The following is a 123,152-nucleotide window of genomic DNA, read 5'->3' as shown; positions in this document are numbered from 1 at the left end:
GCCAAGAGTGTTCAAAGCTGTCATCGAGGCAAAGGTGGCTATTTGAAGAATCTCAAGTATAAAATATATTTTGATTTGTTTAACCCTTTTTTCGTTACCACATGATTCCATATAATGTTATTTCATAGTTTTGATATCTTCACTATTTTTCTACAATGTAGAAAATTGTAAAAATAAAGAAAAACCCTTGAATTAGTAGGTGTTCTAAAATGTTTGACTGGTAGTGTAGGTATTACAGAATCGGTCAGGGAGAGATTGAAAACGTCAGTGAAGACACTTGCCAGTTGGTGAGAGCATGCAAGTCCTGGTGATCCGTCTGGCCCCGCGGCCTTGTGAATGTTGACCTGTTTAAAGGTCTTGTTCACATCAGCTACGGAGAGCGTGATCACACAGTCGTCCTGAACAGCTGGTGCTCTCATGCATGCCTCATTGTCGCTTGCCTCGAAGCGAGCATAAAAGGCATTTAGCTCGTCTGGTAGGCTCGCGTCACTGGGCAGCTCGCGACTGGGTTTCCCTTTGTAGTCCATAATAGTTTTCAAGCCACATCCGATGAGAGTCAGAGCCGGTGTAGTAGGATTACATCTTAGTGCTGTATTGACGCTTTGCCTGTTTGATGGTTGGTCTGAGGGCATAGCGAGATTTCTTATAAGCGTCCGGATTAGTGTCCCGCTCCTTGAAAGCGGCAGCTCTAGCCTTTAGTTTGGTGCGGATGTTGCCTGTAAACCATGGCTTCTGGTTGGGATATGTACTTGTGGGGACGACGTCGTCGATGCACTTATTGATGAAGCCGATGACTGACCTGGTATACTCCTCAATGCCATTGGATGAATCCTGGAACATATTCTAGTCTGTGCTAGCAAAACTGTAGTGTAGCGTCCGTATCATCTGACCCCTTCCGTATTAAGCGATGGTACTTCCTGCTTTAGTTTTTGCTTGTAAGCAGGAATCAGGATAGATTTATGGTCAGATTTGCCAAATGGAGGGCGAGGGAGAGTTCTGTATGCGTCTCTGTATGTGGAGTAAAGGTGGTCTAGAGTTTTTTCCCTCCGGTTGCACATGTGACATGCTGCTAGATATTAGGCAAGCTGATGGAAAAGATGATTGCCCTATTTCCTGGAGCACAGAGGTTTATTGAGTGGATGTCAAAGTGGATTCTGTAAAGGCAGGTCTACCTTGGATGCATTAGTAAAGGTGACCAATGAAATGGAAAAAAATGGTACTGAAAGAAGTTTTGACATAGAAAATGACTACGAGACTATTGGGGCTTCCTTGTGTGCTGACGATGGAGCGATTTGGAAGAGGGGAAGGAATGTCTCTCGTGATCAAATCTATTCCACAAGCTATATTGGCAGTTGAAAGATGGTCGATTGACTGTATGTTCTCCTCAAAGAAGAATGCTACTGATAATAAGCAGTTTTGCATGGAAAGCATGTGGGTAGGGTTTCTATGTTCAAATATTGCAGTTTATGGTTCAATGAGAGATATAAATGGAAATACAATGTAATTAGAGTTGAAACAAAGTGTAACAAGGTGGTGAATCTCATGCTCTGTGGCTATGAATGGGGTGCTGACAGACAATCACTTATAGACAGCTATAGAGCTCTGATCAGAACAGCAATTGTTAATGGGCGAGGAGTTTATGGAACAGTTGCTTCAGAGGCTGGCCAGAATACAGTATAGAGCTTTAAGGTTATGTATTTGTGCATTTAAATCAATACCTGTAAGTGCATTGTTAGAAGAGGCAGGAGAGATGCCTTTGGACATACGCCAACATAAATTGTTGTTAGCTTATTGGCTTAGACTGAAAGGTTGTGAGGCTGGTCATCCCACTGGTACTGTTCTAGATGACTGTCAGGAATATACTAGTAGACAAGGCAGTGGTTTTGGTTGGACAGTTGGAAAGCTTGCTGATGAGAGTGGTCTGACGGTGTTGGATGTTTACCCCCTGTGGTGACGGGGGATGTTCCTCATTGGTTACTACCAGATCCTGTTGTTGATTTAACCTTGTTAGAGAAAATAAAAGATTGGTCAGAAGTGAGTGATATATATAGGGGAACTGGTTGACAATTATATTGGTAGAATCGAAAGATAGGGTGTAGTAGTGAGATTCCGCTGGGTCCCAGTGTGAATGAAATAGTAGATCAGGTAGCCAAAAGGCCTTTAAAACGAGATATAATTTATATTTGTACTCCATTGGGTAGAGAGGCGAGGCCAAATGTAAGATTAGAGTCATTATGATAGATGTTTGGCAGAAGATATGGGACAGCGAACCCAAGGGCCGGCATTTGTAAGACATTGTACATTGAACTCGTCATTATATCTGGTTGGCAAGCATGTGAATGCTTTGTGTACAGAGTGCATGGTTGATGAAACAGTGAAACATGTTGATGTATTGTTGTAAGTACCAGTATGTGGAAGAGTGGGAAAAATTGATGTGCATGGTTATTGAGGTTGGACAGGGATGGGGGGGGGGGGGTTGGATTTGGGGGATGGGTGAGGGTTTGATAGTAGTTAGCAGGGCTTTTCTTATTGGTACAGGATTAGATAGGAGGGTTGAAAGTAACATATGGAATTGTAATGAAATGGTCATACATGGACCATTTAGCTATTTTATTTAGAGTTTTAAAAACCCCTTTAGGTATAATTTTTTTTATATTACTAGATGAAATATTGAATTTGGTTTTTACTACTATAGCCCATAGAAACACATTGAATAACACATTCATATATGGCAAAAAAAGACAGTCAAAAAATGTATCATAAGGAAGAAGGTTAGAAGTGTCTGTCCATTATCTAGGAGATCTAAGACAGCTCAGGAAATGTGTGTATTTTTGTTGGCACAAAAACACTTCCTTCATACTACCATTTGTTTGTATAGGCAACCTTCAGACCAGTCCTGGGACACTTATTGGGGTCTGACGCTACAGATGTTTTTGGGATGTTCTTGTGGTCTGAAAAACATTGCTGTAGCTCCACCACCTTCCACCGCAGAGGCAGAGAGTAGGCCAGAAGGCTAAACTAAAAAAAACGTAATGGAATGTAGGCCTACTGAAACAAAATATCAGATGGCTGAGCCGCTAAAGCACATCTGTGCAGGGTGATTACTTACATAGTGATTCCCCCAAACAACAGTACTGCTCCAAAAGCACATCTGTGCAGGGTGTTTACTTACATAGTGATTCCCCCAAACAACAGTACTGCTCCAAAAGCACATCTGTGCAGGGTGTTTACTTACATAGTGATTCCCCCAAAAACAGTACTGCCCCAAAAGCACATCTGTGCAGGGTGTTTACTTACATAGTGAGTCCCCCAAACAACAGTACTGCTCCAAAAGCACATCTGTGCAGGGTGATTACTTACATAGTGATTCCCCCAAACAACAGTACTGCTCCAAAAGCACATCTGTGCAGGGTGTTTACTTACATAGTGATTCCCCCAAACAACAGTACTGCCCCAAAAGTATAGACATAAATGATGGGGCCAGGTAGTGCTTCCCTGTCAATGTATCAATGGAAAAATCCCCCTTTTAGAACTGATAGAGGGGCTCCTTATGTAGGGGGAAGCCCCTCCCATCAGAACAATGAATTAATCAAACTCATTATAGCACTTCATATAACACATTTACACAACCCCACCGCTACCGACACACATTCACATGGACTTGCAATTCAGGACATGCACTACAAAGCCAGCCTGATTGCAGTAGCTCGGGTCCTTATTCTAGCATAACAACCTGTTAATGAAGGTAGGTATGAATAATGTGTATGAGCTGAGATGGCTAGGTTAACTTGTGTGTCGACCCACATTGCTAACGTAGCTGAACATGGAGCAAAGAGGGGGAGATGAGTTTGTGTGTGTGTTAGTGTACCAGATGCTGCCTGTGGCCAGTGACGGACTTCTCCGTCACACCGACATCGGCGGATGTGGGGGATTGAGATGCAGCCCATGCAAAAAAACTGATATCTCTAGTTTAAACTGATGGATTTTGTTTGGGATTTTTTAAATTATGTTACTTAGATTGACGCACGGGTTCTTCAATAGACTTTTAAGGAATGACTATTTGCCTTGAAAGCAGCTCCTCAACAAGCACCAGCTGCTACTCAGAGGTGTAAAGTACATAAGTAAAAATCCTTAAAGTACTTTTTTTGGTATCTGTACTTTACTTAACTATTTATATTTTTGACTACTTTTACTTCACTACATTCCTATAGAAAATGTCATTTTTACTCCCATACATTTGACCTGACAACCAAAAGTACCTACATTTTGAATGCTCAGGAAGGACAGAATTCTGGTCCATGCCCCTATCAATACAACATGTTACCATCCCTACTGCCTCTGATTTGGCAGACTCGCTGTACACAAATACTGCGTTTGTAAATGATTACTGAGTCTATCCGTAATTATTTTTTTTAACCAGAAAATGGTGCCGTTTGGTTGGCTAAATATAAGGAATTTGATGTATAGCATTTACTTTAACTCAAGTATGACAACTGAGTACACTTTCCACCACTGTATGCAAGTACATTTAAAACCAGATACTTTTAGACTTTACTCAAGTAGTATTTTACTAGGTGAGTTTTACTTGAGTAATTTTCTATTAAAGTACCCTTACTTTTACTCAAATATGACAATTTAGTACTTTTTCCACCATTGCTGCTACTCATTGCTAATCAGCGTCCACACCTGTCCTCACTCCAAACCTGACCAAACAAACATACTTCCTCTTTGTTCTGCATTGCACGTCACAGTGCGTTACTAGCCTTACGTTTTGCATCCCTCTTCCTCCTCTTCTATCTAGTATCTCTTAGGTTCTTCCAAGGATCTCTTGGGGGGGGGATTGCATTCAACACAGCAGCCTAACTCCCACGGCCTGAGGATGATGTCTAACAGCCTGAGGATGATGTCTACCAGCCTGAGGATGATGTCTACCAGCCTGAGGATGATGTCTACCAGCCTGAGGATGATGTCTACAATCCTAACTCCCACGGCCTGAGGATGCTGTCTACAAGCCTGAGGATGATGTCTACAATCCTAACTCCCACGGCCTCAGGATGATGTCTACCAGCCTGAGGATGATGTCTACTAGCCTAACTCCCACGGCATGAGGATGATGTCTACAAGCCTAACTCCCACGGCCTGAGGATGATGTCTACCAGCCTGAGGATGATGTCTACAAGCCTAACTCCCACGGCATGAGGATGATGTCTACCAGCCTGAGGATGATGTCTACAAGCCTAACTCCCACGGCCTGAGGATGATGTCTACCAGCCTGAGGATGCTGTCTACAAGCCTGAGGATGCTGTCTACAAGCCTGATGATGCTGTCTACAAGCCTGAGGATGCTGTCTACAAACCTGAGGATGCTGTCTACAAGCCTGAGGATGATGTCTACAAGCCTAACTCCCACGGCCTGAGGATGATGTCTACAACCCTAACTCTACAGAGTCCACGCCCGGCATCCGGTTCACTCTCCTCTTCCTGAATCCTCATTCTCACATTCCCTCAATAAATACTCTAAACCCATTTCAATGTCTGGTCCGTAAACTTGTGAAAAAATGAATATTGGGGATATTTGATATTCATAGTTGAACATTTCATTTCTGTAGGGTTGTCAACAGATTAGAATGGTTCAAAATGTAAAACAAGTTGGTTTTTTGTCTCCCTCCATTACACACATACAGATGTAACACAGACACAGGGTACAGGACTCCCCCATCCGAACGTACAATATCAACTGTGAAATGCCAGTCACCTGCCTAGAGTCTTGACTGATAAACAATTAAATATCACACCAGCCTGGCAAGTCGGGCGACGTAGTGCAACGCGTTCACAATTCACTAGACACCCTAATTGCTTTGTAGAACAATTGAACAAATAAATACAAGATTCTGTAGAAATCTTTTAAACACTAATAGCATCAATCCAACAAAAAATATATATTACAAATTCTTATTTTACATCGTGCAATAAAAACAATAACAAATTAAGAACAAGTATCATATTGATTATCTTCAAATGGTTTGGAGTTTTGTGTTTTGGATGTAAGGAGAGCCTCGATGCACACTGAAAATTGAGTTATAAATTACTGTGCTGAAATACTTACCATGAATACTCAATATCTGAACTGCACACACACACACACATGGAAATAAACACACCCTTCCCTTGAGGACGTTGCAGCAGCATTTCATTTGATCAGAAAATGTACTATAAGCCCTAGAGGGAAAAAAAATATGTTTGTGTGTGTCTGTGTGTTCCTGTGTGTGTGCAAACACTTGTGCATTTGCCCCTATTCAGATGTTACCCTGCATACTGTTGAGGGGGTCAACATTGATAAAGGTCAAACAAAACTGTACTAAGTTTGAATCACTCTTTCTGTACAAGTGTACATTGTGCATGTATGCACTTTTGCATGTGTGTGTGTGGCAGAGCGAGTCATATGAATATCAGTAGACCTGCAGAGTAGTGGCTCCTCTGACAATGTCATCACAGGTTATAGGCTTGAGGGACCCAACCAGGAGAGAAGAGACAGATACGGGCTGAGGGGGCTGGCCAGGTTTTTGGTTAAAGTGGACAGCGTTGTCAGGACACAGGACAGGAGAAGAGGGGGGGTGACAGATGCCGTCTTATTTAATGAGCCTTCACCCGATTCCCCCACTTTCAATTTACGTGCTGTCCGATATTCCTACAATCCCCAAATAGATCCTCAAACACACATACAGAGGCGTGCACGCACACACACGTACGTCCCCCCTCCCCCCATGTCTTGCTGCTGGCAGGTTAATCCTTGGAGCGTTTAATAATGGATTCATTAATGAATTTCCCTCCTTTAATTAGTACAGCTCGCCTGGTAGAACTGACGGGGTGCTGCTGTTGACCAGCTCTAGTACAGTAGAAAGAACACACACAGAGGTAGGTGTGTATGTGTTCAGTCTGCTGGCCTGTCTTTGTGAGAGGGGAAGTGACATAAGCCAGCAGCCATGAAACACATCCTGTCAGCACGCCCCAATCACAGCACTGGGCTCTGCCAGACCTGACACACACACACCTTCCATAAGATAAGGAGACAACACACCTACACCACTCTGGTACATCCTCCCACCATATGCTGCCCCCTTCTCCGTATTTCTCCCCTGACAGAAGGCCTACATCTTACGAGTTCCATCCCACCTTTGCTATTTAGTGACTTCTTTCATGATGATCTTAACTTTTGTTGTGCAGAAAGTTAATAATATTATCTTGTGTATTTTATTCATCCTGTCAGTGTATTTTTTTCCTGCTCTGCATAGTTGGGGAGGGCTCATAAGCAAGCATTCACATTAGAGTCTACACTCTTTGTATTCAGCGCATGTGAAAAATACAATTTCATTTTGATTTGATCTCTATGCAACATGTGTGAGAGAACCAGATACAGCTGGAGGAGAACGGTTGGCAAGGAGATGTATTATAGAACACAATCCATCCCTACCACGGCGGACCCAGGAAGGAAATCCCTACCACGGCGGACCCAGGAAGGAAATCCCTACCACGGCGGACCCAGGAAGGAAATCCCTACCACGGCGGACCCAGGAAGGAAATCCCTACCACGGCGGACCCAGGAAGGAAATCCCTACCACGGCGGACCCAGGAAGGAAATCCCTACCACGGCGGACCCAGGAAGGAAATCCCTACCACGGCGGACCCAGGAAGGAAATCCCTACCACGGCGGACCCAGGAAGGAAATCCCTACCACGGCGGACCCAGGAAGGAAATCCCTAACACCATAATACCAGTCACACAGAAAACATACATCTATACAACATATTTTCAGGATTCTTTTCAATTCACCATTAACAAATCAGACATTGTGAAGATGTAAAGGGGATGAATCCAGTGAACTGGTTTAATCTCCTATGAAGTTCATTTTAGATGTTAAAATGCCCTCTACTGGGCTGATAACACAGTACATTTAGTGTGGCATCCAAAACCCAACTAGATATAATTACATATTCATACATACATAAAGACACACACACACACACATATACATACACAATACCAGTCAAAAGTTTGGAGACACCTACTCATTCAATGTTTTTTCTTTATTTTGGACTATTTTCTACATTGTATAATAATAGTAAATACATCAAAGCTATGAAATAACACAGTCACATAGTAACAAAAAAAAAGTTTTAAACAACAACTTAAAGTAGCCACCCTTTGCCTTGATGACAGCTTTGCACACTTGTAAAGGTTAACTTGTGGAATTTCTTTCCTTATTAATGTGTTTGAGCCAATCAGTTGTGGTATACAGAAGATGGTATTTTACCAACTAGGGTTAAATCCATATTATGGTAAGAACAGCTCAAATAAGCAAAGAGAAACAACAGTCCATCCTTACTTTAAGATATGGTCAATCCAGAAAATTAAGAACTTTGAAAGTTTCTTCAAGTGCAGTCGCAAAAACCATCAAGCGCTATGATGAAACTGTCTCTAATGAGGAATGGAAGACCCAGAGTTACCTCTGATGCAGAGGATAAGTTCATTTGTGTTAACAGCCTCAGAATTTCCAGCCCAAATAAATGCTTCACAGAGTTCAAGTAACAGACATCTCAACATCAACTGTTCAGAGGAGACTGTGTGAATCAGGCCTTCATGGTTGAAATGCTGCAAAGAAACCACTACTAAAAGGTCACCAACAAGAAGACGAGACTTACTTGGGCCAAGAAATAAGAACAATGGACATTAGATCGGTGGAAATCTGATGAGTCTAAATTTGAGATTTTTGGTTCCAACCACCGTGTCTTTGTGAGACACAGAGTAGGTGAACGGATGATCTCCGCATGTGTGGTTCCCACCGTGAAGCATGGAGGTGATGGTGTGGAGATGCTTTACTGGTGACACTGTCAGTGATTTATTTAGAATTCAAGGCACACTTAACCAGCATTGCTACCACAGCATTCTGCAGCGATACACCATCCCATATGGGTTGTACTTAGTGGGACTATTATTTGTTTTTCAACAGGGCAATGACCAAACACACCTCCAGGCTGTGTAAGGGCTATATGACCAAGGAGAGTGATGGAGTGCTGCATCAAATGACCTGGCCTCAACAATAACCTGACCTCAACCCAATTGAGATAGTTTGGGATGAGTTGGACTGCAAAGTGAACAAAAAGCAGCAAACAAGTGCTCAGCATATGTGGGAACTCCTTTGAGACTGTTGGAAAAGCATTCCAGGTGAAGCGGGTTGAGAGAATACCAAGCGTGTGCAAAGCTATCAAGGCAAAGGGTGGCTACTTTGAAGAATCCAACTATATTTTATTTTAATATATATTTTGATTTGTTTAACTTTTTTGGTTACTACATGTGTCATTTCATAGTTTGTCTTCACTACTATTCTACAATGTGGAAAATACTAAAAATAAAAAACTCCTTGATTGAGTAGGTGTATCCAAACTTTTGACTGGTACTGTATGATATACACACACACACACACACACACATACACAGTATTCAGAAAGTTCCATATTTTGTTACGTTACATCCTTACTCTAAAATTAAGTATACCCCCCCCCCCCCCCCCCTCAATCTGCATACAATACCCCATAATGACAAAGCAAAAACAGGTTTTTAGAAATGTTTGCAAATGTATAAATAACAGAAATACCTTATTTACAAAAATATTCAGATCCTACTGATGTAAATTCAATTGATTGGGCATGATTTGGAAAGGCACACACCTGTCTATTTAAAAAGGTCCCACAGTTGCCAGTGTCAGAGCAAAAACCAAGCCATGAGGTCGAAGGAATTGTCTGTATCGCCGAGACAGGATTGTATCGAGGAGTGGTAGGCCACACAAGCTCACAGAACGGGGTTGCAGAGTGCTGAAGTGTGTAAAAATAGTCTGTCAGACGCCATCTGCCCCAATGCATAGAACCACCTGTAAAGTTTGGTGGAGGAGGAATAATGGTTGGGGCTAAGCCCCTTAGTTTCAGTGAAGAGAATTCTTAATGCTACAGCATTCAATCAAATTCTAGATGATACTGTGCAACCGTTTGGTGAACGCCCTTTCCTGTTTCAGCATGACAATGCTTCCGTGCACAAAACGAGGTCCATACAGAAGTGGTTTGTCGAGCTCAGTGTGGAAAAACTTGACTGGCCTGCACAGAGCCCTGACCTCAACCACATCAAACACTTTAGGGATAAATTGTAACGCCGACTGCAAGCCAGGCCTAATCGCCCAACATCGGTGCCCGGCCTCACTAAGGCTCATGGCTAAATGGAAGCAAGTCCCCGCAGCAATGTTCCAACTTCTAGTGTAAAGCCTTCCCAGAAGAGTGGAGGCTGTTTAGGCAACAAAGGGGGGGGGGGGACCAACTCCATATGAATGCCCATGATTTTGTAATGAGATGTTTGACGAGCAGGTGTCCACATACCTTAGGGCAATATTATGTTGTGTATCTACAGAAGTTAACATTGAAGGAAAGCCCATGGATAACCTTAAACATAATGAAAAGGAGACTATTTTTTGGCAGAGACAACAAAACAAAGCACATTTAAACAAAAATGACTTGCTGAACATTCCAGGATTTCACAAAGGACAGACGATGACACCGGCTCCAAAGTCAAACAAAGGACAGACGATGACACCGGCTCCAAAGTCAAACAATTATCAAGTTAGTAGTTCTTCAAAAAAATAAATAATATTTATTGATACTTGGAATACTAATTTAAAAATATTTTAGATTTTTTTTTTTTTTTTAATGAGCCTATACAACACAGTTTAATAGTGCAAATAAAACATTCATGATTTAAGAATCTTTCCCAGTATCATTGCAGGGTAAGTGATAGAAATCTTTCTTTTCCTCTTTTTTTAATTTTTTTAAATGTTTTATAAACATGTGAGGCACAAGTTAGAGTTTAAGACAGAGATACTGCATTAAGACAACTTGCTCAAGTGCCTTGTTCACCAGCAACACCAGTCAGTCCACAATAGTGGGTGTATCAATATAATAACATATCCTTTAAGAAAACATATAGTTCAGACATTTTAAAAGACAGATAGGGAACACAGAAAAAAGGCCTTTCTACTCTGCCTCCTCATCTTCAGAGGTTTGAGAAGGGCACCTGGAACAGCAGCAGAGTCTTTGGGGCAGCTTCCCAGACAAAGACTACGCTTAGTCCTGAACTAAAAAGCACTTTCAATCATTTAGCATCATTTTGGGTGCAGGACTAGGCTGAATATTTGTCTGGGAAACAGCCCCTTTGTGCATGTGTCAGGGCTCTGTGTGTTCCTGGTCACAAGAGGACTCTCTGCTGAAAAATCTTCTGTCCCTGATGGTTAGGCTTCCATCACAGTTTTCACAACTGCTGTCACAGGGTAGGGGGCTGGAGCTCTGGGGGACCCCCGAGTCATGGCTGTGGCCTAGACCTGATGATGTGGTGCTGGAGAGGCAGAGAGAATAGGATGAGAGCACTCAATGAGTAAAAGGTCAGAGGTCATGTGCCCATTTTGGCTTATACAATTTCTCCGTCAACAGTTCAGCAACTTTGTGCATTTATTCCATGGACAATCGTCTTTGTTGTGAGTCAATCAACGGATGACATTGAAAAACCATCGCTCAAGCCGTACATTTTGAACAAGAAATCACAACGTGCCTGTACGCTTACCTTTCGCCGTTCGAGTCGCAGTACTCCTTGCGGCTCTTCTCTACGGGGAAGCGTGTGCGGTGGCAGTCACTACACATCTGGATGGCCTGGGCAACTGTGTAGCGTGTCTGGCCCGAGACACACGCCTCCATCTTGGTCACGCTGAGCTGGGATTGGAGGAAAAGGTGCACTCTGCTGTCAGACAGCAGCAGGGGGTCCTGGAGGACACTGATGAGAAAGATCTACCCAATTAATCATAAAGAACACCAGCCAAAAAACTAGCAGTAGATACATACAACGATCAAGAACACCATATACGGTTAAAGTCGGAAGTTTACATACAGCTTAGCCAAATACATTTAATCCTAGTAAAAATTACCCGTCTTAGGTCAGTTAGGATCACCAGTATATTTTAAGAATGTGAAATGTCAGAATAATAGTAGAGGGAATGATTTATTTCAGCTTTTATTTATTTCACCACATTCCCAGTGGATCAGAAGTTGACATACACTCAATTAGTATTTGGTAGCATTGCCTTAAATTGTTTAACTTGGGTCAAACATTTCGGGGAGCCTTGCACAAGCTTCCCACAATAAGTTGGGTGAATGTTGGCCCATTCCTCCTGACAGAGCTGGTGTAACTGGGTCAGGTTTGTAGGCCTCCTTGCTCGCACCTGCTTTTTCAGTTCTGCCCTCAAATGTTCTATAGGATTGAGGTCAGGGCTTTGTGATGGCCACTCCAATACCTTGACTTTGTTGTCCTTAAGCCATTTTGCCACAACTTTGGAAGGATGCTTGGGGTCATTGTCTATCTGGAAGACCCATTTACAACCAAGCTTTAACTTCCTGACTGATGTCTTGAGATGTTGCTTCAATATATCCACATAATTTTCCATCCACATGATGCCATCTATTTTGTGAAGAGCACCAGTCCCTCCTACAGCAAAGCACCCCCACAACATGATGCTGCCACCCCGTGCTTCATGGTTGGGATGGTGTGCTTTGGCTTGCAAGCCTCCCACTTTTTCCTCCAAAACAAAATCATGGTCATTATGGCCAAACAGTTCTATTTTTTTGACATTTCTCCAAAAAGTTCCATCCTTGTCCCCATGTGCAGTTGCGAACCGTAGTCTGGCTTTTTTATGGCGGTTTTGGAGCAGTGGCTTCTTCCTTATGGAGCGGCGTTTCAGGTTATATAGGACCCGATTTACTGTGGATATAGATACCTTTGTACCTGTTTCTTCCAGCATCTTCACAAGGTCCTTTGCTGTTGTTCTGGAATTGATTTGCACTTTTCCCACCAAAGTATGTTCATCTCTAGGACACAGAACGAGTCACCTTCCTGAGCGGTATGACGGCTGCGTGGTCCCATGGTGTTTATACTTGCGTACTATTGTTTGTACAGATGAACGTGGTACCTTCAGGCGTTTGGAAATTGCTCCCAAGGATGAACCAGACTTGTGGAGGTCTGAATATTTTTTTCTGAGGTCTTGGCTGATTTCTTTTGATTTTCCCATGATGTCAAGCAAAGAGGTACTGAGTTTGAAGGTAGGCCTTGAAATACATCCACAGGTACACCTCCAATTGACTGAAAATATGTAAATTAGCCTATTAGAAGCTTCTAAAGCCATGACATCATTTTCTGGAATTTCCCAAGCAGTTTAAAGGCACAGTCAACTTAGTGTATGTAAACTTCTGACCCACTGGAATTGTGATAGTGAATTAATCTGTCTGCAAACAATTGTTAGAAAAATGACAAAGTAGATGTCCTAACCAACTTGCCAAAACTAGTTTGTTAACAAGAAATTTGTGGAGTGGTTGAAAAACTAGTTTTAATGACTCCATCCTAAGTGTATGTAAACTTCTGGCTTCAACTGTAAGTCTTAGAGACATTACAACAGTGTGTGTGAGGAGGTTGAATTAATTGTTATTCTGAGCACTCTGGTACCCTATGCCAAAGCACTACAACAGGAGAAATTGATAAGGAGATTGTAGTCTCAGCAGGGGTAAAAGTATATTTATTTTCCTCCTGGGTACAGAACCTCCTATGTGTGTGCATGTGTACAAAACATTTCATAGAAATACATAATAGAATCTCTATTGGCCTCGAAGTAAATATTACTAATTGAACTCAAATATATGACCTTTTAATGTGGCATAAACACCAGTCATTATGTTTTCATCCGATTGTCAAACAATCAGAAGGGTTCCTGTAGGCTACCCGCACACGACAGCGGATTGTCATTATCCCTACACTTACTTGTACCCTGAAGTGATAAGTCTACTGCGGTCTGTGCGTGTCAGTCGTCTCTGCCTTGGAAAAATGTCAGTGTTTCTACCACAACGCCTTCTAGAGCACATATACCACCTGTTTAAGTCCATTTTTTCATACGGCTCACTAGAACTTGGCAATGTGGACAAAATTCCATGTCGTGATAAATTGCCTGAATTGATGAAATAAATCAAATAGTATGTTTAAAATCCATTTTTATTCTAATTTAAAACTACTACTTTGGCAATTGTAGCCATCAATTGTCCCTTTAACCCATATCAGAAAACCTTCTAAATTTCAAACTGTGACATTCCTCTAGTATAGGCTACTTATCGTAATGAAGGATATCAGCAAAATGCCGGCAATAAGTGAGTGATCGGTATGGTCAGTGTCGATCATTTTTGGCTTATCGTTTCAGCTCTATGGCTGACATGATAAATACCCACTGGTTGAACCAACGTGGAAGACAGTTGAACTGACGTTTGTGCCCAGTGGGTAATGTTGTAAAAGCCTACAGTTTTCTTGAAATGTTTTAATTATTGTGATAGGCACATATTTTGCCAGGACAACGTACTGGACCGGCTTACTTTCCCTCCTGGTCATCAGTACGTAATGTTTTCTGTTTCCACACGTTAAAAGTGTGGAGTGGAGGAAATTAATGAAGTAGCCACAAGATGGCGTTTGGTGCCATAAAACCATGGGTATAACTTTTATACAGGGCAAGTAGAGGGTTAACAAAAACAAATGTCAAAATACCAACAACAACAATAATAAACTGAATTAATTAGATAGCAGGCCTCAATTCCAAATAAATGGCTGCAGCAAATGTTTCCTAATGCACACAAGGGGATCTACACCAGAGATTGATATGGACTGCTTGACCTGATTACTAGAGGTAGGTAAACATCTGGCAAACTGACTTTGGTTGCATCAGACCCACTGCTATATCTAGATTCTAGCTCATCCCTTCAAGCCTTCTGAACATGCACAAACTGGTAGTCATTCACAAGGCTGAGAGGGGAACTGAGGAGAGGAATAGAAGAGGACACTAACGTCTCTAGAAACTCCTGTAGACCCTTCATCCGCTGGTTGACCTGATAGGGGTTGTTCAGACTGAAGAACGGATTCCAGGGAGGTAATTTGGGCAACTCTCTGGAAAGAGACAACACGTTGAACACCTTATTGGATACACAAAACATTGTAAAAAATAATAATAATAATGCTTTATAATAAACTCAAGTCATAAGTTTGGACTTCATACAGTGTGACTAGTCGACCCCTGGTAAGGCTACAGTGTGACTAGTCGACCCCTGGTAAGGATACAGTGTGACTAGTCGACCCCTGGTAAGGATACAGTGTGACTAGTCGACCCCTGGTAAGGATACAGTGTGACTAGTCGACCCCTGGTAAGGATACAGTGTGACTAGTCGATACCCTGGTAAGGATACAGTGTGACTAGTCGATACCCTGGTAAGGATACAGTGTGACTAGTCGACCCCTGGTAAGGATACAGTGTGACTAGTCGATACCCTGGTAAGGAAACAATGGGCAAGTGCCTACCCTGTGTATGCATCATTTCTTTAGGAATGAACAAATGATGCAGTGAAGAAGGCCATCAGTGAAGTATCCCAGGGTTATACGTACATGAGCATAGCATTGTCCTGCAGACGCTGCCGGAGCCAAACAAACTCACTGTACTGCCTACGCACACAGGATGTCTTCTTCCTAAAACACATGCTATTGGTCTACACTCAGGAAGCAGGAAGAACAGACAGGAAGGAAGAGGTTGCCAGTAAATCTCCTCAGATTCCTCGTTATATCAGAAGCCGAAGATAATGTTTAATGATGATAATATGATCAAGCGGAGCGTGCCATGCAAGTACAGTACTCACATGTAAACAGATCTCGTAGTCGATGTGCGTGTGCCAGAAGTCATCTTTGTGGAACTGGGGATCTTGGACCCAAACACTGACAAACTCCTTCAAAAGCCCCCAAAACAAAGTGTTGTTCAGAGGCCTCAGATAGAAAAAAAGACAGAAACCACGCACATCCCTATCTTTTCACACAAGAACAATGAGGCCACAGGATAGGAAACCTTTCAGCAGAAATATCACCTAACCTCCTCAATCATCCACGAAAAAAGCAAAATCCACAAAATGAGATTGGCTTAATATGGAGAATGAATAAGATCACCAAAAGCTACAGCATGTGCACATTTTTGTTCCAGACCAGCATCAAAATACTAACCAAGAATATTAGCTCTGGTTAAATAACAAAAGCTCTCCGGGAGCAGGATTAGTGACTACTGCTGTAATAGAGTAATGACAGACGGATCGATCACGCACCTGTTTCATTAGACTGTCAATCCTGTCCATTGTAGAAGGGAATCTGAGGGGACAGAGACAAATTGGGAAACAGTGAGGCAAGAATGAGATTATAACATGTTGTGCTTTCGTCTAGTAACCAGTGTCTCTATGCAGTTATATGAGTCAGTTATATGACACAAAGGGGTTTTTTCACACAGAAAAACAGATGCACTCAGCAATGTTTAATCAAACAGTCAAATTCCACTGTTCTCAACCCAAGATGCCCAAAAGAGCACAGGGAGCATATTTTGGCAAAACAGCAAACCTCAACTGCTTAGAGAAGAACAACCTAAACTGCATGAGCGCTCTAACAACACAAGCCATTGTAAAAAAAAAAAGAAGGTAAAAATGTCCTAGGAAGTGGATTTGCTGCGAGAAGAGAAATCTGCCTTATTCATAAACAGCTTACCCACTCAGTGATAAAACAGCACAACACAGTCCTGTAAACAATACAAAGCCTAGGTAAGCATGTGGCACGCTGCAAAAGAGTAAAGCTACAAGGTATACAGGACTAGGTTAAACACTGACACAAATTCCATTCATATAAAACAAGGTTTATACTGTACTGGCAAACTTTGGAAAGTATAGACCTTTGTAAAGGCCTTTGAGAACGAGTTGAAGTGAACCCTAGAACGCCAAAGATCTTCTGGTGCGTCTGTAAACAGCTGTTCCATTGCGGCTGTAAACAGCTAGCTAGCTAACTTAGTCTAGTTCTCTCAAGGTTCAAATTACAATAGTATTTGCGGGTGGGATGGTCCTTACGTCCAGGGACAAATATATTTTAGAAAATTAAAGTTGACAGATTTCGCAAAGAAGCATCGCATGCATTGTCTGAATGAATATTAACGTTAGCAGCAGGAGGTGGCGGCACCAGGATTATGTGTAGCACATGGTTAACTATAATAGGTGGGTACATTGTTAATGTCAGCTAGCTAGCTACATATAAGTATGATAGACAGCCATCCAATATGTGTTTTCAAACGTTAGCTTGATCTGCTAAAAACAATGTTAGCTACCTAGCTAGTGAACAGATTCAGTCCCAAAGAGAGAAATGGGACAATACAAAAACACGACTGCAGCGGAATATCCAATGGTATATCACCTGAGTATAATGAAGTACGGTCTAATTGAGATGTTTCCTAACCTCGGTTACAGAGACCCGTGAAAGCTGTTACACTGTCTGGGGTTTGCGCCATACAGGGATGGAACTCATACATTACAGGGCTACTCTGCAGTCCATGTAAAAGTGACACTTCACTGTGGTCACTCTCCAGGGTATGTCTCTCTTGCCTCCACTATCCGTGCTCTACCCTTTCGGTTACAATGGATGTGAGATGATTTATGTCATGCATGCCCAATTTAGACATACAGTATGATTGGATTAGTATTGGCCTAGTGGGCATGTCCAATGAATAGGGATGTTACCATTTTCACGATAAACCACAATAAAATTCCTGATGATTATTATTACCGTTTCAAATTATCATTAAAACTGTGTTTGATTACCACGGTTTGAAAAACTCACAGTAAATACTGTCCAGCATCAACCAAAGTTAGCAACAGTCTGACGCAGGCGCAGCGTGCAATGTGGGTTTTGTTTTGGGTGAAAAAACATGGCGGAAGGCAGTGACAGCGCTCTGGAGATTTTTCGGCCTTCTAAGAGGACCAAATCTGAAGTGTGGTCGTATTTGAAGTTTTACAAGAGCGCTGAGGGAAACTTAAATCAAAGATGGTCACCCTGTTTGCAGAACATGCAAAATAAAAATAAATAAAACATTTTTAAAAAATGAATATTATTTTAATCGCTGCGAAAGGACCCTTCAAATCTCTTGAGTCATCTTTGTGACCACCACCAACTTTTAGCTCAATGCATGATGTGGGGACTTCGGAATGTGGGAAAATGTCATGATTTGTCTGTCCAACTGGCTAATAGCTTGTGAATAATGTAAACTGAAGCTTTCAGTGTTATCTACTCTTGTAAAAACACTACACGCTGTTCTTCTGCTGTATGTGTTGTGTGTCTGCAGACTCTATTCACCCATTAAACTACATAACGTGTTATCGTGTGCAGTCACCCAGCCAACATATTTTGTTCAATTAAAATTCAGCCGATGTTGACTTGGTTGTAAAAGTGTTCCAACAGGAGACTCCTATATTTATGTCAATTGTTGGGCTCATTGCAATTACTATCACTGTCTTCTTAAGACTCATTTGTATTTATGTAAATTGTGCATGGGGTTATTGCATATACTCAAATACAACACAGAAAATAGACTGCGTCTGTGTGAATAACAATGTAACACTCAAAATAATAATACATTTACTATTCCCTTGTTTAGAATGGGAGTGCAGCAGGCAAACCTAGTGATGCTACTGGTCCCTCATCTACAGTTGTGACAAACACTGAGCAAGTATTTAAAAAGGCAGGCTGCTTACGCACGCACATCAAAACATACTCAAGACCTCACTGCAGCCCTTTCATATCACATCGCAAAGGACATGATGCCATTTCACATTGTTGAGAGGCCTGGCTTTCTGAGGCTGATGAGGGTTGCCGTGCCTCACTACAAAGTGCCATCACCAACATTATTTTACAAGACTGAAATCCCAAATCCCTGGGGGGGGGGGGGGGGGGGTCGTCAACAAAAAAGACCTGGTCTGCATAACCACAGACAACGCAAAACATGATCAAGGCTTTTGAAGGGTTCTGTGGCTTGGGTGCTTTGGCCATCATTTTAAGCAGGCCATCTCAAGGGCTTTGAAAATTCAGAGAGTTGACACAGCAGTCAAGGCCTGCCATCATCTGGTCCAAGGCTTCTTGCGGAGCTGGAAGAGAAAGAGAGAATTGAGAGAAAAGCAAGCTGCCCTCAAGATGCAACAGAAGGCTCAGATCCATGATGATGTGGTAACCCGATGGGGATCTAAACACAAGATGCTTGAGCGTCTGATGCCCAAGGATGCCGACATAAGTGTCATGGGAGCAACTGTGCCAGCTCCTTGAACCTCTGAGAAAGTTTACAGATGCACTTGCTTCAGAGACACAAGTGACACTGTCTGCCATCAAGCCTGTCCTGGACCACATCACCTATGATGTTCTGGTGGAAAAGGATACAGAGCCATCCCTGACCAGGGAGATGATACGGATACAGAGCCATCCCTGACCAGGGAGATGAAAAGGATACAGAGCCATCCCTGACCAGGGAGAGGAAAAGGATACAGAGACATCCCTGACCAGGGAGATGAAAAGGATACAGAGACATCCCTGACCAGGGAGATGAAAAGGGTAATGAGAGAAGACCTTAACAACAGATACACAGAGAAAGCAAAGAGTCATGCACATGGCTTGTTTCATTGACCCCCGCTTCAAAAGGAGCTTTTTAGATGAGCCTGAGGCTGCAAAAGTTGACACTGACAGCTGTGTCCAGGAGGCCTTGAAGCTGACAGCTGTGTCCAGGAGGCCTTGAAGCTGACAGCTGTGTCCAGGAGGCCTTGAAGCTGACAGCTGTGTCCAGGAGGCCTTGAAGCTGACAGCTGTGTCCAGGAGGCCTTGAAGCTGACAGCTGCACAACTCAGGGAAGAACCACAAAGCACCAGCAGCACCTCCACCACCAACACCCCCACAGCGGCATCGGAGGGGAAAGGCCTGGCTGGGATGCTGAGAAAGATCACCTTGACAGAGTGAAAGAAGCGATCAAGGTCTACCTGTCTCTGCCACCCATTCCAGCAGAACAGGATCCACTGGTGTGGTGGAGGGGCCATGCATCAGAGCTGCCTCACCTTGCCAGGAAGCTTTGGTGTATCCGAGCAACCAGTGTGCCATCAGAGAGTGTTCAGTGCCAGCAGGCACATTGTTCTTACATGCACATTGGATGTGTTTACAGATGGTTGTATTGTTCTTACATGCACATTGGATGTGTTGACATATGGTTGTATTGTTCTTACATGCACATTGGATGTGTTTACATATGGTTGTATTGTTCTGACATGCACATTGGATGTGTTTACATATGGTTGTATTGTTCTGACATGCACATTGGATGTGTTTACATATGGTTGTATTGTTCTTACATGCACATTGGATGTGTTGACATATGGTTGTATTGTTCTTACATGCACATTGCTTTACTTGTGTTGCTTTTATATGCACATTTGATTTGCTTACTTAAGGTTGTGTTCATTTAAACCTGCACTAGGGAAACTTTTACCTCATGGTGCCATCTTTAACATTACTGTTATTATTTAAATGTTTATCTACACAAAAAAGTGCTGCTATTTTATTTGTTTGTTGATTTCAATATAAAACTTGGTGAAATGATTTCAGTTTAAAAAAATGTAAAATCCTGTCTCAGAGCTCTTCAGACAATTGCTTCGACATCATGGCTTGGTTTTTGCTCTGACATGCACTGTCAACTGTGGGACCTTCTATAGACAGGTTGTGTGCCTTTCCAAATCATGTTCAATCAATTGACTTGACCACAGGTGGACTCCCATCTCAAAGATGATCAATGGAAACAGGATGCACCTGAGCTAAATTTCGATTGTCATAGCAAATGGTCTGAATATTTATGTACATTTTTAATACATTTGTAAAAATTTCTAAAACCTGTTTTTGCTTTGTCATTATTGGGTATTGTGTGTAGGTTGATATTTTTCTTCTATTTAATCCATTTTAGAATAAGGCTGTCACATAACAAAATGTGGAAAAAGGGAAGGTCTGAATACTCCGAATGCACCGTATACACAAAGTATGTGGACACCCCTTTGAATTAGTGGATTCGGCTATTTCAACCACTGTATAGTGTATCATAGAATGCCTCCTTTCCAACAAGGGAGTTTGTCAAATTTCTGCCCTGCTAGAGCTGCTCCGGTCAACTGTAAGTGTCGTTATTGTAAAGTGGAAACGTCTAGGAGCAACACCGGCTCAGCCGCGAAGTGGTAGGCCACACAAGCTCACAGAACAGGATCGCCGAGTGCTGAAGCACGTAAAAATCTGTCGAACGCCATCTGCCCCAATGCATTGTGCCAACTGTAACGTTTGGTGGAGGAATAATGGTCTGGGGCTGTTATTCCATGTGAAGGGAATTCTTAACGCTATAGCATACATTGACATTCTAGACAATTCTGTGCTTCCAACTTTGTGGAAGGCCCTTTCCTGTTTCAGCATGACAATGCTCCCGTGCACAAAATGAAGTCCATACAGAAATGGTTTGTCGAGATCAGTGTGGAAGAACTTGACTGGCCTGCGCAAAGCCCTGACCTCAACCCCAACGAACATTTGAATGAATTGGAACACCGACTACGAACCAGGCCTAATCTCCCAACCTCACTAATGCTCGTGGCTAAATGGAAGCAAGTCCTGGCAGCAAAAGGGGGGGGGGGGGGGTAATTCCTGCAGCTAGCTGACTTATGTAAACAATGTGGCTGTCAAACATTGGAATCGTATGCTAGCTACATTTAGTTTAGTTATATTTTTGGCTGTCGTGTTAGAAATTCATCTAGCTGGCTAACAAGGTAAGCTGATTTTTCCTCTACATCATGCTAGCTAGCTCTGTGGTTACTTGCTGTGCTAGCCAAATGTAACACCACCAGAGCAAAGCGGATAATAAAACAGGAAATTAACTGTCTGATTATGTTGTTTAGTGGATCTGGTAGCAACAAGTCAATGTGTATATATAACTATTTTCTTCTGTTTTAGTTTTTGGGGGATCAAGAAACACGAACTTGTGATTGCTAGCCAACTAGCTAGCTATAAGCGCTGGATGTGTACTGGTGAACCTCTTGGTTGCGTGTGTATTATAGAATGTGCTATTGTTTTGACAATTGAAAGGGTCTATTAAAGAGACAGAACATCGAAGAAGAACTGGGCAAAAGACATGCTACAATAGGCAAATGTTAATTGGACATCAATGGATATTGGTTTGTTGAGAAAATAAATCAAGAACTGCTAAAACATTTCCCACTTCTAATGAAATAACACTGAACATTTGAATTAATAATGAGATTTATAGAACCTGGGAGACTATTTCTTTATCCATGTGGCCCCGGGCCCTAGGGGACATCTTGTTTTTGGAGAGCCAATCTTTCAGGGTACAGTGGAGACTCATTTTTCCTTACAACAAGAGCTATTCACATTTCAGAGAGACTCATGTTTCCTCCACTCACTGCCACTTCCAAGAACTGAGGACAGGGTACAGGGATAATTAACCTACTCAAGCAGTGCCCTGTCTAATGCCAACCTCTCAACAGAAAAGGCTATCAACTAACCCAATCCTACTAAACATCACATGATATTATTCGTGCCACTATTGGCCAGTTAACAGCACAACAGATCATCTAATTTACTGAGATTGAGTTAAACTCCCTATGCATGGCTAACTTTACACAGCATGACTGACTGATAACATGTAGATATGCATCAACAAATCTGCCAAATCAGTTATCTGCCACAGAATTGAATACATTGCGTATAATTCTATGGTAACCTATTAATAACAATTCAATAGTCATTGTACCAGGAAAGCAGAGCTGTGTCTGAATTCTTGTTCACATTGGCAGTTTGAAGTGACTCAAATCAACAACAACAAAAATTGCATATACAATATTCATTTTTTTCCCTGCAGTCTGATAATCCAAGCTACATTTCAAACTCCCTTCGTTAGTGGTTTGAAGTCAGACAAATCTTATTCCTGCCCATGCGACTTGGTCAAATCTGATTTACTTGCCCTCAACTGTTTTTTAGACTTAATTGGCATATCTTGATTCTTGCTAATTACTCTGTTGGCAGTTTTCACAGAAAATGTGGTAGCTAACACGCTTGTTATTTGTTTACAAACAAATTAGTGAATGTGCTAGAAAACTAAACAGCTGCTGTGGCTAGCTAAAAAGGCCTCGTTTTGAAAGAAAGATCATCTCATCCTTTGAGGCTTTAAGTGTTCTTACACTTTGATTTTAAACATTCAAAGCTACTGGGAAACGTCCATGGCAGACTTTGTTGTCACCTTATCTTGCTACATATTTTTTGATTGATAGGAAGCATGAGCACCACCAATCCGGCGACACCACCGTGCACACACCTGTCGTTACTATGACAACTAGTGTAGCCATGTCAGCAAATGACTGCCATCTAAAAACTAAAAACACACACACACACACACAAATCCGATTTGGTTACTTGCTGTTTGGACAGTCAGTATTCCAAAACGGATTTAAAAACAAAACTGATTTGAGCATTAAGGCAGTGTGAACAATGCTTGATAGCATCAAGCAGCTTAGGGCTGTTTACAACCAGAGCTCAATCAAAATAGCAAAAATGTTTCTAGGATGTGCAAATTAAAGTATAAATTACGGGAAGTCCACCATAACGAAATTACGACTCCGATGTTTCACTTTAAAATGTATGCCAACCAAAAAACATTGATTTCAAAGTTTAACAAATCATGAAACTTTATGCACAATGACTGCTTTGAACAATTTACACAGTAAAAAAAAAAACGTGGAAAAACTACAGATGCAAAGTTTGGTAACAGAATTACGGTAAAATCTCCCTCAGTTCTCCCTGTATATGCAGTTCTTCCTGTAAATGTGTTTTTGTAAAAATGTCGCTAGAAATTGTTAAAAGTAGCCTGATTTGTTCAACCTTGAAATTAATGGTTTTTGGAATTGCCCTTATACAACTACTTGAACAACATCCTAATGTTTGAAAAGAGACAGCCTTTCTTCATTATGTTGAGTTATATTTTACAGTTACAAAAATGTATTTGTTGCGAATGTAATGCGAGTTTGCTTGGAAGCAATTGGAGAAAGTGTGACAAACAGACAGGTATGTTCGCCTGCAATAAGGTTCAATTCTACACATAGATAGGCTAAGCAGCAATAACATAAATCACGCTGCAAAATTCTGTTGAATTACAAAACAATTGAGAAATTGTGATTGCCTTCGAGGTAGACTAAATTTGATTGGCATTTGAACCGTTGCAAACGCACGAGCCACACGTTAGAAACACACCAGGGAAACCATGGCAATTGGATAACTTCTCACCAAATGAAAAGCATGCTTATCTCTGGTAATATAGCACAACGTTTCTTTTTACCCTTCAGCTGGCAATTCGCTCGATAGGACTTGGTGCCGCTGGGGCGGACTTGATTTCTTCGCTGCTTGCTCTGTTCGCGGTTAAACCGACTGTAGTTGTTGTCTGAAGAACTTGAGGATGACGCGCCCGCTCTGTTCATTCATTTTGCTCGTGCACGTTCCTGGTCTGAAATCAGGGAGTATTTTAACCAAAACTTCAGTGCACAACAACGCATTTAAAAACAAATCGAACAATCCTTTGACTGAGCTACAGGAGAGGATACATCTTTCTTTGCTGAACACTGGAGGCGACGAAATAAGGGAGCCCATTCATTTTCAATGAAGGGAAACAAATTTGGCTGGGAAGCAAAGTGGGCGGGGGACCGTGACCAGGTTAGGACCAACATTTGAAAGCCTAACTTTTGTTCAATACCTACATCGTGTACTCCGCGACATCACCGTGCTATTGACCAATCGTAGCTCACTATAGCTTCCAGCCCCTACTGCATTTTGCCGGCGGCAGGTAGCCTAGTGGTCAGAGCTGTTGGACCAGTAAACGAAAGGTTTCTAGATCAAATCCCCGAGCTGACGAGGTAAACATCTGTTGTTCTGCCCCTGAACAAGGCAGTTAACCCACTGTTCCAGGGCCATCATTGTAAATAAGAATTTCTTCTTAACTGACATGCCTGTTTAAATAAGTAAAACATAGACTCCTAGCACTATGTAGCCTGCTTCCTAGCACCAAGATGAGGGCGAAGCAAGCTTGGCTATCTGCATTTATTGAATTTGGCCTTTACTATTGTAGCCTTTACGCATTGAATAACACGTTCTGGAATGTAAAAAAGAAATCATGAGGAATAAGGTTTTGAAGTGTCTGTCCTATATCTAGGAGATATAAGAAAGCTCAGGAAATAAATATGTTTTTTGGCACAAAAATGGTCCTGGCTTACCTTCAGATGAGTGGGGGTCGTAGAGCAGAACGGTGTGAGAGTGGGGTCATAGTTACTAGGCCAAACCTTTCGGACTCTACGTACGTTTTTGTGAGAAAGGCCGGCATCTGCGGATGTTCTGGATGTCTCTATTTTAAACTGACAGATTTTGATGGACATTTTTGTATTATGTTAATGAGATTGACGCATGTGTGCATCAATAGACTCTTAAGTATTTTAAGGACAACTTCCTTATTATGATAATGACTTATCAACCATCACATGCAGAAACAAAGAAGAAGAAAATGGATGGATGGATGAAAATGGATGGATGGATGAAAATGGATGGATGGATGAGAGCAAATCCCTTATGCTTCTGTCATTGTCTTTTCAGATCAGTGCAGTTGAAGAAAAGGAGTCAAGGAGAGGAGCCAAGGAAAGAAAGACACTTAAGTCTATAGAGGCTTCTTAGGACAACCACTGGACTTGGACATAACAGTCCATGTTGATTCTTATCCATATAACTTAATCTATGGCTGTCCTTACAAACCTAGAAGAGTATGATGCACTAAATGTGATGGTAGAATACAAAGTGCTGCCAAAGACAATTAAATTGATACAGCTGGGATTATCAATAAATCCAAAATATCCTGTGAGCAACCAGTTGGTCAAAAGTCAAAATATCCATGACACACAATCAGATTTAGGATGTTATAGGAATTTTTCAATCTTTATTTATACGTTTTCACCTTCATCATGTTTTGTGGGTTAACCCTATAGCTGATCAAAGGTTGTGCAATAGATGTAGGTCAACATATAAGCATCTACTACTGTAGTAGTCCTACATCTCTGGTTTGTCAGCTACTGTCTAGTTCTAGACCTAGGCTCTGTCCCAAATGGACCATGTCCCCTATGAAGTGCACTACTTTTGACCAGGGTCCATAGTGCACATGGGCCTCGGTAAAATGTAGTGCACTATATAGGTAATAGGGTGAAATTTGGGATGAATCCCTAGTCTGTCCATCTACAAGTACTTAACTAGATTTGCCTGATTGAGCATAGGACTCTGCCTGATGTGGAACTGCTGCCAGGAAGCCTGGATGCCATTGTGATGCTGCAACACAATGTCAACATTCTAACCCTAGCCCAGACGGAATGCACTTATCCTGTCTAATCGTCTGCCTCTCATAACATTTAGAAAGTACTGTATGTTGTGGACGTATGCCTAACTTGTCGAATGTGCTCCTTGAAACAAATGTCAGCATAGAGCCCTGCATTGCATTAGTCCCCACAGCATGAGAGCTCATTCTTCACAAGCAGTCCAGGTGTCACGTGGGCTGGCCAGCCATGGGGTGGTAACAAAATAGGTACATATGATAAGAGGGCAATGCACACCAGCAGTTTCCAGGTGGGATTTTAGCTGTTGAATGGCCTCCGGACATGTGGCAGTCCAGTGGGGGACTGATGGTAGAGTGGACCTATCGAGGACAGATTCAGGATGGCATTGACATTAGAGAGGTGTGTTGGTTCAATGTGGTGAACACTTGCCTTATGATTTTGTCATCATCTGTAGTTGCATCCTCCCCCTACAACAAGTCAACATGTACGGCAACTCCAGGGCAGACAGCCAGGATAATAAATATTCATATTGATATTTCAGCCTATCGTATCTCAGTGTTTACAGGTCCTTAATTCCAAGATGCATTCATATAACCCATTGCTGTTTGTTTGTGTATGTAGGGTAGATAACTGACTACTAGTATTCCTGAATTCTAGCAATAGCAGAGCTTGCAATAATTATTGTTTTATCTTTATTTAACTAGGAAAGTCAGTTAAGAATAAATTCTCATTTACAGCGATGGTTTACCCCGGCCAAACCCTAACCCGGACAACACTGAGCAAATTGTGCGCAACCCTATGGGACTCCCAATCACGGCCGGTTGTGATACAGCCTGGAATCAAACCAGGGTCTGTAGTGACGCCTTTAGCACTGCGATGTAGTGCCTTAGACCGCTGCGCCACTCAGGAGCCCAAGTTGCCAGTTGCCTGAGGGAAGCCACAGTTTTGACGAGCTGTCGTTGTGGAAACATCCCAGAGGCCAGAGGACGTTGCTATAAAAACTCCTTGTATTGTATCATTGAGGTCTAAAGTCCATCTCTGGCCCCTAATGCCAGTCATGGGACCTCTGTTCCCGCAGCTGCCATGCTATCCATGCCAGCTGGGCAGCAGAGAGAGAAAAAAGCCTCCCTGTGTTGCCTCCTCCAAAATACAAAAATGTAATTTGATGGAGGTAACCACTCGAACAAACTTTGTAAACTCTATGATCCATACCTCCCAGAGAGACAACTGGTTCCTGACCTTTGGGATCAGGTCATAGTGACATTATCAACATTAGTGATCAGTGGAGTCAGAAAGGGAAATGGAATTCTGTCAGTCTTTCATTCTTGTGGGACTTTCCCTACCTAATTTGACTTTGGGGTTCAATGAATTGTCATATCTGTCTGATCTCCTCTTTCAGGGAATTAGTGACTGCTGTCACTCACCGAAGACTATTAAGAAAGTCTGTGAAGAGTAGGCTAGCTTTCATGGCCTTTACAGATTCATTCAGTGTATTCTACTGTGTTCAAGGACTCAAATGCATTGCATTATGAGGAAAAAGTGACTACAACAGCACAAAGTAGATGTTAAGTCTTATTTATGATGACCCTACTAAACATTCCTAAGAGGAAATAAGAATTATGGTGGGCCCATGATGTTTACATTTTAATTTTAATATCAATAGTTAAAATAATGAGGTTCGATGAACCACAGAATGGAGTGGGTCTGAACAGATATGGGAAACTGACCCTGCTTTTGTATGTCCACAGACAGGTTTGACAAACATTTAATAATGTATGTATATATTTATTTTGTCATTTTTTGGGTCTCTCAACTTACCACTGAGAGTTAGAATAGTAGAATACACAAGGTGCAATTTGGAAACTTGGTTGTGCATCAGCTGTCACTCAATTAGCCCATGTCAGCTAGACATACATTTGTAAAATTAGTAAACGTAAATTAGTCTTGTGGCCAGCTATCTAAACTTTTAGTAAGCATGGTGGAATTACTGACCATGGTGGGGCCCATTGTTCATCAGTTATCATATTAAAAACGGTAAACATTTGCCTCCACTCTATGGCAAAATGTGTAGAGTTGCAGGAAATGAGCTGAAAAAAAGAGGCAGGTAAGGGTCATTTAAAGGTGTTTTTTCTCAGGTAAAGGTTAACCTCATCATTTAGGTGACAGTGTCAAAGTTCAACGTCTATCTGCTACAGGTTAGTGGTTGTCCCAAACCATTGATCTAAGGTTTTTATATAATGGGCTAGGCTAGGATTGAATTAGGGTAGGATAAGCTGATCCTACATCTGTAGTTGGGAGCTTGGTGTTACATCTAAACTCTAGTAATTGAGGAGATTTTCAGAATGTTTCTTTGTTTGAACAAATTAGAAATGCATTAACCAGTGTTGCAATCAGTAATCCTGTTTATTTCAGGAAAATGAGAGTCAACCTGGCTGGAAAATGCTGCATAGTCAGAAGTTTGGCACATCTGAGAAATGTGACTAAAACATGTGCTTAGAGCAGGTGAGCTATTCAGTATTATAAACTGGGTGGTTCAGGCCCTGAATGCGGATTGGCTGACAGCCGTGTTATATCAGGGCTGATGATGATGTTGATGAAGATAATGATGTTTCTTACAGGGTGGTCGATGTATCAAGGGCCCACAGGGAGCCGTTGGCAAGAAGGGAGAGAACGTGAGTGAACAAAATAACTTCACACTTGTATTTCACACTATGGTCTGTTTTCTGCTATTATTACAATTTATAAACTGGGTGGTTTGAGCCCTGAATGCTGATTGGCTGACAGCTGTGGTATATCAGACCATATATACCACGGGTATGACAAATCAGTTATTTTTACTGCTCTAATTACTTTGGTAACCAGTTTATGATAGCAATAAGGCACCTCGGGGTTTGTGGTATATGGCCAATATACCACGGCTAAGGGCTGTGTCCAGGCATTGCGTCGTGCATAAGAACAGCCCTTAGCCGTGGTATATTGGCCATATACTTGGGCCTTATTACTTAAACGTTTCCCCAAATGGTGGCTGCTGTCTAAAGACTGATAGCCAGTGTGTGCTGCATGTGTTTTGAATGTGATAGCAAACAATCAAAACAGGACAGTAACATTCCCCACAGAACAATGAAAAGAGAGATTAAAACATCTGCTGTTAAATGGAAATGTTATAAACAAGATAGCCCATTGTTTTTATCATTAGACATTGTTTTGATAAACATTCTGGAATGTTCTCAGCCTCTACGAGCCGAAGGTATGTTGGCCCTTGCCAAACTGAAGAAACAAAATAGCAACCATATTTCCCCATTCCAGAGAGGTACATCACATAACAGGATCACCAACTTTAGTCAACATTCAAATAGCTCAGTTTCCAGGATGTCACTAAGCCACCTTTGTCACATGTAGGCTACATTATAGATACAATTCATTACCTGCTTTTATACAATGGGAAATGGGGGTATAGGAAACACTGGAGATATTTGGCACACCATCACTATTAGGGACCAACATGTATAAGTTTATTGTTTGGGTAGGTCAATAGTCTTTCAACAAGACACCTCAGTAATTCATAATTTCATGTGTTCTGTAATTTTGCTATTCAGACTCATCTATTTTTATGTAAACACCATCCAACAATAAAGACTTGAGGTAACTATTTTCTAAATCAGCTTCCCTAGTGACAATGACTGACTGCCGTCACCTACTGGTAGAATTTTACAATGCACAAAACAGATAAGCAATTCACTGCCTCCTTTCATGTCAGGGACAATTGGTCAGACAATGACGGGTTAAAGCAACAACAAAAAATCCTATGACAGAAATTTAAGTCGATCTCAAATTGATTGTCTGGTGTCAAGTTAACCTCCCCTTTTATGTAAGACAGTCATGACTATCATGCTTCTAGGGAAAAAGGTTCATTTTGTACATTTATTAAACTGCGAGTTTGACCAATTCCAGTCCCCTTGCTTAGGTGGTCCGGGGTCCTCCCTGGGAGAATTTTTATGTAGAAGGAACCCCCCCCATCCTCAGACGATCTTCGCAGGTGAAGAAGCTGGATGTGGAGGTCATGGTCTGGTGTGGTTACATGTAGTCTGTGGATGTGAGGACGGTTGGACATACTGCCTAATTCTCTAAAACAACGTTGGAGGAAGTTTATGGTAGAGCAATTAACATTAAATTCTCTGGCAACAGCTCTGGTGGACATCTCTCAGTCAGCTTGCCAATTGGCGTTCCCTCAAAACTTGAGACATCTGTGAGATTGTGTTGTGTGACAAAACTGCACTTTTTTAAGGTGCACCTGTGTAATGATAATGCTGTTTAATCAGCTTCTTAATATTCCACACGTGTCAGAGGGGTGGATTATCTTGGCAAAGGAGAAATGCTCACTAATAGGGATGTAAAACTAATTTGTGCACAAAATGTGAGAAAAATAATATTTTTGGGACCGACACTTTACCTGTTGCGTTTATATTTTTGTTCAGTGTATTATTCACTCCAAACATTTGAATTTGTTTCTACGAAAAAGTATGTCATTGCCCTTTGAAGACGACGTTGCCACTTTAAGAGCTCTGTTGCTCTTGAAGCTCAGGTTGTAAAACGATGCCCTACGCGCAACTGAAGGAGTAGAGAAATAAACGTATTAGCAATGTAAAACTGGGAGCCCCCTCTTTAACAAAGGCGAAACTGCTTTCAAACGTGTTTTCCCGCGACTGCATTAAGAATTGTTGTGCATGAACTGTTAACCTCCAATGGCTCTTGCAACTTGAATGCGTCTGAGAGGAATATTTATCTCGCATAGAACAAACAAGTCCACTATGGGGTTGTCCGAGGATGTAACTTGGATGTAACTTGTAACTTACATCCTGAGTGGTAAAGTACAGTTTTTGAATTATTTTGCCAGCAGCTAAAGTAGCTGTATTTTATTTTTAATTAACCTTTATATAACTAGGCAAGTCAGTTAAGAACAAATTCTTATTTACAATGACGGGCTACCAACTCGTGCGGGACGGGCCTGGGTCATTTAAAAAAAAAGATATACAGGTCAAAACACAACACTACACTATATAAAGAGATACCAAAGATAACAACACAGCAAGGCAGCAACACAACATGGTAGCAGCACAAAACATAGTACAAACATTATTGGGCAAAGACAACAGCACAAAGGGCAAGAAGGTAGGGACAACAATACATCACGCAAAGCAGCCACAACTCTCAGTAAGAGTGTCCATGATTGAGTCTTTGAATGAAGAGATAAAACTGTCCAGTTTGAGTGTTTTATGCAGCTTGTTCCAGTCGCTAGCTGCAGCGAACTGAAAAGACGAGAGACCCAGGGATGTGTGTGCTTTGGGAACCTGTGTGCTTTAACAGAAAGTGACTGACAGAACGGGTGTTGAATGTGGAGGATGAGGGCTGCAGTAGATATAAAAACTTTTCGCCTACGACCAAAAATGAATTCTAAAATTTTAGGGGTTCTCGCCTCGAGAGGCGATACCTTGGTAAAAGGGGACCCCAAAATTTTCCATACAAAACTTATGGGCTCATATCAAAGAGGAGGTAAAATAAATGACATCTAGGGTCAAAGGTCAAAATTCCAGGTAGTCAAGGTCAGGGTGTTGAGGGTTTTATAAATAAGCATCAACCAGTGGTTCTTGCGACGGGTATACAGAGATGAACAGGTTACAGAGGATAGAATACAGTGATGTGTCCTATAAGGAGCATTGAGGGCAAATCTGAAGGCCGAATGGTAAAGAACATCTAGCCGCTCGAGAGCCCCCTTACCTGCCGATCTCAAAATTATGTCTCCGTAATCTAGCATGGGTAGGATGGTCATCTGAATCAGGGTTAGTTTGGCAACTAGGGTGAAAGAGGCGCGATTACAATATATATTTTTATTTTTTTTATTCACCTTTATTTAACCAGGTAGGCTAGTTGAGAACAAGTTCTCATTTGCAACTGCGACCTGGCCAAGATAAAGCGTAGCAATTCAACACATACAACAACACAGAGTTACACATGGAACAAACAAAACATACAGTCAATGATACAGTAGAACAAAATAAAATAAAAGGTCTATATACAGTGAGTGCAAATGAGGTAAGTTAAGGAAATAAATAGGCCATGGTGGCGAAGTAATTACAATATAGCAATTAAACACTGGAATGGTAGATCGGCAGAAGATGAATTAGCAGGTAGAGATACTGGGGTGCAAAGGAGCAAAATAAATAAGTAAATAAATACCAGTATGGGGATGAGGTAGGAAGATAGATGGGCTGTTTACAAATAGACTAAGTACAGGTGCAGTGATCTGTAAACTGCTCTGACAGCTGGTGCTTAAAGCTAGTGAGGGAGATGTGAGTCTCCAGCTTCAGAGATTTTCGCAATTCGTTCCAGTCATGGGCAGCAGAGAGCTGGAAGGAAAGACAACCAAAGGAGGAATTGGCTTTGGGGGTGACCAGTGAGATATACCTGCTGGAGCGCGTGCTACGAGTGGGTGCTGCTATGGTGACCAGTGAGCTGAGATAAGGCGGGGCTTTACCTAGCAGAGACTGTAGATAACCTGTAGCCAGTGGGTTTGGCGACGGGTAAGAAGCGAGGGCCAACCAACGAGAGCGTACAGGTCGCAATGGTGGGTAGTGTATGGGGCTTTGGTGACAAAACTGATGGCACTGTGATAGACCGCATCCAGTTTGTTGAGTAGAGTGTTGGAGGCTATTTTATAGATGACATCACCGAAGTCGAGGATCGGTAGGATGGTCAGTTTTACGAGGGTATGTTTGGCAGCATGAGTGAAGGATGCTTTGTTGCGATATAGGAAGCCGATTCTAGATTTAATTTTGGATTGGAGATGCTTAATGTGAGTCTGGAAGGAGAGTTTACAGTCTAACCAGACACCCAGGTATTTGTAGTTGTCCACGTATTCTAAGTCAGAGCCGTCCAGAGTTGTGATGCTGGACGGGCGAGCAGGTGCGGTCGATCGAAAAGCATGCATTTAGTTTTACTTGCGTTTAAGAGCAGTTGGAGGCCACGGAAGGAGAGTTGTATGGTATTGAAGCTCGTCTGGAGGTTAATTAACACAGCGTCCAAGGAGGGGCCAGAAGTATACAGAATGGTGTCGTCTGCGTAGAGGTGGATCAGAGAATCACCAGCAGCAAGAGCAACATCATTGATGTATACAGAAAAGAGAGTCGGCCCGAGAATTGAACCCTGTGGCACTGTCAGAGGTCCAGACAATAGAGGAAACCAAGTCTAGATTTAACTTTAGGCTGCAGCTTTTATATGTGCTGAGAGAAGGACAGTGTATCGTCTAGCCATACTCCCAAGTACTTGTATGAGGTGACTACCTCAAGCTCTAAACCCTCAGAGGTAGTAATCATACCTGTGGGGAGAGGGGCATTCTTCTTACCAAACCACTTGACCTTTGTTTTGAAGGTGTTCAGAACAAGGTTACGGGTAGAGAAAGCTTGTTGGACACTAAAAAAGCTTTGATGTAGAGCATTTAACACAAAATCAGAGGAGAACCCAGCTGAGTGTAAGACTGTATCATCTGCATATAAATGGATGAGAGAGCTTCCTACTGCCTGAGCTATGTTGTTGATGTACATTGAGAAGCCTTGGGGTACTCCCTTGGTGACAGGCAGTGGCTGAGACAGCAGATTTTCTGACTTTATACACTGCACTCTTTGAGAGAGGTAGTTCGCTAACCAGGCCAAAGACACCAATACTCCTTAGCCAGCCCACAATAATGGAATGGTCTACTGTATCAAAAGCTTTGGCCAAGTCAATAAAAATAGCAGCGCAACATTGCTTAGAATCAAGGGCAATGGTGACATCATTGAGGACCTTTAAGATTGCAGTGACACATCCATAACCTGAGTGGAAACCAGATTGCATATCAGAGAGTATACTATAGGCATCAAGAAAGCCAGTCAGTTGATTATCGACAAGTTTTTCCAACACTTTCGATAAACAGGGCAAAATAGAAATAGGCCTATAACAGTTAGGATCAGCTTGATCTCCCCTCTAAATAAAGGACCAACCTTGGCTGCCTTTCAAGCAATGGGAACATCCCCAGAAAGGAGAGACAGGCTTGGCGATGATAGGGGCAGCAACCTTAAAGAAGAAAGGGTCTAAACCATCTGACCCAGATGTTTTTTGGGGGTCAAGTTTAAGCAGCTCCTTTAGCACCTCAGACTCAGTGACTGCCTGCAGGGAGAAACTTTGTAGCGGGGTAGGGGAAAAAGAGGGAGAAGCATTGGGGAAAGTTGCAATAGAAGGGGTGGGAGATGAGGAAATGTTGGATTGGTAAGGAGGCATGGCTGAGTCAAATAGGAGTCCTGACTTAATGAAGTGGTGATTAAAGAGCTCAGCCATGTGCTTCTTGTCAGTAACAACCACATCAACATTAAGGGACATGGGCAGCTGTGAGGAGGATTTCATCTCCAGGTCTTTAACCATTTTCCAGAACTTCTTGGGGTTAGACCCACAGAGAGAGAAAAGTAACTTAAAGTAACTAATTTGGTCCTCCGGATAGCCTGAGTGCACTTATTTCTCATTTGCCTGAACGAGAGCCAGTCTGTCTGAGTGTGCGTGTGCCGAGCCTTTCGCCAAATGCAATTATTGAGGCGGAGTAACTCTGCAAGATCACGGTCGAATCTGTTTTTAATTCTCATTTTCTTTATGGGGGCGGGTTAACAATACCACTGAAAATATAAAAAAATAAGTTCCAAGTGTCTTTGACAGAGGGAATCAAGCTTATTCTTAACCATTTTACAGAGGTCAGTTCATTATGACATGCTCATTCAAGTTTTTTTAGCGAGCGACTATGACAAATCAGGACAGGTCATTTCACTGTGCAGCCATTACGAACACAGGCTGTAAAACAATGATCAGTGAGGTCATTACAGAAAACACCAGACTGATACTAACAGTTGAAGTGGGAAGTTTACATACACTTAGGTTGGAGTCATTAAAACTCATTTTTCAACCACTCCACAAATGTCTTGTTACAAACCATAGTTTTGGCAAGTCGGTTAGGACATCTACTTTGTGCATGACACAAGTCATGTTTCAACAATTGTTTACAGACAGATTATTTCACTTATCAATCACTGTATCACAATTCCAGTGGGTCAGAAGTTTACATACACTACGTTGACTGTGCCTTTAAACAGCTTGGAAAATTCCAGAAAATGATGTCATGGCTTTAGAAGCTTCTGATAGGCTATTTGACATCATTTGAGTCAATTTGAGGTGTACCTGTGGATGTGTTTCAAGGCCAACCTTCAAACTCACTGCTTCTTTGTTTGACATCATGGGAAAATCAAAAGAAATCAGCCCAGACCTCAGATTTTTTTTTGTAGACCTCCACAAGTCTGGTTCATCCTTGGGAGCAATTTCCAAACCACGTTCATTACAGAAAACACCAAACTGATACTAACAGTTGAAGTCTGAAGTTTATATACACTTCGGTTGGAGTCATTAAAACTCGTTTTTCAACCACTCCACAAATTTCTTGTTAACAAACTATAGTTTTGGCAAGTCGGTTAGGACATCTACTTTGTGCATGACACAAATACTTTTCCAAACAATTGTTTACAGACCAATTATTTCACCTTGAAGTCACTGTATCACAATTCAGTCTGGTTCATCCTTGGGAGCAATTTCTAAACCACGTTCATCTGTACAAACAATAGTACGAAAGTACAAACACCATGGGACCACCCAGCCGTCATACCGCTCAGGAAGGAGAAGCCTTCTGTGTCCTGGAGATGAACGTACTTTGGTGTGAAAAGTGCAAATCAATCCCAGAACGACAGCAAAGGACCTGAAGATGCTGGAGGAAACAGGTACAAAAGTATCTATATCCACAGTAAAACAAGTCCTATATTGACATAACCTGAAAGGCCCCTCAGCAAGGAAGAAGCCACTGCTCCAAAAGCACCATTAAAAATCCAGACTACGGTTTCCTACTGCACATGGGGACAAAGATCGTACTTTTTGAGTGTATGTAAACTTCTGACCCACTGGGAATGTGATGAAAGAAATAAAAGCTGGAATAAATCATTCTCTCTACTATTATTCTGACATTTCATATTCTTAAAATAAAGTGGTGATCCTAACTGACCTAAACCATGGAAGTTTTACTCAGATTAAATGTCAGGAATTGTGAAAAACTGAGTTTAAATGTATTTGGCTAAGGTGTATGTAAACTTCCGACTTCAACTGTATAAGGATTATTTGTGAGGATAACAAAGAGAGTAGCCTTTTCTGGGTGTTTGTAGTCATACCTTGTGGGATTGGTAACAATCTGAGAAAGATTTAGGGAGTCCCATTGTTTTAGGACCTGGTCAGGTGGTTTAAGCATTTCCCAGTTTAAGTCACCTAGCAGGACAAATTCATACTTAGTGTAAGGGGCCAGGAGAGAGTTTAGGGCAGGTAGGGTACAGGCCGGTGCTGATGGAGGACGATAGCACCCAGAAACGGTCAAAGAGCTATTTGAATGTTTAAAGCTTAAAACCAGCAAATCAAATAGTTTGGGGACAGATTTGGAGACAATCGAGCAGTGAAGGTGATCATTGGTAAAGATTGCCACTCCCCCACCTTTGGAAGATATGTCTTGCCGAAAAAGGTTATAACCAGAAAGGTTAACAGTATTCAGTATTCAAAACACTCTTCTTTAACCATATCTCAGTAATGCATGTCAGTTCAGTGCACACAGCATAACACAAAATTACAAATACATTTGTAGAACAGACACAGCCTGTCTGTATTGGCCTAAAGCCATATTTGCACGGAAGAAGTTTGGTTATGTATTTATTACCCAAGCATGCCCGTTTTCCCAGTGGACTATTTGGCCGGGGTTAGTTTTACCAAACTGCGCACATAATTATTTTTTTCCCCCTCACTCAAAATGGACTGTTATGACGGAAGCCTGGAGGCTCTTCTAGGAGTGAAGATATTTAAAATGTCTAGGGAGAGAATAACATTGGCCGTCAGTTTGGAGAAAGTCAAAATAATGCATATCAACAAGACCCATGAACTGTAACCTGTGCAGACAATTAATTGACAGTATTTGGCAATTTATCAAGTCGTTGGCACAATATCGACCGTTTTCTCTTTTCAAAGAAATGTATGGCACTGGAAAGGTTATTCTGTCATTTACAGGGATAAGTATTATCAGAGGACCTGGGAGTTTGCCGAAAAACATGTTATTAAGGACTGGGATAACAAGCTTACTGCCAATTAAAAATTACTGACATGGCAGTCGGAACAGGATTAAAATTGCAGATGTGATTTGTGATCATTTCCTTAACTCCGCCAGTGAAATTTCTCTCGCCCCAATAGGGCTATATATATATATATACAGTGCCTTGCGAAAGTATTCGGTCCCCTTGAACTTTGCGACCTTTTGCCACATTTCAGGCTTCAAACATAAAGATATAAAACTGTATTTTTTTGTGAAGAATCAACAACAAGTGGGACACAATCATGAAGTGGAACGACATGTATTGGATATTTCAAACTTTTTTAACAAATCAAAAACTGAAAAATTGGGCGTGCAAAATTATTCAGCCCCCTTAAGTTAATACTTTGTAGCGCCACCTCTTGCTGCGATTACAGCTGTAAGTCGCTTGGGGTATGTCTATCAGTTTTGCACATCGAGAGACTGACATTTTTTCCCATTCCGCCTTGCAAAACAGCTCGAGCTCAGTGAGGTTGGATGGAGAGCATTTGTGAACAGCAGTTTTCAGTTCTTTCCACAGATTCTCGATTGGATTCAGGTCTGGACTTTGACTTGGCCATTCTAACACCTGGATATGTTTATTTTTTAACCATTCCATTGTAGATTTTGCTTTATGTTTTGGATCATTGTCTTGTTCGAAGACAAATCTCCATCCCAGTCTCAGGTCTTTTGCAGACTCCATCAGGTTTTCTTCCAGAATGGTCCTGTATTTGGCTCCATCCATCTTCCCATCAATTTTAACCATCTTCCCTGTCCCTGCTGAAGAAAAGCAGGCCCAAACCATGATGCTGCCACCACCATGTTTGACAGTGGGGATGGTGTGTTCAGCTGTGTTGCTTTTACGCCAAACATAACGTTTTGCATTGTTGCCAAAAAGTTCAATTTTGGTTTCATCTGACCAGAGCACCTTCTTCCACATGTTTGGTGTGTCTCCCAGGTGGCTCGTGGCAAACTTTAAACAACACTTTTTATGGATATCTTTAAGAAATGGCTTTCTTCTTGCCACTCTTCCATAAAGGCCAGATTTGTGCAATATACGACTGATTGTTGTCCTATGGACAGAGTCTCCCACCTCAGCTGTAGATCTCTGCAGTTCATCCAGAGTGATCATGGGCCTCTTGGCTGCATCTCTGATCAGTCTTCTCCTTGTATGAGCTGAAAGTTTAGAGGGACGGCCAGGTCTTGGTAGATTTGCAGTGGTCTGATACTCCTTCCATTTCAATATTATCGCTTGCACAGTGCTCCTTGGGATGTTTAAAGCTTGGGAAATCTTTTTGTATCCAAATCCGGCTTTAAACTTCTTCACAACAGTATCTCGGACCTGCCTGGTGTGTTCCTTGTTCTTCATGATGCTCTCTGCGCTTTTAACGGACCTCTGAGACTATCACAGTGCAGGTGCATTTATACGGAGACTTGATTACACACAGGTGGATTGTATTTATAATCATTAGTCATTTAGGTCAACATTGGATCATTCAGAGATCCTCACTGAACTTCTGGAGACAGTTTGCTGCACTGAAAGTAAAGGGGCTGAATAATTTTGCACGCCCAATTTCTCAGTTTTTGATTTGTTAAAAAAGTTTGAAATATCCAATAAATGTCGTTCCACTTCATGATTGTGTCCCACTTGTTGTTGATTCTTCACAAAAAAATAGAGTTTTATATCTTTATGTTTGAAGCCTGAAATGTGGCAAAAGGTCGCAAAGTTCAAGGGGGCCGAATACTTTCGCAAGGCACTGTATATATATACACACTGCTAAAAAAAATAAAGGGAACACTACAATAACACATCCTAGATCAGAATGAATGAAATATTCTTATTAAATACTTTTTTCTTTACATAGTTGAATGTGCTGACAACAAAATCACTCAAAAATGATCAATGAAAATCAAATGTATCAACCCATGGAGATCTGTATTTGGAGTCACACTCAAAATTAAAGTGGAAAACCACACTACAGGCTGATCCAACTTTGATGTAATGTCCTTAAAACAAGTCAAAATGAGGCTCAGTAGTGTGTGTGGCCTCCACGTGCCTGCATGACCTCCCTACAACGCCTGGGCATGCTCCTGATGAGGTGGCGGATGGTCTCCTGAGGGATCTCCTCCCAGACCTGGACTAAAGCATCCGCCAACTCCTGGACAGTCTGTGGTGCAACGTGGCGTTGGTGGATGGAGCGAGACATGATGTCCCAAATGTGCTCAATTGGATTCAGGTCTGGGGAACGGGCGGGTCAGTCCATAGCATCAATGCCTTCCTCTTGCAGGAACTGCTGACACACTCCAGCCACATGAGGTCTAGCATTGTCTTGCATTAGGAGGAACCCAGGGCCAACCGCACCAGCATATGGTCTCACAAGGGGTCTGAGGATCTCATCTCGGTACCTAATGGCAGTCAGGCTACCTCTGGCGAGCACATGGAGGGCTGTGTGGCCCCCCAAAGAAATGCCACCCCACACCATGACTGACCCACCACCAAACCGGTCATGCTGGAGGATGTTGCAGGCAGCAGAACGTTCTCCACGGCGTCTCCAGACTGTCACGTCTGTCACGTGCTCAGTGTGAACCTGCTTTCATCTGTGAAGAGCACAGCCAGTGGCAAATTTGCCAATCTTGGTGTTCTCTGGCAAATTAAAAACGTCCTGCACGGTGTTGGGCTGTAAGCACAACCCCCACCTGTGGACGTCGGGCCCTCATACCACCCTCATGGAGTCTGTTTCTGACCGTTTGAGCAGACACATGTACATTTGTGGCCTGCTGGAGGTCATTTTGCAGGGCTCTGGCAGTGCTCCTCCTGCTACTCCTTGCACAAAGGCGGAGGTAGCGGTCCTGCTGCTGGGTTGTTGTCCTCCTACGGCCTCCTCCACGTCTCCTGATGTACTGGCCTGTCTCCTGGTAGCACCTCCATGCTCTGGACACTACGCTGACAGACACAGCAAACCTTCTTGCCACAGCTCGCATTGATGTGCCATCCTGGATGAGCTGCACTACCTGAGCCACTTGTGTGGGTTGTAGACTCCGTCTCATGCTACCACTAGAGTGAAAGCACCGCCAGCATTCAAAAGTGACCAAAACAATAGCCAGGAAGCATAGGAACTGAAAAGTGGTCTGTGGTCCCCACCTGCCGAACCACTCCTTTATTGGGGGTGTCTTGCTAATTGCCTATAATTTCCACCTGTTGTCTATTCCATTTGCACAACAGCATGTGAAATTTGTCAATCAGTGTTGCTTCCTAAGTTGACAGTTTGATTTCACAGAAGTGTGATTGACCTGGAGTTACATTGTGTTGTTTAAGTGTTCCCTTTATTTTTTTGAGCAGTGTATATATTTTCAGTTGAAGTCGGGAAGTTTACATACACCTTAGCCAAATAAATTTCAACTCAGTTTTTCACTATTCCTGACATTTAATCCTAGTAAAAATTCCTTATTTTAGGTCAGGTAAGATCACTATTTTAAGAAAGTGAAATGTCAGATTAAAATTAGAGAATGACTTATTTCAGATTTGATTTCTTTCACATTCCCAGTGGGTCAAAAGTTTACATACACTCAATTAGTATTTGGTAGCATTGCCTTTAAATTGTTTAACTTGGGTCAATCGTTTCAGAGAACCTTGCACAAGCTTCCCACAATAAATTGGGTGAATTTTGGCCCATTCCTCCTGACAGAGCTGATGTAACGGAGTCAGGTTTGTAGGCCCTCCTTGCTCACAGTTTTTCAGTTCTTCCCACAAATGTTCTATAGGATTGAGGTCAGAGCTTTGTGATGGCCACTCCAATACCTTGACTTTGTTCTTAAGCCATTTTGCCACATCTTTGGAAGTATACTTGGGGTCGCTGTCCATTTGGAAGACCCATTTGCGACCAAGCTTTAACTTCCTGACTGATGTCTTGAGATGTTACTTCAATATATCCACAATTTTCCTCCCTCATATCCATTTTGTGAAGTGCACCAGTCCCTCCTGCAGCAAAGGACCCCCACAACATGCTGCCATCCCCGTGCTTCACGGTTGGGATGGTGTTATTTGGCTTGCAAGCCTCCCTCTTTCCTCCAAACATAATGGTCATTATGGCCAAACAGTTCTATTTTTGTTTCAGACCAGAGGACATTTAACCAAAAAGTACGATCTTTGTCCCCATGTGCAGTAGGAAACCGTAGTCTGGATTTTTAATGGTGCTTTTGGAGCAGTGGCTTCTTCCTTGCTGAGCAGCCTTTCAGGTTGTCAATATAGGACTCGTTTTACTGTGGATATAGATACTTTTGTACCCGTTTCCTCCAGCATCTTCAGGTCCTTTGCTGTCATTCTAGGATTGATGTACTTTTCACACCAAAGTACATTCATCTCTAGGACACAGAAGGCATCTCCTTCTGGAGCAGTATGACAGCTGCGTTGTCCCATGTTTATACTTGTTCAGCTGTACAAACAGTAGTACACGTGGTACCTTCAGGCATCTGGAAATTGCTCCCAAGAATGAACCAGACTTGTGGTCTACATTCCCCCCCCCCCCCCCCCGAGGTATTTTGCTGATTTCTTTTGGTTTTCCCATGTCAAGCCAAGGGGCACTGAGTTTGAAGGTAGGCCTCAAAATACAGCCACAGGTACACCTCCAATTGACTCAATGTTAATTAGCCTATCGGAAGCTTCTAAAGCCATGACATCATTTTCTGGAACTTTCCAAGCTGTTTAAAGGCAGTCAACTTAGTGTATGTAAACTTCTGACCCACTGGAATTGTGAATTTTAGTGGAGAGTCTGACTCCAACCTAAGGGTATGTAAAAACCAGCCTCCTGTCTTCCCTCTGGAAACTTCTATTGCTGATCTACACAGATTTCAAAAACTTATCCAGAATCAGAATGGAAATCCGGCATAATGACAGAACTTTAACCCCAGAACAATTATCTTCTGGCAGAGTTGTAGTCTATGGTTACTAGTCATGAGCCATAACAGTTACAACTACACTAGTGTTAGGTCATTGCTTTGTAACAACTCAGCCCAGGCAGAGGGGGTGGTAAAATGAAGCATATAAACCTTTATTGAACAGCTTCTTGAAAAAAATATTTACAAAGTGAATATACAGCAAAAGACATACTGTTCAAGGGATTCAAGTATGCAACCACGGGGGGGGACTAGTTTCATGGGAGGGAGAAAAGGGTAAAGGGGGCTAGACAGTGAACAGAACAGCCATGCACCACCTTGAAAATACATGTCTGACAAATGATTATATGGGTGGGGGAGAAATAAATCAAGATTTCATATGATCCACGGTGTTAATTTTCAAACAACTATATATCGACTGAGGAACTAGTCCCTGACAGTTTTGGATGAGGAATAGGTCCATGAAAAGAGACAAATCACCCATCCCCTTATTTCCACATCCTACCCATTTCTCCACATCCTCCTCAGTCCCTTTCCCAGTAAACAATGTTGTCCTATCACTAAAATATGTACCAAAGCACAAGCTTTCACCTGACTGCTCTGCACTAAACACTATGGCTAAACATATTGTAAAAGTCAAAAAAAATACAGAGGGGCGAGAGAAGAGACACAGAGAACAGTCCTGAGAGACAGGATCAGGGACAGGATGGAGGTCAAGGTCAGGGGGGCCCACAGGGGACATCAGCTGGGCAAGGAAGGGGTGCTACTGCGCCTCATCCTCAGGACAGGAGTGCCAGGTCAGCCTCTCCTCGTAGAAGGAGATGACCACCTGAGGGCAGCGAGTGTTGGCCTCCCGGGCCGGGACAAGGTCTGCCTCGTCCGAGTCTTTCCTGAAGAGCCAAGGGACAGTGGTTGGTGTTTACTAGTGACTACTGAGCCGAATAATAAGGTTGACCTATTCAGCTAGTAGCACTATTCAGCATAATGAAGTTCAGGTGCACATGATAAAAATGATAAAAATAGAATGAAGTTCCCAAAGGCAGTTATTTTAGGAGGTGAATATCATATCAATATCATATAAACAGGGAAGATAAATTACATGAGGAATGGCTTGGGCTGTGCAACACTGAAAAGGGGAACAGCACAAGCTAGGAGGTTATGTTTTACAATTTGAGACTCACCACTTCATCAAGAACATAAGTTCTCCACTACTGTCAGTTGCACCGATGATCCTCTCTGGGTCCAGGCTCCTGGCAAAGCCCCGTGGCTTGTCACTCTGAAACACACACAGTACAGAAATAAACTACAGCTTCCATGCAACCCATCTGGCAAATCAGAACATACTGATACAATAACCATTGCACACAGACTAGCTGACAACGCCACCCTACAATGATTTTAAACACTCACCACATCCTTCTTCTTCTTGGCTTTGTTTTCCTCTGTCTCTGGCTCATCTGTTGAGGACTTCCTCTTGTTGGAGTCAGGCTTTTCTACCACGTTCTTCTGGGCTTCCAGGAAGGCCGAGATCAGCTCGGGACAGTCCAGGTTATCCTCTGGCTCCCAAGTGTTATCCGCTCTGAAAGGAAAGAGTAGTTAGTGGATATTTCTACAAATGACCATCAGCATGCTGGTAAGAAGAGTAACACATGCTCTAGAAATGCAGCAGACTATTAACATTTTTCAAGTGAGCTATACCTGTAATTAAAATTCACAACTCAGATTATTTAAACAAGCTAGGTTCTGCAAGATAAGCATGCCACAGACAAGCATGACCCCATATCAGGGAAGCACTTCCAGACCTGGGTCCCCGGAACTGTGCACTCACTCTGTAAATCCTTTCCACTTGAGGAAAAATTCCACCTTCCCATTGACGATGCGCTGGTCCATCACCTTCTCCACAACATACTCCTCTGGCGGCTCTGCCTCCAGCACCTCCTTCTTGCCTTTGCCATTCTGCTTTTTACCCATGTTAGGCTGCGAAACAAGAGGGGAGGAGGTTTTCATCTTTTTAAAGAGACGAATTTGGGTTTTAATAACATGAGACCACCTGACACAATGTTTACACAGGTTGTCCAGAACAGGGTTTCCTAAACTCAACCCCCCGTCCATCCCCATGCATGCTTTGTTTTACCCTCTAGCACTACACAGCTGATTCAAATAACCAACTCATTCAAGCTTTGATTTTAGTCAGCTGTGTAGTGTTGTGCACTCAGGGCCCACCCCCAGGACTGAGTTTGGGACACCCTGGTCCAGAATATCAATACAATAATTAAAACACTTGTAGTTTGCTGTACGCACACAAACTGGCCAGTGAAAACCTCTAACTTAAAACTGGGGGGGGGGGCACTACGTCCAAAAGTTTGGGGGCACTTAGAAATGTCCCTGTTTTTGAAAGAAATCTCATTTTTTGGTCAATTAAAAAAAGATTGATCAGAAATACAGTATAGACACTGTTAATGTTGTAAATGACTATTGTAGCTGGAAACGGCAGATTTTTTAATGGAATATCTACATAGGCGTACAGAGGCCCATTGTCAGCAACCATCACTCCTGTGTTCCAATGGCATGTTGTGTTACCTAACCCAAATTAATAATTTTAAAAAGGCTAATTGATCATTAGAAAACCCCTTTGCAATTATGTTAGCACATCTGAAAACTGTTGTTCTGATTAAATAAGCAATAAAACTGTCCTTCACTCGTTGAGTATCTGGAGCATCAGCATTTGTGGGTTCGATTACAGGCTCAAAATGGCCAGAAACAAAATTATTTCTTCTGAAACTCGTCAGTCTAGTCTTGTTCTGAGAAATTAAGGCTATTCAATGCAAGAATTTGAACATCTCATACAACGCAGTGCACTACACCCTTCACAGAACAGTGCATACGGGCTCAAACCAGAATAGAAAGGAGTGGGAGGCCCCGGTGCACAACTGAGCAAGAGGACAAGTACATTAGTGTCTAGTTTGAGAAACAGACGCCCCACAAGTCCTCAACTGGCAGCTTCATTAAATAGTACCCGCAAGATTCCAGTCTCAACATCAACAGTGCAGAGGTGACTGCGGGATGCTGGCCTTCTAGGCAGAGTTCCTCTGTCCCGCGTGATTTATTTTGGCTTTTTCTTTACAACTCTGTTTCTTTGCTTATTTTAGCAGTTCTTGCCATAATATGGACTTGGTCTTCAACCAAATAGGGCTCTTTGTATTAGAGGTCGACCGATTGATCGGAATGGCCGATTAATTATTCATAACAATCGGGAATCGACATTTGACACTGATCATGGCCGATTACATTGCACTCCACGAGGAGACTGCGTGGCAGGCTGAGTACCTGTTATGCGAGTGCAGCAAGGAGCCAAGGTAAGGTGCTAGCTAGCATTAAACTTATCTTAACTTCTTGCTCCTACGTCTCAAGTAGGCACCTGGAAATGCAAATGCGCTACGCTAAATGTACTCATTAAAACTCAAACGTTCATTAAAATATACATGTAGGGTATTGAAATAAAGCTACACTTTCGAAAAAGGAGGGGGTAGGATAAAGAGGTTAACATAATCACTAGTTAACCTCTTTATCCTACCCCCTCCTTTTTCGAACATTCTGTTAAAAATCGCGCAACATTTCAGCGTCCTGCTACTCATGCCAGGAATATAGTATATGCATATGATTAGTATGTGTGGATAGAAAACACTCTGAAGTTTCTAAAACTGGTTAAATCACGGCTGTGACTATAACAGAGCATGTGTTTCATCGAAAAGCGCAAGAAAAACTGATCACTGAAATCTGAAAAAAGTATCCATGCGCCCCTTTCATGGATTATTTAAAGGAAACCAAATTTAATATGGAGACGGATGCAATTCCTACAGCTTCCACACGATGTCGCCATTTTCATTGACAAAAATCCTTTGAGACATTACCAATAGATCCGTGATTCCATCCAGCCTACCTCAATCGATTTTGGAAGATTGAAAAATGGACACTTTTCTTTTGTAGCTGCTATTGAATACAGATCGCCCAGTGATCAATTTGATTGCTTATTAACGTTTACAAATACCTAAAGTTGGGTTATAAAAGTAGGTTGAAGTGTTTTGTCAAAGAATATAGGCAACTTATATAATTTTTAAACATGACGTTGCGTGTTGGAAGAGAGCTTTTTTCGTGATGCAGACAGGCTATACAAATGGATATTTTGGGCATTCATGGACGGATTTAATCGAGAAAAATACCAATTTGTGATGTTTATGGGACATATAGGAGTGCCAACAAAGAATATCATCAAAGGTAATGAATGTTTTATATTTTATTTCTGCGTTTTTGTGTAGCGCCGGCTACGCTAATTATTTTGTTTACGTCGCCTTCAGGCATTTTGGGGTGTTGCATGCTATCAGATAATAGCTTCTCACGCTTTCACCGAAAAGCATTTTAAAAATCTGACTTGTTGGCTAGATTCACAACGAGTGTAGCTTTAATTCAATACCCTGCATGTGTATTTTAATGAACGTTTGAGTTTTAACGAGTACATTTAGCATTTAGCGTACATTTGCATTTCCAGGTGCCTACTTGAGACGTCTGCGTCCCAAGTAGGATCAAGAAGTTAAACTAGTAATGTCATCAACCATGTGTAGTTATCTAGCTTGTCCTGCATTGCCTGTTCATTTATCATTGAATCATAGCCTAATTCGCCAAACGGGTGATTTAACAAGCGCATTTGCGAAAAAAAGCATAATCGTTGCACGAATGTACCTAACCATAACCATCATCAACGCCTTAAAATCAATACACAGAAGTATATATATTTTTTAAACATGCATATTTATTTAAGAAATTCATGTTAGCAGGCAATATTAAACTAGGGAAATTGTGGCTCGTTGGGAACTAATTTCCTAGAATTTTACGTAATTATGACATAACATTGAAGGTTGTGCAATGTAACAGGAATATCTAGACTTATGAATGCCACCCGTTGGATAAAATACAGAACAGTTTCGCAATTTCACTGAAAGAATAAACGTTTTATTTTCGAAATGATAGTTTCCGTATTTGACCATGACCTATGGCTCGTATTTCTGCGTGTTATAATTAAGTCTGATTAGATATAGCAGTCTGACAGCGGTGGTAGGCAGCAGCAGGCTCGTAGACATTCATTCAAACAGCACTTTCGTGCGTTTTCCAGCAGCTCTTCGGAATGCTTCAAGCATTGCACTGTTTATGACTTCAAGCCTATCAACTCTCGGGATTAGGCTGGTGTAACCGATGTGAAAAGGCTAGCTAGTTAGCAGGGTGCGTGCTAATAGCGTTTCAAACTTCACTTGCTCTGAGACTTGGAGTAGTTGTTCCCCGTGGCTTTTGTGGAGCGATGGGTAACGATGCGTCGAGGGTGGCTGTCGATGTGTTCCTGGTTCGAGCCCAGGTAGTGGCGAAGAAAGGGACGGAAGCTATACTCTTACACTCGCAATACTAAAGTGCCTATAAGAACATCCAATAGTCAAAGGTATATGAAATACAAATGGTATAGAGAAATAGTCCTATAATTCCTATAATAACCTCAACCTAAAACTTCTTACCAGGGAATATTGAAGACTCATGTTAAAAGGAACCACCAGGTTTCATATGTTCTGAGCAAGGAACTTAACTTTATGGCTGTAGGGGCAGTATTGAGTAGCTTGGATGAAAAGGTAACCATTGTAAACGGCCAGCTCCTCAGTCTCAGTTGCTAATATATGCATACTATTATTAGTATTGGATAGAAAACACTGACGTTTCTAAAACTGTTTGAATGATGTCTGTGAGTATAACAGAACTCATATTGCAGACAAAACCCTGAGAAATTTCACTTCCTGTTTATTTTTTCTGGGGGTGGCAGATTTTCAACCAAGCTCTCATTGAAATTACAGCGAGATATGGATGAGTTTTCACTTCCTACGCCTTCCACTAGATGTCAACAGTCAATAGAACTTTGTCTGATGACTAATGTGGGGGGGGGGGGGGGGGTCAAATGGCACAGGAACGTCACCACTGCCACGAGTTGACCATGCATTCACTATGCGCGTCCACAGGGGAAGCACCTGCGTTCCACTGCTCATTTGAAATCATTCTAATTCTCCGGTTGGAATGTTATTCAAGATATGTAAACATTCTAAAGATTGATTCAGTACATCGTTTGACATGTTTCTACTGACTGTTACGGAACTTTGACATTGTCACGTTATAGTGGACGCGCTTTGTGACTTTGGAATTGCTTATCAAACGTGCTAACCAAAGTAGCCAAGTGGACATAAATAACGAACATTTTCGAACAAATCAAGCATTTATTGTGGACCTGGGATTCCTAGGACTGCATTCTGATGAAGTTCATCAAAGGTAAGGAAACATTTATCATGTATTTTCTGGTTTCTGTTGACTCCAACATGGCGGCTAATTTGGCCACTGTTCTGAGCTCCGTCTCAGATTATTGCATGGGTTGCTCTTTCCGTAAACTTTTTTTGAAATCTGACACAGCGGTTGCATTAACCTGTTGCGACTCCAGGGGCAGTATTTTCATTTTTGAAAAAAAAAAAAAAAAAGTTCTCATTTTAAACGGGATATTTTGTCAGGAAAAGATGCTAGAATATGCATATATTTGACAGCTTTCGATAGAAAACACTAACGTTTCCAAAACTGTAAAGATATTGTCTGTGAGTATAACAGAACTGATGTTGCAATCCGGAAGTGCCCAAGGTTTTGAAAGCGCTGCGTTCCAATGACTCCCTATTTGGCTGTGAATGTACCATCAACGATGGCTCCGAGAGAGATTCTCGCGTAAAGTACAGAGGTAGCCATTACTCCAATCGGTCCTAGAGAAAAACGAATTGTCCCGACGGATATATTATCGAATAGATATTAGAAAAATACCTTGAGGATGGATTCTAACCAGCGTTTGCCATGTTTCTGTCGATATTATTGAGCTAATTTGGAATATTTTTCGGCGTTGTGGTGACCGCAATTTCCGGGCGATTTCTCAGCCAAACGTGAAGAACAAACGGAGCTGCTTCGCCTACAAAAATAATATTTTGGGAAAAAATGAACTTTGGCTATCTACCTGGGAGTCTCGTGAGTGAAAACATCCGAAGTTCATCAATGGTAAACGATTTAATTCGATTGCTTTTCTGATATCCGTGACAAGGTTGCCTGCTGCTAGCAAGGCATAATGCTATGCTATTATAAACGTACACAAATGCTTGTCTAGCGTTGGCTGTAAAGCATATTTTGAAAATCTGAGATGACAGGGTGATTAACAGTGTCTCTATATTTCATTTGTGATTGTCATGAATATGAATATTTATGTCCGCTGCGTTATGCTAATTAGTTTCAGGCGATGATTACGCTCCCGCGTGCGGGTTTGGGAGTCACTGGAGGTTAACCCTCTTAGGGATAGGGGGTAGCATTTCCACTTTTGGATAAATAGCGTGCACAATTTCAACTTCCTGCTACTCATGGCAGGAATATATTATATGCATATGATTAGTAGGTGTGGATAGAAAACACTGAAGTTTCTAAAACGGTTTCTATCATGTCTGTGACTATAACAGAACTTATGTAGCAGGCAAACCCCAGAGGAATAACTGTTCAGATTTCTTTTTTTGTGCCTCTGACCGTTCCCCCAGTTGTCTTTGCCAAGGGATATTCGACAGCGACCATTTTACAGTTCCTACGACTTCCACGGGATGTCACCAGTCTTTGGAATTTGGTTGAAGTTAATCATTGGTGCAACGAAGAAGAAGCACATCCTGGAACAACGTTACTGTTGAGAGTTACGCAAGATGAAAAAAGGTGCATGGTTTGTTTACTTGCTCTATTGAATACAGATTGGCCCATCTACAATTTGATCGATTATTAACGTTTAAAAACACCTAAAGTTGTATTACAAAAGTAGTTTGAAATATTTTGGCAAAGTTTATAGGCAACTTTTGAAATGTTTTGTAGTGACATTGTGTTTTGGCAAGCTGTTTTTCCCCCGGATCAAACGTGCTTTATAAATGGACATTTTGGGTATACATGGACGGAATTAGAGAAAAAAAAAGGACCAATTGTGATGTTTATGGGACATATTGGAGTGCCAACAAAGAAGCTCGTCAAAGGTAATGCATGTTTAATATTTTATTCCATGAGCTCAGTCTCTCGCGCGCCTGTGCGAGTTCGTTGCGTTCCATTGCATTTCCAAAGGAATTCTCCGTTTAAACATTATTGAAGATATGTTAAAAACATCCTAAAGATTGATTCTATACATCGTTTGACACGTTTCTACGAACTGTAACGGAACTTTTGACTTTGTCTGGACCTAGTGCTCGCGCCTCATGAACTTGGATTTGTGAACTAAACACGCAAACAAAAGGGAGGTATTTGGACATAAATGGACTTTATCGAACAAAAACATTTATTGTTGAACTGGGATTCCTGGGAGTGCATTCTGACGAAGAGCAAAGGCAAGTGAATATTTGTAATGCTATTTCTGACTTCTGTTGACTTTACAACACTGCGCGTATCTGTATGGCTTGTTTTGGTGGCTGAGCGCTGTACTCAGATTATTGCATGGTGTGCTTTTCCCATAAAGCTTTTTTGAAATCTGACACGGTGGTTGCATTGAGAAGTATATCTTTAATTCCATGTATAACACTTGTATCAACATTTATGATGCGTATTTCTTTAAATTGATGTAGCTCTCTGCAAAATCACTGGATGTTTTGGTAGCAAAACATTACTGAACATAACGCCAATGTAAACAGACTTTTGGATACAAATATGAACTTTAACGAACAAAACATACATACATTGTGTAACATGAAGTCCTATGAGTGTCATCTGAAGATCAAAGGTTGGTGATTAATTATCTTTCTGCTTTTTGTGACTCCTGTCTTTGGCTGGGAAAATGGCTGTGTTTTTCAGTGACTAGGTGCTGACCTAACAATCATATGGTGTGCTTTCGCAGTAAAGCCTTTTTGAAATCGGACACTGTGGTGGGATTAACACGTTTCTTTAAAGCTGGTTGAGAGAATTCCAAGACTGTGCAAAGCGGTCAAGACCAAAGGGTGGCTACATAATCTCAACTATATTTATTTGTTTAACACTTTGTTACTACATGTTTCCGTATGTGTAATTTCTTAGTTGACGTCTTCACTATTATTCTACAATATAGAACATAGTATAAATTAAGAACCCTTGAGTAGGTGCCCAAACTTTTACTGGCCTACATTGACCCTCCCCCCAACCAAACTTGAATAAATTGGAGAAAAACTACCTAAAACGTTTAAAAAAATGTTTGCCATTTCCCCATAGGATGTCCAATAAGCTGTGCACTTACATTAATATTTTAAATTACCAGTACAGGTCCACACCATGCTGTCGGGGTACTCACAAACCATTCCAACACAGAAAAGCTGCTTTTTAACATGGTTACTAATTACCATATTTTGGAGGAGAAAAAAACGACTTCACTCGTACCGCAAATAATTACTGGTAATATTTCATAAAAATCTGGAAACACTGGACAGTTACTAAAAGTAGTGATACCTCTGTCCCAAATATTGCATTTCCTACCGTTCTGTTATCCTCCTTATTGAGCTTTGAACACGGTCTCTTCAAGTCGGTAGTTGCCAAGCAACATTCGATCGTTCGATCAAAATGCTGAAAGTGGAGGGAATCACAGAGCTCGTGCGCCTTGCACTTCACCAATATTCTCGCTAACAAACTAACTATTAGCTAAACAAAAGGGCACATAGGTTGTCATTTTATTATCGCTAACGTTTGCTAGCTATATTAAATTATAGACGTTCAAGCGCACAGAAGTTAACGTTATGCACAATCCGTTGAGCCCCCCTCCCCCAAAGCCATTTTTACAGGCCTAGTCTAATGCCTGTATTGATTTTGCTAGCAAAGTAGCTACTCAATTTAATATGGATGTTAAACTAACTTTCACTAGAAAATAAACGTTACTTTCTAAGCCATATTGTAGCGATTGTCTAAACTCTTAATTTTACTCATTACGATCTATCCAGATGCCTAGTCACTTTACCATGCCTACACACACACACACACACACACACACACACAAACCTAGTACCTCTGCACATTGATCTGGTACCCCTGTATATACAGTAATACATTGTATTTTATTCCTCGTGTTACCATTCCGATTTTGCATTGTAGGGAAGGGCTCGTAAGCAAGAATTTCACCGTAATTCGACACTAGCGCATGTGACCAAATTTGATTTGATACGAAACAACCGGCGGGAGCTTAGCCAACTAGGTAGTGTGCCAACATTAGCTAGCTAAATAAACGTTTGTTATCCAGTTGTGGTAGATTGTTAGTTAAGTGGAATTTAACTATGTTCCCTACAAGCTTCCAGGGGCTTATCAGACGTTAGGTTAACAAAGGCCGGACAAATTGTGATTGCAAGGCCCAAAACCTGCAGCGTGAATATAGTTACACTAAGTTACCTGGTTGATTGGTCAGTGAGAATTAGACCTTCCTTTCCTAAAATGGCAGCTAGATAACAAGTTACATAAGCTTCCTAGCAAACACAATGGAATCACTTTGTCAGTGTAGCTAGCTAAATTGTAGCAGGTTGGCTACTGGTGGCTAGCATGACCGTGCGCTAAAGCAAAAATAAAGACGACACATATGCGTCACATCAATTATAAGTGTACAGCCTATAATTTACATAATCATTTGACGTTGGATCTTGAGGGACTCACCTTGAAAATCAAGAAAAAGCTGATGCAGAATGTACGACGGAAAAAGAACAAGCGGCTTCGTCCTTACCCGCGTGCCGTGCAGAATATAACTTGCTGTTGCGCGCGCGCCAAAAATAAACCTCCCTTTTCTACGGGTGCCGCAAGGGTAACTAAACTTCCTTATGTGGTTTCAAAATAAATGTTCATGGATGAATCCAAACCCCAGAAAGGAGCTTTAAATCCACAGTATGTAAAATGCACCCTCGGGAAACGTAATGCGATACAACGTAATCGTTTTACCTTTAAGTCAAATAATCTAAATCAATCAAATGTTATTAATCACATACACATGTTTAGCAGATGTTATTGTGTAGCGAAATGCTTGGGTTTCTAGCTCCAACAGTGCAGTAATATCTAACAAGTAATATCTAACAATTTCACAACAATACAATTTGTTCTGTACCTGGTTTCCCAAAAGCATCTTAAAAAAACTCATTTGGAGTTTTGGTATTTATTTCATTACTCCATTGTTGACATAGTCCCAAAACGTTTTACTTGTCAGAAATCAAGTTTTCAAACTACACTACTGTGCATTCGGAAAGTATTCAGACCCCTTTATCTTTTCCACATGTTGTTACAATACAGCCTTACTAGTTAAATATATACATTTAAAAAAAAATAATTCTAAAATGTAGTAAATCGAGTAAATAAAAATAATATTTAGTCATACACACAATACCCCAATCAAATTGAAGAAACATCTCAAGGATGATCAATGGAAACAGGATACACCTGAGCTCAATATCAAGTCTCATAGCAAAGGGTATGAATACTTATACTTAAGTTAGTTTTTTTTCTTCTAAAAAACTGTTTTTCGCCTTGTCATTATGGGGTGTGTGTAGAAGGATTTCATTAATTATTTTTACTCAATTTTAAAATAAGGCTGTAACATAACAAAATGTGGAAAAAGGGAAGGGAACTAAATACTTTCTGATTGAAATGTATATATACACAAAAGTATGTGGACACCCTTTCAAATGAGTGGATTCGGCTCTTTCAGCCACACCGTTGCTGACAGGTGTATAAAATCAAGCATTCAGCCATGAAATCGCCATAGACAAACATTTGGCAGTAGAATGGCCTTACGGAAGAGCTCAGTGACTTTCAATGTGGCACCGTCATTGGATACCACCTTTCCAACAAGTCAGTTCGTCAAATTTCCAGAGTGGTGCAGCGGTCTAAGGCACTGCATCTCAGTGCTAGAGGCGTCACTACAGACCCTGGTTAGATTCCAGGCTGTATCACAACCAACCGTGATCGGGAGTCCCATAGGGAGGCGCACAATTGGCCCAGAGTCGTCCGGGCTGGGTTTGGCCGGGGTAGGCCGTCATTGTAAAAAAAGGATTTGTTCTTAACTGACTTCCCTAGTTAAATAAGGTTAAATTAAAAAGAGTAGGCCACACAAGCTCACAGAATGGGACTGCCAAGTGCTGAAGCGCATAGCATGTAAAAATGGTCTGTCCTCGGTTGCAAAACTCACTACCGAGTTCCAAACTGCCTCTGGAAGCAACGTCAGCACAAGAAATGTTAGTTGGAAGTTTCAGGGGTTTCCAGGGCCGAGCAGCCGCACACAACCCTAAAACCACCAAGCGCAATGTCACGCGTAGACTGGAGTGGTGTAAAGCTCACCGCCATTGGACTCTGGAGCAGTGAAACGCGTTCTGTGGAGTGATAAATCACTTTTCACCATCTGGCAGTCTGACGGACAAATCTGGGTTTGGCGGATGCCAGAAGAACGCTACCTGCCAATATGGAAGTGCCAACTGTAAAGTTTAGTGGAGGAGGAATAATGGTCTGGGGCTGTTTTATAAGGTTAGGGCTAGGCCCCTTAGTTCCAGTGAAGGGAAATCTTAACGCAACAGCATACAATGACATTCTAGACGATTCTGCTTCCAACTTTGTGGCAACAGTCTTGGTAAGGCCCTTTCTTGTTTCAGCATGAAAATACCCCCGTGCACAAAGCGAGGCCTGTACAGAAGTGGTTTGTCGAGATCTGTGTGGAAGAACTTGACTGGCCTGCACAGAGCCCTGACCTCAATCCCATTGAACACCTTTGGGAGGAATTGAAACACTGACTGTGAGCCAGGCCTAATCACCTAACATCAGTGCCCAACCTCACGAATGCTTGTGGCTGAGTGGAATCAATGTTCCAACATCTACTGGAAAGCATTCCCAGAAGAGAGGAGGCTGTTAAAGTGGTAAAGTAGGTCCCCATGATTGCCCATGATTTTGGAATGAGACCGTTCGATGAGCAATTGTCCACATACTTTGTCATGTAGTGTTTGTAACTTTCAAAATCATCCCTGTATGATGCATTTTCCATCATATCATGCAAAATGTATCATACAGAGATGATTTCTGTATTTTGAAAGTTACATATCTTTTAAACTTGATTGCTGACAAGCAAAACATTTTGGGACTATGTCAGCATTGGAGCAATGAACCAAATACCAAAAGATAGTTTTTGGGTGCAGTTTTCCTTTAAGGATAAGTTCATCAATAAAACCATGAAACCAGGCCCTGCTCCAGTAGAGTAGCATGTGTGTATATTGAGAGTGAGTCTTGAGGTGGGCTAAACATGCTGTCGATAGGATTCCACATAGAAGTGTTCAGACCAAAGACAGACAACTTAGTTTTGTTAAACATTTAATTGTTTTTCTTAGGAAAGAACCATATCACCAAGAACATCATTAGTGCTCTTAGAAAAAGGAGATAAGCCACATAACTCAGTTTAACATCCTGTCCTGTACAGCTTTAACACAAATCAATCCTAGTCGAGCAAAGCCATGTTTATATATAAAAACAAGAAGAAAAAAAAACTTTAATGGATTTGTAAAAATGAATTCAGCCTCATTTACTCGAACACACTTGGCAATCAGAAAACACACAAAACGAAAAGTGCCAAAAAATAAAAAATACAATTCGAAAATTAAAAAGATCTGTTCAACCTGGGAATCAGATTGGTTTTGTCCAAGGCAAAACTAACTTCTGAGACGTAAAGAAAATGTTCAATATTTATTGAAATAAAGACCACGGTTTCACTTGCTTGATGTAGGTCATTTACAGCCTACCTCCGACTTTCTTGTATAACTCTGCACAGTATACTTTTTTCTGGTTTTATCTCTCAGTACACCTTTTCTTCAATCTCTGTGAGCATTTCTCAAATAATACATACACACACACATACAAGCACACTTTACTTCGCAACACAACAGTGGGTGAAGGCATTGTTTCAAGAAGTTAAGGAGGGTTAGGTCAGTTGTATCACCAACCTTGACCTACAGTGAAGCATTTGCAGTGACTTGAGTGCACTTGTGTTCACCAACAACCCATCTCCCCATGGAATAAAAAAAAAATGGCCTCCCAAAATCAGCCCAAACCATCCATATAAATCCATTGTAGTTGTGAGGTAGAACGAAAACCATCAAACTCAAAGCCCTGTTTCAAAATATCAGAGGGAGGAAGCATACAGTGCTTAAAAATACAAATGGAATAAAAACGTATAAAAAGTGATCATACATAAAGCAATATGTACATCTATGCATCACTTTTTTATTTTATTTTTAAATGTAATGTCTCAAATGTCATATTTCAAATGACATGTCTAACATATCACCAGTTAGATTCAGTTTTGAAAGAATTTCAACTTAAAACTCCAGAACTAGGATCTATGGAGGAACATTGGTCTTTAGAACTTCTCAGAACGTTAGAAATCTTTATCAATAGATGCCAAAAAACTACTATCAATTTCCAGTTGAGGTTAAAGGCCCAGTGCAGTCAACATTCTGTTTTTTCTGTGTTGTGTATCATATTGTACAACAGCTGATGAAGCAACACTATAAAAAGGGTGAAAAAATGTGATCAGTGTTATTTTCTCATAGATGCTGGTTGAAAATCTACACAGGACCTTCTACATCAGCAGGTTTTATATCACCAGGTGTTAAATTAGTTAATAGACCAACAAATTGAGTTCCAAACCGCTCTGCCAATAACAGTATCCCCCCCCCCCCCACTCAGACCACACCCAGACAGTCCAAGCAAAATTCTTGCCAGCATTTTAATGGAAAACTATTACAGTAAGGTACTTCATTGTCACGCAGAAATTATTTGATATGAAAAAAAGGTCTGGATTAAGCCTTTAAGCTATATAATTGAAATTCCCTTTCTTTTTAACTAGCCTACAATTTATTTGAGTTGGAAATATTACAATTCTCCTTGTAAGAAATGCTTTAAAATGATAAAACCCTTTCATTTATATAGCAAGAAACCATTAGAGTCCAGTGTTTGAGCTACGTTACTTTTTCCAGAAAAAAAAATCTCCATCATTCACACGTTGTAACAATTTGTATTTACATGCACGTTTTTGGGTTTACATTTTTTCTGCGTTTCTGTCCTTTTAGGCTCCCAAGGTCGGAGAGTCCAGACAAGGAAGAGACAGATCCGGAAACACAGTCACATGACCAGAATCTGGCCCATAAGTTCAGAGAAAACAATAGCACATCCTTAAAACTTCAAGTCCCAGCATCAAGGCTTCTTCTCCTTCTTCCTCTTGTTCGTTTTAACTCCAGCCGTCGTCGAGGCAACACCAGGTCGCCTGATCTGCTGCACCACGACCCTCCCATTGGCCCCACACTGCAGGGTGTATCTCTCTGGGGTCAGGGGTCTTCCGGAGTCGTCCCTCAGCCTGGAAAGGACATCCCTGGAGAGGTGCTCCATGCGATGGCCTGCAGCTCCCAGAGCCTTGGCCGTGTGCTGCCTCTCCCTAAGCAGCCGGTTCCTCTGGGCCTGCAGCCTCTCCACCTCCTCCTGGAGCCCTGTGATGGCATCCAGCTTGCGCTTACGGCAGTTTTGTGCCGCCAGCTTGTTCTTCCCTCGCCTCCGGATATCCCTCAGGAGGGTGACCTGGGCTGCAGATAGGCCACGCCCCTCCAGCAGTTCCAGGAATTCCTCCACAGGCATGCTGACGATCTCCGTTGCCGAGAGCGGGACTTGTAACGCCCGGGCGCGGAGTTCATCGCGGCTAAGCTCTCGATCTTCGTAATCCTCCCGGTCATCGTCTTCGTCGCTGAAAGGCTCCTGTTTGATGGTTTTGTGGGGGAATGTGGTGGCTGATGGGTGGGAGAAGGCTGGAGTGGAGTAGCTGTGGTCGTGCCACACACTCTCACTGAGGTCCACAGGTGACCATGTTGTGTCGTAGTCGGCAATGTCCTTGGAGGGGAGGGAGTCCGCCTCGCTGCTGTAGCCCGTAGCTCCGCCCTCGTCCTCACAGAACGAACTGGAAGACGCTGACGACACCTCCGACGCACCTGGGGGTCAAATGTACATAGGAATATGTAAGCTACTTTAGAATGGAGATGTAGTATGCTCAACTAGCTATTCAGAAGTGTGCAATGTTTAGAATGCTGCAGATATACAGTACCAGTCAAAAGTTGACACTATTTTCTACATTGTAGAATAATAGTGAAGACAAACTATGAAATAACACATAAGGAATCATGTAGTAACCAAAAAAAGTGTAAAACAAATCAAAATATGACATTCTTCAATGTGGCTACCATATGCCTTGATGACAGCTTTGCACACCCTTGGCATTCTCTCAACTAGCTCTTCCAACAGTCTTGAAGGAGTACCCACATATGCGGAACACTTGTTGGCTGCTTTTCCTTTCAAATGGTATCAAGAATACGCATATCCTTGCTTCAGGTCCTGAGCTACAGGCAGTTAGATTTGGGTGTCATTTTAGGCGAAAATTGAAGAAAAAAAAAGTATGGATCCTTTTAAACAAAACATATATTTGAGTTTCTTAAAAGTAGCCACCCTTCGCCTTGATAGTAGTTTTTCACACGCTTGGCATTCTCTCATCCAGCTCCATCTGGAATATTTTTCCAACAGTCTTGGAAGGAGTTCCCACATATGCTGAGCACTTGTTGGCTGCTTTTCCTTCAGTCTGCGGTCCAACTCATCCCAAACCATCTCAATTTGGTTGAGGTAGGGTGATTTTGGAGGCCAGGTCATCTTATACAGTACTCCATCTCTCACATATTGGGCAAATATTCCATAGACTGCCAGGAGGCATGTTTGGGTCATTGTCCTGTTGAAAAACAAATGTTAGTGGTGCAAACCAGATGGGATGGCGTATCACTGTAGAATGCTGTTAAGTGTGCCTTGAATTCTAAATAAATCAGCAACAGCGCCACCAGCAAAGCACTCCCACACCTCATCCTCCATGCTTCACAGTGGGAACTACACATGCAAATGTTTTTGTTTAAATCTTTATTTAGTCAGTTAAGAACAAATTCTTATTTACAATGGCGGCTTACCCCGGCCAAACCCTAAACCTGATGTGTGCCGTCCTATGGGACTGCCAATCACGGCCAGTTGTGATTCAGCCTGGAATCGAACCAGGGTCTGTAGTGACACCTCTAGTACTGAGATGCACCGCCTTAGACCGCTGCGCCACTCGGGAGCCATCATCTGTTCAGCTATTCTGCGTCTCACAAAAACACGGCGGTTGGAACCATACATCTCAAATTTGGACTCAGACCAAAAGGACAAGTGTCCATTGCTCGTGTTTCTTGGCCCAAGCAAGTCTCTTTTTCTTATTGTGTCCTTTAGTAGTTGTTTCTTTGCAGCATTTCGACCATGAAGGCCTGATTCACGCAGTCTCCTCTGAACAGTTTATGTTGAGATGTTTGTTACTTGAACTCTGAAGCATTTATTTTTGGCTGCAATTTCTGAGGCTGGTAACTCTAATGAACTTATCCTCTGCATCAGAGGTAACTCAGGGTCTTCATTTCCTGTGGCGGTCCTCATGAGAGCCAGTTTCATCATAGCGCATGAATGATTTTGCAACTGCACTTGAAGAAACTTTCAGTTCTTGAAATTTTCCAGATTGACTGACCTTCATTTCTTAAATTAATGACGGACTGTAATTTCTCTTTGCTTATTTGAGCTGTTCTTGCCATAATATGGACTTGGTCTTTTACCAAATAGGGCCATCTTCTGTATACCACCTCTACCTTGTCACAACACAACTGATTGGCTCAAACGCATTGAGGAAAGAAATTCCACAAATTAACTTTGAACAAGGCACACCTGTTAATTGAAATGCATTCCAGGTGACTACCTCATGAAGCTGGTTGAGAAAATGCCTAGAATACGCAAAGCTGTCATCAAGGTAAAGGGTGGCTACTTTGAAGAATCTAAAATATATTTGAATTTGTTTAACACTTTTTTGGTTACTTCATGATTCCACATGTGTTATTTCACAGTTTTGATTTCTACACTATTATTCTACAATGTAGAAAATAGTCAAAATAAAGAAAAACCCTGGTAAGAGTCCAAACTTTTGACTGGTAATGTATGTGTGTAATCTATAGGCTAAGGTTGAGGAGATTCCTTCTCTTGCAAATCAGAGGATCATCATGTCCCTTCTGAACATTGCACCTTTCTAAAGCAGCTCCAGAAGTCTTCCAACTCACCTGGGGAGGTCGGGCCTCGAGAGCTGCTCTCCAGAGAGAGGCCGGAGTCTGAGTCAAGGTCCTCCAGGACCCGAGGGTCGATGCCCTGTGGATTCCCCAGCAGCTGGGCATCCATATTGTCCAGGCAGCCCTCCAGCCCCAGTAGGTTGATCTGGTCAAACACTGCCTCATCCAGACAGCCACCTAGTGCACCATGGGACAACGTCCCGTTACTCGTTCCGTTGACCACCGTGGTAAACGGTAGTGCGGCCAGCCCCGTGGTCGTCCCTGGTGACGAGTCAGAGGAGTTTGTGGACTCTAGTTGGAAAAGGGGCCCTCTTGGTTGCCGGGCGACCAGGGTCCTGACTCCACCCCTTGGTGGGATCATATCGTAGGTGGAACCTGTTACCATGGCGTCACGGAGACTGACGTCCTGGCTGATGGCGCTGGAGATGTCGGCGTCGAGGTCAGACAGCTGCTGAGGAACCAGTGGGTCTAAATCCTGGATAACACAACACACACATATTATAAAAAGCGCAGACACACACACCCTGACGGGCCTGAAATACAAAGAGCAGAACACAGTATTACACAGGTAAGTCACAGCATTTTTCTCCCAGGTAAATCACACCATCTATCTCCCAGGTAAATCACACCATCTATCTCCCAGGTAAATCACACCATCTATCTCCCAGGTAAATCACACCATCTATCTCCCAGGTAAATCACACCATCTATCTCCCAGGTAAATCACACCATCTATCTCCCAGGTAAATCACACCATCTATCTCCCAGGTAAATCACACCATCCATCTCCCAGGTAAATCACACCATCTATCTCCCAGGTAAATCACACCATCTATCTCCCAGGTAAATCACACCATCTATCTCCCAGGTAAATCACACCATCTATCTCCCAGGTAAATCACACCATCTATCTCCCAGGTAAATCACACCATCTATCTCCCAGGTAAATCACACCATCTATCTCCCAGGTAAATCACACCATCTATCTCCCAGGTAAATCACACCATCTATCTTCCAGGTAAATCACACCATCTATCGCCCAGGTAAATCACAGCAACTCCTAGGTAAAACCTAACATATTTGGGGTATGAAACAGTAATGACTATAACTACAGTTCCCTGAAGGAGGAAAATTAGGTACAACATACTATGGGAGAGTCTCACGACTTCAGTTAAAGGGATTGTAGATCCACCTGACAAGGCCAATAAAATCAGACCTCGCTGGAGGCCCGGCCTTCCACAGGTGATAAGCATGAGGTTCGGAATCATTCCTTCGATTTAATACCGCTCTTCACCGTGCCCAGGAACAGGCGGTACGGAGACAAATAGGTGTTGTACCTCGTTTCCCTCCTTTAGGGAACAGTAGTAATAGTGTTAATATTGAGAGCAGTGACTATATACAGGGAGCAGTAACATCCAAGCAATAAAACCTCCCAAAAGTGTATGGTGATCCACTGACTCCAGAGCCTCCAAAAGGGGGCCTCACACAGTGCCTCCAAAACCAGTGCCAAGGTTTAGAGACAGGTCTAAGATGACGTACACCTTTCACAAAATGCACCACCAGGGGATGAGCCCCTGCTGTGGTTCCGTCAATTCCCACATGACACGCTGAGACCGCTTTTACATTACATTTTTTATTTTCCTTTGAACATATAATAAAAAAAATCTTATTTACAATGACTGCCTACCCGGGCCAACGCTGGTCCAATTGTGTGCCGCCTTATAGGACTCCCAATCACAGCCGGATGTGATGCAGCCTGGATGCGAACCAGGGACCGCAGTGACGCCTCTTGCACTGAGATGCAGTACCTTGGGCTCCCGAGTGGCGCAGCGGTCTAAGTGGAGAATGCTTGAAAAGCTCCTGTAGGAACATAAGTATGTCCCTCACAGAGCACGGAAAAGTCCTTTATATTGGGACCAGAGCTCAAACGCTTTCCACTTCTACACATACAGCCCTTGCAGACAATGGTAGAAATAACTTTTAGAGGTAAACCTCTAACCATCAGATCAGCCCTCTCAGGGGCCAAACCAATGGGAAACCAAATCTCTGGCCTCGATTGCCGAACCTGCCTGTGTGCCAAGGACAACAGGAGTTTCCACAGATCCCCGCCTAAAAGGCGAATGATCTCCGCGAACCAAGGCTGCCTGGACCAATGGGGAGCCACAAGACTCAATGGTAAGCACTAGCTGCACACCCCCTCCAACGTGGGCTGAATTAGAACCACTGGCGGAAATGTGGAAAGGAGGGTCTGAGGGGCCCTCAACGTGCAATCTCGTCTAGAGCCCGACCCATATTTTTTGGATCCAATACCTTTTCCGATTTTAGAGTGGAATATTAACCGATAACATATCTGCCAATATTTTTATAGTTGGAGTGGAATTATATATTTTTTTCTGTATGGATTGTGCTTAATTCCTTAGAGTCTAAGACGTTGGGGGGGGGTGCTAATGTGACATCTGGAATTGTTTTAAGATGGTAGTAACGGTGTGACCAAAGCCCATAGAAACAAATAGAATAAACACACACGGCAAACAGAAACAAGGTTGAATTATCTGTCCTATTTCTAGGAGATACAAAAAACAACTCAGGAAATATATATACTTCCTGAGTTTATATACAGTACCAATCACAAGTCTGAACACACCTACTAAATCAAGGGTTTTTCTTTATTTTGACTATTTTTGACATTATAGAGAAATAGTGAAGACATCAAAACTATGAAATAACGCATATGGAATTATGTAGTAACCAAATAGCGTTAAAGAAATCAAAAGAGATTCTTCAAAGTAGCCTCCCTTTGCCTTGATGACAGCTTTGCACATAAAAGTTCATTTGTGGAATTTCTTTCCTCATGTGTTTGGGCCAATCAGTTGTGTAGGGGTGGTATACAGAAGAATACTGTCTATTTGGTAAAAGACCAAGTCCATATTATGACAAGAACACCTCAAATAAGCAAAGAGAAACAACAGTCCATCATTAATTTAAGACATGAATGCCAGTCAATCCAGAACATTTCAAGAACCTTGAAAGTTTCTTCAAGTCCAGTCGCAAAAACCATCAAGCGCTCTGATGTGAACTGGCTCTCATGAAGACCGCCACAGGAAATGAAGACCCAGAGTTACCTCAAATCAAATCAAATCAAATCAAATTTTATTTGTCACATACACATGGTTAGCAGATGTTAATGCGAGTGTAGCGAAATGCTTGTGCTTCTAGTTCCGACAATGCAGTAATAACAAGTAATCTAACTAACAATTCCAAAACTACTGTCTTGTACACAGTGTAAGGGGATAAAGAATATGTACATAAGGATATATGAATGAGTGATGGTACAGAGCAGCATAGGCAAGATACAGTAGATGGTATCGGGTACAGTATGTACAAATGAGATGAGTATGTAAACAAAGTGGCATAGTATAGTATAAAGTGGCTAGTGATACATGTATTACATAAGGATACCGTCGATGATATAGAGTACAGTATATACGTATGCGTATGAGATGAATAATGTAGGGTAAGTAACATTTATATAAGGTAGCATTGTTTAAAGTGGCTAGTGATATATTTACATCATTTCCCATCAATTCCCATTATTAAAGTGGCTGGAGTTGAGTCAGTGTCAGTGTGTTGGCAGCAGCCACTCAGTGTTAGTGGTGGCTGTTTAACAGTCTGATGGCCTTGAGATAGAAGCTGTTTTTCAGTCTCTCGGTCCCAGCTTTGATGCACCTGTACTGACCTCGCCTTCTGGATGATAGTGGGGTGAACAGGCAGTGGCTCGGGTGGTTGATGTCCTTGATGATCTTTATGGCCTTCCTGTGACATCGGGTGGTGTAGGTGTCCTGGAGGGCAGGTAGTTTGCCCCCGGTGATGCGTTGTGCAGACCTCACTACCCTCTGGAGAGCCTTACGGTTGAGGGCGGTGCAGTTGCCATACCAGGCGGTGATACAGCCCGCCAGGATGCTCTCGATTGTGCATCTGTAGAAGTTTGTGAGTGCTTTTGGTGACAAGCCGAATTTCTTCAGCCTCCTGAGGTTGAAGAGGCGCTGCTGCGCCTTCTTCACGATGCTGTCTGTGTGAGTGGACCAATTCAGTTTGTCTGTGATGTGTATGCCGAGGAACTTAAAACTTGCTACCCTCTCCACTACTGTTCCATCGATGTGGATAGGGGGGTGTTCCCTCTGCTGTTTCCTGAAGTCCACAATCATCTCCTTAGTTTTGTTGACGTTGAGTGTGAGGTTGTTTTCCTGACACCACACTCCGAGGGCCCTCACCTCCTCCCTGTAGGCCGTCTCATCGTTGTTGGTAATCAAGCCTACCACTGTTGTGTCGTCCGCAAACTTGATGATTGAGTTGGAGGCGTGCGTGGCCACGCAGTCGTGGGTGAACAGGGAGTACAGGAGAGGGCTCAGAACGCAACCTTGTGGGGCCCCAGTGTTGAGGATCAGCGGGGAGGAGATGTTGTTGCCTACCCTCACCACCTGGGGGCGGCCCGTCAGGAAGTCCAGTACCCAGTTGCACAGGGCGGGGTCGAGACCCAGGGTCTCGAGCTTGATGACGAGCTTGGAGGGTACTATGGTGTTGAATGCCGAGCTGTAGTCGATGAACAGCATTCTCACATAGGTATTCCTCTTGTCCAGATGGGTTAGGGCAGTGTGCAGTGTGGTTGAGATTGCATCGTCTGTGGACCTATTTGGGCGGTAAGCAAATTGGAGTGGGTCTAGGGTGTCAGGTAGGGTGGAGGTGATATGGTCCTTGACTAGTCTCTCAAAGCACTTCATGATGACGGATGTGAGTGCTACGGGGCGGTAGTCATTTAGCTCAGTTACCTTAGCTTTCTTGGGAACAGGAACAATGGTGGCCCTCTTGAAGCATGTGGGAACAGCAGACTGGTATAGGGATTGATTGAATATGTCCGTAAACACACCGGCCAGCTGGTCTGCGCATGCTCTGAGGGCGCGGCTGGGGATGCCATCTGGGCCTGCAGCCTTGCGAGGGTTAACACGTTTAAATGTCTTACTCACCTCGGCTGCAGTGAAGGAGAGACCGCATGTTTTCGTTGCAGGCCGTGTCAGTGGCACTGTATTGTCCTCAAAGCGGGCAAAAAAGTTATTTAGTCTGCCTGGGAGCAAGACATCCTGGTCCGTGACTGGGCTGGGTTTCTTCCTGTAGTCCGTGATTGACTGTAGACCCTGCCACATGCCTCTTGTGTCTGAGCCGTTGAATTGAGATTCTACTTTGTCTCTGTACTGGCGCTTAGCTTGTTTGATAGCCTTGCGGAGGGAATAGCTGCACTGTTTGTATTCGGTCATGTTACCAGACACCTTGCCCTGATTAAAAGCAGTGGTTCGCGCTTTCAGTTTCACACGAATGCTGCCATCAATCCACGGTTTCTGGTTAGGGAATGTTTTAATCGTTGCTATGGGAACGACATCTTCAACGCACGTTCTAATGAACTCGCACACCGAATCAGCGTATTCGTCAATGTTGTTATCTGACGCAATACGAAACATCTCCCAGTCCACGTGATGGAAGCAGTCTTGGAGTGTGGAGTCAGCTTGGTCGGACCAGCGTTGGACAGACCTCAGCGTGGGAGCCTCTTGTTTTAGTTTCTGTCTGTAGGCAGGGATCAACAAAATGGAGTCGTGGTCAGCTTTTCCGAAAGGGGGGCGGGGCAGGGCCTTATATGCGTCGCGGAAGTTAGAGTAACAATGGTCCAAGGTCTTTCCTCCCCTGGTTGCGCAATCGATATGCTGATAAAATTTGGGGAGTCTTGTTTTCAGATTAGCCTTGTTAAAATCCCCAGCTACAATGAATGCAGCCTCCGGATAAATTGTTTCCAGTTTGCAGAGAGTTAAATAAAGTTCGTTCAGAGCCATCGATGTGTCTGCTTGGGGGGGGATATATACGGCTGTGATTATAATCGAAGAGAATTCTCTTGGTAGATAATGCGGTCTACATTTGATTGTGAGGAATTCTAAATCAGGTGAACAGAAGGATTTGAGTTCCTGTATGTTTCTTTCATCGCACCATGTCACGTTAGTCATAAGGCATACGCCCCCGCCCCTCTTTTTACCAGAAAGATGTTTTTTCCTGTCTGCGCGATGCGTGGAGAAACCTGTTGGCTGCACCGCTTCGGATTGCGTCTCTCCAGTAAGCCACGTTTCCGTGAAGCAAAGAACGTTACAGTCTCTGATGTCCCTCTGGAATGCTACCCTTGCTCGGATTTCATCAACCTTGTTGTCAAGAGACTGGACATTGGCAAGAAGAATGCTAGGGAGTGGTGCGCGCTGTGCCCGTCTCCGGAGTCTGACCAGAAGACCGCCTCGTTTCCCTCTCTTTCGGAGTCGTTTTTTTGGGTCGCTGCATAGGATCCACTCCGTTGTCCTGTTTGTAAGGCAGAACACAGGATCCGCGTCGCGAAAAACATATTCTTGGTCGTACTGATGGTGAGTTGATGCTGATCTTATATTCAGTAGTTCTTCTCGACTGTATGTAATGAAACCTAAGATGACCTGGGGTACTAATGTAAGAAATAACACGTAAAAAAACAAAAAACTGCATAGTTTCCTAGGAACGCGAAGCGAGGCGGCCATCTCTGTCGGCGCCGGAAGTGAAATACGCTACCTCTGCTGCAGCTCCATGATGAAACTGGCTCTCATGAAGACCGGCACAGGAAATTAAGACCCAGAGTTACCTCTGCTGCAGCTCCATGATGAAACTGGCTCTCATGAAGACCGGCACAGGAAATGAAGACCCAGAGTTACCTCTGCTGCAGCTCCATGATGAAACTGGCTCTCATGAAGACCGGCACAGGAAATGAAGACCCAGAGTTAACTCTGATGCAGCTCCATGATGAAACTGGCTCTCATGAAGACCGGCACAGGAAATGAAGACCCAGAGTTACCTCGGCTGCCGAGGATAAGTTCATTAGACTTACCAGAAATTGCCGCCCAAATAAATGCTTCAGAGTTCAATTAACAGACGCATCAACATCAACTATTCAGAGGAGACTGTGTGAATCAGGCCTTCATGGTCGATTTGCTGCAAGGAAACCACTACTAAAGGACACCAATAAAAAGACACTCGCTTGGGCCAAGAAACACGAGCAATGGACATTAGACAGGTGGAAATCTGTCCTTTGAGATTTTTGGTTCCACCCACTGTATCTTTGTGAAAGGCGGAGTAGGTGAACAGATCTCTGCATGTATGGTTCCCACCGTGAAGCATGGAGGAAGTGGTGTGATGGTGCTTTGCTGATGGCACTGTCGCTGATTTATTTTATTTCAAGGCACACTTAACCAGCATGGCTACCACAGCATTCTGCAGTGATACGCCATCCCATCTGGTTTGCGCTTAGTGGGAATATAATTTGTTTTTCAACAGGACAATGACCCAACACACCTCCAGGCTGTGTACGGGCTATATGGCCAAGAAGGAGAGTGATGAAGTGCTGCATCAGATGACCTGACCTCAACCCAATTGAGATGGTTTGGACCATAGAGTGAAGGAAAAGCAGCCAACAAGTGCTCAGCATATGTTGGAAAAGCAATCCAAGTGAAGCTGGTTGAGAGAATGCCAAGAGTATGCAAAGCTGTCATCAAGGAAAATGTTGGCTACTTTGAAGAATCTAAAATAAAATATACTTGGATGTGTTTAACACTTTGGGTTACTACATAATTCCATGTGTTATTTCATAGTTTTGATGTCACTATTATCCTACAATGTAGAAAATAGTAAAACTAAATAAAAACCCTTGAATGAGTAGGTGCGTACAAACTTTTGACTGGTACTGCATACATACGTGTGTGTGTGTGTGTAAAATACACTGCTCAAAAAAATAAAGGGAACACTTAAACAACACAATGTAACTCCAAGTCAATCACACTTCTGTGAAATCAAACTGTCCACTTAGGAAGCAACACTAACAATAAATTGCACATGCTGTTGTGCAAATGGAATAGACAACAGGTGGAAATTATAGGCAATTAGCAAGACACCCCCAATAAAGGAGTGGTTCTACAGGTGGGGACCACAGACCACTTTTCAGTTCCTATGCTTCCTGGCTATTGTTTTGGTCACTTTTGAATGCTGGCGGTGCTTTCACTCTAGTGGTAGCATGAGACGGAGTCTACAACCCACACAAGTGGCTCAGGTAGTGCAGCTCATCCAGGATGGCACATCAATGCGAGCTGTGGTAAGAAGGTTTGCTGTGTCTGTCAGCGTAGTGTCCAGAGCATGGAGGCGCTACCAGGAGACAGGCCAGTACATCAGGAGACGTGGAGGAGGCCGTAGGAGGGCAACAACCCAGCAGCAGGACCGCTACCCCCGCATTTGTGCAAGGAGGAGCAGGAGGAGCACTGCCAGAGCCCTGCAAAATGACCTACAGCAGGCCACAAATGTGCATGTGTCTGCTCAAACGGTCAGAAACAGACTATATGAGGGTGGTATGAGGGCCCGACGTCCACAGGTGGGGGTTGTGCTTACAGCCCAACACCGTGCAGGACGTTTGGCATTTGCCAGAGAACACCAAGATTGGCAAATTCGCCACTGGCGCCCTGTGCTCTTCACAGATGAAAGCAGGTTCACACTGAGCACGTGACAGACGTGACAGTCTGGAGATGCCGTGGAGAACGTTCTGCTGCCTGCAACATCCTCTAGCATGACCGGTTTGGCGGTGGGTCAGTCATGGTGTGGGGTGGCATTTCTTTGGGGGGGCCGCACAGCCCTCCATGTGCTCGCCAGAGGTAGCCTGACTGCCATTAGGTACCGAGATGAGATCCTCAGACCCCTTGTGAGACCATATGTTGGTGCGGTTGGCCCTGGGTTCCTCCTAATGCAAGACAATGCTAGACCTCATGTGGCTGGAGTGTGTCAGCAGTTCCTGCAAGAGGAAGGCATTGATGCAATGGACTGGCCCGCCCGTTCCCCAGACCTGAATCCAATTGAGCACATCTGGGACATCATTTCTTGCCCCATCCACCAACGCCACGTTGCACCACAGACTGTCCAGGAGTTGGCGGATATTTTGTCCAGGTCTGGGAGGAGATCCCTCAGGAGACCATCCAGGTCATACAGGCATGTGGAGGCCACACACACTACTGAGCCTCATTTTGACTTGTTTTAAGGACATTACATCACAGTTGGATCAGCCTGTAGTGTGGTTTTCCACTTTAATTTTGAGTGTCACTCCAAATCCAGACCTCCATGGGTTGATACATTTGATTTCCATTGATAATTTGTGTGATTTTGTTGTCAGCACATTCAACTATGTAAAGAAAAAAGTATTTAATAAGACTATTTGATTCATTCAGATCTAGGATGTGTTATTTTTTCTAATTTTGTCTGTCATAGTTGAAGTGTACCTATGATGAAAATTACAGGCCTCTCATCTTTTTAAGTGGGAGAACTTGCACAATTGGTGCCTGACTAAATACATTATTGCCCCACTGTATGTATGTATGTATGTATGTATGTATGTATGTATGTATGTATGTATGTATGTATGTATGTATGTATGTATGTATGTATGTATGTATGTATGTATGTATGTATGTATGTATGTATGTATATATATATATATATATATATATATGAGATGAGTAATTTAAGGTATGAAAAAATTATATAAAGTGGCAGAAGCTTCTAAAGTCATTACATAATTTTCTGGAATTTTCAAGCTGTTTAAAGGCACAGTCAACTTAGTGTATGTAAACTTCTGACTCACTGGAATTGTGATACAGTGAATGATAGATTATTTCACTTGTCTGTAAACAACTGTTGGAAAAATGACTTGGGTCATGCACAAAGTAGATGTCCTGACCGACTTCCCAAAACTATAGTTTATTGACAAGAAATTTGTGGAGTGGTTGAAAAACACGTTTTAATGAGTCCAACCTAAGTGTATGTAAACTTCCGACTTCAACTGTGTGTGTGTATGTGTGTGTGTGTGTGTGTGTGTGTATATGTGTGTGTGTGTGTATATGTGTATATATATATTTTATATTTTTACACATATTTAACCCCTTTTTCTGGGTAGGCACAAAACTACTTTAATACTTCAGTTTTTTTAAACCGGTACCGGTTACCTTCAGACAAGTACCGTGACACTGGTGGATGAGCAAAACAGAGAACACCATCATGTTCGTGAGGGTTCATAGGTCAAACCTTTCAGATGCTACAGATGTTTTCACGAGCAGACCAATTTTCAGAATGTCTCATGGTCTGACAAACACGGCTCTAGCTCTGCCACCTTTCACTGCAGATGGGGAAGTACGCCATCGGTGGATTGAGATGCATCCAATGCAAAATAAACATCCCTAAAACTGAATGACTTCCATCACAGACGGCATCATCCCCAGTAGGCATAGGCACTGGCGAAAACACAGTGACCCCGCTGACATTTTGTTAAGCAGAGCCGGAACTCCCTTAAAACTGTTGCTGAGGCCTGGGGAACAGTCAACGTGATGATACTGCAGAAGCGTGGGGTATGCACAACAAATTGTAACCTGTACCCTGACGTCACTGGTCACATGATCCAGGGCAACACTTTGCATGCGAGCCATTGGTCAGAGCATGTGAGCAGAGTTGAGCAGTGGGAAATTCCGCTCATGGAGCGGAGCCTGGCGCTCCACGTCCTTTCCAAATAAAAATAGTGCCGCTACAAATTCGCTCCATTAATTAAAAAATAGATCACAATTTAACAAACACCCATCTATTTGTGTGACTATCTGGACCTTCCATTTGGTTAAGCATTGAAAACAAATCATATGATTTGAATGAAAAGTCTTATAAACAAACTAGAAGAAGCGCTCACCATTTGAAATAGGCTACATGTCGTATTTTATGGAATATAGACACTAAATTGTTCAGGAGCCAGACAGGTAGCCGAAGGAACGAACATTTCATTATTTAGGCTATATGATTTCAATTATTTCAAGGTTATAGCCTACAAAGAAATACATTGTGAAGCATCTGCGAGTTCGACACTAGGCTGGCATATTACAAAGAGCTCAGCATTTAAACATTTTGTTGTATTAAATCATTATAGTCAATAAATTGCGCATATAGGCTGTGACTTAGAATGAAATACAAATGAAATTAAACAATTCAGTGTCTTTGAATTAATTTTTAGAAAACGGCTAGAGTGTGGCTTCAGGCTCGTGCGATGGTGCCTGGAGAGCCGGCCAGCATCTGAGAATATCCTTTCAGCGCTTGCATCCCACTGGGGATGCTAAACAGCCTTCAGGCCACCCGTCAGGCTGGGCAGGGATGCAGAGTTGTTTAAAAAAAAAAGTTATATAGGTAGGCCTAAAGGTTTTTAGGGTAATTTTGATAGGGTTATTTTGCCTCTCAAAATGGAAAGCTCATTGAAAGATGTAATGTATATATCAGGCCTATTGGGCCAAAATCAATTATAGCCTATTGAATAGATAATAACTTAAGAGATCTGATGTTTAGTTTATAAATACTTTGCTACAATGACACACTCAACTATCTACCCACCTCGTTCCTTTCTGTTAGCATGTGCACGTACTAGTAAGTCCACCATCATGCTTTCAGGATAGGTGTCTTTTCAGATTCCACAATGATTCATTAGTTGTGGACACTACATCACAGCACTCCCTCTCTTCCTCTTGGTCCTCCTCATCTTTCGTAAGTCACCTTGATGTTGCACCTTCTTTAAAATCTGTTTCATTATAAAAATATTTAGTGAATCCATAACAGTAGTTCAAATCAAGGAGCTATAGCAGCACACAAGTAGACTATAATGCATGCTGGGCCGGGCATGCCCCGAGATCGCTACTGGAGCTCCAGCCTTGGGGAAACTCGCTCCACGCGCCAGTCAAATTGGGCACGCTCCGCTCATCACTCACAAACTCTGGTTGGAGCACACAACGAGACTCCCGTGAAGTGTCCTCTGAAGGGGCGGGACCTTGTGGACTGGGAAAGATTGGTTCTTCATCCATTTCCACCACTCTTGACAACCGTGTATCTGAACATGGAGAAGGAACACTTCATCGAACTCGCATACGGGAGACAACGGTTATCACGTGAACACTGTGGAACTTGGTAAAAAAAAAGAAACTCTACATGTGCCAAGATTTGCCTAAAGCTTGGCCCACTCTGGGTACACAGGCTCTGGCGATCAGTGATGTGCCCCGATTGGCCGTGCCACCTGGGGGTACTGTTGTCACAATGAGCCTCACTCGGTTTAGACGGTAAGATGAGGTCTGGTAACTGTCTGGCACCCATCTCTGGACCACACACACATTAAATATAAACCCAAAGAAAAAGTATTTTATTATGGAGTTTACCCTACCGACCAGTCATGGGTACTGGCATAGCTGTGCCCCTTCTGTTGTAACAGACAAGTATCTAATTACTAGGAGTGTGGGATTAAACTGTATTCCTAGACACCTCATAGAGACGGCAGGTAGCCTAGTGATTAGAGCGTTGGGCCAATAACCGAAAGGTTGCTGGATCTAATCCCAAAGCCGACAAGGCAAAAATGGGTCGTTCTGCCCCTGAACAAGGCAGTTAACTCCACTGTTTCCCAGCAGGCTGTCATTGAAAATAAGAATTTGTTCTTAACTGACTGACCTAGTTAAATAAAATGTAATTTTTTTTTTTTATAATATAAAAACTAGTGAGCTATATGTAAGAATCAGCAAGGAATCCCAGTAATGAGCCAATTATGGGAGAGGGGTGCCCCATTGTGGACGGTGACCCAACTCATCACTCATAGTGGGGAGATTGATATAGACCTTGAACCCTGTGAACACCGTGGAACACGGGGTAACAGAGGGGACAGCATTAAACATGGACAAGCTTCCAACATATGTTGTGCTTCCGTGAGACTGTATAGCCTGCATGAAGCCTGGCCCCTTTAAGTGATCAGGGGGCTCTGGCAATTGCGGACGTAGTACCCAGTTGGCCAATCGTGGGGGCACGGTTGTCACAGTAATGTTTTTATGGAGGGGCACACTGGTCACTCAGACCCGTGCCAAAGCCCCTCGCTTCGGGGGGCTGCTTCTTCATCTGAGGTGCACGCAAACCCTGAAAATAGGAATGTGGTTGCCATAACGCTGAAGGAGAGCAAGTAAGTTACACTCGCCAGAAGTTAAGCATGCTAGCTGACACTAGCCAGGAGACTTTTTAGCATAAGCTAGGCTCACTAGCCTGACTGCAGCATGGTCCATTTAGAATGTCCAAGTGACATAACGCTACATATACTAAACAAGAGAGCTGCCCCAGCAACTCTACTATGGGGAGGCAGGAATAGATAGTAATACAGTAGCTAGCTCACCTCTGCGAGTTAGCCAACCTGGCTAGCACGCTACGCAGCGCTCGTTTAGCTAGCCCGGTCTCGAAAGTCCACGGGCGACCGGATCACTGAAGTGGGACTGGACCCTTCATCAACAAGTCTGAGAAGAGGGGCAAGTGGTGTTTGACCGAGGCAGACACAGGTGGCGGGGGGTACCTAGGGAACCTGGCCACCCTCTTTCTTTGAGTAGCCTCCCGTAATTGGTGACAGAGCGCCCAGGAGCTGGGTTGGGCACAGGCAGCCACCGCATAACCCAGGCAGCCACCGCATAACCCAGGCAGCCACCGCATAACCCAGGCAGCCACAGCATAACCCAGGCAGCCACAGCATAACACAGGCAGCCACAGCATAACCCAGGCAGCCACAGCATAACCCAGGCAGCCACAGCATAACCCAGGCAGCCACAGCATATGCTCTGACCACCCTATCCATTTCTGCTTCCTGCTTGTCGGTCACAGCCGCGGTACCGGCATCCAAGAAAGTAAAGTCACAATCAGTAATTACAAGCTTCCTCAAGAAGGCTACATGTGTTTCCGGAGAGTTTGTACGCAGTGTGTGACAATGCACACATGGACTGTTTTGAGCGAGGGCTGCCTGAGCGTGCTCTAAGCTGAGACAAACTACACAGAGCGTAAGTATCTTTCAGAGAAATGCTATAACCGCCTGACTGGGCCATGATCTCCACCCAGATCTCAGCGTAGCCATCGTTGTCTCAGTTGTTTTCTTAGCCATCTTAATCAGTGCGCCAGGAAATTAATGAATAACTCATTGTTTGTGATACGAAAACATATGATAACAACTACAACATTTCGCACACAACTCCCAGGGCGTGAGCACGCTCTACTACGGGACAGTTTAGTTGGCGCAACGCAAGACAGTCTCGTTTTCCAATTGTTTGTTTTAGTAGCGCAAATCATTCCTGTTCACACGAGGTGAAGAGCAGAATAATTCAAGAAATGAATCCGAGCCTCACGCTTATCATTTGTGGAAGAAGGCGGGGCTTCCAGCGAGGCATGAGCTGAATTTCATTGGCCTTGTCAGGCATAATTGTAGCTCCTTCAAAACGGAGTCGTAAGAATGCGACTCCCCCGTAGTATGTACCGAAAACTGACTGACAAAGGGAACCATATTACCTGACTAACACATTTCAAAATCGCCTTCTCTATTGCCAAATATCACAATGACATCATCATCATCAAGGTAACCACTTACGTCAAATTCAGAGACGGGTAGAGACAGGAAGTGGCTCCAGTGCTGGTGGATGTCGATGGCAGGGGGACGGGGGTCCTCAGGACAAGCGAGAGAAGCTCCACTAGTGAACAAACCCTGGAATCAACAACACACAGTCAACAAACACAGTAAAAGCTGTGATGAAAAACATGCAACATGCACACAACGAAAACATGGGACAAGGCAAGCACAGGACATACTGCACACACACACACACACACAACATGAGGGTCATCACAGACTGAGCTAATAGTATGATAAATGAAGACATGCCTGTTCTCTAGCTAGCCTACATTCCAAGACACATTTATTTGAATTCTGTCTCGTCGCTGTATGTACCTCTTGTTCTAGTGCTGAACTGAGAGCCAGCTGAGTCAGGGAAACCAGTTCCTCTCTGGCTTCATCACCATCGATCTGCCCATTCAGTAACTCAACCTCCTGATAACAGGAAAAGAAAGATGGAAAGGAACAAGCAGAATAAATTGAGGAAGTGAGAAGTAGAGAGAAAGATGTGGGGTGAATAATGAGAGTACAGAGGAAAATGGAAGAGAGGACAGACGATGGTGGGAGAGAGAGAGACCAGGACAAAGAAAGACATTTGTTAGCCATTAGTGTTGCACGGTATATACCGAAACTTCTGATATTCCGATTCTAGAACATGAAAAACAGTTTGGTACTAGAATTGGTTACTTTCGGTACTTCTGTTAAATGCGTCTTACACGGACTGAGAGGATCGAGTCTGACAGAAGTAATCTCCTCAAGGGGGCAGTAGCGAGGCAGGCTGCACTTGTGCATGCAGTTGACACAGTGCGAGCCACTTTTGAGAAGCAAGCGAGAGAGAAAATGCCGACAGCATGGCTTCTTCTAACTCCACACCTGCAGCTTGTTGACAAAACTGTCTGTGGAAGCAACACTATGGGAACACTCTGATTACCGAGCAGACGAGGGCCAGCCCACCGAAACAACTAAGCAAAATATGTTACAAAGCAGTGCAGCCAAAGGGAGGTTTAGTTACAAAAATGTCCAAATATTTTGCACTTCTTCATTTTTTGTGTGACATTTCCATTGTAACGTTGTCGTTATTCTACTAATTGACATGAACATACACTGAGTATACAAAACAGTAAAGATGCACTATGCAAAAACATTGTGCCATTTCCTGGTGGCTAAAATTCAAATAATCCTCCCCTTTTCAGGTCCCTGTCTTTCAAAGATAATTTGTAAAAATCCAAATAACTTCACAGATCTTCATTGTAAAGGGTTTATACACTGTTTCCCATGCTTGTTCAATGAACCATAAACAATTAAGGAACATGCACCTGTGGAACGGTCGTTAACTTCTTTGGGGTACCCCCTCCTTCTCAATTTCCGCCTAAAGACATACCCTAATCTAACTGCCTGTAGCTCAGGCCCAGAGGCAAGGATATGCATATTCTTGGTATCATTTGAAAGGAAACACTCTGAATTTTGTGGAAATGTGAATTGAATGTAGGATAATATAACACAATAGATCTGGTAGAAGAAAATACAAGGAAATAAACACAAGTTTTCTGTTTTTTATTGTTGCTGCATCATCTTTCAGATGACCAAGAACAGCCAAACATACAGATAGGATGCTGTGGATGATTTGAATGAAGAACATAAGATGCAAACAATAGCTGAGCAAAGTTTTGGACAGATAACTTCAAAAATGAGCGAGCTACATGACATTGAGCATGAAGTCACCCAGGTGTCCCACACAAATGTACCCAAGTGGCCGAATTGATAAAGTGATACATTTTGAAGGAAAGAACTATATACCCCCCCCCCCCCGTTACTGTAATTAAATTATACCAATATGTATTCATTAATTGAATTCCCTTAATCTATTTTATAAGAATTTGTAAGATTCTTGTTTGCATAAAATAGACGGAGACCAGTCTTTTCAATAATAGGTAACATAATTATATATTATATATATATATACACAATAACATGATGTAATTTCATTGCTCCTAAAATGAATCTCCTCCTCCAGACCGGGTCAAAGGGAACTTTAAAGGTTCATTCTGAGTTCATTCTGACCCACTAGCACATACACAGGATACACAACACAACTTAATTAACTTTTGACCGCTCAACATTATCAATCACCACTTAGCTGACAGTTCTAATTAACAGAAAACCTAGGAATGCACTCACTGTCTTATCTAAAACACCCCAGAGCGAAGTTTCGTCGGTCCAACCATAGGTTAACTACCTTATCTGCTTACTTAATCCACAACCCATTCGTTTCTGCCTAGTTGGAATGGTGTTCATTAACTTTAATTACTCCTTGTCCGTGTCTCACAATCAATTCTTATGAACTCATATTGTTAATCAGATATAATAAAACAGAGTATAAGTTTACTTAGTTACAGTTCCATTTAAAATGATTTGTTCAGTCATTTAATCATAGGAAAATTACCCCCCCGCCCCCCCCAAAAAATAAAAAAAATAAAATACAAACAAACAAGGGTAACTATTTACATATTTTCTATTTACAATATTGTGAAGACCCTCAGTCCTCTACACAATATTGTGCTGCTGGTGCCATGGCCCATAGCAGTCTCTTTCTGCTGTAAAGCAAAGGCTTACTGAACAGGTGGTGCAGGTGATGGGGCATTTCCTGTGACAAAGGGCACAACAACATCTCCCTACTGTGCCCTTTTTGCCCTGAGGCACATTCATGACTGCAGAGATTAATCTGGGCAGGTGAACACCACTGGTTGGAGCAGAAGGGACAGAGGTAGAGGGGAAGGTGCTTACAGTGGACTTGCTGTAGCTAGCAAGCTCCTGGATGAGCAGCTTCCTGAAGGCTAGCTGTGAGATGGGGGGGGGGGGGGGGGGGGGCTGTCCACAGCTCTTAGCCATTTCCTTCTGGAGGATGAAGGCATTCACCACAGCAATGTCAATGAAATTATATAAAAATGTCCTGTACCATTTCATGGTCTTGTGACTTTCATGGCGCTAATGCTTGGTTGGAAAATGCTAGTAATACTTGTGTGTGTGTGTGTGTGTGGCGCCGTCCTCAGAAAATAGCATGTTTGCTTTCGCAGTACAGCCTTTTCGTAGTAACGGCTTTTTGAAATCTTTTTGAAATCTGACACAGCGGCTGGATGAATAAGACGCTCATCTTTTAAATTATATAAGATACATGTATTTACAAGAATGTTTACTATAACAAATGGTGTATTTAGAATGTTAGCTCTCTGCAGTGTCACCGGATGTTGGCCTGGTGGGACGTTAGTGTCTTAACCTCTCTAGGGTAGGTGAGACGCTAACAGCTTACAGACGGTAGGCAATTAAGGTCACAGTTATGAAAACTAACTAAAGAGGCCTTCCTACTTACTCTGGAAAAACACCAAAAAGAAAGATGCCCAGGGTCCCTGCTCATCTGCGTGAACATGCCTTAGGCATGCTGCAAGGAGGCATGAGGACTGCAGGCCAATAAATTGCAATGTCCGTACTGTTAGATGCCTAAGACAGCACTACAGTGAGACAGGATGGACAGCTGATCGTCCTCGCAGTGGCAGACCACGTGTAAGACCTGCACAGGATCGGTACATCCAAATATCATACCTGCGGGACAGGTACAGGATGGCAACAACAACTGCCCGAGTTACACCAGGAACGCACAATTCCTCCATCAGTGCTCAGACTGTCCGCAATAGGCTGAGAGAGGCTAGACCGAGGGCTTGTAGGCCTGTTGTCAGTCAGGTCCTCACCAGACATCACCGGCAACATCGTCTATGGGCACAAACCCACTGTTGCTGGACCAGACAGGACCGGCAAAAAGTGCTCTTCCCTGACGAGTCGTGGTTTTGTCTCAGAGGTGATGGTCAGATACGCGTTTATCACCAAAGGAATGAGCGTTACACTGAGGCCTGTACTCTGGAGCGGGATCAATTGAGGTGGAGGGTCCATCGTGGTCTGGGGCGGTGTGTCACACCATCATCGGACTGAGCTTGCTGTCATTGCAGGCAGTCTCAACACCGCGTTACAGGGAAGACATCCTCCTCCCTCATGTGGTACCCTTCCTGCAGGCTCATCCTGACATGATCCTCCAGCATGACAATGCCACCAGCCATACTGCTCATTCCGTGCGTGATTTCCTGCAAGACAGGAATGTCAGTGTTCTGACATGGCCAGTAAAGAGCCCGGATCTCAATCCCATTGAGCACGTCTGGGACCTGTTGGATCGGAGGGTGAGGGCTAGGGCCATTCCACCCAGAAATGTCCGGGAACTTGCAGGTGCCTTGGTGGAAGAGTGGGGTAACATCCCACAGCAAGAACTGGCAAATATGGTGCAGTCCATGAGGAGATGCACTGCAGTACTTAATGCATCTGGTGGCCACACCAGATACTGTCTGTTACTTTAGACTTTGACCCACCTTTGTTCAGGGACATATTATTACATTTCTGTTAGTCACGTCTGTGGAACTTGTTCAGTTTATGTCTCAGTTGTTGAATCTTATGTTCATACAAATACTTACACGTTAAGTTTGCTGACAATAAACACAGTTGACAGTGAGAGGACGTTTCTTTTTTTGCTGAGTTTAGAATATGTCAGTAAGTTACAGACCCAACAGCATATTGTAGTATGCCTTTCTCCTAACCATGTTTTCCAGTGACAGTCTCTTCCCATTCAAATATTTTTGTTCAACACACAGTTCAGTAATAAACCCATGTAATTCTAGTTCATATTGAGATGGTTGTTTTGTTTGAAATGTGCTGTCAGTGTGTCTGTATATTGTCTATAAAAGTGGATTGTCCTTCTTAAGACCCCATAGGCCTAATAAAATACTTCAAATGGTAGTAGGCTAACCTCATCGCAGCTTGTTTGCTTGCAGCTTGTTTGCTTGCACTTGCTTATACTTCGAGCTAAGTGTTAATTATATAAGAACAAACATGAATTTACTGAACATAAATGTAATGTTTGTGTATGGTTCAAAACTCACGTCGACATTCATTATTATTCAAGGCGGTTCTTATAGTTACACAAATCCACAAGGAGCCAGGAGAAACCACATTTATTTAAGCAAGTCAGACATAAGCTCCACTCTCGGGACAGCTTGGTGTGGACTAAAAGTTTGTGGGCAGCGTTTATCACTGTTACAGTTCATGTAATGTTTAGAGTGTCGCGGCTTCGCTGGCATGCATCTAAAAACAGATGGGTTGTTTGCCCACCAAGATTGACATGTTTAAATCGCCACGGATAACAGGAGGCGCCGTTTTCTGTTACAATGAACCCCAGTAGCGGAGTTAAATGACTCAGGCCCTACCTAACTTTTACTAGAGTGCTGTTAACCACAACTGTTATCAGTCTGTTGACAACTGCGGTCATTTACAAGGTTGATGCTAGGCTTTGATGGTACACTGTATACCGGGGTATTTGGAAATAGCCAGGGATGGTTTTCAATACTGTTTAAAACTATTTATTTGACGTTTTTCAATAAATATTATTTGTAGCTACTGCCTGCAGTCAACTGTACAAAACATTAGGAGACCTAATTTCCCCGGTCACATTATGAAGCTTACAGTAGTTCCCCAGAACATTTGAGCCAGTCACATTATGATGAAGCTTACAGTAGTTCCCCAGAACATTTGAGCCAGTCATGAGTGTTTGTAAATAGCACAATGGGAGAAAGCGGGAGCAGGTGAGTACAGCTGTGTACTGACAGGGGTCAGTGACGTGCAACTCCAGTTTTCCTCAACAGAAAATACATTAGTGCAACACATTCAGAAGAAGATGGCTTCATTTTCATCAGATGACAGCATATGTGCAATGCTATTTGGCCGGCAGCCACACAAGTAAATGAGCTACAATGAAAAAGCTAAGTAAAAACGATGCATGGTCATAATATTTCCAATGTTTAGCATAGAAAGAATGTAGCCAGCTACATTTCCTAGGGTTTTGCTTAAATCTTGCATTTTACCAGAGAAAAGTAGGCTGGCTACAATGAGAAAACGCAGAGCAGAAATGACAATAAGAAGTATTTTAGATCTGCGTTTACAAAATGCAAGAAGATATTTCTTTGGCATTATCTTTTTTCCTGCCTGAAAAATGAAGAAGTTTACCTTCCTAGTTATCTAATGTATGTTAGTGAATTGATAATATTGTGTAAGTGTTCTGCCGTGTTTGAGGCCCGTTGCCCTAGCAACTCCAGACATATGCTGTTTCAGAGCAGAGTATGTGAGTGGAATTGAGCAGTTGGAAATCCCTCATGGCTCATGAAGCAGTGCTTACCCCTTTCCAACCACTCAGCTAAAAACCTCACAAGACAAAAAAACAAACAACAGCAGCTCCAAATTCGCTCCATTCATTAAAATCACAATTTAACCAACAAACATCTATTTTTGTGTCTACCTGAACCTACCATTTGGTTATGAAGTATTGAAACCAAACCATGTGATTTGAATGAAAAGTATTTGAATAAACAAAAAGGTGAATGTGAAAGTAGCACATAATTTCAAATAGGCGACATGTCATATTAAACAGCATATAAACACTCCAAATAGGTCAGGAGCCAGACGATGAGCCTAAGAAGGAAAACAAATAAGTTATTTAGGCTATATTATTTCTATTATTTCCAGGCTATAGCCTACAAAGAAATACCTTGTGAAGCATTTGCAAGTGCGACGCAATAGCCTCGTAGGGACATATTGTTGTATTAATCATTATAGTCTATACATTTTGCATATAGGCTGTGGCTTACTTGGAATTAAATACAAATTAAATTCTAAAAATGACAGTGCCTCTGAATTCATTTTCTGGCCAGTCTGGCCTTTCAGGATCATGGGATGGGGCCTGGAGAGCCGGCCAGAGCGGAGAATATCCTCTCCACACAGGCAGAGCCACTGGGGATGCTAAACACACACTTGGCCATTCTTGCAAGGCTGGGCAGAGATTTTTATACACTGCTCAAAAAAATAAAGGGAACACTTAAACAACACAATGTAACTCCAAGTCAATCACACTTCTGTGAAATCAAACTGTCCACTTAGGAAGCAACACTGATTGACAATAAATTTCACATGCTGTTGTGCAAATGGAATAGACAACAGGTGGAAATTATAGGCAATTAGCAAGACACCCCCAATAAAGGAGTGGTTCTGCAGGTGGTGACCACAGACCACTTCTCAGTTCCTATGCTTCCTGGCTGATGTTTTGGTCACTTTTGAATGCTGGCGGTGCTTTCACTCTAGTGGTAGCATGAGACGGAGTCTACAACCCACACAAGTGGCTCAGGTAGTGCAGCTCATCCAGGATGGCACATCAATGCGAGCTGTGGCAAGAAGGTTTGTTGTGTGTCAGCGTAGTGTCCAGAGCATGGAGGCGCTACCAGGAGACAGGCCAGTACATCAGGAGACGTGGAGGAGGCCGTAGGAGGGCAACAACCCAGCAGCAGGACCGCTACCTCCGCCTTTGTGCAAGGAGTAGCAGGAGGAGCACTGCCAGAGCCCTGCAAAATGACCTCCAGCAGGCCACAAATGTGCATGTGTCTGCTCAAACGGTCAGAAACAGACTCCATGAGGGTGGTATGAGGGCCCGACGTCCACAGGTGGGGGTTGTGCTTACAGCCCAACACCGTGCAGGACGTTTGGCATTTGCCAGAGAACACCAAGATTGGCAAATCCGCCACTGGCGCCCTGTGCTCTTCCCAGATGAAAGCAGGTTCACACTGAGCACGTGACAGACGTGACAGAGTCTGGAGACGCCGTGGAGAACGTTCTGCTGCCTGCAACATCCTCCAGCATGACCGGTTTGGCGGTGGGTCAGTCATGGTGTGGGATGGCATTTCTTTCGGGGGGCCGCACAGCCCTCCATTTGCTCGCCAGAGGTAGCCTGACTGCCATTGGGTGCCGAGATGAGATCCTCAGACCCCTTGTGAGAACATATGCTGGTGCGGTTGGCCCTGGGTTCCTCCTAATGCAAGACAATGCTAGACCTCATGTGGCTGGAGTGTGTCAGCAGTTCCTGCAAGAGGAAGGCATTGATGCAATGGACTGGCCCGCCCGTTCCCCAGACCTGAATCTAATTGAGCACATCTGGGACATCATGTCTCGCTCCATCCACCAACGCCACGTTGTACCACAGACTGTCCAGGAGTTGGCGGATGCTTTAGTCCAGATCTGGGAGGAGATCCCTCAGGAGACCATCTGCCACCTCATCAGGAGCATGCCCAGGCGTTGTAGGGAGGTTATACAGGCACGTGGAGATCACACACACACTACTGAGCCTCATTTTGACTTGTTTTAAGGACATTACATCAAAGTTGGATCAGCCTGTAGCGTGGTTTTCCACTTTAATTTTGAGTGTGACTCCAAATCCAGACCTCCATGGGTTGATAAATTTGATTTCCATTGATAATGTGTGATTTTGTTGTCAGCACATTCAACTATGTAAAGAAAAAAGTATTTAATAAGAATATTTCATTCATTCAGATCTAGGATGTGTTATTTTAGTGTTCCCTTTATTTTTTTGAGCAATGTATATATTGGAGGTCGACCGATTATGATTTTTCAACGCCGATACCGATAATTGGAGGGCCAAAAAAGTGGATACCGATTAAAAATCGGCCGATTTTTTAACATTTTTTAACATTTATTTGTAATAATGACAATTACAACAATACTGAATGAACACTTATTTTAACTTAATATAATACATCAATAAAATCAATTTAGCCTCAAATAAATGAAACCTGTTCAATTAGGATTTTTTGACTATTTCCTAGGAAACTATGCAGCTTCGCGTTCCTAGGAAACTATGCAGTTTTTTGTTTTTTTACGTGTTATTTCTTACATTAGTACCCCAGGTCATCTTAGGTTTCATCACATACAGTCGAGAAGAACTACTGAATATAAGATCAGCGTCAACTCACCATCAGTACGACCAAGAATACGCTTTTCGCGACGCGGATCCTGTGCTCTGCCTTACAAACAGGACAACGGAGTGGATCCCATGCAGCGACCCAAAAAAACGACTCCGAAAAAGAGGGAAACGAGGCGGTCTTCTGGTCAGACTCCGGAGACGGGCACACCGTGCACCATTCCCTAGCATTCTTCTTGCCAATGTCCAGTCTCTTGACAACAAGGTTGATGAAATCCGAGAAAGGGTAGCATTCCAGAGGGACACCAGAGACTGTAACGTTCTTTGCTTCACGGAAACGTGGCTTACTGGAGAGACGCTATCCGAAGCGGTGCAGCCAACAGGTTTCTCCACGCATCGCGCAGACAGGAAAAAACATCTTTCTGGTAAAAAGAGGGGCGGGGGCGTATGCCTTATGACTAACGTGACATGGTGTGATGAAAGAAACATACAGGAACTCAAATCCTTCTGTTCACCTGATTTAGAATTCCTCACAATCAAATGTAGACCGCATTATCTACCAAGAGAATTCTCTTCGATTATAATCACAGCCGTATATATCCCCCCCCAAGCAGACACATCGTTGGCTCTGAATGAACTTTATTTGACTCTTTGCAAACTGGAAACCATTTATCCGGAGGCTGCATTCATTGTAGCTGGGGATTTTAACAAGGCTAATCTGAAAACAAGACTCCCCAAATTTTATCAGCATATCGATTGCGCAACCAGGGGTGGAAAGACCTTGGATCATTGTTACTCTAACTTCCGCGACGCATATAAGGCCCTGCCCCGCCCCCCTTTCGGAAAAGCTGACCACGACTCCATTTTGTTGATCCCTGCCTACAGACAGAAACTAAAACAAGAGGCTCCCACGCTGAGGTCTGTCCAACGCTGGTCCGACCAAGCTGACTCCACACTCCAAGACTGCTTCCATCACGTGGACTGGGACATGTTTCGTATTGCGTCAGACAACAACATTGACGAATATGCTGATTCGGTGTGCGAGTTCATTAGAACGTGCGTTGAAGATGTCGTTCCCATAGCAACGATTAAAACATTCCCTAACCAGAAACCGTGGATTGATGGCAGCATTCGTGTGAAACTGAAAGCGCGAACCACTGCTTTTAATCAGGGCAAGGTGTCTGGTAACATGACCGAATACAAACAGTGCAGCTATTCCCTCCGCAAGGCTATCAAACAAGCTAAGCGTCAGTACAGAGACAAAGTAGAATCTCAATTCAACGGCTCAGACACAGGAGGCATGTGGCAGGGTCTACAGTCAATCACGGACTACAGGAAGAAATCCAGCCCAGTCACGGACCAGGATGTCCTGCTCCCAGGCAGACTAAATAACTTTTTTGCCCGCTTTGAGGACAATACAGTGCCACTGACACGGCCTGCAACGAAAACTTGCGGTCTCTCCTTCACTGCAGCCGAGGTGAGTAAGACATTTAAACGTGTTAACCCTCGCAAGGCTGCAGGCCCAGACGGCATCCCCAGCCGCGCCCTCAGAGCATGCGCAGACCAGCTGGCCGGTGTGTTTACGGACATATTCAATCAATCCCTATACCAGTCTGCTGTTCCCACATGCTTCAAGAGGGCCACCATTGTTCCTGTTCCCAAGAAAGCTAAGGTAACTGAGATAAACGACTAGCGCCCCGTAGCACTCACTTCCGTCATCATGAAGTGCTTTGAGAGACTAGTCAAGGACCATATCACCTCCACCCTACCTGACACCCTAGACCCACTCCAATTTGCTTACCGCCCAAATAGGTCCACAGACGATGCAATCTCAACCACACTGCACACTGCCCTAACCCATCTGGACAAGAGGAATACCTATGTGAGAATGCTGTTCATTGACTACAGCTCGGCATTCAACACCATAGTACCCTCCAAGCTCGTCATCAAGCTCGAGACCCTGGGTCTCGACCGCGCCCTGTGCAACTGGGTACTGGACTTCCTGACGGGCCGCCCCCAGGTGGTGAGGGTAGGCAACAACATCTCCTCCCCGCTGATCCTCAACACTGGGGCCCCACAAGGGTGCGTTCTGAGCCCTCTCCTGTACTCCCTGTTCACCCACGACTGCGTGGCCACGCACGCCTCCAACTCAATCATCAAGTTTGCGGACGACACAACAGTGGTAGGCTTGATTACCAACAACGACGAGACGGCCTACAGGGAGGAGGTGAGGGCCCTCGGAGTGTGGTGTCAGGAAAATAACCTCACACTCAACGTCAACAAAACTAAGGAGATGATTGTGGACTTCAGGAAACAGCAGAGGGAACACCCCCCTATCCACATCGATGGAACAGTAGTGGAGAGGGTAGCAAGTTTTAAGTTCCTCGGCATACACATCACAGACAAACTGAATTGGTCCACTCACACAGACAGCATTGTGAAGAAGGCGCAGCAGCGCCTCTTCAACCTCAGGAGGCTGAAGAAATTTGGCTTGTCACCAAAAGCACTCACAAACTTCTACAGATGCACAATCGAGAGCATCCTGGCGGGCTATATCACCGCCTGGTACGGCAACTGCTCCGCCCTCAACCGTAAGGCTCTCCAGAGGGTAGTGAGGTCTGCACAACGCATCACCGGGGGCAAACTACCTGCCCTCCAGGACACCTACACCACCCGATGTCACAGGAAGGCCATAAAGATCATCAAGGACATCAACCACCCGAGCCACTGCCTGTTCACCCCGCTATCATCCAGAAGGCGAGGTCAGTACAGGTGCATCAAAGCTGGGACCGAGAGACTGAAAAACAGCTTCTATCTCAAGGCTATCAGACTGTTAAACAGCCACCACTAACATTGAGTGGCTGCTGCCAACACACTGACACTGACTCAACTCCAGCCACTTTAATAATGGGAATTGATGGGAAATGATGTAAATATATCACTAGCCACTTTAAACAATGCTACCTTATATAATGTTACTTACCCTACATTATTCATCTCATATGCATACGTATATACTGTACTCTATATCATCGACTGTATCCTTATGTAATACATGTATCACTAGCCACTTTAACTATGCCACTTTGTTTACATACTCATCTCATATGTATATACTGTACTCGATACAATCTACTGTATCTGCCTATGCTGCTCTGTACCATCACTCATTCATATATCCTTATGTACATATTCTTTATCCCCTCACACTGTGTACAAGACAGTAGTTTTGGAATTGTTAGTTAGATTACTTGTTGGTTATTACTGCATTGTCGGAACTAGAAGCACAAGCATTTCGCTACACTCGCATTAACATCTGCTAACCATGTGTATGTGACAAATAAAATTTGATTTGATTTGATTTTATACCATTTGTATTTCATCTTTGACTATTGGATGTTCTTATAGGCACTTTAGTATTGCCAGTGTAACAGTATAGCTTCCGTCCCGCTCCTCACTCCTCCCTGGGCTCGAACCAGGAACACAATGACAACAGCCACCCTCGAAGCGGCGTTACCCATGCAGAGCAAGGGGAACAACTACTCCAAGTCTCAGAGCGAGTGACGTTTGAAACGCTATTAGCGCGCACCCCGCTAACTAGGTAGCCATTTCACTTCGGTTACACCAGCCTAAATCTCGGGAGTTGATAGGCTTGAAGTCATAAACAGCGCAATGCTTGACGCACAACGAAGAGCTGCTGGCAAAACGAAAGTGCTGTTTGAATGAATGCTTACAAGCCTGCTGCTGTCTACCACCGCTCAGTCAGATACTTGTATACTTGTATGCAACGCAGGACATGCTAGATAAACTAGTAATATCATCAACCTTGTGTAGTTAACAAGTGATTATGATTGATTGTTTTATGTAAGATAAGTTTAATGCTAGCTAGCAACTTACCTTGGCTTACTGCATTCGCGTAACAGGCAGTCTCCTCGTGGAGTGCAACGAGAGGCAGGTGGTCATAGCGTTGGACCAGTTAACTGTAAGGCTGCAAGATTGAATCCCCTGAGCTGACAAGGTGAAAATCTGTCGTTCTGCCCCTGAACGAGAAAGTTAAACCCACCGTTCCTAGGCCGTCATTGAAAATAAGAATGTGTTCTTAACTGACTTGCCTAGTTAAATAACGATTAAATAAAAGGTGTAAAAAAAGTTTTTTTTTAATGTTTTTTTTTTAATTATTATTTTTTTTTTTAAATCGGCGTCCAAAAATACCGATTTCCGATTGTTATGAAAACGTGAAAATCGGCCCTAATTAAAATCGGCCATTCCGATTAATCGGTCGACCTCGATTATAGATAATAGAACAAAAATGAACGAAACATTTAAGAGAACAGATTTTTTTGGTTTATAAATACTTTTACTTTTCTACAAAGACACGCTTAGTTCTTATCTATTCGTTCCTTTCTTTTATGATGTTCTAAGTACACCATCATGCTTTCAGGATAGGTGTCTTTTCAGATTCCACAATGATTCATTAGTTGTGGACACTACATCACAGCACTCCCTCTCTTCCTCTTGGTCCTCCTCATCTTCGTAAGTCACCTTGATTTTGCACCTGTGTGTTTTATCATTTTCTTTATGAAAATATTTACTAAACTCCATGACAGCTAGATCAAGTGGCTATGGCAGTACAGAAGTAGACTATAATGCATGCTGGGCCGGGCATGCCCGAGATCGGTACTGGAGCCCCAGCCGTTGGGAAACTCGCTCCACGCGCCAGTCAAATTGGGCACGCTCCGCTCCAGCTCTACTCACATACTCTGCTTCAGAGCCAGTACCGTTCTTCCTTCAGACAAGCATGTGTCAAATTTTTGTTAATTTGCACAATGTCTCTTGTTCACATTCGCTTGGATATGACATTCGGTAGCTCCTACCGACAATGCAGTCGGGAAACTTGACTTCTCCCACATTTTGTTACATTACAACCTTATTCTAAAATGGATGAAATTGTTTCCCCCCCTCAATCTACACACAATACCCCATAATGACAAAACAAAAACTGGTATAGAAATATCACATTTACATAAGTATTCAGACCCCTTACTCAGTACTTTTTTGAAGCACCTTTGGCAGCGATTACAACCTAGTGTCTTCTTGGGTATGACGCAACAAGCTTGGCATACCAATATTTGGGGAGTTTCTCCCATTCTTCTCTGCAGATCCTCTCAAGCTCTGTCAGGTTGGATGGGGGCGTCGCTGCACAGCTATTTTCAGGTCTCCCCAGAGATGTTCGATCGGGTTCAAGTCCAGGCTCTAGAAGGGCCACTCAAGGACATTGAGACTTGTTCCGAAGCCACTCCTGAGTTGTCTTGGCTGTGTGTTTAGTGTCGTTGTCCTGTTTTAAGGTGAACCTCCGCCCCAGCCTGAGGTCCAGAGCATTCTGGAGCATCAAGGATCTCTCTGTACTTCCCTCCATTCATCTTTTCCTCTATACCAACTAGGGTCGGAAACTTTCCGTGAAATTTATTTTGCGGATTTTGCTTAAATTCATCAAAAACATTTGCTTATAACAGTGAACCTTTTTGTGTGGGATACACATAAGGCAATTCTAGGTTGTGGCATATTTTGGTTAAACTAAACCAAATTCAATGGAATTGCAGCCCTCTGCATGCACAGTGCATTCTTCCATCACATGTACAGTTGATTCTCAAGATCTTACCCACTAAATGAGATGCTATTGAGCCCACACTACTACACTGAGCCAAGGACTACATGCTTTCTGGTAAGATTTGATTACAATACTGGTTTGGGGTGAATGTATTTTATATGACATACATGATTTTTTGTTAACTAGTAAATAGTAGCCTACAGCAAAGTGTGTTTAAATTTTAGCTTGCTTCAGCCTGCTAACTGAGGAGTGTTATTTCACCTGTTTCCATACATGTTTAATTTAAAAAAAAAATATCTTACAAAAGGAGTTGTTTAATCTAACTGCTTAACAGTACTTGTTCCCCCCTAATCTTTACAGGAAAACGACATGTACACTATGTGATGTGTGGAGACATTTCACTGTAGCTAATGTAGAAGGAAAAGCTGTGTACATTTGCAAATACTGTGCCAAATCATATGTGAAGAATTCAACAAAGATGCAGAATCATCTGGCCAAGTGCATAACATTCCCTCAGCGCTCAAAAACTCTGACCGAAGTCCTTCTACTTCTATTTGAGGTGAAAATGATGAACCAGACACCTTATCGATAACAACAGCTCATGGTACTCCTGGAATCAGAAGTTTGTTTTGACTCAATGGTGGAACGTAGTCAGAGAAATGCTTATGAATGTCTTGCTCGAGCTGTTTATGCAACTGGTTCACCTCTGATGCTCACAGGCAATGTGTATTGGAAGAGATTTATGAATGTTCTTCACCCAGCATACACCCCTCCACCAGACATGCTTATCTACTAATTTGCTGGATGCAGAGTTGAAGGTCAGGCAAATCATAGAGAAAGCAGACGATTGCAATCATCTCTGATGGGTGGTTGAAAGTTTGTGGGCAAGGAATAATTAACTACATCATATCCACCCCCCAACCAGTATTCTACAAGAGCACAGACACAATGGGCAACAGACACACCGGTCTCTACATTGCAAATAAGCTGATGGCAGTCATCAATGACCTTGGACCACAGAAGGTATTTGCACTGGTGGCAGACAATGCTGCGAACATGAAGGCTGCTTGGTCTAAAGTGGAGGAGCCCCATTGGCTGTGCTGCTCATGCATTGAATCTGCTCAAGGACATCATGTCACTGAAAATAATGGATACACTCTACAAGAGAGTCAAGGAAATGGTAAGGTATCATCAAGTTATAGCAGCAATCTACCTCACCAAGCAAAGTCTGAAGAATAAGAGCACCACATTGAAGCTGCCCAGAAACACCCGCTGGGGTGGTGTTGTCATCATGTTTGACAGTCTCCTGGAGGGGAAGGAGTCTCTCAAAAAAATGGCCATATCACAGTCTGCCGATATGGACAGCCCCATCAAGAGGATCCTCCTGGATAATGAATTTTGGGAGAGAGTAGTAAGCAGCCTGAAACCAATAGTAGTAGCCATTGCACGGATTGGTGGAAACAATGCCATCCTGTCTGATGTTCAGACTCTGCTTGCAGAAGTAAGAGAAAATATCCGTACTGCCCTGCCCACTTCACTGTTACTCCAAGCAGAAGAAACTACAGTTCTGAAATATATCAAAAAGCGCAAAGACTTATGCCTGAAGCCCAAACACACCGCAGCGTACATGTTGGACCCCAAGTATGCTGGCAAGAGCATCCTGTCAGATGCAGAGATCAACCAGGCCTATGGTGTCGTCACTACCGTGTCTCACCACCTTGGCCTGGATGAGGGCAAGGTTCTTGGCAGTCTGGAAAAGTACACTTCCAAGCAAGGGCTTTGGGATGGAGATGCAATATGGCAGTTGTGCAAACATATCTCATCAGCCACCTACCTGGTGGAAGGGACTTTGTGGATCTGAGGTTCTTTCCCCCTGTTGCCTCCATCATACTCCAAATCCCACCAACATCAGCCATCTCAGAGCGCAATTGGTCCTTGTTTGGGAACACACACACGCGCGCAAGCAACAGGCTGACCAATACAAGGGTTGAAAAATTGGTGGCTATCCGGGCAAATTTGAGGCTTTTTGAGCCTGACAACGAGCCATCCTCAATTAGGTTGGAAAGTGACAGTGACGATGAAGCCACAGAGTCTGATGTTCAAGAGGTGGACATTGAGGAGGTCCAGGGAGAAGACATGGAAGACAACCAAAGCTTTAGTTTCTAGACTAGCATTTTACAGATGTATATTGAACACGTTTTTGGGAGATGTGATGGTTCATTGGGGGATCATTCAATATTCCCTTTCTTTTGTTGTTCAGTGAACTAATCCCATGTGAGGAGTCAACTCATTTAATTAAGTTCAATTCGTAACATTTTGTTTTTCTTCTATTGGAAGGATTTAATCATTTGCAATTATGTCTACTTATGATAAGGTTTATGTTTCTGTCTCCATATGATATGGTAAATATATCCAATGCAAAAAAACTACATTTAAATGGTATTAATATTACATTTGCAAATATTCCCGTTAATTCCCAAATATTCCTGTTAATTCCCACGGAAAGTTTCCACCTCTGAATATTCCCCAAAAGTGGCAACCCTAATCCTGACTAGTCTCCCAGTCCCTGCAGCTGAAAAACTTCCCCACAGCATGATGCTGGCACCACCATGCTTCACCGTAGGGATGCTGGAAGGTTTCCCTCCAGATGTGACGCTTGGTATTTCAGGTCAAAGAATTCAATCTGTGTTTCATCAGATAAGTGAATCTTGTTTCTCATGGTCTGAGAGTCCTTTCGGTGCCTTTTGGCAAACTCCAAGCGGGCTGTCATGTGCCTTTTACTGAGGACTGGCTTCCGTCTGGCCACTCTACCATAAAGGCCTGATTGGTGGAGTGCTACAGAGATGGTTGTCCTTCTGGAAGGTTCTCCCATCTCCACAGAGGAACTCTGGAGCTCTGTCAGAGTTACCATTGGGTTCTTGGTCACCTCCTTTACCAAGGCCCTTCTCTCCCGATTGCTGAGGTTGGCCGGGCAGCCAGATCTAGGAAGAGTCTTGGTGGTTACAAACTTCTTCCATTTAAAAATGGAGGCCACTCTTGGGGACCTTCAATGCTGGAGATGGTTCAATAAGGTGATGATTCATTGAAAACACCATTTAGTTCATTGATTGTGCAGGGTGGCTTACAGGTAGCCTACAATTATAGTACATTTGTATTTGATTTTGAATAGCCTAGTAACAGGGAATTGTTTATATTTTCATAATTAATTGGGTGACACATTACCTTTAGCTATAGAGAATATCTCCTGCTGCCTCTCCTTTATGCCCTTCTCCAGCATGCAGAGGGGCTGTCAACAGTTTAGTGAAATATGTTTTGTTGCGAAAACATGTTACTATCAATGTTACTGAACAGATTTCACTTGTTTTCAGATGAACAGGGTTGGAGAGCCCATGGCATACAGAGTTTGGGGAGAATATCACCTGTCACGCAGCGAGAGCATGCGCCTCAAACAGTGGTTGATACTGTAGTAAAAGAAATCAGCCAAGACCTCAGAAAGAAATGTGTAGACCTCCACAAGTCTGGTTCATCCTTGGGAGCAATTTCCAAACACCTGAAGGTACCACATTCATCTGTACAAACAATAGTACACAAGTATAAACACCATGGGAACACGCAGCCGTCATACCGCTCAGGAAGGAGACTCGTTTTGTCTCCTAGAGATGAACGTACTTTGCTGCGGAAATTGCAAATCAATCCCAGAACAACAGCGAAGGACCTTGTGAAGATGCTGGAGGAAACAGGTACAAAAGTATCTATATTCACAGTAAAACGAGTCCTATATCGACACAACCTGAAAGACTGCTCAGCAAAGAAGAAGCCCCTGCTCCAAAACCACCATAAAAAGCCAGACTACGGTTTGCAACTGCACATGGGGACAGAGATCGTACTTTTTGGAGGAATGTCCTCTGGTCTGATGAAACAAAAAAATAACTGTTTGGCCATAATGACCATCGCTATGTTTGGAGGAAAAAAGGGGGATGCTTGCAAGCCGAAGAACACCATCCCAACCTTGAAGCACGAGGGTGGCAGAATCATGTTGTGTGGGTGCTTTGCTACAGGAGGGACTGGTGCACTTCACAAAATAGATGGCTTCATGAGGAAGGAAAATTATATGGATATATTGAAACAGCATCTCAAGACATCAGTCAGGAAGTTAAAGATTGGTTGCAAATGGGTCTTCCAAATGGACAATGACCCCAAGCATACTTCCAATGCTGTAGCAAAGGCTTAAGAACAACAAAGTCAAGGTATTGGAGTGGCCATCAAAGCCCTGACCTCAATCCCATAGAAATTGTGTGGGCAGAACTGAAAAATCATGTGTGAGCAAGGAGGCCTACAAACCTGACTCAGTTACTCCAGCTATGTCAGGAGGAATGGTCCAAAATTCACCTAACTTATTGTGGGAAGCTTGTGGAAGGCTACCTGAAACGTTTGACCCAAGTTAAACAATTTAAAGGCAATGCTACCAAATACTAATTGAGTATACAGTGGAGCAAAAAAGTATTTAGTCAGCCACCAATTGTGCAAGTTCTGATGAGAGAGGCCTGTAATTTTCATCATAGGTACACTTCAAATATGACAGACAAAATGAGAATTTTTTTCTTCCAGAAAAATCACATTGTAGGATTTTTTATGAAATTATTTGCAAATTATGGTGGGAAATAAGTATTTGGTCAATAGCAAACGTTTCTCAATACTTTGTTGGCAATGACAGAGGTCAAACGTTTTCTGTAAGTCTTCACAAGGTTTTCACACACTGTTTCTGGTATTTTGGCCCATTCCTCCATGCAGATCTCCTCTAGAGCAGTGATGTTTTGGGGCTGTTGCTGGGCAACACAGACTTTCAACTCCCTCCAAAGATTTTCTATGGGGTTGAGATCTGGAGACTGGCTAGGCCACTCCAGTACCTTGAAATACTTCTTATGAAGTCACTCCTTCCTTGCCCGGGCGGTGTGTTTGGGATCATTGTCATGCTGAAAGACCCAGCCACGTTTCATCTTCAATGCCCTTGCTGATGAAAGGAGGTTTTCACTCAAAATCTCACGATACATGGCCCCATTCATTCTTTCCTTTACACGGATCAGTCGTCCTGGTCCCTTTGCAGAAAAACAGCCCCAAAGCATGATGTTTCCACCCCTGTGCTTCACAGTAGGTATGGTGTTCTTTGGATGCAACTCAGCATTCTTTGTCCTCCAAACACGACAAGTTGAGTTTTTACCAAAAAGTTATATTTTGGTTTGATCTGACCATATGACATTCTCCCAATATTCTTCTGGATCATCCAAATGCTCTCTAGCAAACTTCAGATGGGCCTGGACATGTACTGGCTTAAGCAGGGGGACACGTCTGGCACTGCAGGATTTGAGTCCCTGGCAGCGTAATGTCACTGATGGCAGGCTTTGTTACTTTGGTCCCAGCTCTCTGCAGGTCATTCACTAGGTCCCCCCGTGTGGTTCTGGGATTTTTGCTCACCGTTCTTGTGATAATTTTGACCCCACGGGGTGAGATCTTGCGTGGAGCCCCAGATCGAGGGAGATTATCAGTGGTCTTGTATGTCTTCCATTTCCTAATAATTGCTCCCACGGTTGATTTCTTCAAACCAAGCTGCTTACCTATTGCAGATTCAGTCTTCCCAGCCTGGTGCAGGTCTACAATTTTGTTTCTGGTGTCCTTTGACAGCTCTTTGGTCTTGGCCATAGTGGAGTTTGGAGTGTGACTGTTTGAGGTTGTGGACAGGTGTCTTTTATACTGATAACAAGTTCAAACAGGTGACATTGATACAGGTAACGAGTGGAGGACAGAGGAGCCTCTTAAAGAAGAAGTTACAGGTCTGTGAGAGCCAGAAATCTTGCTTGTTTGTAGGTGACCAAATACTTATTTTCCACCATAATTTGCAAATAAATTCATTTAAAATCCTAGTGTGATTTTCTGGATTTTTTTCTCTCTCATTTTGTCTGTCATAGTTGAAGTGTACCTATGATGAAAATTACAGGCCTCTCATCTTTTTAAGTGGGAGAACTTGCACAATTGGTGGCTGACTAAATACTTGTTTGCCCCACTGTATGTAAACTTCTGACCCACTGGGAATGTGATGAAAGTAATAAGAGCTGAAATAAATAATTCTCTATACTATTATTCTGACATCACACATTCTTAAAATAAAGTGGTGATCCTAACGGACCTAAAACAGGACATTTTTACTTAGATTAAATGCCAGGAATTGTGAAAAACTGAGTTTAAAAGTATTTGGCTAAGGTGTATGTAAACTTCTGACTTCAACTGTAAGTTTTCTTAAGCTTATTCCTCAGCTGCTCATATTAAGTACAGCTCCGCTGTAGAAATGAAGTAGTCTACCAGGCATCGTTGAAAAATGGACTGGCAAGAAAGTGTGCTGCCTCCATTCGCTATTCCTGCCCATTGGATAATGGTCCATTTAAATTGAAACTAATTTTACATATAAAGACAAGATTACATTTTGAATAGTCTGATGTGGGAAAATACTTGATGAGAAAACAGCTGCGCAGCCTGAGGGAAGGAACATTACACAAGCTTTTTTTACTACTTTCTCAAATCAATAGGCTATAGTCACATCATGCAGCCCATATACATTTTCATTTCTAAGACATTAAGGTTTGTATCATTCACAACTAATGTTGCCAAACAACTCTGAGTCTAGCATATAGGACCCGTTTAAAATGATCACTTTAACGCTCAACGTGGCAACTTCACTAGGCACACTCGCTCTGGAAAGGGAAAAATATCCTTTCTATTTTAGTCAATTATATTCAATCATATAAAATAATGGCATGGGACTTAAGCATATCTGGTCTTCTAAATGAACCAGCCTACAGCCTATGACATGTAGCATAGCCAGGCCAACTCATTCTGTTCTTAGGACTCGACTCAAATAAATAATGGACTTATTGTGATGTACAGTATATTAAATGGATTTATTATACTTTTTAAATGTAAATGTTCCGAAGGCGGGCATCAGTAGCTTGTATGCATGGAAAGGCTAAACATGCTTATGTTAATTAACAGTCAATTACCGTGCCATCAGCATGCTTTTGCATGACAATAACCGGCTGACAAAATGTCACGACCGCCACAGCCCTAGGTTACACAATACAAATCTCCTAACAGCTGCAAGTGAAGTCGTGGGGGATAAGATAACCCGGTCTTTGACATTGGACACTCCCAAGCCACAGCAGTGTTTTTCACTACAGTGAGTGTGGGCCTTTGTCCCTACAAAAACACACACCCAAGGCCCAAAGAGTGTGTAACCCATTGGGTGGAGAGAATAAGTCATTCAAACCCACAAATGACATAACAGGGTTCATCATGTTTTACCACAGGGGTGGATGAGAATACAGCAAGAGTAGAGCGTTTGCATATATGTTAATGCCAGAGGCAAAGGGGATGACTAACATTGAACTTAATCCCAGTCCTCTTCTGACTACCTCTGTCTGGACTTGTAGATTGTGAAAGTGGAACTTCTTTAACTATAAGAAACAAAAGTTCTGTAGCCTAAATCCAACTGTCATTGTTGTAAGAATGTAGAACTTCCTGCACCTTCTTTGGAAAGTATTAGTGCGTGATCTTCTGAACAGAAAAAGTGAAACCTAAAACAAGGTTAGTAGTAAATTAAACTCCCAGACAAAAAAAATCTAGGTAAATTGATGTTATCCAAATCATCTTAAACGAGAGTTTAACAGCTGGTGAACAAGCTCACAGCTGGTGAACAAGGGTAAAGTGCGAAGAAATAACAGATTCAACAACTAACTAGCCTCAGGGAATCACATCCATTGATCCAGCAGCTGTTCTGTCTCACTCCTTCACAGCCATAAAAACTGCAACCCTGGAGATTCATTAGTAGTGATGGGAAACAGGCTTTCTCAAACATTTGGGTCCTTCACCAAATTTTTCCCGAAAATGTCATGACGTTAAAGTTAAGAAAAGATAAGGGGAAAATTAACTTGTTTTATGCAACAGGGCCCTGGCCCTTTAATTTCTATCTCAATGCCATCAGACTGTTAAACAGCCACCACTAACATTGAGTGGCTGCTGCCAACACACTGACTCAACTCCAGCCACTTTAATAATGGGAATTGATGGGAATTGATGTAAAATATATCACTAGCCACTTTAAACAATGCTACTTAATAATGTTTACATACCCTACATTATTTATCTCATATGTATACGTATATACACTGTACTCTATATAATCTACTGCATCTTTATGTAATACATGTATCACTAGCCACTTTAAACTATGCCACTTTGTTTACATACTCATCTCATATGTATATACTGTACTCGATACCATCTACTGCATCTTGCCTATGCCGCTCTGTACCATCACTCATTCATATATCTTTATGTACATATTCTTTATCCCTTTACACTTGTGTGTATAAGGTAGTAGTTTTGGAATTGTTAGCTAGATTACTCGTTGGTTATTACTGCATTGTCGGAACTAGAAGCACAAGCATTTCGCTACACTCGCATTAACATCTGCTAACCATGTGTAAGTGACAAATAAAATGTGATTCGATTTTTTTAAAAATTGCGCATCTAGCACGTGATGAATGTGCCAGTCCAGCAATGGTTCTGCACTGCTGCTGCTCATTTCCATGTCAATGTTTGAAAATAACAAATATATACAAATGATATACTTCTGCCAGGTTAGCCTACTTTGCTGTTAACATTTAATTGACAAGGGTTTGGGGAAAGTATTTCTGTCAACCCACAAGATGATTACTGGCCACACACGGGAGTGATAGATAAACACCAGAGAAAGACGAAAATTTGAAAAAAATTATTGGAAATTAATTGGCAGATAGTATTAGGTTTGACTATGTAAGCCAATAGTGGCTAACCAGGGGTGTGATAATGTCAATGTTGATTAGATAGTAGCTTGCGGTGTCTGATACCTGTGGAATTTGTTCGTGGCTGTTTGCGGTGGAACACTTAAATTGCATGTACTTTCAAAATTGTTTGGTGGGCTGCGCTGGTAGCTCGCTATCGACATATTGGAGAGGAGACCTCTGTCGATTATTTATTACGTTGTGCTTAGTCAGGAGATACCAATCTAAAGGTAATCTAGCTTTAAAAAAAAGAACATTCAAAGTGAAAGTAAAAGTTCAGCATGCCATGTGCATAGAACCTCATCAGTTGGTGTCATAACAGCAAGTTAGCAACGTTATTGGCCTAACGTTAGCTGTTTAGCTGGCTATCACAATACACTTGTCATTCCCATTGTCAGCTACAACTAAAGGCCTAGTTCGCATTTCATCACAATAACTTCATGGGCGACACATTAGTTAGAGTAGTTAAGTTTGAAACCAGATAAAGTTAGCTAGCTGGCTACAGTACTCGCCTCTTTGGGTATCTCGCAGGCTCCGGTGCTGGGATAAGGCCCCGGCTCAGTGCTTAGTTGAGTGGCAGTCTGGCACTCCTCCTGCCGGCCTCTCAACCTAGCGCTAACAGTAGAACAGCTCTCGTCCTCGGCGAGAAGGTCAGAGTCGTCGGTCTCTTCACCGGTGCTGTCTGAAGACAGCCCAGCGTTACCATTACTGCTACTCGTGCTGTTCGGTGGCTCTCCGAATTCCGATCTGTCAGGTACTTGGTGCACGAGCCACGCGCTCAACTGCGTAGGGAACCGGGTGGGCGACCCAAGCGCCCTCACCTCGTCCAGAAGCCGACGGCTGGCGAAGAAATAGTCCAACTCCGGACATTTGGGGTGCACGCTGTACCCGTCCCAATTGTCCCTCAAACTGTGAAACGGTGTCTGGATAAAGGCTGAGCTGGGACCATCGTTAATCTCTAGCGGTGAGTAGTAGCCGTTCCAATAGCTGTCGACATCCACGCGAACTCCGATCAAACTGAGTAAGATCGTAAACTGGATTAGTCCCTCTGTGAAGTATTTCTTCACGTTTTGCATCTTTTTATTTTTGGGGGGGAGAACGTCAATAAAGAGAAACGCTGGTCCCAGAGTTCCCTTTAGCCCACTAAACAAAGACAATGCAAAACAAAAGAGCACGAGTTCCTTTCCCCTGTCAGACAAAGAGGTCCGCCCGTCCCCGGCGAAAACGTTAGCTAGCTACTGCACTACCGGCTTCTGATAACTTCCTGACAGAAACATGCTCTTAAACGAACAACTGTACCACGATCACATATAATTAACAATTTAATCATAGATGAAACTATAATTCACTGGAATCTCCCTTGTTTATTTGTCTGCCGTGTTTTAATCTAATTATAATATAAAATAAATATTCCAAATCGGTTTCCTCATGGGTTTAATGTGTATGGCACTCACTCCCTACCGGCCGCGTGGAGGAGTCTTGGGGAAGGATTTGCATAATTTACACAAACTAGGCCCATAACTCATCGCAACAGGCTTCGATTGGCTGAAAATATATTCTGTCATATAGTGAGCCAATTGTAGCATCCCACCGCTCTTAGTTAAATAAAAAATAACGCCCCCTTCGTTGGATTTCTGGCCCAAACAAGACACACAGCCTTATGAACATACATTTATACTTAGCAATGTGATTGAAAGTATTTTTATTTAATCTTACAATATCTGAAACGGTTTACAATGTGTATCACAAGAACATTACCGTTATTTTGGAATGCTACTTTGCCCTTTAGTGTCAGGGGCGGGACCTCGACAGTACTTCCGGTGACATTTTCTTTGTGACGTTTGGCCCACTGACCTGCTTTCAACACTACACAATATGTACAGTACAGTGTTCACAACCATGTACCAACAGGTCATGTTGTTCTTGTGAACTCAGCAATTAATTCAAACATGTTTCAATAAAGTCTTCCACGAGAGAGTGCTGCTGTTGCCAATCTATTGCCTGTCTGGAGATTGTGTTCCATGACAGAACACAGTCCTTCATCTCCTTCTCCCACCCTCAATAATGACATATATTGGTACATTTGATTTGTATTTTATCTCATACAATAAAAAATATTGATGCCTAGAAAAATAAAAATGTAAAGACAAAAATGGTTAGACTTCTATAAAATGTTGAACAAGTGCATGACACTTTCTTCAGTAGAGGTAGAGCTAGTGGGCCTAACTAAGTAGAATTATCAAATGTTTGATTTGAAAGTACAACACTGCCATCCTCTCTTGCTTGGCCAGCCAGACCCTGACAACAGATGATCAAATGGCGATGCATGTTCTGTGATCTTTTGGAAAACCATAACGCCCCCTAGAGGCATAGTTGAAACAAAGCGCGTTATACAAATGCCACTTCAGTAAAACGATGACCATATTCTGTGAATGTTGTAAGGGATTAATGTAGTATTTATCCGGCTATGTTTGTGTCACAGAACATATAACTGACTTCATTTCCATTCCTCCATGACCACAGATGGAGAGAACAGTGTCAGGCAACACTTACTCCCACTAGGAGTAACAATAGTTCAACCCTCCAAATACTTTTAAATTCATGGGTGTGAAGGAGCACAATAAGGAAGGGAAGCTTTACTACAGTATTGGACCAGAGAGCACCATTCAAATCATGATGAATCAGTGAGTAGTAATGTGCACTTTTATCTAATTTCACATGCAATGTAGGTCTACTCTATAACCTACTCTGTAACCATATAGGACTTGGGACAAAAAGTTGTTTGTATGATTAGACATAGGCTTGTTATAAGTTATCAATGAAACAAAGGCCAACTATCCGCTGTGGTGGGGTGTGAGGTATGTGGTGGTGGTGATGGATGGTGGTACTGGTGATCATGATAATGATTCAGAAAAAAAGCAGTAGGCTACTTTTGGTCAAATATGGCTCCTATACACCCCCTGCAGGTGGTTAATGGAACATTCTATGGAAATCAGACATTGGAAGTACCTTGCATGGGGGTTTGCCATCACATTCAGTGTGGACCAGCCATGACCTCCTGTAAGTATACAGGTGAACAACATGCTTATTTGCAGCACATTATGATACAGCATTATTTCCTCACAAAAAAATACCCCACTTTTCCATTCAATGCAGCAAGTATGTCTACAGGCCTAGTCTGTTTATCACCTCTTTTGATTCCATTGATTTCATTTTGTGCCATTGATAAATGTAGCTGTTTACTAATTGCTCCAATGGTCTATTTCACCCTTTAGTCATTAGGATGAGCTTCTTCAGTTTGGTCTTCCTTAGAATACGCTTTCCTTTGCTAATGTAGTTTACAATAGTTCAATTTGAATTGCTCATCACTTTTACATTTATCTAGTAAGCACAATATAATTCACTTTCTGTCTCACAGGCATAGCAGGTGTAAATATGGTAGCTTTTATAATGTTACCTCATTAGCAGAGCAGGTATTTATATGGTAGCATAAGGCAATCTGTCATCAGCATCTGTCTGGAACTATCATGGTCCACACACATCAACACAAGTCATGAAGAGGGCATGATGCCTCTTCCCCCTCAGGAGGCTGTAAAGATTCGGCATGGACCCTCAGATCCTCCAAAAGTTCTACAGCTGCACCATTGAGAGCAACTTGACTGGTTGCGTCACCGCTTAGTATGGCATCTGTTTGGCATCTGACCGCAAGGCACTACAGAGGGTAGTGCGTATGGCCCAGTACATTACTGGATCTGAGCTCCCTGCCATCCCAGACCTTTATACCAGGCGGTGTCAGAGGAAGGCCCTAAAAATGGTCAAAGACTCCAGCCACCTAAGTCATAGACTGTTCTCACTCTCTGCTACCACACGGCAAGTTGTACCGATGCACCAAGTCTGGAACCAACAGGACCCTGAACAGCTATAAGACTGCTAAATAGTTAGTTAAATAGTTGACCAATAACTACCCAGAATATCCTTTTTTGCACTAATCTCTTTCGACTCATCACATTTGCTGCTGTTACTGTTTATTATCTATCCGGTTGCCTAGTCACTTTATCCCTACCTATATGTACATATCTACCTCATATACCTTGTACCCCTGCTCATCAACTTGGTACTGGTACCCCATGTACAGTGCCTTCAGAAAGTATTTATACCCCTTGACTTATTCTGACATTTGTTGTGTTACAGCGTGAATTCAAAATGGATTAAAATATGTTTTTCTCACCCATCTACACACACCATAATGACACAGTGAAAACGTGTTTTTAGATTTTTGTTCCTAATAAAAAAAAATGAAATACAGAAATATCTCATTTATGTAAGTATTCACACCCCTCAGTCAACACTTTGTAGATTACAGCTGTGAGTCTTTCTGGGTAAGTCTATAAGAGCTTTATACAACTGAAATGTGCAACATTTTCCCATTATTATTTTCAAAATTCTTCAAGCTCTCTCAAACTGGTAGCAGATCATTGCTATACAACCACTTTCAGATCTTGCCATAGATTTTCATATAGATTTAAGTCAAAACTGTAACTCGGCCACTCAGGAACGTGCACTGCCTTCTTGGTAAGCAACTCCAGTTTAGATTTGGCATTGTATTTTAGGTTATTGTCCTGCTGAAAGGTGAATTCATCTACTAGTGTCTGGTGGAAAGCATTCTAAACCAGGGTTTCCTCTAAGAATTTGCCTGTGCTTAGCTCCATTCCGTTTATTTTTTATCCTGAAAAACTCCCCAGTCGTTAATGATTACAGGCATACCCATAACATGATGCAGCCACCACTATGCTAAATATGGAAAGTGCTACTCAGTAATGCGTTGTGTTGAATTTGCCCCAAACATAACACTTTGTATTCAGAACAAAAAAGTGAATTGCTTTACCAACTGTTTTGCAGTTTTACTTTAGTGCCTTGTTGCAGACAGAATGTATGTTTTGGAATATTTTTTATATTTGATCCATCCTCAATTTTTATCATGGTTATTAAACTCTGTAACTGTTTTAAAGTCACCATTGGCCTCAAGATGAAATCCCTGAGCAGTTTCCTTCCTCTCCAGCAACGACGTTAGGAAAGACGCCTGTATCTTTGTAATGCATTGGTGTATTGATACACCATCCAAAGTGTAATTAATAACTTCTCCATGCTCAAAGGGATATTCAATGTCTGCTATTCCATTTTAAATTCAGGCTTCACTGTTAGTCTACACCTGTCCCCGAGGAGCATTCCTTGGAGATGAGGCCTACCCCAAACTATTCAATAAAATTCCATGTTCTATTCTGTCTCTGTTGTCATTCAGTTAAGACTGTGCTTGATTGAACTCATGTTGCTTATTTTATGGGGTTTATAAAAAAAATATTATTCAAGCATTTCGTAATCAATTTGCAATCATATATAGTGAAATTTGATTGGCTATTGATTTGGAGCCGCGTTGTAGAAGACCTCAACATTTATCTGAAATTATGAATTTCTGTCTCTAGAATAATCACTAATCATGTCAAGTAATTGGTCAATATAAAGATATAAATAACATTATTCATTTGTCAATAATTATCTGTATATGTTAATTGCATAAAACCATAGGATCATAAAGATTCCAAGACATTCCTTCACATCACTAACGTTATGTAGAAAAATGACATGCCTTTTTCATGGCGGCAGTATTTGAGGTAGAGATGACCAAATAGGCCAGGAGAGCGCGTCCCAGTATGCTTCTTCGATTTTTCATTGGGTCAATTTAATTCTGACCTCGACCAGGGGTTGGAGAATATGATTAAAACCACTCCCACGTCTCCCTCTGATTGGCTTAACTGTGTACTAGGAACGCCCAGTTGTTGAATACTACGTTACCTACTTAACCGCTTCGACGCTGGCGTCATCATGTCCAGGAATTCATAAAGCACATGAATTCGCATATTTCCGTTCATTAGCTCAATATTAAATACATTTAGTTGCATGTGCAATTACAATTTCCTTTCTTGAAAAGGTCTGCAATTTATTTCTGATGTTTTTGTAGCCTAGGCATATACTACACAGGACTATTTTTATAGCAGAAGTATATACCAAAAATGTTCAGGCAAAAATGAATGCGTAAAAAAACCGCAATATTATTACACATTAATTTCTACACAATACAGACCACACGTTTGTAAAATTGTATTTTTTAGGCCATGTCTGGTACTAAAAATATTTTCAAAGTGTAAAAGTGATTATAAGACAATGGTGGCCTACACTTTTAATAAAGCATGCAGCGCAAAGCTATAGGCCTAAATGGACCTTATTTTACAAGAATTACCTGGAATTAAATTACTTTTAGTCCTAAGACTATTAATCAAATCGAAGCAAACAATTTTGGAACTTTTTTATTAACACTTTAATTTGATGAATCTGTTAGAATTGACCTCAGGGCCACTGGATAACCAACACAAATAAAACAAGAATGCATTCAGTATTTTAAGTTTGATAGTGAAGAAAACGAATTCTTTAGACTCAAACTACTTCAATGAGTTGCCCTGGTATAATAACTCAACTACAACAGTTTGGCAAAGCAGGGTGGCATTTAAGATCTGTCAATAGAGAACATGCCAGCTTTTCAGATCCACTGGTTAGTGACGGTGCGACAAATCCCAAATGCATGAAGGCACGATCATGTTTGAAGTCCTCAAGATGTGGTGTTTAGCTTTGATATCCATAAATAATGATCAAGCTCGTTGATCTAACGCCAGCATCCAGGGCTTGATTAATCCACAAGTATTTTCATAACGAGGTGGAACACAGTTAAATCAACTTTGAGACATTCTGGACAGATTTATTGTGGAAAGCTCTTAAATCACAGCGTGAGCTGCTCGTAGAGAGAAGGGGATTGGTCGGCAAGCAAGTGACGTCTTGAAGAGTGACATGATACCAGAGAGAATGCGCAGAAGTTGTATATTGCCGCAAGGAATCCTGGGATCTCAAGGGTAACAAATTGTAGAGAGAAAGAATTCGCTGCTCCTTTGCACTTCTCTTCGGCTATTCAACGAACTTCCCAAATGTTTTTATACCAAATGTTGGACACTGAGCTGTAAAAATACACTTTTTGTAAAATTCTGGAATAAAAGACTGGGGCTGTCTTGATTTGCTCATACATCAGTAATAGCTAGGTCTATAAGGGAAGAATGAATGCACAAATACCCATGACAGTGAGAGAAACATAAATAATGAATAGGCTATAAACTATTATGAAAGTATAGAAAAGTGAAAGAAAAAGTGAAACAGCAAAACTTAGACATTTTACCACTTTAAAATAGCCTACTAATTATTTAAGCTCATTGCCCAAATAAAGTAACCTATTATACTAAACAAGTAATGTAGTCTATGGTGATTGTGATGACAATGTGATGATTTTATGATAACATAAACTAAAAAAGTTGTATTAAATTACATATACGTTGCATTAATTCCAATAAATATGAATAAGTATCGTGATTTATTTAATCTGTTTCCATAATCTATTTCAGATTGTATTTGATCCCAATATGTAAAAACAATGGATTTTAGGCTATAGGTTCTCTCTCATGGACATGATTTTACTTATTGTGATAATTTTAGTTTAAATAGACCAGTGGCAAATATTCGTGTCATCATTTGGCGTAATTGTATTTATTTCTAACTAATCAATTAACTAAGTTTAGATCAATATACAATGTTAATAAGTATCAACCCTTGCCTATTAAATGTTAATTAAAGTGTATGCATGCAGCTTCAAATATGGTTCATGAACAACAATTAAACAAAAATTCATAACTAATCTATTCTTGATGTTATTTGTATCCCATACAACATAAGTTCTCCCATTGCTCTGCAGTGCTCAGAGCTCCGTCGCCCAACGCTTCAAACATTCAACTGGCGTCTCTCTCCCTCAAGAACCACAGCTGCTGCTTGATTGACAGCAAGCGCAATCCAATAAAATGACAGTGATTTAAATACAGTTTTTCTATTGGACAAATATTATGTCGTCAGAGGTGAACTAAGCCAACCACAGAGTGTATATTACCATAGTTTTAAGGCTACATTTCTGACAAGCTCTGTGGCGCCTCGCCGTGGACAGATATAGTCCATTTTTAAGGGGTGTTCTTTTTTGCAGAATGAGAAATAAAGGAAAATTAAAATGGTCAGCAGTTTTCTTTCTTTTTTTCCATTCCCTTTCAATACTGGTCTTTGTTTTATGTTGATGGAAGAAGCAGCCCTCTTTAACTTAATATTTCCCAACGGTCTCTAGGAAATTGAATGAACATGTTTTTGGTTTCTTTCGATAGGATAAAATGGAGAGAATACAGTGCTTTTGCTATAATGCCAGGGTACTTTTGATGCAGTCATTGGCGCAAATGGAGGTTAAATTTTCATTAGCCTGTCTCTCATGGTTTTTGATAAACGCTTGCTATATATTGACAAATTCAAATATCTAACGTGGTATTATGCTTGTAGGCAGCTACTGTGTGGAGCCCATCACTTTCCCCAACAGGTGCATTCCACAAGAGGCCGCTACTAACCCATATAATAGACCCAAAAACTAAGCATGACCACTCATTGGCCAACCCCATTCAACTATTTGAATGAATTCAACTAATAAACTATGCATCGATGTACTTGTACGGTATCTATGGAGTTAAAATTGAGAGAATGAGAAATACTCCAGAATTAATAAGGCCTATATGGGCCTGTAGGTGACAGCAATGAATGAAAAAGCTAAACTGGTCGAATTCATCATTAAGCCCCCCCCCCCCCACCCCCCCGCTCTCTCTCCCCCTTCCTCCCCCCTGTGGGCCTCTAGAAGTTGTGGAGGCCAGCACTCAGGCCAGGCGTTAACAGAAGGTTTCTCAGCCTGGGCAGCAGCTGCGGATTAGATGTGGGACCGTGAGATGGCTGCCTTGATTAAGCTTGCTTGGCTCACAGAGATTGGCAGTTTTCTCCCTGGAAAAGAAAAGAAAAGCCTCTTATGCAAACAGCAGAACATGGCCTAGCCGCGCAGGAAAACAGCCCTGTGACGTGACCTGTGGAGCTGCGGAATTATATCAGCTATATACTTTACCAGTCAAAAGGACACACCTACTCATTCCAGGGTTTTTCTTTATTTTTACTATTTTCTACATTAATAGTGAATAATAGTGAAGACATGAAAATTATGAAATAACACACATGGAATCATGTAGTAACCAAAAAAGTGTTAAACAAATCAAATCAATTTTAGGTTCTTCAAAGTATCTTTTGCCTTTGCCTTGATGACAGCTTTGCACACGCTTGGCATTCTCTCAACCAACTTCACTTGGAATGCTTTTCCAACAGTCTTGAAGGAGTTCCTACATATGCTGAGCACTTGTTGGCTGCTTTTCCTTCACTCTGCGGTCCAACTCACCCCAAACCATCTCAACTGGGTTGAGGTCGGGTTATTGTGGAGGCCAGGTCATCTGATGCAGCACTCCATCACTCTCCTCCTTGTTCAAATAGCCCTAAAACAGCCTGGAGGTGTGTTGGTCATTGCCCTGTGGAAAATGAAATGATAGTCCCACTAACTGCAAACCAGATGGGATGGTGTATTGCTGCAGAAGGCTGTGGTAGAAATGCTGGTTAAGTGTGCCTTGAATTCTAAATAAATCACTGACAGTGTCACCAGCAAAGCATCTCCACACCATCACACCTCCATGCTTCACGGTGGGAACCACACATGAGGAGATCATCCGTTCACCTACACACACACACACACACACACACACACACACACACACACACACACACACACACACACACACACACACACACACACACACACACACACACACACACACACACACACACTGTTCATGAGGTGGAATCTGACTTCAGTACTGTCTAGATTTAGGTGAAGGGTCAGTGAAGCAGATGCCAGCTGTATCACTATCAAATGCTTCTAGAATACAGAACATCAGACACCTCAGAGTGTTCTAGAATACAGAACATCAGACACCTCAGAGTGTTCTAGAACACAGAACATCAGACACCTCAGAGTGTTCTAGAACACAGAACATCAGACAACTCAGAGTGTTCTAGAATACCGAACATCAGACACCTCAGAGTGATTTAGAATACAGAACATCAGACACCTCAGAGTGATTTAGAATACAGAAATTCAGACACCTCAGAGTGATTTAGAATACAGAACATCAGACACATCAGAGTGATTTAGAATACAGAACATCAGACACCCCAGAGTGATTTAGAATACAGAAATTCAGACACCTCAGAGTGATTTAGAATACAGAACATCAGACACATCAGAGTGATCTAGAATACAGAATATCAGACACCTCAGAGTGATTTAGAATACAGAACATCAGACACCTCAGAATTTTCTGGAAGCACAAGGAGCCTTTCTTCCCCTTGACCTGAATAGTACATGTTTAATGCATGTCTGTTTAAAATGTGTGTTTATTGATGTAACAGTGCCTATATGGAATGACTGTCTATGTCTGTGATGTGTTTAGCTACTGTGTTTGTTCCACTAATGGACCCTCCTAAGCCCCACCCCTGTTATCATATCCATGTACTCTCATGGGATCTGATTAAAAGGATTTCCAGCCAGAGAGAGAAGAGGGGAGGGGATATGGGACAGTGATCCTCATTACCCCTGGCTGCATCCCAAATGGCATCCTATTCCCTATATAGTGCACTACTTTTGACAGGATCCCTGTGGGCCCAGTTCAAAATTGGTGCAGTACATAGGGAATAGGGTGCCATTTGATACACACACCCTATGTTAGGGATGAGGGTAACAGGGATGGGATGGGTGCTCTCCTTCTTCTTCCTAATCAATACAGATAGCCCCCCCCCCCCCCCCAGGTCTGCTCTCTCACACTAGACTAATGTGTCTGGCATTGACAGAGCCAAGTTATAAGACAAGGCTACAGTATTACACAGTTAATCCATATCAGCGCAGACAGAATGGGTCGATTTTCCAGAATCAGATGGAGAATGTCTGGTCTACAGCAGTGCACTTTAAAGATAGTAGGGTACGTTGTAAACATTGCTAGGGCGCTTTCGATTGCATTCTAGCTTCAGTCAGTATTATTCCATTGTTGACCTGTAGGAAGGTGTTACCACCATTTCCAAGGGGTGTCACCCTACGGGAACCAAAAGCTCCAAGACCAAGAGCCGGAAACTTCTGAGGGATGCCCGGGGTGTCTGTGGAGGAAGACCTCTGACCCTTGTGACCTTCTGACCTCACGACCTGGGGTCAGAGAGGGAGTGGCATCGGGGAAGGGAGGGGGTGGGCTGTGGAGGAGACAGGGTAATTGATGGAGTGATGGAGGGAGGCCTGGGGGTATGGAGGAGAAGGGGAGGGCTGGAGATATGGGTGAGGAAGGGAGGGCTGGGGCACGAACACCAATGATAGGAGTGGTGTGTGTATATCTGTATGTGTGTGTGTGCACATGTGTGTGTGTGTGCACATGTGTGTGTGTATGTGTGTGTGTGTATGTGTGTGTGTGTGTATGTGTGTGTGTGTGTGTGTGTGTATGTGTGTATGTGTGTGTGTGTGTGTGTATGTGTGTGTGTGTGTGTGTGTGTGTGTGTGTGTGTGTGTGTGTGTGTGTGTGTGTGTGTGTGTGTGTGTGTGTGTGTGTGTGTGTGTGTGTGGCTCAATTGAAAGAAGGTCCAGTTCCATGGCCAGTCTCTGGTCGGTGTGTACATATGACATACACATGTGTCTCCCAGGATAAAATATATATTCGGTGCGAATCAATGAATATTAGAATTGTTCTTGAGTAACTTGTTAGAATCATATAAGCCTCTCAGTATAGCTCTTTCAAAAACGCAGAGTTGCATTTTTTTCTGTTTGAGGTCAAAGGGCAGGCTGAATTGCTGGAGTCATAGAGAGGGGAGGGTGGAGGATTGGGGAGAGAAAATGAGAAAGGGGCAGGGACACGGGGAGAGTCTGTAATGGCTGACAGATGTTTACAGGGGCCTGATGGCACTTCTATGATTGGGGGAAGAGGTGAGATAGGTTGTGTGTGTGTGTGTGTGTGTTTGTGTATGTTTTGTGTATGTGTGTTTGTGTGTGGGTGGATGTTTATATGTGTATTTGTGTGTGGGTGTGTGTGTGTGTGCTGGTGTGTGGGTGGGTGTGAGGGGTAATCATAATCCCCCAAAATTACCCCCTTCCCCCACCCATCAGCCATGGGGACAGACCGTGAACGTCCCTCTTTTCTGCAGCCCAAACACCCAAACACCCAAACACCCAAACTATCCTCCCCTGTCAGTCTCTCTGGCCCAACTTTGTTGAGAAGGCCCAGGTCTAGCTAGCTCGGGGCCCAGGGCCCGGTGGTACTGTGTGGGCCTCGTATCCCCCAGGCTCTGGTCAGAACCACCACTCTGACTGGGCTCTTTCACACAGACAGGATTCCAGGAGTCCTCTGAGCTCCGTATTCTAACCCGGCCCAGTGTGGATTGTGCCAAAGCTGTTATTTTAGAGAGTTGTACCTGGAGAGAGTTGTGTGTGTGTGATTGACCATCATCAGTGCCTCTCAGTCTTGTCTGTCCACATCACAGTAATCCACAAGGTTCTGATAACCACATACAGGCTCTGTTTGTCACACCAGGGAACATGTACATGCTCTGCCCAAATAAGAATAGCCGATTCACTGTTCAGAGAAGTGGATGATTCTATCCATAATGCAAAGCTTCCCTATGTGATTATTTTAAAAGAACCAACCAACAGGAAAAGTGAATAAATAAATATATTTTAACCAGGTTGTCAGAGTTTTAACAGCAACATTCTTTAGGAACTATGTCACAGTTACAATACTTGGCTTGTGAATGAAGAACTTTCTCATCTGATTCCCCTCTACATCAACCATGCTATAGGAATAGGCTTATGGGTCTCAGTTGGTCCATCTGTCAACCCCGAAAAAGGCACAGAGGCACTGTGTGCCTGAGTGTTGGTGCTTTACCCATTAACATTGGGAACATATATAGAGTGTTAAACTTTCTTTTTTCCCATCTGTCAAAGTGAAAAGAACATTCCTCCTCACCTCAATGTTTTCCCTTTGTAGTCTTTTTGAAATTCCCAATCATCACGGCCTCTTGTTCCTATTTACCCAAATCAGGCAGGGGATTGACTTAATGACGTACTGGAATTTTAACCCACATTTCCAAATAAAACATTGAAGTATTGCCGTTTTACATAAACCCTTAATGCATGCTGAATAAATGTGCTATGAATGTTGTTATAAATGATACTGCAACATTCATGATGGTGCGATAAGTGGTTTCATAAAACTGTTATGAATGTATTACATATATTCCCTTCAAGTAAATTGCTACCTTTTAATAAATCATCACAATGTCAACATGAGACTTCTGGGTATTTCCATGTCATCGAGGGGGAACGGGATTTTAGCAAACAGGCATATTAATGCTGATGACCCTTGATTTGCCACGCTCGGCTGAAAGAAAACAGACTTGGTTGAGAGAAAGAGTCTGGCGCATAGATCTGTTCCCCCCCTCCAGGACTAACAGGAAGTCAAACCACGGAGCGAGAAGGGATTCAGTTTACACACCTTTTAATCCCTGAACTCCTGTGTGAATCATAAACACAAACAAACAGAAACTCATTTAGAAACGCGGATGGCATCCTAATCCCTTTATAGTGCTGAACTTTTCACCAGGGCCCCAAAGGGATCTGCTCCAAGGTAGTGCACTATATAGGGAATAGGGTACCAGCCCTGGTTAAAAGTAGTGCACTATATAGGGAATAGGGTACCAGCCCTGGTTAAAAGTAGTGCACTATATAGGGAATAGGGTTCCAGCCCTGGTTAAAAGTAGTGCACTATATAGGGAATAGGGTGCCAGCCCTGGTTAAAAGTAGTGCACTATATAGGGAATAGGGTGCCAGCCCTGGTTAAAAGTAGTGCACTATATAGGGAATAGGGTGCCAGCCCTGGTTAAAAGTAGTGCAATATATAGGGAATAGGGTGCCAGCCCTGGTTAAAAGTAGTGCTACATGTAGGGAATAGGGTGCCAGCCCTGGTTAAAAGTAGTGCACTATATAGGGAATAGGGTGCCATTTGGGACACAGACAGGGTTCCCTCACCAGCGTTCTCCATTTAGGCAAATATTAATGTGAGAGACACAAGTTACTCAAATCCATAATACTAATGTGTTTAGATCACTCATTTATAATAATAGTAATTTATTTTTCCCTTATTTGAATGATCATTTTTTGAGGTCATATACCCTTTTGCTTGTTGAAAGTGTGTGTTATAAAATGGTAATGGTGCTTTATCAATGGAGTAGAAGTGATTTAACACATTCTCATACAGGGCCCGGTGGTACTGTGTGGGCCTCGTGTCCCCCAGGCTCTGGTCAGAACCACCACTCTGACTGGGCTCTTTCACACAGACAGGATTCCAGGAGACCTCTGAGCTCCGTATTCTAACCTGGCCCAGTGTGGATTGTGCCAAAGCTGTTATTTTAGAGAGTTGTACCTGGAGAGAGTTGTGTGTGTGTGATTGACCATCATCAGTGCCTCTCAGTCTTGTCTGTCCACATCACAGTAATGATGGATGATTCTATCCATAATGCAAAGCTTCCCTATGTGATTATTTTAATAGAACCAACCAACAGGAAAAGTGAATAAATAAATATACATGCTCTGCCCAAATAAACAAGGCAGAATATATATATTTTTCAATATTCAAAATAGCTGATTCGCTGTTCAGGGAAGTGGATGATTCTATCCATAATGCAAAGCTCCCCGATGTGCATGGGGTTGTATTCACAGGGGAATGACTGGCGGACTGTAATGAGGATGAAGACTTAATCCACTCTGACATGACACCAGAGAGACTAACCCAATCCTTGGTCAATCATGTGCATCTATCTCTTTTTTTGAGAGGGGAATTTGCAACCAGCTCTCACAGTCTCACATCAGAATTAGACATGCATCTATTTTTCTCAAATGTCAAATTTCAAAGTTTATGCAAACATCACATTTCAAAGTGTTTAAGGTTCAGTTGAGGCATTAACTCCACATTTTTAAGGTTAGGGTTTAGGTTTGGGATAGGCTTAAAACTAAAATATCAAAAACAACTTTGTATCACTGGTGTCAAACTTGCAACTTTTAGAATCAGAGGCAGATGCTTACACCCATCCGCCATCCCCGTCTAAAATACCCTAGCAAACCCAAACCTTCCTGAAGGTAACAGCTCTCACTGTTGCCCCTAGTGGCCAGTTTCCACTTCATCTCCCAACATCCTCAGACATGGATGGACATTGAATACTGACTTGTGTCACGGGAGACCTGGCTGGGATTTTGGGGGTTGTTAAACGGTGCATTAGAATGACTTGTGATTGGGAGTTGTAGCTATAAAAGCTAACGGCCAGGCCACATTCATGTTTTAGTGTGTTGGCTCAGTGGCAGACAGTGTGTGTGTTTAGGGCGTGTGTTTTAGTGTGTTTCTGGACAATGCAGCAGGGTGATTTAGAGAGAGTTGTATACACACTCATGGAAACTTCTTACTTTGCATTTCTTCACCCACTTGAATTATATCAAACAGTAGATACAAAACATATATCCGACTAGTTCCCTGATGTTTTTTGTTGAGTTTGTGATTTGCTGAATGATGTGCCAAGTTGTAGATAAGATTAGTCATGCCTTATTTTTAGGACTGAGAGAGGCACACTCACACACACACACACACACACACACACACACACACACACACACACACACACACACACACACACACACACACACACACACACACACACACACGCACACACACACGCACACACACACGCACACACGCACACACGCACACACGCACGCACGCACGCACGCACACACACACACACACACACACAAATGCAAGCGCACATGTACGCACACATGAACGCATACACGCACAGGTTCAATGACACTCTCCCATGGTCACAAGCACGCACACTCTCCTTCTCTCTTTCATACACACACTGTTGATGTAGTTTCGTATTGTAAACAAAGTTTCCCACCTGTCTGCTTTCCTTATATTAGAAGCACCTTACAGGGAGAGGCCTGGAGGTTGAATAGTCTGGAAAAAGCAGCTAAATCCAAACTGACAGTTCAGAGAAGGGAAAACAGATGAGAGAAAGTAAATATAATAAAGAATCAAAAGAAAAGAACAAGTAGTGGAAGACACCAGAGAAAGAAGCAAGGCCTTCTCTTCCCAGCTCCAGTTTGGATTGTACCATTGCCAGTTTCTCCCCGGAAGCCATTGGTTTGGTCCATTGGTCTTTGACTGATGCTGAACAATGATGATGATGGTTTGTGTGTGTGTGTGTGTCTCGCATTCTAAGAATGTCCTTGTCCTCTTAGCTGTTTTCCGCCAATGTGCAAAGCTGTCAGCATGAAAAACATGGAGAGCTATTGTAGAATCTCCTGAGTGGCGCAGCAGTCTAAGGCACTGCAGTGCAGTGCTAGAGGCGTTCCTACAGACCCGGTATCGATCCCGGGCTGTATCACAACCGGCAGTGATCAGGAGTCCCATAGGGCGGCCTAGCGTTGTCCGGGTTAGGGGAGGGTTTGGCCGGGGTAGGTCATCATTTTGAAGATGAATTTGGTCTTTCCTGACTTGCCTAGTTAAATAAAGGTAAAAATATACAATAATAAAGACACAGTTACAACCAGAAAGACATCAAGCTACTGAATGCAGTACTGGGTGTTACTTTCTTTGCCTGCTGATCTTTGGTTTGTGTTTAGGGTCACTAGCTTCCTGGATGTCTTGCAGATTCAGTGCCTTCAGAAAAGTATTCATACCCCTTGACTTATTCCACATTTTATTGTGTCACAACCTTAATTGAAAATGAACGAAATATATGCTTTTCTCACCTATTTACACACACTACCCCATAATATTTGGAAATTCAATGAAAATTAAATACAAAAATATTAATTGACACCCCTTTACTATGACTCTCCACATTGAGCTCAGGTGCATCCAATTTCCTTTCATCGTCGTTGAGACATCCCTACAACTTGATCGGAGTCCAACTGTGGCCAATTAAATTATTTGGACATGATTTAGAAAGAAACACACCTGTCTATATAAGGTCCCACAGTTCACAGTGCATGTCAGAGCAGAAACTATATCATGAAGTCAAAGGAACTGTCTGTAGATCTCCGACCAAACTGAGCCACCGGTCAAGAAGGACCTTGGTCAGGGAGATGACCAAGAACCCAATGACCACTGACAGAACTAAAGAGTTCCTTGGCTGAGATTGGAGAACTTGCCAGAAGGACAACAGTCTCTACAGCACTTCACCAATCAGGGCTTTATGGGAGAGTGGCCAGATAGAAGCCTCTCCTGAGAAAAAGGCACATGACAGCATACCTGTAGTTTGTAAAACGGCGTGGGAAAGACTCTGAGACCATAAGGCAAAAGATTATGTGGTCTGGTTAGACAAAAATGTTATTCTTTGGACTGAATGCAAAGCGCTATACAGTATCTGGAGAAAAGCAGGCACATGACCCGTCTAACACCATCCCTACCATGAAGAATGGTTGTGGCAGCATCATGCTATGGGGATGCTTTTTAGTAGCAGGGACTGTAAGACTGGTAAGCATAGATGAATCAATGAATGGAGCCAAATACAGGCAAATCCTTGACGAGAGCCTGCTTCAGAGTGCAAACAACCTTAGACTGGGGGGGGGGGGGGGGGGGGGGGGGGAAGATTTACGTACCAACAGGACAACGACCCCAAGCATACAGCCAAAGCAACGCTGGTATGGCTTCAGAACAAGAATATGAAAGTCCTTGAGTGGCCCAGCCAAAGCCCAGACTTGAATCCCATTGAAAATCTGTGGAAGGACTTGAAGATTGCTGTTCACCGCCGCTCCCTACCTCACTTAACAGAGCTTGAGAAAATCTGCAAGGAAGAATGGGAGAAAATCCTCAAATCCACATGTGCAAAGCTAATACAGACATACCCAAGAGAAGTCAAAGCTGTAATTGCTGCAAAAGGTGCTTCTACAAAGTATTGACTCAGGGGTGTGAATAATTATGTAAATTAAATATTTCTGTATTTAATTTTACTACATTTGCAAACATTTCTAAATGTGTTTTCACTTTGTCATTATGGGGTATTGTGTGCAAATGGGTGAGAGAAAAAGAAAAATTAATCCACAAAAAAATCAGACTGTAAGACAACAAAATGTGGAATAAATCAAGGTTTATGATACTTTCTGAAGGCTCTGTATGTGTTGTTTTCAACCCTTCTTTGTTAACCAGCCAAGTGACTTTAACTTCCATATGATGGTGTGCATGCTTACCTGGACCGACTTAAAAACTGGCCACTAAGGGCAATGGTGAGTGCTATTACCATCAAGAAGGCTTGGAGATTGCCAGGGCGGTGTGAACGGGGATGGCTGATGGACATCAGCCGCGAGCTTCGGCTCCATGGGTCTCGTGTTCAATCCCAGTGCTAGGCACAATTTGTTTTTTAAAGAATAATTTAGCTGCTAATGGCAGCCTGCAGTACCCCAGTCGGCTTTCAACTTGAGTTACTCAATGAAAGTTTAACCCTCTCCCAAACCTTAACCCGTAAATGAACCATGTAGTTGTTTTTGTTTTAACCCTCTCCCAAACCTTAACCCGTAACTTAACCATGTAGTTGTTTTTGTTTTAACCCTCTCCCAAAACTTAACCCGTAACTTAACCATGTAGTTGTTTTTGTTTTAACCCTCTCCCAAACCTTAACCCGTAACTTAACCATGTAGTTGTTTTTGTTTTAACCCTCTCCCAAACCTTAACCCGTAACTTAACCATGCGTAATTCATGCCTAAACGTAACCATAGAAATTTGACTTTGTGTGTTGGTGTGTAGTCAAAACTCTCTTCACTTAAATCGCTTCCAAACCCCACTTATGACCCTAGCTGACGCAGCAGGTCAAGAACACTGGTGAAAATATGGAGAGAAACGGGGCGGCTCGGGGAGAAGGGAGGAGGGGAAGAGAGGAGGGGAAGGGAGGAGGGGAAGGGAGGAGGGGAAGAGAGGAGGGGAAGGGAGGAGGGGAAGAGAGGAGTGGAAGAGGCGAGGGGGGCCCCCCTCTCTATGATGATACAGTCATCCGTCATGACAGTTGTCAAAACGATATGGATCAACGGCTCCCATTTCCCCCGCTCTGGTGTGTGTGTGACTGTGTGTGTGCAACTGTGTATGTGTATATGTGCATGTGTGTGTCATTTCTTGTTTGCACATCACTGAACCAAGACATTTACATATAACACCACTGGTACCAAGCTGTCTAAACCAGTATGCAAAATGGATTTACGATGAGGAAACCAACAAAAAAAACGTGTTTTCCTTTTCCGTTTATCTCAATTGTCTATTCATAATGAAGCCACGTAAACAGATGACTGTAGAAACGCACCCTTGACAGTGTCTTGCTTCATCATTATTATTCAACAAGAGTTCTCTCCTGTTTGTTTCACAGACCGTGTTAAATTAGCTCCAACCAGATGGAGCCTGTCTCCCGGCCAAGCATGTTCATTCCGTTCGTTCCTTAGTTACTTCTCTCTGTGTGTGTGCGTGTGTGTGTTGACGAGAGCGACAGAGTGAGGTTGTATGTGTACTGTATGTGTGTGTTCCTGTGTGTGTAAATTTTGTTTTTGTGTGTTTGCATGTGTGTGTGTGTGTGTGTGTTTGCATGCAGGTGTTTGTGTGTGTGTTGCAATATATGAAGCTGACTTCATTCTTTGCTTTCTTATTGTCCATCTGCTGTGTTGTAGTTGAATCTCTCTGCTCCACACATGTCCTGTCTGTCCTGCCAGAAACAAGGCCTTTTGGTGTGTGTGTGTGTGTGTGTGTGTGTGTATCCTGTTAGTAATAAGGACAGGCTTTTGGAGAGGGAGCAAAGTGGAGGGGCGGAGAGGCAGGGGGTTGGCAGGAGCATGTGGTGCTATCCACTGTGTGTGTGTGAGCAGTACCAGGCCAGGAGTTGATGGGATCTTTAGGGGAGGCATGAGGGTCCATGGGTCAGCCGGTTGAGCTCCAAACTCAATGGTCCTGTGTGTGTCCCTGTATGTGTGTGTGTGTTCGTGTGTGTGTGTGTGTGTTCCAATCCCTATCGCTGGGTGATGTCATCACAGCTGCCGGGCGGCTGACAGACAGTTTCCGCACCGCAACATGAGGCCCTATGGTTCGCCTGTCAGCCTGATTGACAGGTGAATGAGACCAACCAGGGCCTGCCGTCCCTTCCCCTCGGGGACTGGGACTGAGTGACAGCCAGTGAGCAGCCAGAAAAAGCTTCTATGAACCTTAAAGTAATCTCTTTAACTCTCTCTTTCTCTCTCTCTGCTTCACTCTCTCTTTAACTCTCTCTGCTTCACTCTCTTTAACTCTCTCTTTCTCTCTCTCTGCTTCACTCTCTCTTTAACTCTCTCTGCTTCACTCTCTTTAACTCTCTCTTTCTCTCTCTCTGCTTCACTCTCTCTTTAACTCTCTCTTTCTCTCTCTCTGCTTCACTCTCTCTTTTCAAGCATATTTTTCTTTTTCTTTCTCTCTCTTTTCAAGCATCTCTCACTTCTTTCTCTCCTGGACTTTTCTGTCCCTTTCTATAATTTCTTTCTCTGCCCTCTCTCTTTTCTTTTTCACTCCTCCTCCATCTTTCTCTCTCTTTCATTCCGTGTGTCTGTCACTACGTTTGAGGTGTTTTACCATGTTCTTTTCAGGACAACCAGGGCTACAAGTACAACACAAAACTATTTGAAATTAACTGTTGCATTCATGAGTTTTATTGGTTGGTGGGAGTGGTAGGATTTCTGATGCTGTGACACTCAAATATTATGGATTATTTACAATTCTGTTTCCGGGTTGTCCTCTCTCCATTCTCTCTCTCTTTTCTACACTCTGTCAATCTCTCTCTTCCACTCCTTTACACTGGCAAACTGTCTCTCCCACTCTCTCCATCTTTATCTTTGTCTGTCTATCCAACTCTGACCAGGTCTCATTTGTCCATCACTCTTTCAATCTGTCTTGGTCACACTCTCTCAGCCACTCTACATTCTATATACAAAAGTATGTGGACACCCCTTCAAATTGCTGGATGTGTCTATTTTAGCCACATCCGTTGCTGACAGGTGTATAAAATCAAGCACACAGCCACGCGATCTCCATAGCTAAACATTGGCAGTAGAATGGCCTTACTGAAGAGCTCAGTGATTTACAACGTGGTACCGTGATTGACTTCTCTTCATCTGATGGCCGGGACAGGAGTTTGAGGAGTGTGTGTGTGTGTGTGTGTGTGTGTGTGTGTGTGTGTGTGCCTTTGTTTGGATGTGTGTGTGTATAATATGCACGCATAAGCCTACTGGAATATGTGTGTATGTGTGTGTGCTCTCCAGTGGATTCATTTGTCTTGTTGAGGGTTGAGGATACTGTGATGTTTATCTCAGTGACATGGACAAATAATCTAAAGCAGGACCAATCTGAACGGGACAACCAGTACCCGGCCTTTTATGGTCCTGCTGGTGTGTTTGTTTAATTTTGGGCTTTCCTTTCAATCTGTCCGTGCTTGTGTAACAACCAAATCTCACTTAAGGCCCCAAAAAGGCAAGAGACCTTGTGGAAACAACTGGAAAAAATATAGCGTTTCGTAGACACCTTTCTTGCAGTCCAATGACCAAAGCGCCCCCTAGTGGCCTCATGGGTGGAACGTTATTATTTTTCACAATTTCATAATAAATGAACATGATTTATTTTTTATTTTCAGAAAATATAGTATTTCTATGTCAAATGCTTTTGATATATTTCAGTCTTCTGTGATGTATATAAAGTGTAATATTGGGATACAAACTCAAAATGGAATACATTTAAACTCTGTATCTGACATGGTACAGGTGTCTTCTTTTGTTAAGCCCATAACCATGTGTGTGAGTGGTATACTTTTGTTTAAGACTACCAAGAAACTCTCTATGTGACCCTGATTCAGCCCACTTCAGTAAAAGGTTACTATTATAACTCTAGATGACAAATTTAGCACAGCTAGATAAGCATTAGCAGTTAGCTGTTGTGGCTATTTTAGCAGTGTTCAGCTCCATCACTCTCCTGAACTAGAGAAATCCGCATCTGAGTTCTTTGAAATTTGAACGTTTGATGTGAAACAGACGGAAGCTTTTATGTGAGATTTGTGTTGCAATTATTGAAATCTTGTATCTCGAAAATCTCCAAAAGACTGCACTCTGCTCTTTATTTTGGCTTTACTTCTTGAACGTAGACCAATTTTTTCTCTGTGAGCCATGAAAGAGCTAACTTTCTGAGCACTGATTCCAATCGAAATGATAACAAAGTCATGTCTCACACTGGAATGGAAAATATAATTGCTGCAATGAGAGGTTTAAGCCAACAACCTATCATGGAGAGTTGAATGGCGACATGGGGTGGGACAGGTGGTCAGAGATTGACCTTTTGACTAATGTGAGTCATGTGGTTTGACAAATAACCAGACAACCAACTTGAGAATGTCAGTTTGAATTTAAACTGAAACACCCCCCTTTTCAATCTTGGAGTGTCTGTGTAGTGTCTCCGCAGTGAAAATATGTGTCTGTAAACTCCAAATCAACCCAACTCAAACATCCACTTACCTAATGACCCCCCCCCCCCCTCCAAAAAAAAAACCTGGATGATATAAATGTATAGGACACATAACTCTGCAAAGCTTTAGGCTAGAAACAAGCTGCTCTCAACGTGCCTCTAGTGTACATATCTTTGTTTTGTCTCTATGGATGAGTTATACGACATTAAAAAGTCAATTAAAACCTTTTTCTTTCACTTTGCTTTCAATGGAAATTGAGTCATATTTTACAATGTAAGACGGTCACAATCAATTGAGCTATTCACCTGTAAAACTGAAGACAATTACTTTAATATTTATTTCAAAACTGATTTGAGCTATTAGAGGGCAACAGCCAGCAGACCAGGGTTTAAACCAGCCACCCTGGCAGTTATGCCATCACACCACCGGTGCCATTAAGGCCCAGACCTTAAAGCAGAGGCCAAATTAAAGGTTACATTAGTACTGCCAATATGAGACTTTTGGTCGATAAAAAACAATCAGACTTTGCATCTGTAAATGTTGTTTGCAGCACTTTTAAAACAAAACCAAATTCTGGTGTAAAAACCATGGAAATTAAAAACATAAAAACACATTTTTAAGTAAGTGGTCATTGGTCTGAAGCCAAAGAAAATAAAGGAAATTCACATGAGCACCACAATGCCTACTTCCCTCATGCTCTACCAAGGTTTCCAGCACACAGCTTTGACCTACTACAGTAACTATGTTGGTCTATTGTACTATTGTAACAATGTGTAACGGAGAACCTGGGATGAAAGTAACACTTGTATTTTTATCCTATTTACTCAGAGATTGATAGAGTTACACACACCATATTTAATGACAAACCATTTATATATGATAATGGTGCCGGAGGAGATGGCAGCCGTTTTACAGGCTCCTAACGTCCTAACGGGCTCCTAACGTCCTAATGGGCTCCTAACGTGCTATCCTGTGTGTTTTTTTGTACATAATGTTTCTCCCACTGTCTCTTATGACCAAAAAGAGCTTCTTGACATCAGATCAGCGATTACTCACCTCGAACTGGACAAAGATTTTAATTTAACAAATCGGAGACAAAAGATTTATGGCTCCTCCCGGGCGAGGCCAAAATCCCTGTAATTTGCATGAAGAGGAAATGCCAATTCATTGGCGAGTGGATAATCCGGCTTTGCCATCCGTCCTACTGGCGAACGTGCAATCACTGGAGAATAAACTGGATGAGCTCCGTTCGAGACTATCCTACCAACGGGACATTCAAAACTGAAAGATATCTTATGTTTCACCAAATTGCGGCTGAACTAGGACATGGATAATATCCAGTTGGCTTTCCCTCCGGTAAGATGAGGGGTGGTGGTCTGTGTCTATTTGTCAACACTTGCTGGTGCGCGACCTCTAATGTAAAGGCAGTCTCAAGGTTTTGCTCGCCTGAGGTAGAGTACCTCATGATAAACTGTAGACCACACTATTTACCAATATTTTTCATAGCCGTCTATTTACCACCACAAACCCATAGTGGCACTAAGACTGTACTCAACGAGCTGTATAAGGCCATAAGCAAACAAGAAAATTATCATCTAGAGGTAGCGCTCCTAGTGGCTGGGGACTTTAATGCAGAAAAACTTAAATCCGATTTACCTCATTTCTACCAGCATGTCACATGTGGAGGAAAACCAAATCTAGACCACCTTTATTTCACACACAGAGATGTGTACAAAGCTCTCCCCCGTCCTCCATTTGGCACATCTGACCTTAATTCTATTCTCATGATTCCTTGCTTACAAGCAAAAACTCAAGCAGGAGGTACCTGTGACTCGCTCAATATGGAAGTGATGGAAGTGGTCGGAGATGATGCGGATGCTAAGCTACATGACTGTCATATGTTCCTGGGTTTCATCCAATGGCATTGAAGAGTATAC

The 123,152-nt window shown here is 42.6% G+C and overlaps 3 protein-coding genes across 4 annotated transcripts; all 3 read right to left on the bottom strand.

Annotated features, from left to right (window-relative positions):
* Positions 1–10,730: 10,730 nt before the first annotated feature.
* LOC139392209 (sorting nexin-10A-like) lies at positions 10,731–24,635 on the bottom strand. The gene is made up of 7 exons (XM_071140014.1): positions 24,361–24,635; positions 16,250–16,292; positions 15,797–15,883; positions 15,549–15,649; positions 14,958–15,056; positions 11,655–11,861; positions 10,731–11,429 (listed from the first exon to the last, which is right to left on the bottom strand). The coding sequence occupies exons 2-7, from the start codon at positions 16,277–16,279 to the stop codon at positions 11,261–11,263; spliced, it is 693 nt and encodes a 230-aa protein (XP_070996115.1). The 5' UTR covers positions 16,280–16,292; positions 24,361–24,635; the 3' UTR covers positions 10,731–11,260.
* Positions 24,636–42,626: 17,991 nt separating this feature from the next.
* On the bottom strand, positions 42,627–53,369 carry LOC139391710 (chromobox protein homolog 3-like). 2 transcript variants are annotated; one of them, XM_071139195.1, is made up of 5 exons: positions 53,223–53,369; positions 44,326–44,474; positions 43,908–44,076; positions 43,679–43,773; positions 42,627–43,387 (listed from the first exon to the last, which is right to left on the bottom strand). In XM_071139195.1, the coding sequence occupies exons 2-5, from the start codon at positions 44,466–44,468 to the stop codon at positions 43,261–43,263; spliced, it is 534 nt and encodes a 177-aa protein (XP_070995296.1). In that variant the 5' UTR covers positions 44,469–44,474; positions 53,223–53,369; the 3' UTR covers positions 42,627–43,260. The 2 variants fall into 2 exon arrangements, with proteins under 2 accessions (XP_070995296.1, XP_070995295.1); XM_071139194.1 differs by having other exon boundaries at positions 44,326–44,504; positions 53,223–53,325.
* A 2,525-nt stretch (positions 53,370–55,894) lies between these two features.
* LOC139391709 (endoplasmic reticulum membrane sensor NFE2L1-like) lies at positions 55,895–100,113 on the bottom strand. Its single transcript, XM_071139192.1, has 5 exons — positions 99,147–100,113; positions 75,642–75,740; positions 75,285–75,398; positions 60,743–61,223; positions 55,895–58,567 (listed from the first exon to the last, which is right to left on the bottom strand). Exons 1-5 carry the CDS (start codon positions 99,708–99,710, stop codon positions 57,786–57,788), a joined length of 2,040 nt encoding a protein of 679 aa, XP_070995293.1. The 5' UTR covers positions 99,711–100,113; the 3' UTR covers positions 55,895–57,785.
* Between the last annotated feature and the right edge of the window lie 23,039 nt (positions 100,114–123,152).

Source organism: Oncorhynchus clarkii, chromosome 32 (assembly GCF_045791955.1).
Source record: "Oncorhynchus clarkii lewisi isolate Uvic-CL-2024 chromosome 32, UVic_Ocla_1.0, whole genome shotgun sequence".
NCBI classification, from domain to species: Eukaryota; Metazoa; Chordata; class Actinopteri; order Salmoniformes; family Salmonidae; genus Oncorhynchus; species Oncorhynchus clarkii.
Note: the sequence above shows the minus strand (reverse complement) of the source record. Positions and strands in the feature narration are given on the sequence as shown.

Excerpts from the sequence above, each read along its gene's own strand:
- LOC139392209 (XM_071140014.1), bottom strand. The coding sequence starts at position 16,279 with ATGGACAGGATTGACAGTCTAATGAAACAG. Across the intron at positions 15,650-15,796 it reads ACTACGAGATCTGTTTACAT|ACCAATAGCATGTGTTTTAG; the intron begins GTGAGTACTGTA and ends TCCTGAGTGTAG. Across the intron at positions 11,862-14,957 it reads CTACAGGAGTTTCTAGAGAC|TGTCCTCCAGGACCCCCTGC; the intron begins GTTAGTGTCCTC and ends CTTTCTCATCAG.
- LOC139391710 (XM_071139194.1), bottom strand. The coding sequence starts at position 44,504 with ATGAAAACCTCCTCCCCTCTTGTTTCGCAGCCTAACATGGGTAAAAAG. Across the intron at positions 44,077-44,325 it reads AAGTGGAAAGGATTTACAGA|AGCGGATAACACTTGGGAGC; the intron begins GTGAGTGCACAG and ends CTTTCCTTTCAG. Across the intron at positions 43,774-43,907 it reads CCAAGAAGAAGAAGGATGTG|AGTGACAAGCCACGGGGCTT; the intron begins GTGAGTGTTTAA and ends TGTGTGTTTCAG.
- LOC139391709 (XM_071139192.1), bottom strand. The coding sequence starts at position 99,710 with ATGCAAAACGTGAAGAAATACTTCACAGAGGGACTAATCCAGTTTACG. Across the intron at positions 75,741-99,146 it reads CCTGCGAGATACCCAAAGAG|GAGGTTGAGTTACTGAATGG; the intron begins GCGAGTACTGTA and ends TCCTGTTATCAG. Across the intron at positions 75,399-75,641 it reads GTTCAGCACTAGAACAAGAG|GGTTTGTTCACTAGTGGAGC; the intron begins GTACATACAGCG and ends TGTTGATTCCAG.